General features: G+C 39.6%; 4 protein-coding genes across 17 annotated transcripts in view; 3 read left to right on the top strand and 1 right to left on the bottom strand.

Moving 5' to 3' along the window:
- The first annotated feature begins 12,724 nt into the window (after window positions 1-12,724).
- Window positions 12,725-77,416, top strand: PPM1B (protein phosphatase, Mg2+/Mn2+ dependent 1B). Of its 3 annotated transcripts, none has more exons than XM_068425105.1 (7): window positions 12,725-12,932; window positions 37,968-38,110; window positions 52,392-53,255; window positions 55,163-55,280; window positions 63,499-63,610; window positions 67,656-67,713; window positions 73,695-74,738. In XM_068425105.1, the coding sequence occupies exons 3-7, from the start codon at window positions 52,410-52,412 to the stop codon at window positions 73,998-74,000; spliced, it is 1,440 nt and encodes a 479-aa protein (XP_068281206.1). In that variant the 5' UTR covers window positions 12,725-12,932; window positions 37,968-38,110; window positions 52,392-52,409; the 3' UTR covers window positions 74,001-74,738. The 3 variants fall into 3 exon arrangements, with proteins under 3 accessions (XP_068281206.1, XP_068281197.1, XP_068281216.1); XM_068425096.1 differs by lacking the exon at window positions 12,725-12,932 and adding an exon at window positions 13,508-13,634; XM_068425115.1 differs by lacking the exons at window positions 12,725-12,932; window positions 73,695-74,738 and adding exons at window positions 13,512-13,634; window positions 75,586-77,416.
- A 13,926-nt stretch (window positions 77,417-91,342) lies between these two features.
- On the top strand, window positions 91,343-107,956 carry SLC3A1 (solute carrier family 3 member 1). 2 transcript variants are annotated; one of them, XM_068411507.1, is made up of 10 exons: window positions 91,343-91,781; window positions 93,017-93,196; window positions 95,680-95,834; window positions 96,951-97,076; window positions 100,356-100,475; window positions 101,494-101,618; window positions 102,901-103,099; window positions 103,895-104,041; window positions 106,543-106,659; window positions 107,516-107,956. In XM_068411507.1, the coding sequence occupies exons 1-10, from the start codon at window positions 91,358-91,360 to the stop codon at window positions 107,954-107,956; spliced, it is 2,034 nt and encodes a 677-aa protein (XP_068267608.1). In that variant the 5' UTR covers window positions 91,343-91,357. The 2 variants fall into 2 exon arrangements, with proteins under 2 accessions (XP_068267608.1, XP_068267601.1); XM_068411500.1 differs by having other exon boundaries at window positions 91,358-91,781; window positions 103,895-104,071.
- A 1,969-nt stretch (window positions 107,957-109,925) lies between these two features.
- On the bottom strand, window positions 109,926-128,728 carry PREPL (prolyl endopeptidase like). Of its 11 annotated transcripts, none has more exons than XM_068400348.1 (15): window positions 128,358-128,524; window positions 127,405-127,647; window positions 124,455-124,652; window positions 123,862-123,928; window positions 123,011-123,217; window positions 120,832-120,955; window positions 118,308-118,524; window positions 117,762-117,947; window positions 116,107-116,310; window positions 115,185-115,360; window positions 113,500-113,716; window positions 113,161-113,310; window positions 112,073-112,199; window positions 110,900-110,982; window positions 109,926-110,034 (listed from the first exon to the last, which is right to left on the bottom strand). In XM_068400348.1, the coding sequence occupies exons 2-15, from the start codon at window positions 127,621-127,623 to the stop codon at window positions 109,954-109,956; spliced, it is 2,256 nt and encodes a 751-aa protein (XP_068256449.1). In that variant the 5' UTR covers window positions 127,624-127,647; window positions 128,358-128,524; the 3' UTR covers window positions 109,926-109,953. The 11 variants fall into 11 exon arrangements, with proteins under 11 accessions (XP_068256449.1, XP_068256393.1, XP_068256403.1 ...); XM_068400292.1 differs by having other exon boundaries at window positions 124,455-124,649; window positions 127,405-127,513; window positions 128,195-128,427; XM_068400302.1 differs by having other exon boundaries at window positions 123,011-123,214; window positions 127,405-127,513; window positions 128,195-128,427.
- The window catches only part of CAMKMT (calmodulin-lysine N-methyltransferase), a 243,312-nt gene continuing 227,940 nt past the window's right edge, over window positions 128,388-143,759 (top strand). Inside the window, exons 1-3 of the mRNA XM_068400366.1 lie at window positions 128,388-128,898; window positions 133,418-133,584; window positions 142,704-142,768. Of these exons, the coding sequence (XP_068256467.1) occupies window positions 128,800-128,898; window positions 133,418-133,584; window positions 142,704-142,768 (331 nt within the window). The 5' untranslated portion in view covers window positions 128,388-128,799. The remainder of the gene's footprint in view (window positions 128,899-133,417; window positions 133,585-142,703; window positions 142,769-143,759) is intronic.

Here is a 143,759-nt window from a genome sequence, read left to right on the forward strand (position 1 = left end):
CTCTACCTTTCCAATATTCTGAAAGAACAGTTGATGCCCCTAAGCCACATACCCTTCCCTCTTTCTCTGGGAATTTATGTTGTTTCTCAGAAGTATGTCATCTTTGACAGTGTTTTGGGGCTGTGTTTTACTTCTCTTGTACTTTGGGTATAGAGTCCTTTGTTTTGCTTTTGGAAAACAAAAATCCTAGACTTTAAGTCTTTAGTCACACCTTCCTGCCCGCATCGTTGTTAGTACAGGGCTTTCTTGTAGTTCTGTCACTAGAATTCAGAAGTTGTTGGGTTTGTGTTTTGAGTTAAATGTGCTTGAAAATAGAGTATAACAACTTCTTTTTGTTACTTCAACCCTCAGCAGTCATTAAGGTTCTGTATGTAATGGGACATGATACAAGGAGAACCACACAGTGGTATGACAAGGTTTGAACAGAAGTTGAAATACGTGTTTCTACCTCAGTCCCCATATGTTCTGCCTACTAACGTTCCTTCTCTTGCTGTTGCACTGCCAGTCACAGTCTACATTTTATCTGAGACCATCCGTGATTTCTATCAAACAGGCAAGCACAAAGGATTCCACTCTGTTGAATGCCTGTCAGATGCTCTGTAGTAGAGATGCTCACTTTTGACATGCTACACTTTCTCTAGTGACAGGAGAGGGCCACATACTGCAGTCCATCCTTTGCTGCAGGACACGGCAATTTCCTGAAAGGGAAATATATACCGAATATATACAACAGGTGCTTGTAGCAAGTTTCCCATGCTGAATAGTTGAGTGCTCAAGAAATAGAGAGTAGATTAGTATCGCCAAGTAATTCAGACAGCTCACTGTTGATCAACTTCTTTCCAAGTGGTGCCACAGACCTATGAGGAGAAACAAGTGATTACTGGATTAATTATTCTGACAGTATCTCATTTCTAAAAGCTCTCTTTCTCAAGGGGCTCTGGTCCTTCCCATGTTTTATTGCTGGGCAGGAAAAGGGCCTCTGGAAGGAATGGTGGTAAGAAATAGGCTACTGCCACTACCAGAGCAAGTCATCTTGCCTATAGCCTATTCCAGAGGGCCATGGACTGAATAAATAAACCTGGAAGTCAAAGCCACTGGAGATTGAATGCCCCTGCTCTCTTCAATATCTCTGCAAATACTGTATCTTCCTTTCTTTTACTCCCGATTTGCAAAAAATATAATGATAATGTAATAGCGATGTGCTAGTAATTGAAAAAAGTAACATTTTTTTAAGGAATGAAAATTCCCAAGCCCCATCTAGCAATGTAAATAAGCAGTTTATGGTGTTTCAGCTAACACTGGCCTATCTTAGATAAACACACATGATTGCAAAGCCTGTATCCAAAGGTCCCTTTCCAGCTGAATAAACTGGCACTGAGGTTTTCTGTATCTCTAGCTTGTACACTGCTGGTATCCAGTTTTGAGTATCCTACTGTGGTATGACAGTGCCAGCAGTGCGTTTGGCAGTGTCCACTATGTACTTATCTCTGCACTTACTACACTTCAGCTGTGGAGCCTCTCTCAATTTTTTTTTTTTTCAAACACTTTATGAAAAAGCTGAAGCTTGTTACCATTGAAGAGTTTTGCATGGTAGTGCTCTCCAGTGTCTATTGTCATTCTTTCATTTCCAGCTTTTGGAATTTTTGCTGTTCTCACACCCTTTTGCAATGGAATGTAATATTTACATTTATTGAATATTTTTCTAGATGTAAGATGCTTGGCCTATCCTGGCAGTCCTACACTCTGCAGTTCCCTGCAGCACTTTTGCATGACTGTGTTGGAGTTATACCTATTCTTCTGCCTCACCCCTCCTTCCCTGCGATATGTTGCCTCCTTGGTAGTGCTAGAGCACTGTGTAACCTCCAAGAGATTTCATCTCAGTTGGGCACCTACAATTATACAATCTCACGTGTTCAATAAATGCCCCACTGGAAAGACTTTTTCCCATAGTACGACACTAACTCTTGCTGTTTGTTAAGAACTGCCTTGGTTTCTAAAATTTCTCCCAGGTTGTGGGTATCCTAAAGGTATGTGTGCCAACTCATTTATTTGGACTTGATGCTGCTTCATAAATAATGTGCTTTGTGCTTGCTGTGGTTACTTGAAATCACTGTTACTACCAGGCAAAGTAAAATTAGCGAAAAAAGATTATACTAGCAAAGCAAGGGTTAAGTTTCTGATTACAAGATGGAAACAAACTTAAACACACAAACAAAAAGCATAGAAACAAGAAAATCCAATTTTAATATGTGCCTTGTTCTGGAAATCACTCGCAGCTTGCCTCCGGGAGCCAAGAAGCCAGTACAACTGCACTTCAAGGTGTACTTCTCAGTTGGGTTTTTGCCTGCCTCTGCCCAAAGTATAAGGGACTTCCCTACTGCAAGGGAGGGTAAACCACAGAACGTCTCTTTGGTCCATCTCCCTTGCCTTGCTTCCTTCAACTTAGAGCAAATTCTAATATGTTGTATGGTAGTTTTGATCAACCTGAGCTATTTAGATGAGTGCAAATGAAATCTGTTTACACTTGCCTCAAATTGAATCAGCTCTGATACATGGTGATCCTTTGACACACTGATTTCCAAACTTAGATTTACCTGCTTAGAAAGTCAGTTGAATTATAATTTGATTTGGGTCTCCATTTTACAGAGAGCATAACTTCTATTATGAACCTTTTTTCATGGCTTTCAAGGTCTTATAAATTACATATATAATAAAACCATCAACTGTACATCAGACCCTAACCTTGCAGCTTGTGAAAAATGGATTACTTTATTTATAAGGTTCACACATGAGATGTCACTAAAAAAGATGATCAGTTTAGGGTTTGGAGCATTTTCTCAAATAATTTTCATTCCTCTTACTTCCTCACTTTATCATATCAGAAGCTTTACAAATATCATAGTACCTTTGAACTCTAGTTCCCTTAGACATAGTTAATTATAGAGATCCCAGCAGTTTCTCCAAGTTATTTATTCCAGAGTTTCTCGATAATGAGCAGGCTAATCATAGGTCTTCTGGGGGCCCTTTCACTTTCAGAAATACTGCTTTTAAAATGTGAAGTCCAATTTTGTTTTGTTTAATTTTTGTACTGCAGAGTCTAAAATTCATGAAACTGCTCATTTCTCCAAAATTGAACATTCAAACTTAAAATCTGATATCCTCATGTCACTAGCTTTAGATTATCTTCAAAATTAAAAATTTCTTCTAATCATCTGAAATACACTTATTTAGCTGGGTAACAGGTAGCCTGTTAAAAAGGTATGCTTTACGCATTTCACGGACTTAGGAGGTCTCCTGTTGGCAAAAAGGACCTTTGCAACGCACTTGTTTTAACTGGCAGTCCTTTGGTGGAGCGTGGGAACAGAGTTCATAACATTCATCGTGCAGAGACAACATGCCTATTCTTATTTTATATTTTCTCTTTGATAACTACAACTACTAATTTATTTTTGTGCTTCAAAAAAAACCACTAGATTTTTTTTTTCCTTTGAGGGATATCAATCCTCTACTTCTTACCTGGCCTGTATTCTTACCAAGATTAGTGGCACTCTGGCTTGAGCAGCGCTGAACCCAAAGGCTGTGATCACGATGCTAGTTTCCCTTCACTGAAACAGGAGGGAGTCAGAGCGCTCGGTACCTCCAAGGAAGTACACAGCATACTTAATGTTGATGCTATTATTACGGTTGGCATATTTTGATCATCTCATTTTCTCTTTGATACTGATGTACAGTAAAGTGTGAACATTATCTTTAAGCTGCAATCTGATCTTACTGAGCTTTAAGTGCAGCGAAGGGCAGTGGATTTTCTCTTCAGCAACAACACGAACAGCAGGAGCTCTGGAAATTGTAGTGGCAACAACAGCTTCTGTTGTGACAGTTCTCTTGTAGGTCACCATGGTGAGAATGTATGAGTGGGTGTTTTTTTTTCTGTCCAGACACTAATATAATTTCTAGAAGCCAGAAGAATAGCTTATATAAATTAATACCCTTGTCATGAATAATCTTCATGTGGATATGCTGGTAAGAAATATAGACATTCTTTTTTAGGAAGGATTTAATAACTAGACAAAGAAGGATTTAAGAATAATTTCAAAACTAAATACAACATATTTACCTTAAAACAGTTGTTCTGTCTGGTTTTAGTATATAATTGGAAAAAAAAAACACCACTGTTATTTATTAAGGTTCTTTTAAATTAACAACATGGAACCTGGCCTATATTCTGCTTTGCTTTTCTTTGTGAAGATTCATTACACATTTATACGTTTTAACATTAAAAATGTTAATTTTTGAACTGTGGATGCCGCAAGACAATGCAGGGGACATACCTGGATTTAGCATGCAGAAGGCTAAGCTCTTTGCTCAGAGCTCAAAGTTGAAATGGCTGCAATGTGACAAAGTGTCTGACATGGGCCACTTTGTTGGTCAGGGATAGCACCTATCAAATCACACTACAGAAACGCACAAAAGGAAGAATTTTTTTTCTTTTTTTTTTGGTAACAACTTAGTGAGGGGCTCCATTTGGAGTCAGCGTTCTCCCTCTTGCCAATCATGCTTACTAGCTTTACCTCCCAGCAAGCTTGTGTGCAGCCTGTTGATCTTACAAGATGGGTTTGCTATTGGTGACTTTCTTTAACTGAGTCACCACTGAGTGTTTCCATTAGCAAGTTCACAACCAGTCACGTCTCCAGCTCTGGCCTGCTGGGCCAGCTTTTCTGGGGTTGTACACCACTGGGATGGATACCAGAGAGCACTGCTTAGATGTTACAAGATTTTAAGAGAGACAGAGGCCCTTCCCTTGCTGGAGGCTTACTTTTCTTCGTTGGTTTGATTTCTTGCCACTTTTTCCTTTCTACTTAACCTGGTGTTCATCAGTTGCATGCATCTATAAATTACTCAACAGCCCCTGCTGCAGTTCAGTTCTTTAGGAAAAGGTTCAGTGACCTACTGGACACACATGAAGTTTATGTCAAAATAAGGCATTTTTCCCCCTCAGTCTTTTAAAAAAAAAAAAAAATCTTCTCAAGACCCCTTTGCTCATTGTTTATGTTTCAGGTGTGTGTTAGGGCAACCCTTCACACTGTGCACAGTTTGGTTGCTGGTGTTTTTCCCATCAGAAGGATGATGAGTCACATCCATTCCAGTTTAACAGCTTGGCTGATCTGAACAGAATCAGAACAGAAACAGAACCAGAAACATCTTCGAATAATACAAACCACTCATGCAGATCAGATTGCTTCTGCCTGATGTGTTGCCCCATTCTAAGCAGCTTCTTTTATCCATGGGTAGACAGCGTGTCTTACAAGCCCCCTCTCTCATGGGGGCTCTCAAGTTGTTGTTCTCCCTCAACAATGGGGAGAAGAGATGATGGTGAATGGAAATGTGGGAAAGTATTTTTAAACTGTCACTGATTTTTACGAAGCAATCTTTGCCACTCTCCCAGGCAATTACTTCTCACAGTTACAGTAAGGAAGGGTAAAATAGTGAATTAAAAGTAATGATGATTCTATATGAATTAGGAAAATATCACAAAGATTGAGTAGGAAGCTGTTAACTCGTTGTCATTAGACTACTATTAGATACATGCTTAGGACAGAAGTGTAAGTGGGCAGGAAAAGGTAGCAATGGAATTGCATCAACAGTAATATATCTTGGTTAAAAGCTGCATATTTCAATGACAATCTCTTCAGGTTTTTTTTTCTTTTTGAATCTCATGCTTATTTTTGAATTTTCATTAGAATGATCTGTACTATATAACATTGTATCTAGACAGCATTTGAAAGACGTTTGAAAAGTGAGAGTATATTTTTACCAGAAGTTGTCTCTTTTATGGAGCCTAAAAGCAAGCTTGCTAGCCAAACTTGACTGACTTCTTCAATAACATAAGCTTAAAAGATAAGAACATAAGTACTTTACAGTTGATTATGCTTAAGCTGTTGAACTCTCTTAAAGCATTTTAAGCTCTCTTAAAATACTTTAGTCAAAGGGGAGAAAAAGTAATCTAAAGTCCAGATAGTCAGTGAAGAACAAACCAGGGCAGTAATAATGACAAAGACACATTAGGGATGACAAGTGAGAGTAGTCTAAGCAAAAATTGGTATTCTAACATCAAAGTAAAATGTTTAGCAAGATTTTAGACTGCAGAAGGACACATCTCAGCAAGAAGTTAACAAAAGAGAGAGTTGGGAGAGAGAGTTGGGGCTCTTCAGCCTGGAGAAGAGAAGGCTCTGGGGAGACCTTATAGCAGCCTTCCAGTACCTGAAAGGGGCCTACGAGAAAGCTAGAGAGGGACTTTTTACAAGGGCAAGTAGTGACAGGATGAGGGGGAATGGTTTTAAACTGAAAGAGGGTAGATTTAGATTAGATATTAGGAAGAAATTCTTTACTGTGAGGGTAGTGAGACACTGGAACAGGTTGCCCAGAGAAGCTGTGGATGCCCCTCTCCCTGGCAGTGTTTAAGGCCAGGTTGGATGGGGCTTTGAGCAATCTGGTCTAGTGGAAGGGTGTCCCTGCCCATGGCGGGGGTTTGGAACTAGATGATCTTTAAGGTCCCTTCCAACCCAAACCGTTCTATGATTCTAAAACTAACACTTCTAGTCTTTCCCATGCTACCTACGATATTGCATTGAGTTCTGAGCTTAGCACAGAGGAAAAGTGTGAATGTATGCTCACAAGTGATTGGGTTACCAAGGCCAAATTACTGCTTATCAACTAGGATGCTATAGCAGCATACAGTAACTTAAACTAACACATTTTACTTCAGCAGCTGGATGAGCTGGGAGCATGCACACAGGCAGTTATTACAGCTTGCCTGTGGAGTAGTAACTTCTTAAGCCACGCTAAGTCATGTCTTAATTATGAACAGGCTTGACAGCTTGTGGCTGTCTGTCCCTACCAAATTTAACAACATGAACAAAGCTCAAATGAAGGCAACAGAAACAATCATGGCACATCAGCCCCTTCAGTTTGTTACATCTCAAAGCCAGCTCATGGCTGCCTGTGTGGAGCTCCGAATAAGTACTTCCACACTGCCAATTAAGTGGCTGTCTGAAGGCACACAACCTGTTGCCCAGCCATGCTTAAGATTGCATTTGTCATTCTAATGTTGAAACTGAATGGCATTTCATATCATGCTGTGATAAACTAGAATATTCTGTCCTTCATCATCTTTTTGAAGTGATAAGCTCCCAGCTGCTAGAGGAAATTTCTGATATTAATCCCCAAAGGTCTTGCTTTTATACTCTTGAAGTTAACTCCATTTCTGTTTCTCCATCAGTTTAATTGTGTATGGTTCCTAGTTCTCCTTACTGTTGGTACCTCCGAGCGTTGGGTCATTTACAAACTTATTTCCCACAACCTTCTTGTGTCAGTGTCGTTAAGGAAAATATCTAATAGGTTTAAGCCCAAAACTGATCTTGGAGGGGTGGGGGGAGGAAGGTGGGAAGAAAAGAGAAAAACCTTTACTCAGATACTTCACTTCTGATCATTAGATTTTGCTTTATCCTCTATGGATAGTCCATCACCTCCATTAGTCTCTGGTACTGCTCTGCTACTTCCTATCACCTCCTCCTTTACCTAGAAGTTGAATGATATTATCAAAGATAGATATTAGGTTAATCTGGTAAGGTCCACCTTTTGTAAACAAACAATACTCTCTCCCATTTCCTGCTATACTTACTTTTAAAAGCTTACTATGAGACAAGTGATTTCATTTGACACTGTTTTCTACCTTCTGGAATGGGCATTATCTGTTCTTCCTGCCCAGAGGCTGTAGACTCTGTTTTATTTTCATCTTGTATGTGATACTAGCAATTTCCTTTCCCTCCTAGCTATTAGCCATCCTGCCTTCTAACCCCATGTCCAGCATCACCATCTTTACTGAAAATTGAGACAAAATATGCATTTAGTTTTAGAATCAGATGTAGACTATCTCTAAACTCCACTTCTTCCTCCCTGAAAAGCGACATCACTTCTTTCTTACAGTATTATGTCACAGATAGATAACATCTTGCTAGTTTTCCAGATATCATATGCAAGGTCTAAATTAACCTGATTTTCCACATAAATTCTCCCTTCATTTTCACATTTACTGATGTTTGAGATCTTTCCTGCACCAGACCTTTTTTTCTGTTTTGTTATATGCTCTCTGCCTATAATTCTTACCTCTCTCTTGATGCCACTTCTCTTCCACTTATGCCTTGAAGCCTCGACCTGTAAACTTTTTTGCCTTGTGTGAGATACAGAATCCCAATGGATTAGCAATTTTGGTTTTAAGATACCTAAGGCTTTGTCCCCATTCAAATTTATATTTTCATTATACAAGCTGATTTTATTGCCAGGTCCCTTCATTTATCACAGTTTGCCTTTTTGAAATTGAGAATGTTCTACTTTCTTTCACCCCTGCCTTTCATCACACAACTTGTGATCACCTGTTCCAGGGTTATTATCTACAGTCAGGCCTTTGAGGGCATATTCTTGAACCATCCAAAAGCTTTATTTCTTACAGGCTCAGTGACAGTTTGGAGGAGGAATTCATTGACTACTGCAGTCCAGAATGTCTGGCCCCAACTATGAGAAGCATGTATTCCCCAAACTATTAACTGGGAATTTGAAATCTCACTGACTGGTTCTTTGTATCCAAGCGGTACCATCTCTTTAATAGTATGGAGTCTTCTAGCTACCTCCAAAACTTCCACCCAGGCATCTGTAACGATCTCACAGCCCTCTCTCAATACACTCTGTAACCATCTTTTCCAAACATAAATTGGAACTAAACTATGAGCTGTTTTATTCTCTATGTTTTATTTGTAGAACATTGCTTCCTTAACATAGAATCTTGCTACCCATCTTTATTTTTACTTCTGTGTTTCCTCAACTGCAAATCCCCTCTAATCCACGTGTTCCAGTTAGGAACTGCGAGTTTTATCACAATGGGGGGTGTCCTGAACTGTTTTGTGAAATTCCTCAATTTTTTTCCCAAAATGCTGGAAATGGTATATCCACTTTTCAGTGATTTCATTTTGACACAGTAATGTTACTTGTTTTTTGCCTTTGTCTGTATCTGTGCCTTTTTCTTTGCTACCCATACCACATTCTTCCTATTCCCTATTGCTGTATTAGCATTCACTCTTCCTCTTGTTGAGCAAAACCAAGGCGAAATATTACATGAATCTTTCCAAATTTTCTCTAGTCATTTCTTAATTTGAAGATGACCTTATTATCTGTGGTCATTTCCTTCCTTTCTTCACAGATGGTGTAATCTAGAAGGGGTACGCAGGGACGTGGTGAAGAACTTAACTACTGGTGTTTAGTGAATTAATTTCCATGGGAAGTTACTCAGCTGAAAATGAAAGAGCTTGTTTGCTTTGCAGATAAAAAAATATTCATGTACCATGAATAGTCGCAGTGTCTGAGAATGCTTTCTTGTGAAACTAGAGCAGTTGCCACTTGTGGTCAAACCAGTGTGAAGGCCAGTTAAAACACTAGATGGATACATGCTTCAGATGAAATGCTGCTTTAAAGCTCAAAAACAGAGGTAAAAGTTGAGATAACAATGTAAAAACACTGATAGAGAGAGTACCTTCCCAAAGTCACTGCTGTTTTGTCAAGACCTGTTTTACAGCTCATTCATTTGAACATGAAATTTAATTCTTAAGATTCATCAACAGCTACTTCTAAAAGGACATATCTGTTCACCAGAACAATAGAACATTAAAAAAATGGTAATTTTTAAAACTCTGTGTGGTGAGAATTCACTTTCATTCATCTTAAGTGCAGTATCAAATAGTTGTTTGCAAATTACTGTTACCCTGTACCATCTATTTCCCATTTATTTGTTAACAGTTCTATAGTTCATCGTTATTTTCGCCACCACTAAGAATCTGATGGACATTGCATATATTAAAAAATGCACACGCTTTCAGGCACGCGCATGTTACCGTTGATCTTACACACATGTATTCTCACGAACAAATATCCTGCTTTAGTAATCTTACACAAAGCTTAACTGGGGCCAGCCATGAAAAGGCACAAAACCCCTAGATTAGCCATTAACTCCACATTGCCACATACAACCATTATTTCACCTACTTATTACTTCACCCACCGCCCCTGCTGCCTGTCACTGTGTTACTTGCTCTTGCCACACATACCTCTTGAGCAATGCCAGCATTCAGTTTTAGGCCACATAAACCAGCCAGATATGCACATTTTCTAGTGATGAGGAATGTGCTGTTTACGCTGGGTTAAGGACTCATGTGCTGGGTGTAGGTTTTTAGTTAATCTCTAACATTTAAGCAGGTCATGTTTGAGAAGCTGTAGGGGATATGATTTATTACATTAGAGACAATGTAGGGTACTATTTATTATTTTGGGAAGTCAATTCTGTAAAGGTTGTACTGGTATTCATAAGGAAGTACTTTATAGTTCTCTAAATCTGTTATAAAATTGTATATGCAGTTGGAGCTGAAGGTGAAATGAAGGGGATAAGAATGAAAGTGTCAAACCCAGAAGCAAGAAGAAAGGCAGGGTCAGAAGGTTGGAATGACAACTGAAAGACAAACTCGTGATTTCCTTCAGTATTTCCGTACATTTTTGGTTTAGTAGTCACTGTGGGAAGAATGGCTGCTACAGTAAATTAGATGGAAGACTCAGTAGCAGCCGAGTATACCTTTGTCATACTGAGCAAAATTATCTAATGCTACCTACGGTGTATCTCTGGCAGCCTCAAGCAAAGTAGAGGGTGTAAACAGAGACCTGCTGAAATTACAGTCCAGTTCTGTACCTGATGAAATCTGTGCAAGATTTACCATTAGTTTAAAAACTGACAGGCTCTCAAAAAAAATTCCTGGTGAATCACTTGAAATAAAACTTCTTGGACTTTTGAAATAGTTATCTAGGCTGAATTAATTTTACATTCATCAACCCGAAGAGGTAGCAATTTTTAGCCAGATTTATCATCACTTTAATAATACATGAATTGTGTTTAAATGACTACAAGATATAAGCCTGAGGAAAGGCAAAAAAAAAAAAAAATCCTTAGCTAGATATATAAAAGTATCTTGAGTCCCAGATCATGTGGATGCTGCAAAGTTAACTAGGTTGATTGGCAGCTGGGTCTGGGCACTCAAATTAGCTTGTCTATGAGCAAGTTTTCTATGACAGAAGGCTAACTGCAGCCTCAAGTGTTCTGTGTGTGTGTGAACCTACTCATGAGTGCCTGTGCTGAGGCAATCTAGGTTTTGTTCTCAATCAGCTCAACCTGGTAGAGAGCTGTGGGAAGCAGCACCGTCATGCTGGAGTGACCTTTCCTACCTTTTTGTGGCAGAGTAGATGCACTTGAACCCAGAGGAAGCAAAGCTTCAGCTATTACTTAAAGCTGCAGTTGCACCAGTTACCTGAGCTCAAAGTGCTTCCAGAGCTCTGTGCAAGGATTTTCTAATGTGAATGGTGGTGCTGCTGATATCCTTAAAGCTAAAAGCTGCATAGTATTTTCTGTACTGTGGATATAAGTCTAGAGAGCCTGGAAAAATAACCCCGTGCTGTGCCTAGGTGGAAGACTGAGAGAGAATGCCAACCCCAGAAGGGAAAGTTCCCCTCTTTTTCAGGGCCAGCTCCTCTGCAAACACTCCAGAAGAGACAGAATCACAGAATCAACCACGTTGGAAGAGACCTCAGGGATCATCGAGTCCAACCATTGCCCTGACGCCACCCTGTTGACTAGACCATGGCACTAAGTGCCATGTCCAGTCTTTTCTTAAACACATCCAGAGACGGTGACTCCACCACCTCCCTGGGCAGCCCATTCCAATGTCTAATAACCCTTTCTGAAAAGAAATTCTTCCAGATGTCCAACCTCAACCTCCCCTGGCGAAGCTTGAGGCTGTGTCCTCTTGTCCTATCGTTAGTTGCCCGGGAGAAGAGCCCAACTCCCACTTCACTACAACCTCCCTTCAGGTAGTTGTAGACAGCAATAAGGTCACTGATAAGGTGACAATAAGGTTCTGTGATTCCGTGAGCCCGTTGGTTGAGAAGGATGGGAACAGCAAGGGACTATGAGGCATCAGGAGGGTTTTCACGGTCCGTCCTGAATAAACATTTTTGGTTTGGGGCGAGAAAGAAGTTAAAGGGTAGGCGAGCCCACGCAGGGGGTTAATTACAGCCCCCCATGGGGAGGCTCTCGCTGGAGCCGGAGGGGCCGACGGCTGAGAGCAGTTGCCACTCGCGCCCCTCCCGCACTGCCGTTACTTCCCAGGCGGCGCGTCGCCAGCGGCCCCGGTGCGGTGCTCGGCTGCCTCCCCCCCGGGCCCGGCGGCAGAAAGGGCCACTCCGAGAAGCCCCCCTCGGGCACCCCCGGGGGGGCTGCCCGTCCCCTGAGGCGGCCCACGGCGCTCGAGCCCCGCCGGCGGAAGGGAACGCCGAGGACCGAGACACCGCCAGCCTCATTCTTTACTGTGGTAAAAATGGCAGCTCTGCCCGCCCAGCGCGGAGCCGGCGGCCGCACCCCCCTCCCGCCTCACACCCCGCCCACCACGCGCGCGATGCGCAACGGCTCCCGCAGGCGGGCGCGAGGCCCCGCCCTCCCGCGGCCGGGAGACCGGTCCCGCGCAACCTGATTGGCTGGCGGTGATGTAATCGCGCGAACATACGGGTACTGCTTGCCGCCCCCCGTGGGACACGGGGGAGGCCGCGCACCTCTCCGCCTCCCCGCACGTCCCGCGACCAATCGCCGCGCGGAGCGGCGCGCGGGCCGGGACGCGCTCTGCGGCTCCGCTGGGGCCCGGCGGCCCTTCCCCGGCGCCCGCCGGCCCCGCTTTATTGGCAGGGGCGACGGCCAATCAGGAGAAGGCACCCAGCGGCCGATTCACGCCCATTTCGCGCAGCGGCGGCCGGGGCGACAGAGGCTGCGGGACTGGCGGCGCTGAGAGCCAATGGTCTGCAGGCAAACCGCGCCGGGAGGGAAAGGATGTGGCGGGGGGAGGGAGGCTGGGAGGGGCGAGGGCGCTGGCTAACAGCCGCTTCCGTCAGTCCTGCCCAGGCTACGAGGCCGGATAAAAAAAAAAAGTGCAGAGAAGGGGAAGAGTCCGTGCTCTAGCGCCTTGATTGACAAGAGCTGCAGCCAATAGTAACCAAAGCAGGGGGGAATGTCCAATCAGGAAAAAGCTTTTGGGCGGGGCTGGCGGGTGAGCGGCGAACGGATCGACCAATGATAGTGAGGAAGGGTAGAGCCGGTAGGGCGGACGGCCAATGGCCACCAGGAGGGGGCGGGACGGGATGAGCGACGGCAGCGGCAGCCAGTAGGCTGGGAAGGACGCGGGGCGGCCCGGCGAGGAACGGCGGCGGGGCGGTGGGGGCGGGGCCGTGGGCCGTGCCCCGCCTGCCCCTCCCGGAGCACTGTGACGTGGGCGGCGGGGAGGGCGGGCCTAGCGGCGGCCTTTGGGACAGGGGCTCCCAACATGTCCGCGCTGCTGGCGGCGCTCGGAGTGCGCGAGCGGGCGGCGACTGCGGCTGGCGGTGGCCAGCGCGGGGCGGCCCGCGCCTGAGGCCGAGCCAGGCCCCCACCCACCCGGGCCGGGTCCTGCCGGCCCGCCTGGGGCCCGGACGCCGTGGGACGCAGGCGCTCCTCCCGCCGACAGGTACGGGGGTCAGGGCCGGCCGTGGGGCACGGGCGAGCGGGTCGTGTCCCGCCGGGCCGGGTCGAGAGGGGGAAGGGGCCCAGAGGCCGGGCCGGGCCTGGGCGCGCGTGTTACCGAGCGGTAGGGCCTGCACGCGTGCCGTGGGGAGCGGGGTCAGGCAGCGCGGTCCTGCTCCGTGGGGTCGGAGGGGCGGCGGGCAAGGCCTGCTGCGTGTGTGTCCCCGGGGAGCGGGCAGGCGCCGCGCAGGCCCGGCCTCCGCCTCTTCCCACTGTGGGGAGAAGAGGGCCGGGGGCCGCACTGTCACGGCCTGTGCGCGGGGGAGCTGGAGCTGCCGGGGCAGGGACGGCGAGCAAGCGGCGGGGAAGCCAAGCCCGCCGGTGTAACTGGGGACCGGGGCCGGCGGTCCCGCCTTCTCTGTGCGCCACGGTGGGGCGGGCCGGGGCGGCGGCAGGGGGGCCGGCGGCCCAGACCCCGCAAGGCCGGCCGCTGCGTGTGGGGTGGGGGAGCCGGCGGGCCGGGGTAGTGCCGTGTGCGGGGCGGGGAAGGGGCTGGAGGCGACCGGCGGGCCGGTAGCTGTGCGCGGACCGGGGTTAGGGGCGGCCGGCGGGCCGGGGCTGTGCACGTGCATTGGCTGGGGCCGGGGGAGTGGCGGGGCCCGGTGCTTACCGACGGGGTGGGGTGGTGGGAGGTGGCGAGCTGGGGGTACGGCCTTGCTGTTGGAGGGAGAATCTGTCGTGGGCGCTTGTGGGGAGCGGATGGAGTCAGGGGCAGATGGGCAGTGCCTGGGCGCCTTGAGCGTGGAAGGGGAAAGAAGTTGAAGGCAGTTCTCTGTTGTAGTTTGGAGCTTGCTGGCTCTGTGAACCCAGTGGTTATAAATGTGGATATATTTTTACTACAATTTGTAGCGAGTCGAAGGGAGGGAGTTATTTTGATGGATTGGAGACAGCTGGAAAAATGTGTGGTGTTTTGTGTGCGGTGGTAGGTTGCGAGGGGTATGTTTGTACTGTGAGGATGCAGATAGTAGGTGAAACCACGTGTGTTTAGGAATAGTGGTACATGAGGGCATATGAATTTAGGAGTGGTAGGTAAACAGTCTTGTGTGTGTTGTGAGAAGTAAGGTGATAAGTTGGCTGGCTTCTAAATGTTGTGGAGGCGGGAGGCTTTGGGGGGTAAGCCTATGTACAACTCACAGGCACAGTGGTAAGAGGTTGCTACAAGGTTCTGAACTTGTTTTGTTTGGTGGCCGGTGTGGTTAGACTTAATGTGCGAGACCTTCGTGTGTAATATGAGATGGTATGTGGACAGAAAGGCATGCACATTCCTACTGTGTGTAACTTAGTTTGTCTGGTGCTCCCAGCGAGAGAGAGATTTGGCTGTCACCAGCTGAGTGAGCCCTGTTTCTTGTGTGTTGAGATGCACCAGGGCAGCAAGCAACGTGGTCTGTGTCCTGGGAACATGAGAGGAGCTGTGAATTGGTGTCTCACCTGTGGTGAATTGAAAGGCTTGGATATTTGTTGTTTGAGTCATGGGATACATGTTGGGAAACATGCGGCAAATGCCATGTGTTTGGGTCATGATAGTGCTGTTTGGAGAAAAGTCCATGCGTGACCTGGGGAGTTGTACAACTGTAGGTATCTATATTTGTGACAGGTATGAGGCAGTGTAAACTTCTGTCTGTACAGGCAGCAGTGCATTCTTTTTTGTGAGTAAATTTCCAGGGATTACCATGGATTATGAGAAAGTAGGTATTTAGAAGTAGAAATGAATGGTGGAGTCTTTGAAAGGTTTATGCACATTTGAAAAGGGGGGATAGGATGAGTTTGTGGGGATTATGCATATACAGGGTGAAGACTATGTTAGGCTATGTATACCTGTGTGTATCAGGGGAATGGTATTTATGCAAAAGGGAAACTGGAGTTTTCGTATTGCTGAGTTAGTGGGAACTCTAGTCTGTGTATGGAGAGAGGAGGCAGGCTTTTTTGGCTGAGGCTATGAAAAGCTGAAACAGTGGGTGGGAGGGCTGATGAACAGGGTCCAGGGTCCCAGGTGTGCCCTGAGCAGGTGGGAAGTTGTAGGGATTCTTCACTTCTCTCGGTATGGAGAGAAGTATTTTATAGTTGTGACAGCCAGTGGAAACTAAAAAAGTGACTGAAGATGAGGCAGTTTGTGACTATTATTAATATTATCAGATTAAGGGAGGCTACAGAATAGTCGAGGTTTCTGTTAAAAGCCTTTTTTTGTTTATTTTGTTCTGTTTGTTCCACTGGGTAAATTGTCCATTAACTTTAAGGGTAAACTTTTGCTGAAACTAGAACTCATAATGGTGTTGACAGGTCAGCAGCTAACCAAAAGCACTTAATGTGGTGTGGACAAGCCCCATGTATGTGTGGGCTCAGGGGCTTGAATGTGTCTTATACTTGTGCATTATATATACCTTAATACTGTAACTGAGTGCATGTGTCCAGAAGGTGTGAAGTCTTCTGTACTGGACATATGCTTGTGTTTGAAAGAGGGTTAGTGCATAAACATTTGAGGGCCAGAGATCTGTGAGAAGATGATCTGTTTAGGATGGAAAGCTGTTCGGCTCAGGTGGAAACGAGGGAAAATTGCATGTGTGTATCCAGTGTTCTGCAGGTTTGTGATTAGTATGTATTATTTGTTTACATAGCCCCTTGTCTCTTGTTCTGCACAGATATTTAGAGGATGTTGTTGTATAGGATATGTGCTTTAATTAAGGCACATAACATCAAGATGAGGGAAACAGAATTAATGTAGTATGTGGAGTGCATAGATCCCATTTTTCTTTTATTGCGGTAGCTGTGAGGTGGTCAGTTAGTGAGATAGGGAACTAGAGAAAGAAAAGAGTAGACTCATAGTAGTTATCCTGGATAATCCAGTTCCCTTCTTGTCTCTGGTGTGGAATTCTCATTGTTCACTTAAAGTTTTCCAATGGTGATCACTAATGTGTGCTTCTGACTTATTAAACTTGAGACCCTGTCTTGCAGAAATATAAAGCTATCACAATTGAAATTAAAGCTTGTGAAATCTGTGTGGTGACCATAGTCTTTTAAGGTGCTCAATGTCAGGAACTACCACTCTCAGAGTGGGCGACTGAGAGTAGTGAGTATTTCTTACATGAATGTGTTGCCTCCATATTACAAAAAGGGAAAGGCAGTAAAAATCCGGTCTTGATATTGGATGTAAAAACTTCTGTCTGTGAAATATTTGTATTATAGTAATGAATATCATTCTTTGGAGCCAGGTTTATTTGGACTGCAGCAAGGGATAGGATTGTACATAGAACAAGGTTGTTCAGAGAGTACTTTCCGTCTTGAACGAAGCAAACTGCAGCACGCTTAGCGAAATGCTACCATAGTGTTCCTAGGGGTGCGTGTGTGGGTGTTTTGTGGGTGTGTTTTTTTTTTTTCCCCAAAAAGCAACCCAAGTGATTTGATCTGAATATTGATATTCTCAGTAAATTGGAGGAGAGCAATGGTGATTTCTTTGGAAAACTGTTGAAGTAAAAATTTTTGCTACCTTGGCTTCTTCCTCTTTGTCACTCTTTTCATTCTATGCTTCAGCTTTTTATGCTTGGTCATCTTCAAGATTTGGCTTATAGATGTACAGGATGTGAACTGTGGCTTCTTCCTTCTCACTGTTAGCAGTGTGAATGCAGGATAAATGTTTTATGAAATGTCAGGAGAGGTCAGGTTTAGCCCTGATCTTCAGCATATCTAGTATGCATATAATCTTCAGGGAATTTAATTTCAGAATCTGGACAAGTCATTGCAGGGTCTTAATCTAAAAAAGAAAAGGGCCACCCAAATTCAATTAACATCAGACTGTAAAAGTCCAGAAAAAATAAATTGTTTGCATGGACAGTGAAAGATGCATCCCTGATGGAGGAACAAGGATGTTGAGTTTCCAAAAGATAATCAAAACTGTTTGGTTTGTTTTTTTTTTTTAAACAGACAGTCTTGCAAACTCCTCAGCTGTTTGGCAGACACCTTTCAATCTCAGGCAGATATCTAGCACGGGAAATTTTGGTCAAATTGCTTAAAATTTGTCAAATAAATCTTACACAGATTTATATCTGTATCATGTGCTAAGGCCAAATAAAAATTCAAAAGAATTAATGAGTGTCAATCCAAAAGAAAACTGTTCTGAAAAACTTTGCATGGGATGGTAAGAGATAACTGAGCTGGTATAGCTCATCTTGGTTTCTTGAAATGAGCAGTCCAGCTCATCTCAACTTCTTGAGACATTATTGGCATGATGAAATATAGGGGTTGCCAATGAGTGCAGGTTAAATTAGTCTTCTGGCTCTTAGAAAAACTTACATTGGGAGAAAAGGGACAAAGATGTTTTAATGTAGGAAATAGTAGAAGGGAAAACCCCATATCTCAACGGACAACAGCCTTTCTCATAATTTCATAGGAAATTATTCAGGCCCAAGTATTGTTCTGCTAGGAGGAATAAGTCACCGACAGCTCTTTCCCCATGCACCATTTGTTTCTCATTAACATTACTTCAGTGTATCATTTTATGATGTTACTACATTACTGTCTCATGGCATAGATTCTCTACATCTTTGGGAAATAACCTTTTCGTTGAGTTGTCTTTCGAATAAATTATACAACTAGGCGCTGAAGTCTGTTTTCACAAGAGTTAACAGGAATTCAGCTCAGAAAAACTGCCGGCTTGCTTAAGGATGTTTCAGACTAGGCTACTGGAGAGCTTAAGGTCGTTCTTTAGTGTGTATGGTAATGACAAGTCAATGACCACAGACTTCCAGTTAAATCACAGAGGAAAGCATCGGTCTTTCTCTGCAATTTTCAGAGGACTAGCGTGTTAACAGAAAATGTTGTCTTCAGTAGTCCTACTTCTGTGTCTGCACCCGTATGTAGGAAGTTGACCTTTACTGAATGTAGAGCAAACATGGCTCTGCATTGTTATTGTACGGATTGTTTTTATCAAGGAGGTAATGAAGTAAGATAATGATGATGATTTGTTGGGTAGATGAGGTAAAGTTTTATTGTGATTTAGTAATACAATATTGCTTTGGCCTGTTCTCACCAGCTCATCTGTCCTGCTAAAGCCAGGTATTATTTGTTCAAAACTCACGATCTTGTATTTAAAATTTTGTATAGCAAGAGAAAAATTGGTGACTGGAGAGAACAAATCTCAAATGATGGAACTATTTGAGTCAAGTGGAAAACTGAAACAATGAATATTATGTTGGTCAGCTTATTCAAAAACAAAAAAAAAAACTCTTATCTGGGCAACTTTGTTGGTTAAGCTGATGTGCAAGTAATATAAAGCATTATCGAGCACATGCTGCTCTTCCTTTCCTATCACCAGCTACAGTGGAGCCATTGATGTAGGTTATTGGGTTGTGTTTTCAGTGTTATTTTGAAAGTTTTGTGAAACAGTAGATGTAAGTGATGCATGAAGTGTGTAGATCTTGGGGTTTCTTTTAAACTTTATTCAGGGAACTTTCCTAGATGTATCCCACTGGCTTTTGATACTTCTAACTGTAAAGGGGTGGAAGCAAAAGTAGACGAGTGGTGAGACACTGCTGCTATAGTTACTCCAGGAAAAGGAACACTCAAATTCACAGTGCAGCCCTCCTTTTTAGGGCTAATGAGGTGTGGGCTGGCATCTTAAGTCTGTGGGTCTAGTTACTGCTGCTTGAGGCTCTCTTAAATGAATGGGCAGTATCTGCCACGTTGATTATATTTACATTAGCAAGCAGTATGCTGCAATTGAAGAAGATTGTAGAGTGAAGCAGTAAGTTAGGCAGACCCAGTGTCCACAGTGTGTGTACTTCATGGGACTTTATTTTAGGCTAGTTGTAGTCTGGTTCTGTGGACCAAGTATACTTCAAACATTACTGTGTGTTAGGTGTTTCCCCAGAGTTTTGGTTTAGGTTAATCTGAGAGGTGTCCAGATTATGTGCTCAGAAACTCTTCTGAGATGTGAACCAAAGCACACTAAGTGGTGTGACTCAGATTTACTTAAAAAGTACGATTCTGTTCCAAACTAAAGTGCTAATGTAGATGTACCAGCTGGGTCTCTAAAAGGCACCTTGGAGCATTGCAGAGGGCGTTGAGCTACGTGGGGGAATGGGTTTTGCCGCCTTCTGCCCCATAAGAGCTGTTGTCAGGACTGCAGAAATTGTCCTTTTGCTCTCTGAGTACGGATTGTTTATCTTGACTGGTAACTGAATCTCTGTTTCCAAATTATTGTCCCTAGTTTTGAAATGGTGCGTGACAATGACTGGTGTTAAAACTACAATAAATTCTGGAACGTATTTTTTTCGTGGTTTTACTTCAGTTAATCAAGAATGAAACTAGCTGTGTGAGCAACAGGTTATGAAGCCTGACTTCCTGTGGCTTTGTGTCTTGTGGCTGGATTTTTCTGGGTGTACTCTATTGTGAGCTCTGAAAGTATTTTCCTGTGTTTGGGGCACTATCTGTCCTGCTGTTCTGTATGGGAAGTTGGTTTTGGTAACATAGCTGAGCTCCTGCTCAACTTGTCCTCAAGGGGCACTAGTTTGGATGTCTCTCGTTGGTCTGACTGTTTATTTCCCCAAAATTGATAGGACCTGATTGTCTCTGAAGTATTTACCCTTGTGTTATCTTCTGAATTGTGGCCAGTTTCAATAAAACTTGGGGAGGCAGGGAACAACACATACTGTAGTTTAGCTTCCTAAGGTTGTATTTTATTTATTTTCCACTAATGCTCTCTCTTGTTTCACTGTCTTTTTATATTTACCACTATTTTAAATTTCCTTCAGAAGAGTTAAAAGTATTTCCCCCACCTTACATTTCAGGCAACGTATCTAGAAGTAGGAAATTATGTTCCTAATGGCAGCTTCTTAAGGGATGTTAAAAATCCTTCTCCATAGGATAGATAAAATTCTTAACATGCTTATTAAACCACCTCCAACTAAATATAGACAGGTCTAAAGTTGCATTTGATGTATATTGTAGCCTTTTGTAATACACACTGGTACCGCATATGGTAGTTTTGGACCATGAGTCTAGGAGAGAAGTGAATAGAGGTTTTGAAAATGAATGATGTATTGAAGCCTCTGGAGTATGGCTAGATTGGATTTTGAGAGTGGTGGATTAGAAATTGGAGGGAGCAAGGACTTGTGTTTATGATCGCCCTTGTGACCTTGAAAAGCTGCTGAAACTCATAATGTGCGGTGAAACTTTCCAGATGAGAGGTGCTGTACTGAAGCTATGTGGTACTGCAGGCTGAGTTCTGAGAGTTCTGTCTTCAGCGTATAAAGCTAAAGAAATTGTTCCTTTTACTTCTATTTTAAGTGGGCCTATACTCAAAGCACTGGCTTTAGAGAGCTTCTGTAAAGGTATGAAAGGTGAATCTAGCACAGATGTTAGTGTCTTTGTCCTTTCTGCTCCTGCTCTCCGTTTCCCTAGTACAGTAATAAAATACTTGTCTTATTTGTTGTAGTTCCCAGCAGGAAGATCTCATCCTAGTCAAAAGGTACTCTGTGTACAGTTTGTGCACAAGACGTCACCTCAGATATGTTACTAGCTGCAGGCACTGGTTTCTACTGTCTAACATTGAGTTTGATTCTCTGTGGGGCATTTGAGAAAAATTGTTTATAGCTGATTTTTCAAGAAAAGGGTGGTCTTCTTCAGTGTACATATTCAAGACAAACTTGAAGTGCTTTTCTTGTTTCAGCTGTAGTAAAACTTGAATCCAGACCTAACAGAGGTAGTCCATTGACTCCTCTAGGTAGTGATCAGTCCTACATCTTAGAAGACAAAGAAGCTCCATCTACCTCAATAGAGCCCCAGCGCACAATGCAGTCTGTTAAGTCTCGTGAATGTCTCACTTTGGGTGTTATCAGTAAGAACTGAAGTGACACCTCTAAGGAGGTTATTAACAATGTCTAATTGCAGGTGGGATTTAGAGGCATCTTTAGTGAGTGTTATCCAGGAATTGTGGGACCACTACCTATAGGTGTACCAAACTGACTCCTCAGATGTGATGTTTATCCATTTACTAGCTTGTCATGTCTTCTGCATCTTTACCACTTTTCCAGGGGGCGTGTTACAGCAAGGAATTTTTTGTTTCACTTTTCCTTTTCTCTGAGATGATGTCTTTTTTAAATGTTCTTTTATGGGGTGTAAGTGTGAAAAATACTATTGTACTACTAGTGATAGTATTAAAGTATCCAATACTTGATCTGGATTTGTTATTTCCTGCTCTTTCCCTTACTGTTTGCTTAGGCTGGTGGATGAATTTATTGGAATCATCCAAAGTCTAGGTTGTGGCTGATTAAGTTTCTGAGGAACACTTTTTCTAAACTAGTAGAAGGTTACACATAAAACTTCAAATAGTACGGGTTTTATACATAAGCAAAATGAGAAGTGTTGTGAAAACAATAGCTAGAGCTAATACTGGGGGGAGGGGAGGGTGTGAAACTTGTTCTGTAAGTGCACTGCAATCGAACTGCTGTTTAGAAGATAACCTAGAAGTTCACAGGCATTCAGTCACTTAAAAGATGATTTAATAATAGCAATTGCTTGTTTTGTGGGAGGTTTTCCAACCAACCCTCCCTTAGATTCTGCCTGTCTCTTACAATGTAAAGAAACTGGCAGCAGTTTAAGGTGACTTTGTCTTTTAATAGTCATTTGTAGGATCAAGGAAAAGACAAGCATACCACCTTTGTGGGTGATTACATTGGAAAGAGAATGTTTCACAGTGTTTGCTAGAGTCAAATAGCTGTGCAGTCTCCTCTGTGGGCAGGCCTTGAGAGCTCATCTGTTTTTTATAAATGGTAAAAGCTATAGTTTAACATATTCCTGTGTTTTAAAATTGAAATAATAATTAGGCTTGTGTGTGGTGTGAAGAAAAGCATTGTCATAGTGACATTGGTGTTTTGCATACAACTTTTATGTCATAATAAACAATAGAATTTATTTCACTTGTTTTTCCCCTTTGGTTTGCCTTATGCTGAACCATGTCTATGCTTCTATATGTTTTATTGCTATATTTGAGTGTGAGAGTGATGGAGGTTAAGAGCTGTTGAAGATCAATATCTAGCTTGTAGCATTAAATCCAATAGGGTGACTTTTCACTTCAACTGTAATGCACCAAACACAAGCAATTCCAGGCCAGAGAACTTGTCTAAAATATTTAATGAACTCAAAATAGTAGCTGTTGTTAACCATAACAGCTTACTATGTGGTTTTGACTACTGTTGCAGTATTGTTTTAATTTAAAGAAAAAAAGGAATGCTAACAACTTAGAATATCTGACTTCTGGAGGGAAGGGGATAAACTTACAGACTGTCAAAACAATTTCTGATTTTTTTTTTTTTTTTTTTTAACATCAAGCGACATGGGGCTTGACTTAGAGGGGAAGAAATAAAATCCCAGTATAGGTCAGAATTCTTCAAATGAGCTTGTGCGCTGCTGTTGCCAATGTCAGGGAATAGGATTTAACATGGTCAGAAAAATGCCGCTGGGGAAAGTACTCTGAAATTGTATTTTTAAAACCCTTTATTAATTTATATTTGGAAAATACTTTCCTTGAAAAATACTGGGTATTCTTAGATATATTTAATGATCATGCTGTTTTCAATCTAAAGTTTTCTATATTTCTGAATCTGTACAGAGGGAAAGAGGGCTCCATCTAGGAAAAGTACTAGGCAGTTACTACTGTAAGTGATCTTTTTTCACTGTTGTTTTGTTTGGGGTTACCAGATTCAAATGTATTTTGTATAAACAAAAACTTGAAATAGTAATTTCATAACTATCTCGCTCATTTTTTTGAAAGGTGTCTTAAATTTTGTCCAGACTTGAAACCTGGTTATGTTGACAGTTTCACAAAGAATAAAGAGGTAATGTGGCAAACTTCTTAATATGTCTCTCCACGTTGTCCCTTCCTCCATAGGTCTTGTTTGTTTATTGAAGCAATGATTAAAACAGAAGCTCTTGCATACAAAGCAGACATGAGAGCTTAGATCTGTCATGAATTGTCAGCTTTGTGCTTGAAGCCTTTCTAAAGTAAGTCATGGTCCTAGAACACTGTACTGGAATCTCCATCATCCTTTTGTGCTATTTATCTTCTTTTTAGTCATCATTTTAAGCTATCACTAGTACAAAAAGAATTGATGAACCTGGACTACCTGTGAGCAAACTTTCTTCTGCACAGTTTATTTTGTTCTGGTTTCAGAAATGTTGATTCTTTCTGCTTAGTGTTTATCCTCTTCTTTCCTTGGGTCAAAGTCTGATACTGTTACTGCAGGAAGGAAACTGAAAAGAGGCAGGAGAGGAAAAGTAGTGTTCCTAGTGGGGAAGAAAACTACAATGCTTTCTAAAGAACTGAAGTAATAAATTCACTGAGAACTTAAGCTGATCCAGAGAATACTTGAGTAGGCAGAGCACACTATTCATCGAGGAGTATTCTTCCGTATTCTCTTATCACAAGGTTCTGTTTTCTGTTCATCTCTTCATCATGTGAAACATTTTTTTATCAGCAGATGTGCAACCTCTTATTACCAAGTTCTGCTGTCTGCCACTAGCCTGCTGGAATTATTTGCCTTTCAGAGGTATCATGACTCTCTGATACTGGCATGGGTAAAAACCAACAAGTAGAAGTTGACCACTGACATCTGTATTGCTGGGTGGGATGGGGAGGAGCTTCTTTGTATTACTCTTCATTCTCTCTCCTTAATTTTGTTGATGTGTGATTTCTTTGAGCTCACTTCCTCCTGTTGTATCCCTTCTTGAGATGGGCTGGAGGAGAACGGGAGAAGCTTCAGTCTATAGTGCTTTTCCCTGAACCGTGTAAAAGTTGTTGTTTTTTTTTTTTCTCGCCCTGAACTGTGTAAAAAAACCTGCAGATAGAGGAAAACTTAGTGCATGGCACAGTCTAGTCTTATTACGGATTTAAGGTGTCGTGGAATTGGTAGACTCGCATCAGTGTCTCTGAGGAAGCAAAGATTCCTAGAAGGTCTTTGGGTGACTGAAAGGATGTACTTGGACTAAACTGCCACATTCAGAGAAGGAAAAGTAAGTTAGAGTGGGGTGATGTGACCCAGAATAATTTTTCCATTAAGAGGGGAAAAAGCAATAAAGTCTGTTTGGTTCAACTGCCAAAGGGTAGTGCATTCAAAACCCTGGAGAAAGGACAAAGGTAAACCCAGCACAGTTAAAGAAGTAGCTAGCGTGTAATTCAATTGAAGCTGAGTTTTTTAATTCTGAATTTCTTCCATGTTGGTTTCTAGTCATAAAATCTTACGCTACTGCAGTGAGAGTGCTGGGCACTAGATATATCTGCTTCCTTTGTCAGCCAGGCACTGTTGTTATTTCTTTGCGGCTGTTTAAAAACAATGGATGTAACATCTTGGAAGCTGGCTCACTTAATGTACACAATATAGCTTTGTTTTTGTCTCTTCGTTATGGGGAGTTCATCCCCTCTATCCAAACAGCTTTCTGCTACATGCTGCCTTGTTGGTGAGCATCTAGTATTCCTCTTTTTAGTTAAAGGTCCTTAGAATTGTTTGTTTTTTTCACCACTTTTCAATGTTGATACGGTACAGAAAAGAGTTCTTGTTAGGTCTCTGCATGCACTCAGGCATTTGCTTCTGGAACCTACTCATAATCCTGACTATTTCATTAAGGAAGTGTTTCTTGTATAATTACCTAAGTATGTTAGTGCTGCTGTATTTCTGCAGTCTTCTGCCTCTGGCCATGTGCTCCCCTTCCTACTCATGCTGATACTTGGCTGTGTCTCATCTCATGGTGAGAGAGAGTTATGTGATATGTGTATGTTGGGTATCTGTTGCTGAGTTTAATTTTCTTTTAGTTTAGCTTCTTGAATCAGCTTGCTACATGAGGACATTAGAGGAACTACTGATTAAAAAAATTGGAGTAGAAAGTACACATGGCAGGCTTACAGCAGTTACCAGTGTAGCTTAGCCTGACTTCCTGTAAGGCTGCACCCTGAGATGTTTCAAAGGAGATTCTTTTAAGGTGTAGTTATTAACTTTGGTTTTTAACACTAATGATGTGGATACCTGATGACCTATCTTGCGAGTGAAAGTCCTAAATTTACTTGGAATTTTACTGCTGATGAAGAGAAGATGATACTGGAAGTCACGTAATTGTGACAGCATTAGCAGTGTCACCAGCTGTGTTGCAGTCCTAAAGTAAAAGAACATGCAATTAAATGTTGACATTGAAACTTGTATTATAGCTAAATTAAAAATGCCCATCTCTTTGGATTTTCCCCAAATGCATAGCCTGCTACAGATGTTGATATGACTCCCTTCACAGCAGTCATTCCAGTTTAATTAAATATTGGCATTTGCTGACAAGCATATCTTTATTCTGTAGGCACATGAGAATACAGCAGAAACCAAAACTTTACATAGCAAAGGTCGTGGTAAGGAGTTTGTCAGAAAGTTCCTGAGTGAGTCAAGCTGGTTTTTTTTTGTGCTTTTTGTCACGTTTGCAAATTTCCTTAGGGGATAAGAGGACTGCCTCTGCTCAACTGCTGTGGTGTTGGCATTGTTCACGGCTTAATGTGGAGCTAGAGTATGTTATCTCCTCCCTGCTTCAAGCATAAGTTTTGGGGAACTGCAAAGACACTGAAATATTACTGGTAGAGACTAGAGGTTGCAGTTGTCTGTCAGGCACTGACTGTTTTTGTGTCCAGGAGTTCCTGAATTTGTTGAAGTTCAGAGGTCTCAGTAAAGTGGATTTTCTTTCAATACAGTCTGGGGGAAAATCAAACTGTCTGAAAAGATGTAAGTGATCTGAATTTCAGATATTCTTTCTAATGTGCATAATGAAACATGTTTAAGTTTTCTTGGCCATCCCTTTCTCTGCCACCAGTTTCTATAATAAATTTTAGGTAGACTTGTGAACACCAAGGTTTTCCTTTTATAACCTCTGCTATTACTGTCTTCTTGTCAGATACCTTGAAAATTAGCTGGATGCCTATGTTCACTTGTTGAAAGCTGCATATTTTTATGCACAGAATACTTAGGCTTCGGAACATTTCGATTCTGCAAATTGTTGAAGCCTAGAGGTGGTTCCTGTTCACTGTTTCAGGCATCCTTGCTATATTATATAATAAAGCTTTCTATTTCACTTGCTTAAAGCATTAGATACTGCTTTACTTGGATAGCACTATCAATAACAGGTTATATCAACATGTAGCAAAACATTTCTGGGGCCCTTGAAAAAGAAGGTGACTGGAGGTAGTCAGCATGGCCCTACTAAGGGTCAGTCATGCTTGACTGACTTCTGTCAAATGACCAGGCCTTCAGCTGAGGGAAGTGCAGTGGATGTTTTTTTACTTTGACCTTAGCAAGGCTTTTTACAGTGTCCCACAGCATACTCCTATTTACAGTCTGAACGGGAGGGTGACTAGAGAAGTGAAAACTGATTGAAGAGTCATCTCAAAGGGCAGCTGATGGTTCATGCTCTGCCTGGACAGCAGTTACAACTGAAGCTCCTCAAGGGTCTGTTGTGACCTACTCTTTTTTTTTTTTTAATGTCTTTGTCAGTTACCTGGAGGAGGAGGTGGAATGTACCTTCATGAGCTATGTGGTAGACACAGAACTGGGTGACTCAAAGGCAAGGGTGGCCATCCCGAAGTACTTGGAAAGGCTAGAGGAGGGGGCCCATAGGAATCTTAGGAAGTTCAACAAGGGCACATGCCAAGTCCTGCTTCCAGGATCGGTAGCCCTCCTGCAGTGCTACAGTCTGGTTGGTTTGTAGCTCTACTGACAAAGACCTGGTTCTGGTGAACAGTAGGCTGAATACAAGTTAGCAGTTCACCCTGGTAGTGATGAAAACAAACAACTTTATTGCTCTTTAGTTGGCATTTGTTCCAGATGTTCCCAGACTGCATCTGTAATACTGTGTCTAGCTTTGCTCCTGTTCTTCCTACCCCCAACAAGAACCATGTTGATAAACTTAGGGCAGGTCCACCAAGATGGTCAGGGAGCTGGAGTATGTGACCTGTGAGGGCATGCTGAGTGCCTTTTGTGGCCTTGCTTACCCTGGAGAAGAGATGCTTAGGAGGGACCCAGTAACAACTTTTTGGTATATACAAGGATGGATACCAAGAAGATGGAGCCAGTCTCTTTACTGAGGTGCACAGTGGGAAAACAAGGGGCAGTGGTCATCAGTTGAAATGGGTGGATATATGTTGAAAAAGTTTTACTGTAAGGATTATTAAGAGGTTATAGGAGGTAACCTGTAAGCCTCTGTGGAGGTTTTCAAGACCTGAGTGGATAAAGATCCCCCATAGCAACTGGGACTGAGTTCAACATTGACTACACTTGGCAGTGTCTTAGTAACTCTTTTTGGTTTACTTTAAGGTCCTGTACTGAGCTTGTTGTCATTTTTCTGTGAATGCAATATTATAGCTCTTGAAGTGACATTTCCAGAATCGCAGAATCAATCAGGTTGGAAGAGACCTCTGGGATCATTGAGTCCAACCATTGCCCTGACACCACCATGTCAACTAGACCATGGCACTAAGTGCCATGTCCAGTCTTTTCCTAAACACATCCAGAGATGGTGACTCCACCTCCTCCCTGGGCAGCCCATTTCAAAGTCTAATGACCCTTTCTGAGAAGAAATGTTTCCTAATGTCCAGTCTGAACCTCCCCTGGCAAAGCTTGAGGCTATGTCCTCTTGTCTTATCGCTAGTTGCCTGGGAGAAGAGGCCGACTCCCACTCCACTACAACCTCCCTTCAGGTAGTTGTAGATTGCAATAAGGTCACCTCTGAGCCTCCTCTTCTCCAGGCTAACTTCAAAATATCAGATTATCTCCAGGCTAACTTCAAAATATCAGGAAATAACTGGGAGTCAGAGGATAGTTTTGCTGCATTTTGGAAGGAACTGTAGATGCATTTCTTTCAATAAAGCCATAGCTTCAAGCACCTATACAGTTGTCATGTCTGCAAGTTCGAGCGCCAATCCTAGAGCAAGTAGGAGCCATTGCCATAATTCAGCAGAGTTGATAGCGTTGCCTTCAGCTTCCATGCACAGTTTAACAAAATGTTTAATAATGTTTGTTGTGTCATTTCCACACCACCCTCAGGGAAGAGTGGAGGATATAACAGGGACTAGGGGGATAAAGCCTGTAGCAGACAAAGTGGAATTCCCTCCAGTGGGACCAGTTTTGTCGAGAATGTTGATGGACTGTCCTGTTAACTGGGCTAACATTGTGTTTGTAGCACTCAAAGGGAGGAATGGGAAAAAGTGGTTCAGAAGAACAGAGAGGCACATAGCTATCCCTTGCAGAGGCAGTAGTTTGTGTAAGAAGGGGAATACAAGGCCATAGTATCCATCCATAGAACAGATGGTGGAGACAATCACTGGAGTCACTGAGGAGGATGTAGGAGATGTTTTGGGGACTGGGAAGTACAAGTAGCACTTAATGTAGGCAGCTGGTTGCCTAATGCTAGCTCTTCAGTTTTGGGGGGGTGGAGACCTACTAAAATTGGCACTCATTGTGCTGAATTCAGCACCTATTTGAAGGCTCAGATCAGCAGTCTTCTATTCATGTACCTATTTCTAATTTGTTGTGACTGTATGGTTCTGTTTTTTATATAGTAGGTTTTACTGAATTATCTGTGTAATCCCCAAGCTGAATGTCTACTTTTCTTTTTAAACTGCTAAATTCATCAGATTCTTTCAGTTGTCGTTCTGCAAAAGCCTGAATACTTGAGTATTCCTTTGTGAGCCTTGATAGTATCTTTTTTTAATGGATACCTAGTTTAATCCAGGCAGTTTGCTAAACGTAGTATAGAATACATGAAGGTTAAGCTTTACATGTAGTAAAGTGGTAAGACTGAAATGTGAGCTTTGAAAGACAGAAATAGTTTTAAAATATCTTGATGTGTTGCCTCTATAAGTGGGATGACAGAGTAGGGTGTCTGCCCTCTTGCTACAGTTAATGTGTTTTTGTGCGTCTTTGTGCTAAGATGTTCCCATCATCATTCAGTCCGGCAAGGGCATGTCTTGCAGCCAGTGGTGTACAGGAGCAGTAACCTTTGATGGAGCTGGAGATAGTGTCTTAATCTGTCCTACCCAAACTTGCCTGCAGCTGATGTCTGACCTGATGAATAGCATAAAATGAACGTTGAATTATTAACATGCTTGCTTCCTGGAATCCTTTTTGCTGTCAAGTCCATGTAGACCTATCATTACTACACTGACTGCCTGTAATGCCCTTAAGCACCCTATCTAATATTGATTTCTTGAAAACTGGCATGGTCTTTTTGCATGTTAGTTTTAACAGTCTTACTGATAAAATTGCACTTTGAATTTTTGCAGGTATAGTTTGACAAGTATTGAGATACTTGCATGGTGGCAAAATTAAAACAGTTTTTACTCAATAGATATATTTGAAACTTCAGCATTGAAATATATATTGCAAATAAAGAGAGGTTAAACTGTACTGATTAGAAGTGAGTCAAACTGATCTATTGTGAAACTGAAGTTGCAGTATTAATTGGACAAAACTTTGAGTATTTAAGCTTGCAAGTTGCCAGATGGCTGCTTCTTGCCAAGTACTCCTCTGTTTAGGTGACAAGTGAAGCAGTTCAGATAGCCTCAATGCAGACACCTGAAAAAGATTCCATGTGTCCAGGCAACGATACTGGAGACTGCTGCCAGAAAAAAAGGTAATGGAAATTTGCTTCACTCTGCAGTTCCTAGAGATAGTGTTTTTTAAAATTAGACTTCAGACTTTTTCTTAAAAGGTTTCTCTAGCCTGATGGAAAAGTAGAGCATGCTATAAAAGTGCAAGGGGGAGTACCGTGTTCTCTGAAGTAGTCTGACAAGCCATTTGTGATCTGAAACCTTACTTCCTATAACATACTGTGGATTGAATAGTATGTGTCATGTGGCTACAGGTATATTGATCCTGTTACAGTATGGGAGTATATAGTTACATATTATGTAGGGTCAGCTGCTTCTCTTAAGTATTTGTTTATAATTGCCTTAATGCTTTGAGATATGCCTTATTTGAGATGAACCAAATCAGTTCAACTGGGTTGATTTAGGAAGATGATAAATCTGTGTTAGCAATAAGGGAGCAATTTTCTATGCAAATAGACTATCTTAAAATTTTAAGATGTCTTTACAATTCTAAGTGCTGATTCTCTTTATACTAATACAGTACTGTTACTGAAGTAACATTATCGATAGGTAGAAAAAAATTCTTAACATGGAAGAGACTAAGAAAAAAAAGGTATTCTAAAACTGTAATTGAGTTCTTTTGGAAGATTGTGTGTGTGTAGGCTGTTAGTTGACATAACAGATGCTTGAATTATCTCTTTCCAAGTTGTGTGCTTTGCAGTAAACATTAAAATGCCTATAGCATAGTAAGTGTTAATATTTGGCAGCTTGTAGTACCGGTATTCTTATGTTACTGACTTGAATGTACTGGTGATTTTATTATGGTTTTGAATGACCTTTTTCACATTTAATTTGGCTCCTTTTTTGTATAAACCTAGCAAGTGGTAACATGGCTAAAAAAGCCACAAATAGATCCAAGGGGTTCAGTAGTGTGGCAGAGAATCTATGCCTCCTGTAACTGTCTGCACAGGATCATCAGTAATGTCCAAGCTTTTCTTTAATCTGCTGTGACGGCTCAGTTTTAGTTCATTTGTGTCTGAAGACTTACACTTAGAAGATGAGGGAAGAATAAAAACCTTACTTGCATTCTTGGAGAGAGGGGAAGTCCTTCCCCTAATCATCAGTATCATATATAAAGAAATAAAAAACCAGTCTTGCTATCCCTTATAAATTTGGTGCGACTTGGTTTCTGTCAGTCAAACATAGCAACAGTAGGGAATTCTTGCTCTATTTTCTGTGCCTGGTGCTAACTGAAATACTGTAATTTTGATCTTTTTGCTTGTTTTTGCACTCCACTTTGTGCAGTTTAAATGCCTTCTAGATTTTTGATATACTCATGATCCCACTTAGGGTTGTATGTATTATATGTGTAAGAGAGGGAAAAATGTGATGAGTTGACATGCATATATGGTAGTGGCTTAATTCCCCTGTTAGACAAAATGGGATCCTATTGTGCCTTTGCGAATCCTTTGTGGGATATTTGTTCTAAATACAGGATCTGTACAGAATGACTTATTGTAGAAACAAGGTTTAAGCTTTTATTTTTGTCAGGAGCAGCAGAAATATAAGATGTGGTATTGAAGATAAGAAACTCCTTATTGGCTTCAATGGTAGTAGCCAGACTTCATTCAAAAGCTGACTTGTTCTAAATGCATTGCTAGGTACTGGATGCTAGGGTGAGATTCTCCACCCAGATAAAAATTAACTTTTGGGAACTCTAGCTGTTAGCAGGCTTAAAAATCACTGAAGACTGTTCAGAGAAGAATTACTCGAGATAGGTTCTCTGCAGAAGGCTGTTCTTCCCCTTTGTGAGCATTTCCTATGAGAGACTCAAAATGATACCAGTCTTTTGAAAACTGTCAAACTTCTGACTATATCCTACAGCTAGAGCATCTGAAAATTTTGGAGCGCAGTCACCTTTGCTGTCTTAACAATAAAAGTAGACAATTATGTTGGGTTTCTTACTTCTTCTTTATCCTACAATATTTTCAAGTCTGTAACAATGGAGTTTCTTTGTTGTCCAAATGCGCATACGTGCTACCAAATTGACTGATCTGAAATCTGATGCTTTCTCTGATTTTACTGACAACTACTTCTGTAAGAGCTCTTTATGGTCTCATACTTAAGATATTTTCTTGAAAGGCTTAGCAAGAAAGGGCTAAGCCCTTTCTACCCTTTCTACTGCATAATCAACAGAGAAAGTTTTTATTTGCAAGATTACTTCTGAATTTGAATAATACGATAGTTTGCTAACACCTTGCTCTTCTGGGGAAAGGAATGACAAACTCTGGATGCTCTTTAATACTGCTATAGTAGCTAGAGTGGATGAGAAAGTTCACTTCTGTGTAAAGTGGGGTGTGGTTTAGGGACATGCCGTTTTGGCCCAAAGGACTTCTGAATAGATGTGCCTTGTAATGTTATCAGATGACAGGTGTAGCGGATTCTTTCTCAGAACATTTAACCAGTGCTCAGGCTGTGATTTGTGCTTGTTTTAAGCAGATGGATATTAAAATGGAAGTAATCCACCTGGAGTGACTGTATTTTTTTAAACATTGATTTGAAGGCCAGATGTTCACAGAGGCAACAAATGGACAGATGGTTTCAAACTGACTCATTAGCTGTTGCTACCTAGGTATTCTAACTAGTAAGATGATAATAAATTTACCTCATGGGGAAACACCATAGGAGTATGCTCAAAAGATAGGCACTGAGTAATAGTAAACATGATCTTATGTTGCCCATGCAAATCACTCTGGCGTGTCTGAGCTGGAACTTTGAATCCCCATCAGGAAGATGGATGTTTGCAGACTGCATTAGGAAAAAAGAAACACAAGCCCGTGCAGATTAGGAACACATCTTTCTCAATCTACAACTCCTGGATTGCATGTTTGTTCAAAGTAAAGTCCTCTGCTTACAATCCTTCTTTGTAGTTTTGAGAAATTTTTTTTGTGAAAGAATGCTAACATGTAAATGCAATATGTTTAACTCTTGGAGATACTCTCTTCTCCTTAGTTCAGCTGAAGATCAGGTAACTGAAAATGAAAAAGTTTTGTACTTGGTTATTTTTATTGAAGCATGTTAGGTGGCCTTTCTCTTCAGCGTTCCTGAAACTGGATATCTGAAAAGCTGTCCAGCATAACTTGATAGAGAGGTGATTCCATATTTCTGTGCTTGAGTTATGCTAAGCATAACTCTGATCTGTTACAGGAGAACAGAGGAAGGAGTAAGTGCTTGCCAGTGATGATCTAGTAGGCAAATGTAGATTGCATATGTGCATTCTGAATTCTAGTAAGGCTGGCTTTTGGTATTCCTTCATCTTCTGCTTGTATAATTCAACAGAGTTCAAGTTACTCATCAGCTAGATGAGCAGTCTGTGCTTCAGGCATTCACTTGTACCAGCATAGCTATCTGTGTGGCTGAGCAACAGGCATCAGCGTGGAAACAGGAACGAGCTGCTGAGAGCAAATATTGCTTAAGCTACCACTGTTGCCAAGACATCTACATAGCCATAATGCGAATTTAGTGATCTAAAACTTACCTAAAAGAGAATTACAGAGAATTTAGGAATTAAAGAGGTGCCTTACAAATATGTATTAAAGATAGGTATGCAGGAAGAAGTTCAGAATAGCTTTTGTAACTGCTTTCTAGATGTATCAAAAGGCAGCTTTCCGATGCTGTAGCTTAAGTCCACCATTTGTGAGGTAATAAGTAAAAGTATGGACCTAATTAGAATGCTAAGTCCATACTATTATCAAGCTTTTAGACTAATGTAAAATACTAGTGTAATAGTGTGTTCCTGTTGGAAATTCAGCCTTGAATAGATCAAATGACTAACTGGCAATAAAAGTTTGAAATGCAGACTTCCAACTGCTGAAGTAAATTTTCAACAGAACCCCAAGTAAATTTATTTCAAGGCATTTAGTTTTTTAAGGAACGCTGGATGTTTCTTCTAAAATGCGGTGGAAAGATACCGCTGTACTTTTTACAAAACTGTGATATTAGTTCAACTGCTTCAAAAAGGATAAAGCACTTAAATTGCTTCATAGAGTGCTTAGTTTAGAACTTCTGTTCATTCTCCTTCCTTTACTGTTGTAATAATGAACACTTTAATGTAGCTTCCACATTTGAAGAGTGGGGAAAAAAAGCAACAAAAAGACCCCACACCCACAAAAACACAAATGAAGGCTTTGCCCAGTCTTGGTTGATTCACGATGTTTTTGTATAGAACTGAGAACCGTTTAGCAAATGCAGAGAGAATTCATTATCCTTTTATTACAAAGGATGAACAACTTTCTCTTTAGGATGGAAGTTGTACATTGTCTCAAGTAATTGCACAGAAATTAACTAAGTTTAGTTTGGGCTTTGTCATATATGTAGACTAAGGAAGAACTACTGCGTGAACTTGCAGCACAACTAGTGCGCTCCCTTGGTGTGCGCTCTTATGTTCCTGGAAAAATCAAGCAAGCTAATGAATGCTTTTCAGGAGAGGGACGCGTTATCTTACATTTACTGTATGTGGGGACATGCAATTTGGAGGTTGCAGTATAGTAGCTAACCTGTGGTGAGCTTATACTATTGCTCTTTTCCTTCTCCCTCCTAGCATCTTTTAGTTCTGCAAAATCTTTTCCCATCTTCTGTGTGAACCAGTTTACAGTTCTGGGGGGAGTATATTGGCAGTGGTGGTATTGTGATGTCATAAAGTCAATTATGACACATTAGATTATAGCTTTTTCTGTTCATGTTCAGCAAGTGGGTTGGTTTGTTTATTTGTTTTAAAGCAGCAATGATTTGGTTATCTGTAAAAGGTCGGAGTTGTAGCTGGTTGTGGAGCAGAATAAAACCAGTGTTTTTCTGGTGCTTCTCTGACCAGGGTCTGGAAACGTGCAAAGGACTGGATGTTGTAGTGGGTTTTGTTTGTTTTAAACATTAGGATTCAGCTTGGGGATCATTAGTGCTTTGCCACCAGGGTTATTAAGTATGTATTTAATCATCACGAAGTCCAGCATTTGATGCCTACCCTTCTGCAAAATAACATGGAAGTGTTCTTCAAATTTCTCTAGATTGCATAATTTTTTTTGTGTGTGTGCTCACTTTTTAATATTGGGTTTGGTTCTTTAGCAGTGATTTACTTATGATGCCTTTGGCTGCATAGTCTTTCCCTTCTGAAGAAAATACTGTAAATATGGTGAAAATCAAATTCTTTATTAGCCAAGGAATATTTAAGTTGTGCTCAATTAAAAACTTCTAGTTTAGGTTACTGGTGTCCTAGTAGCAAAAATTACAAAAGTTTACTGAGCTAACTTAGTCCTACTCCAATATTAAGCGTTTACATACTTCAGAGATCTAAGGAGCCCAAATAAAATGCTTAACACATCTTGTAAGCCTTTAATAGGGAGCATTCGGCTTTATTCTTGTGATGTAATTTATGATTAGCAATCTGGATGAGACAATTTCATTTGTGTATGTGAGCATTTTCTGCACACGAATTGTTGGGGGCTGGATATAATAGCTTGTTATCCCAAAGCTGTATCATGAATCTAAGTGTCTTTTCACATGGAAGAAAAATTGTGTGGCTTATTTGGAGAAGTAAGAGTCATTACTGTGCAGTAGTAAGTAGGAGTAGTGTCCCCTCTTCGTGCAACGTTCAGTGGTGGAGTATATATCTTTAGATATGTTTGTGGTTTGGAGACTGAATACTGTATGTCTCACTTCTGAGAATTGGTGTGGATACAATTTGTGTAAATAGGAGCATATTCTGAGGTAAGATGCTCTTAGCGCGAAATATCTTTGTATCTGCCCTACTGTAAGCAACCTGTCTCCAGGCTAAAAGTCACCCTTGTCTAATGAACGCTCTCACATCCTGTGTAGAGTAGAAGAATTTGGGAGTGATCAAGCCTCTTGCTTCTGGAAAGCATAATGCTTGTCTTCTGGTCTGCTTTTTGTGAGTCAGCCACTTCTAAAGGCTGCTGGAGTAGTATCAGAAGAACTGAGGCTCTTGAGCACTTCCATCGTGCAAGCACCCTCTACCCCTCCTAGTTAAGGAGATCTTCTGAAGGTGGGAGACAGTGATGGAAGGGAGTTGCATTCTGGTCACGCATTCTGTGTTCATGCCCTAGTCACTGGTGTATTTAAGAAGAGGGAATTAAGCTATTTTGTGCAACTTTGTGAATCTGTACTGCTTGTGTTTTTGTTTTTTTTTTTTTCCTGAAGTTCTTGGAAGTGGAAACAACTTGTTTCTTACTGATAAACTTTTTTAACTTTTGGGAGGGCTTTTGCCATGTAGTCCAATACAATGATTTAGGATACTTGCTGTCTAGTTCTTTCAAAATACTTCTTCAGAGTTCATTAATGATTTAGTGGATGCTGTTTAAGGTGTAGTTTCACAGTACTCTGAGCAAACCTGAATCGGCAGCAGCTGCTGGTTCTGCATTTCTGACACTGGCACTTGTCTGATTCTGCATTTCCTAAGAAATGGTTCAGAGAGCTCAAGTGGCAGAAAATAATTGACTTTTTCTGGGTTAGTTTGATTCCTTGAACAATCCATCCTTTTGTGGTGCCTAAGAAGAGAGAATATTGGGGAAAATACAAGGCTTGCAGCAGTGTAACATTACAGGCATAAAACTTACTGAACCCGTACATTTCTTATTCCAACAGTAGCAAAGTATTCCTCTTTTGAGCAATTTCTTGCTTACGACACTTTGATAGTTGAAAAATACTAGTTAGTGTTTGGAAGAGGCAAGCCATAATGAAATGCCATAGCTTCATTCTCCAATCAGTGGGCTTAAAGCCAGGGTCTGCAGTGTGTCCCTTTTATCACTCATTCAGCTCATCAGAGTGCTGTAATCAATTTAAAATCATCAGTGTTACAATAAGGCTTGTACTTCCCCCAGACAAAGCTGGCTGTTATCCAGAATTCTTCTTGTGGTAGTTCCTTCTACCAGTGTACTGTCATGGTAACTTCTGTAAGATGCTGTGGTTTATAACATTAAGTATGTAGTCTCTGATCCATGAAGGAATTTGGGCGTTTGCATCCTGTTCAAAACAATGGGTAGAGCCCTGTTTTTGTAGATAACTGACATTCAGATGCGTTTATCTGCTACTTCTACATTTTAAGTGGAATTTATGGTTAATGTTATAGCAACTACTTTTAAAGAAACATAATGATTCTTATTTCAGAGGAGCTGAAATACTTCTACAACTGAAGTTACTGCTTTTGTTTTAAACTCGTGCATTTTTATATCTAAGCAAGCAGAATAAAGAGCTGACAAGCTATACATGTTGCACTTGGTGGGTCTAAGTCTTGTCAAACACTCAAGGAGTGTACTCTGTCATTTGAGCAGGTCAATAAAATTAAGGAAATAGCACTGCTATGTTAGCAGGCATGCAGAAGCTGTCCTGCTACTGAATGTAGGGACTTGAATGCCAGGTAATAGGCTAGATGACTGAAGTGCTAGTCTGTATGGTGAAGGAAAGGGTTGGGGGGGCAGGAATCTGATTCTTTGTTAGCATGAATCTTTAGTATGATGTTTAGAGAGTGTACTGAAAGGTCTTTTGGCATCCAGGCGTAGTTTTAGTTCAAGCACTTTTATTTAGGAAAAACTTGTATTCATGGAAAAGTTCATGTACAAATCTGTTGTAAACCATCTGGAGTAGCTAACTACTTTCTTTGTTTCTTTCTAGGAAACACCAAAATAAAGCAGATGTTGTGTCCTGTACAGTTATCTCAAGGTTTTGCAAGTCATTGTTGTGTGCTTCTTGGCAGCAGGAATGTAAACTAATTCTTCCAGCACTGAACTAGAACCTTGACAAGGTTGCAGTTACAGGTAAGAACAAATTCTGCCACTTGGAAGTTTTGGGAAGGTATAATTGCTTTTACTTTGACTGTGTTTTAATTTGTAGTTGACCAAGAATTTAAGAGAAGTTTCAGAACAGATTGGATAAAAGGATGTATTTTTTCTTCTTTAAATCCATTTGAATTTTGCTTAATCTTGTTTTTAATAGGGAGCAGATATAACTTAAAGAATAGCTTTTCTCTGCTATAGTACAAAGCACTGTTAATAAATGGGAAAAAATGTAATTTCTCAACACTTAAGTATGTGATGACCCAGATTTTGAGGAAGGTATTTTCTCAAACAAAAGACTGTATAGTGTCAGTGAAAGTGAAGTGTTTTGCCACCATGTGTTGAGATCAGCTTGCCCTCTGTGTATGTGGCTTTTTTCCCCTCAAGGTCTGTACTTCCTTAAATGCGCTAATAGCAGCAGTACTGCTTAAGTTACCTTTTTTAATCAGTCACAGAAAATCTCTGAATTGTTGTTACAAATCCACTGTAGCTTCAGCTCTTGAATGACCTTTTCAAGGGGAAAGGTTGATATCGTCTTCCAGGTCAGTGAAAATGTTTTGACTGCTGGTTTTCTATCATAACTTTATCTGACAGTGATGCAGGTAACTCTTGTCCCACTACTCGATTCTGTCTTCTAAACCTGTGTGTAGAGAACTAAAAATTGTTATCCTTTTAATCACTTCTTTAAAAAAAAATGATAAATTCAATGCTACAAGACCATGTAAATAAAAAAAACCCACACCACCAGAAATACCTGTCATAGAGATTGCATATTTTGATTTGTAAGTTTCTGAATAATTTATTTCTGGTTTTAAACAGGGAGTATGTGTTTTGAAGACTATCCATGGAATAGCTTTGTTGCATACGCTGAATCTGCAGAATTATGATCAAGTTAAGGCCTTCCAGTCTTGAATTTCACATTTTGGTGTCTTTGACAGGAAGAGTTGCTTGCCTTAGGCTGCACTTGTCAATAGTGGCAGTACAAGAGTCTGGACTGTTGATATCAAGCAGTCTAATATGTCTTACTGTGAAGTTACATGATGCATAGGTCAGTGACAGGTTTGTGTTGAGGAGGTGGCATTGATTGTTCTGCTGCTACAATTAAAGAAGTGTTCAAATGTGTTTGTGTTTTGAGGTGGGTTTTTTTTTGTTACTGTTGTCTTGATTGAATATTTGTACTTAATTTACAGTGATGTAACAGGTTGAAAAAAGGCACAACTCTTGTACTGTGCAAGTCATAGACTAATTTATGTTGGAATGGACCTCTAGCACTCATCTAGCCCAGCCCTTGTGTCTGACTTCCTCAGATTTGTATGTGAATCAACAAGCTGCTGCTCAATTATGTAAATAAATGGTTTAATGTTTTACTGTTGTTCCACAGACCTCCTGCAGAACACTTAAATCTGGTCTTTCAGACCTGTTTAGGAACCATTTATTGATGGTAGGAATTGGTGATTCATTGCTTCCCTATTCTCACAAAAATGCGTCGAAGCTTTTGGCAAACAAACATTGAAAAAGATAAGAATTTGTCTTAAATGCCTGAGTTTAGAATGAGGGAGAGCTCATTTTTAGTGACATACTGCTTCATGCTAATGAGTAAAATAAATTCTTCAATTTTAATACCAATAGTGTGTTGGCTAAACATTGGTTCTTTCTCCAAAATCTTAGGTGCTATTTCTTTAATAAAAACCTGTCTGGTGATGGTTAGATTGATGATTGAAAAGGAGCAAACTAAATTTAACTCAAAATAGTTGGTCTCTTATTGAATTTAGAGAACCAAAAAAATGATTCTGCATAGAAATAACTATAAACTTTATTAGGGAAGGATCACTTTTATACTAGGACAATGCTTTGTAGTATCCAAGTGCCACATGTGCATCTGTTTTGAATAGCCCAGCAAAGAAGTGAGGACATGCTTATTGGCTACAGCAAGTATGAGCGGATGCAGGCAAACAAAAGGAATTGCAGTTAGTATCATGGGATATAAATCTTGTCATAGTATGGTCAGTAGGGATAAACAAAGAGTACAGCCTAGTCTTCCGTGTGGTATAATAAAGTCACACCTAGTTGCAGAGTTTGAGTTAAGGACAAAATGTGACTTCAGCGTTAATAAACCTGAACAGGTAGTATCTGATTTAACCAAGTAGGCCCATTTCACTCAGGTGCCACTGCAGCAAACTCCTACTTCAAGAAAATGGTACAAGAGCATGAATGCTGGCTTGTGCAGGGCTGTCTTAGCTCTTACAGACTTTAGCCTTCATTCTGTTCCTGTGGAGGTACTAGAAGCAATAGTCTCTCTGCTTTACACTGTCTGGGCCTAATGTTGTACTTGGTGAGCTAGCTTGGGTATTTATGTATCTTACATGTGATTTTTTTGTATGGTTAATCTGTAACTCAGATAAACTGTTTGCAGATAACAAGGGGGACTGAATTTCCCAGACTTCATAGTGTTTGGAGGAAATCTTGGTAAAGAAAACCTGAAGTTGTTACTTGGAAAACTAAGATGAGTAACATTAAAGAAGAGATTGACTTACAGTAGTGTGTTTCTTGCTGAGAATGGCACTGCATTCCTCTTCTTCATTAAGTCCCTAGCTGTGGTGCCAAAGCGAACTAAGGGCTGCTCGCTGTCAGAAGTCACACTAGCAAGCACAGAATTATGTGTAGCTAACTAGGAGGAACACGGCATTTTTTTTAAGCTTTCATTTGGCCACAGAACTGTGTGAAGTTAACTTCTGCAACTTATGTAAGAGTGAAGCTGCATGATAAAGGCTTTGATGACTGTAAAAATGCATCAACCTGGGCACTGACGTCGGGCTTTGTACTATATGCTGTGATTGCAAAGCTAGATTAGAGTCCACTTTCAAGTTTTCTGTGAAGTTCATCTTGAATATCTGTTGTATGATCTCTAACTTTGCACCTGCCAGACTGAGTCTGGAAAATAAGAAGCCACAGCATGGAAATGTGCAACTCATCCATGAGAGGCAGACAGTTGCCATATAAGCTGAGTTTGAAGATCTGCCATTACCTAGTTTCATCCATGTTTTAATAAGGTGCAAGAAAGCAGAATATGAAATGAACCTCTGAAAAGACCATGAGCATATGTGTTTTTCTGGTGTTAAAACATAGCTAAAAATGTTATAGCTCTTAATCTAGCTCCTGATGCTCCTTTCTGTTCTCTCCCACTATCTTCCATGTTGAAGGTTACTGCCCCCTTGGATATGCTGTATAAGCTGCTGGCTTCTAAACCCACTGCAGTCAAAAGTCACAAGGTGACTTAGCACCTCTTCAGTGGAATAGTTCAAAGAGTAAGGGCAAAAACATCTCAGCCAGCAGTTCTGAAAGAAAAAGAAATTGCTAGCACAGTGTAGTGGTGAGTAGCTGAGGCAGAGCAGAAGTGATAATGTTTTCAGGTATTGCTGCTGACATTGAAAACAGATGTGAATCCACAGTGTTAAATTACGCCTGTGATTGTTTTGTACCTCCAGACCAGTTTAAAGTAGCTGAAGCACATTCTCAAATCTTCATCATCTCCCTTTTAACTTGCTGGTTTAAAAGTAGTGTGGTGTGGGGATGTTGTGTGTTTTGTTTGGTTTTGTTATTGTTTCTTGTCCCCCAACTGTTGTAGCAATAGGGATGCAGAAATTCATTTCAAAGTTAGCACTGTAGCTTTGGCGTGTATGGTGATTATCCCCTGGTGATGGGGATAATTTGCAAAATTTTTGAAATTCATGGTGTAAAAGCCTGTTGGGCTTCTTTCATGCCATCCTGGCAGGAAAAGTTTTTGATAGTAGGGCTCTGTATTAAAGGTTGATATTGATACTTAATTTCTTTGTGTCAGTATTTTTGGTCAGCTGAGATCCTTTCTGATGGTGACTCCCAAGGCCACAGATTATTTAAAAACAAACAAAACCCCTCAAAACCAATAAACCCCGTAGTGAGTGGACGTGAATGATAATCACTGTCCTTTTATGTAGTTCATTTTTAAGTCAAAGTAAAATATTCCTATCTCATTTCTAGATTCTGATAATTGCTGTTTGACTCTGCCAGTACTTGTGCCTCTTAGTTAGAGTAGCTGTTACAGCCAAGCTTCAAGTAGAGCTCTTGCTCCAAAGTTCAGTAACTATCTGCCTAATGTAAATTTATGTAGTGCCAACATTTCTAAGGTCAGTAAGTCAAAAGCGATCCCAAGTTTTCTGGGATCAAAAATAAAGATCTTTAGAGCTGGTTTCACTCATCAAATGAATTTGTTTAGTATACATGTAGTATAAATAGATAGTATAATGTAACTATGGTGATAGTATAATGATAGTGTATTGTAAGTAAGCACAAGATTAGTAAAAGATTACTTGCAATATTCTGTCACTATTTCTTGTGTAAATTGAAGGGTACAGGGAATCTTCGTGAATGTCAAAACTGTCTACGGTGTGTGTAGACACATGTAATGTGTAGAGTGTATATATGCACATACATACGCACTAGAGTGTGCAAGATGAAGACAGAGGAGCTTTCTACCGAGGCTAAGTTTGAATATTTTACTTAAACCAGAAAAGTTATTTCTTCCTGCACTTCCAATAAGCTTTGAAATTGTTTGTCACAGGTATTTGGATTATTTGTTTGTCACTTACATCTTTAATATCTAGTGCAGCATTTTCTCTGTTGAAGCGTCATTCTTTTTTTTTAAAGCAGGAGCACATGTGCTTTGTAACAGAAAACTCTGGCAATGTTTCTTTTCCACAGCACTGACTTATTAAAAATGACTAGCACATTGAGTGAATCTTTCTGAGGAAGAGACATTTTACAGTACACTTTCATGACCTAAGCCCAAAAGATTGATGTTAGACTGTTCTCGTTATATGTTATTGCCTTTGGGACTATTGGCCATCAAGGTATTAGTCTAGTTCTGATGTTCTTGTTGAAACTGACATGTGATCTGAAAATTATTTTATAGTATCTACAAAAACTTTAATTATGGCTTTTAGACCTTTATAATCTTATTACATTTTGGCTGCCTTCATGACAACCAGCAAGGAAATATTTCTGCCTGTTAAATATAAATCTATATGGAAAGGAGCGTGTTTTTTGTTTAAGGTAGCTGCCTATTTCCCCTTCATGATGTAGTAGAAAATCATGGATAACTGAGCAAGAACCATTTGCCATTTTACAGGTAATGGTTGGGAGAAAAATCAGTGGGTGTGGTGGTTGTTCTTCTTTTAAACAGAGAAATTCAAACTTAACGCATAGGCCTGATTTTAAGACCCTTTACTATATGGCTGATCTAATAACAAAGAAAGTCTTCACTGTGTAGCTGTGGGGAAAAGGATACTGATCATGGATTTTTCTTGCGTGTCAGAGGACATGGCTTTTGTCTTCGTACTTCCGTACCTCAAAAGGGTAGATGTCTTTGGTTTCCTGAGCCTGAATTATTGCTTATGTTCCTTTATATGAGATAAGGACCTCATGTAGGATTTGTATCAGGTAGGAAACATCAGAGAAGTAAGCCTTGGGTTAGGTTTTTGCCCTGGGAACAGAATGTCAGCTCTTGTTAAGAGACTCACAGCCCTGAACTCTCTTGGAAATGGCTTAGCCATTGATTTCAAACTAGAGATGAAGAGTGTACAGTAGAGCCGTAGCTAGAGTCGCTGCTTTAGCAGCTTATTGCTCAGATGCAGGCCAGTATTTTCTTCCTCTAAAGCCCTTCCAAAATCCTTTGAGCCTTGGTGATTATTGTCACTTACCAGACGATTGATATTTTTTTTTTAAAAAATTATTCTTATTCTTTTATTTTTCCCAGAGAAGGGAAGACTACTGGAAGAAGGGAATCCTAGGTTTCCATTTTTGATCTGAAGAATATATATGGTTTTAAAGAATAGTCTGTGGAGCATGGATAAGAACTAAGGCCACCTCCATTTCCAAAGAAGTTTTAGGAATTACAGTAGACATGGTCTTGCAGATTTTGAAAGTTTCAGCTAATAATCTTTTGTGGGATAAATATTTTCACCAGAAGGAAATTAAATTGTTTTCTCAAACTAATGTGTTGCACAGTTAAATTTCATTTAAAAATGGGATCTTCGGAAATTAAATCTCCAAAGGGTGAAGGGGTGCTGAATTTTTGAGCTTACATGTATTAAAACCATGACTGAATTACTAGCTGAAGGTGGGTACTTCTGTTGCTCTGCTGGTTGTGTTTTCTCTTAAGACTGAATCTTGCTCTATAAAGATGTTTGGGACTTAATGCCTTAAGTCCCTCAAGAAATGTTGAAAGGTTTTGACTGTTGAGAGGAGGAAGCATAATGAAGTCTTCATTAACAGCTTGGACAGTGGAAGAGTATTCACTCTTAGCACATTTAATAGCATATTGAGGGGAGCGGTTAATAAGCCAAAGGGTAGAATAGAAAGGTCTTGACAGGTTGGACAAATGGTCTGATGGTAACCTCAGGAAGTTTAATCAAGTTGTACCTGGAAGAGAGTAACCTTGTCCCTCAACACAGGCTGGGTGATGGCTGTCTAGGAATGAGCTTTGCACAAAAAGAACCATGGGGTCCTGGTGGAGAGCCAGGACAAGTGAGTTGAACATTAGGGAGCAGTGTGTCCATAGTGATGAAAGTTTGGACCATACTAGAAAACGTTTATCCTGCATATTGGGAGAAGTTATTATTTCCCTCTGTTTGGAATTGATGAGACTGCATCTGGAATACAGTGTGGAGTGTTGGCCTCTCAGTACAAGAAAGCCATAGACATAGTTGAGCAGAGGACCACTCTGTTACTTAGGGGCTGGAGCATGTGATGTGTGAGGAGAGATGAGAGCTGAGTTTCTTCAGTCTGGAGGAGAAAAGGCCAAGGGGTGGATCCAGTTGCTGTGTGTGATGAGAAGTGTAGAGAAGGTAGAGCTATGCTTTTCCCAGAGATGTGTAATGAAAGATTTAAGAGGCAAAGGACAAAAGTTGCACTGATGTGAGTTTTGTTTTCATTATGAACATGGTCAGACATGAACTGGTTGCTCAAAGGCTATGGAATCTCTGTCCGTGGAGATGTTAAAAACGTGACAAAGATCTGAACAGCCTGAGCCATCTTTGGTGTTGGATGTCGTATTGATTGAACTTTGAATAGGGGTTTGGACTAGATAAGCTCTAGAGGTCTCTTCCGACATGAATTGTTCTGTGATTCTGTAATTTGTGAATTCTGACCTGACTTAAATGTTATCTAGGTGCTTGTGTCAAGATTGATTTGCATCTAGCCTAGTGTGCTTAAAATAAGAGATGGAAACACCAGGTTAGACTTATGATAGACTTTGCCTTCTGTAGGATTTTTGCAGGTCAGTTTGGCTGAGTCCTGTGTTTAGGTGCTCAATTCTGTTTACTGATCTAGCCTGAGATGTTAAGAGGGACAAAACTAGATGTGAGTACCAGCATACTGTTTTTCTGGTTGAACTGTTTTCTTTTTGTAACCTTTCATTTTGGAGAAAACAAGTGGTGTTTTTGTTGTGTTGTGCTCTATTTTTTTAAAAAATCTACTTTTTTTTAGCAAAGCAAAGTTTGGTATGATACCACAAAGTTCATTAAAATATCTCTGATTTACTTAACTAATTTCTACATAGGTAAATACACTGCTAGGGATAGTTGTGCGTGTTGGCACTGTAGACATAAAGTTAAAATTACATTTGTGCGTGACACCTGATAGGAATATTCTGTACTTACCTGTATGCCGTGTCACAGAATCATAGAATCACAATATGGTTTGGGTTGGAAGGGACCTTAAAGATCATCTAGTTCCAACCCCCTTCCATGGGCAGGGTCACCCTCCCGCTAGACCAGGTTGCTCAAAGCCTCATCTAATCTGGCCTTAAACACTGCCAGGGAGGGGGCATCCACAACTTCTCTGGGCAACCTGTTCCAGTGTCTCACCACCTTCACAGTAAAGAATTTCTTCTAATATCTAATCTAAATCTACCATACTCTTTCAGTTTAAAAGCCATTACCCCTTGTCCTGTCACTACATGCACTTGTAAAAAGTCCCTCTCCAGCTTTCCTGTAGGCCCCTTTAAGGTCGTGGAAGGCCGCTATAAGGTCTCCCCAGAGCCTTGTCTTCTCCAGGCTGAACAACCCCAACTCTCTCAGCCTGTCTTCATAGGATAGGTGCTCCAGCCCTCTGATCATCTTCATGGCCCTCCTCTGGACTCACTCCAACAGCTCCATGTCCTCCTTATGTTGGGGGCCCCAGAGCTGGACACAGTATTCCAGGTGGGGTCTCACGAGAGTGGAGTAAAGGGGCAGAATCACCTCCCTCGACCTGCTGGCCACACTGCTTTTGATGCAGCCCAGGGTACGGTTGGCTTTTCTGGCTGCAAGGTCACATTGCCGGCTCATGTTGAGCTTCTCGTCAACCATCACCCCCAAGTCCTTCTCCTCAGGGCTGCTCTCAATCCATTACACAGAATCACAGAATCACAGAATGTTAGGGATTGGAAGGGACCTCGAAAGATCATCTAGTCCAATCCCCCTGCCGGAGCAGGATTGCCTAGACCATATCACACAGGAACGCGTCCAGGCGGGTTTTGAATGTCTCCAGAGAAGGAGACTCCACAACCTCTCTGGGCAGCCTGTTCCAGTGTTCGGTCACCCTCACTGTAAAGAAGTTTTTCCTCATATTTATGCGGAACCTCCTGTGTTCCAGCTTGCACCCATTGCCCCTTGTCCTGTCAAGGGACGTCACTGAGAAGAGCCTGGCTCCATCCTCATGACACTTGCCCTTTACATATTTATAAACATTAATGAGGTCACCCATCAGTCTCCTCTTCTCCAAGCTAAAGAGACCCAGCTCCCTCAGCCTCTCCTGATAAGGGAGATGTTCCACCCCCTTAATCATCTTCGTGGCTCTGCGCTGGACTCTCTCTAGCAGTTCCCTGTCCTTCTTGAACTGAGGGGCCCAGAACTGGACACAATATTCCAGATGCGGCCTCACCAGGGCAGAGTAGAGGGGGAGGAGAACCTCTCTTGACCTGCTAACCACACCCCTTCTAATACACCCCAGGATGCCATTGGCCTTCTTGGCCACAAGGGCACACTGGCTGGCTCATGGTCATCCTGTTGTCCACTAGGACCCCCAGGTCCCTTTCCCCTACGCTGGTCTCCAACAGGTCTGTCCCCAACTTGTACTGGTACATGGGGTTGTTCTTGCCCAGATGCAGGACTCTACACTTGCCCTTGTTAATGAAATATAAATTTCTCCCCGCCCAACTCTCCAGCCTGTCCAGGTCTCTCTGAATGGCTGCGCAGCCTTCCGGCGCGTCAGCCACTCCTCCCAGTTTTGTGTCATCAGCGAACTTGCTGACGGTGCACTCTATACCCTCATCCAAGTCATTAATGAATATATTGAATAGTACTGGTCCCAGTACCGACCCTTGCGGGACTCCGCTAGACACAGGCCTCCAACTGGACTCTGTCCCATTGACCACCACTCTCGGGCTTCTTTCCTTCAGCCAGTTCACAATCCACCTCACTACCTGATCACCCAGACCACACTTCCTCAGTTTAGCTGCGAGGATGCTGTGGGAGACCGTGTCAAACGCTTCACTGAAATCAAGGTAGACCATTCTCCGCCCAGCCTGTATTTGTGCTTGCGATTGCCCCGACCCACATGCAGGACCTTGCGCTTGGCCTTGTTGAACTTCGTGCAGTTTGCACGGGCCCAGCTCTCAAGCCTGTCAAGGTCCCTCTGGATGGCATCCCTTCCCTCCAGCATGTTGACCGCACCACACAGCTTGGTGTCATCAGCTAACTTGCTGAGTCATTTGCTTGTTATTTTCTGTAACTTCCTAGTATTTTTAAAATGCTAAAAGTTGTTACTGTTAAACTTAATTTTTGACAGAACAGGCGTCCATCCATTTTAAGTCTTCTTTGTGCCTTACTGTCACTGATAATTTTGATTAAAACCTGAGTTTTGATGAGTCAGTGAATTTACTGTTTCTTTCTTCTGTGCTTACTGAAATGGCTTGATTTTTTTCAGCTGGTCTTCAAACCAGTTGCTACCTTATATAGTCTCCATAATATACACAGTGAAAGAAAGATTTCTTCTACGTGTTTGGTGTCTTTTATAGGACCAGCCATAAGTTGATTTCTAAACTTACTGTTTTCTCACTGATAGCAAGTCAATCTCTCCATCCTTTATTCAAGATTTGTAATATTAAATAGGATATTTAGAAGATCAATAATCTTGAGTAGTACTCTCTTCAGTTTCTCACTCCTGTGCTGTAAAAAAGTGAAGGTACTTATGAAATAGGTAGAGTGAAGATGTAGAACATGTGCTTTTGGTGTTTTGGGTTTTTTTTTTTTAAATGGTACTTTTTATTTTATGTATATAAAACACAGCACTCAATATTGAGCTCACAGGCTTTTGCAATTAGATAGGTTTTTATCTTTTTCCTTACTTGGTCATATGATTTCTTCCACACGTCTGATTTTGTGCTGGTTTTGGCTGGAATAGAGTTAATTTTCTTCATAGTAGTTCATATGAGGCCTTGTTTTGGCTTTGTGCTGAAAACAGTGTTGGTAATGCAGAGATGTTTTCGTTACTGCTGAGCAGTGCTTACACAGAGCCAAGGCCTTTTCTGCTTCTCACACCCCCCCACCAGCGAGTAGGCTGGGGGTGCACAAGAAGCTGGGAGGGGGCACAGCCAGGACAGCTGACCCCAACTGACCAAAGGGGTATTCCATACCATATGACATCATGCTCAGCATATAAAGCTGGGGGAAGAAGGAGGAAGAGAAGGGGGGATGTCTGGAGTGATGGCGTTCGTCTTCCCAAGTAACTGTTACACGTGATGGAGCCCTGCTGTCCTGGGGATGGCTGAACACCTGCCTGTCCATGGGAAGGAGTGAATGAATTCCTTGTTTTGCTTTGCTTGTGCGTGCGGTTTTTGCTTTACCTATTAAACTGTCTTTAACTCAACCCACCAGTTTTCTCTCTTTTAGCCTTCTGATTCTCCTCCCCATCCCACAGTGGGGGAGTGAGCGAGCGGCTGTGTGGGGCTTAGTTGCTGTCTGGGGTTAAACCATGACAGATTTTAATAACATAAGGACATACTTAATTTAAGGAATCTCATACAAGGTCTGAAGTGTTGGAGGACTTCTATCATTTTGGCAGCATTTCAGTCCTGTATTACACTTTACTGGTAAGAATGTTTTTGTGTGCTTTTAAAATAGCTTTATATTGTGTGTAACTTGTGAATGAGTGGTCATCAGCTATTAAAATCCTTTCATGAATCTGCTTTACTGATGTTGGTTGAACTGTTGAACTATGTGGAATTTGTTCAGCTCTTACCTGAGAACATCAGTTGCTGAGAGCACTGAGAGCACTTGTTTGTGGTGGTGCGTAGCACTGCCTTGCTTTGCGTTTATTGCACCATTTGACATAGATTCTTTTTCATTTGTTTTTTCAAAACAACATCAGCTCTTCCAAGAGAAAGGGTTGTGAAAAGCATTTTGGCTGTTTATCTCACTAAGTACTGAATACCTCATTTCCATTGCTGTGTGTTGCTTCCACCGAGTTGCAATGTTGCAAATATTCTTTTCAGGTAAAGAAGGGAAAATAATGATGCAAATAATTGTGAGCAGAATGTAACTTACTACTTTCACTTGAAAATTACATACAGCATGAAGCTTACAATGCATAACAAGGTTGTGTAGTTTATTTTATCTTCATCTTTGCTCTCCCAGGTAATATAATTAGAGGCCAGTGAATGGTGACAACAGAGATAAAGATAGTATTTGTGGTTTCTTGTGCATGAAGTTCTTTAGATAATATAATAAAATTGAACTGATTGGGAAGGTGGGGGAAGTTTAGGATGGATAGTTTGTGTTGAAAGGGCTTAACGACTTTTCAAGTTGTTAGAAATACAGAAAGTATTTTGAGAACGTTAGATGTGGGTTTGAAGTCATTCTGTAACTTGCTTTTTTGTTTTAGATGTGCCATTTTCTGTGAAATTTGTACATCTAGTTTTGCTCTATAAAATCCAGTTTGAGGATTATTTTGATGTTTATATGGAGTAAAATCAAATTGGTGACAACTTTTGAACGTGTTCTCTTAATTTGGTTTTACTATAGATTCTGCAGCTGAGGATGCATACCTTGCACATGGAGTGCCTGTTTTGGAGAGCATAAAAGACTCAGGACACTTTTTTGTGTCACATAATTCTTTTTTTTTTTTTTTAAGGCTACTTAAGACAATTTACTAAGTACAAGACTTGTGTTATAACATCAGACTTCTTGATAGGAGAAGGTTTGTACATAGAGACAACTAACTGTTACGCAAGTGTAGAGTTCCCTAGTAAATGAGAAAAGATCAAAAATCGTGGTAGTGTCTTGTATCCGAACTAGGGGGGTAATTGCACAGTGTTAGCATTTATACTGTCGATGCAAAACCTCAGTTTCTAGCTGACTGTTTAAGAAGGCATTTTGTCTAGCAACAGATTACTTGAAGACTTGTAATTAGAACATAGCATAGTACTCAAACATAAGAGCTATTTCAATTCTGGCATTTCTCAGTTGATTTTACTTAGCCAGGTGCTTTCTCTCTACTTTTTTTCTAAAAGAAAAAGTACATCAAGTTACATGATGTTCAGTTTCTTACAGAACCACATTGCTCCTTTTGCATAATGTTAGTAGCACCTGAAGCAAAGGCCACTAAACCTGAATTAAGACAGACAGTAAAACTAGATTAAAAAGTAAACCAGATAAGGAGTTGCTGCAGTATTTGGGGAAGTTTGTCTAAATTTGTATTAAAATAAGAGTGGGAGATACATTTCAAAAGAGGCATAACTGGTGAGCAAACTGTTGGGGTCTGTGGGACATTGGAGATCCTCAGCACATCATGGAGGTCCCTGTAGCAGAGAGGTAGCATGAAGTTTGGATTATCTGGAGGAAAGTCCTAAAGTTTACCCTAAAAAGGGAGGTGGGGTGCAGAATCTAACTGTAATCTTTTCCTCATTTTGTTATACTATTCTTTTTATCTCTCCTGTCAGAGTAAGCTGTGTATGCTGAAAATGTGTTTAGCTGAGATGAATGGCAGAAGTAAGGATTTCTTAACCTCTTTTTCTGACCTGGTAACAAACTCTTAAACCAGAACTAGATTATCATGACTTCACAGGATTGGTGGGTACTAGTGTGTCAGACACTAGTGACTTGACTGCTCAGGACCAGTCATGGCAGAATTCTCTCAAATTCTTTTTGGATGAAGGTTGCTATAATTTTCACATCCAGTCACTAAGGGTTTCATGGGGCAGTCATTTTTAGCATGGTCCGAGGTTGTGGTATCTGAGTTTCTGAAGTTCTCAGAAAAGTACAATGGGATCTGTGGATTAAAGAATGTATTCTCTGCTGACTTTGTAAAGTGCAAGGTAGTCTAGTAAACGAGAGGAAGTCAGAAGTCCTCTAAAGCTTCAACATAGATTACTCACATTTTACCTGCAAGCTTGCTCTCCGGACATGGTTCTTTCTCATGTATTTTGAAGTAGGTCTCCAAATATGGAAGAACTACTAACTTTCTGTGGATTATTTTCTCAGCTCATATCTCTTGTAACTGGATACATTTTAAAATCAGGATCAATGTATCTTTGAACTTAAAGTCACATGTAAACACATGAACATCTTTTAGGGGTGGTAAAAATGGAAATGTTTTACAAAGGACTAAGTATAATTTATTAAAAGAATCCTGTGAGAAGTTTTCTTGGATTGAAGTGGGATTTGCCGCCTTGTTTCCTTTGGCAGATGGTCTACATTCCCCCATTGTCACTTTTGCCATGCTTTACAAGAATACAGAAGTAGCACAGTACATGCAAAGCTAGTGAGACCAGTTGGTTCTTATTTATGAAGTATTAGCTGTTTTTCATGCCACGATAAAACTGGAAAGAGAATAGGAGTCATATGGTTGTTATTTTTCCAGCATGACTTAGTTTCTGCAGAGAATGACAAAACTGGCAGGGCTGCAAAGGTATGTGAATTACTGTGCCTTCATATGGAGAGCCTTTAATTTTGATGAAGTAGCTTTTTAAAAAACAAAACACCCCACCAAAAATGCAAACAGGGGTATGTAAGTTCACACTTCATTCAAGTCATTTATTAATTATTTTTTTCCCTCATTATAGTTGCTGACTTCTGCACGTGTGCATGCTTTATGACTTGTTTTGTAAAGATGAAACACAGGAAAGGGAGAACAAAGGTTGTATAGAGTGGTGGTTTTATAAATAAGACTCTTCTTCTCTGTTTTCCAGATTCAATATTGCATAAACATGGGTGCATTTTTGGATAAACCAAAAACTGAAAAACATAATGCTCACGGTGCAGGGAATGGCTTGCGTTATGGCCTCAGCAGTATGCAGGGATGGAGAGTGGAAATGGAAGATGCTCACACAGCTGTTGTAGGTATTCCCCACGGCTTAGAGGACTGGTCCTTTTTTGCTGTCTATGATGGTCATGCAGGATCTCGTGTTGCAAATTATTGCTCCACGCACTTACTAGAACACATCACTAACAATGAAGACTTTAGGGCGACAGAAAAACCTGGATCTGCTCTTGAACCTTCAGTGGAAAATGTCAAGAGTGGGATCAGAACTGGCTTTTTGAAAATCGATGAGTATATGCGCAATTTCTCAGACCTCAGAAATGGGATGGACAGAAGTGGCTCAACAGCAGTGGGAGTTATGATTTCACCTGAGCATGTATACTTTATCAATTGTGGTGATTCACGTGCTGTCCTCTATAGGAATGGACAAGTCTGTTTTTCAACACAGGATCACAAACCTTGCAACCCAAGAGAGAAAGAGCGAATCCAGAACGCAGGAGGCAGTGTAATGATTCAGCGTGTTAATGGTTCATTGGCAGTTTCTCGAGCTCTGGGGGACTATGACTACAAATGTGTTGACGGTAAAGGCCCTACAGAACAACTTGTTTCTCCAGAGCCTGAGGTTTGTGAAATTTTAAGGGCAGAAGAAGATGAGTTTATCATCTTGGCTTGTGATGGAATCTGGGATGTAATGAGCAATGAAGAGCTCTGTGAATTTGTTAAGTCTAGACTTGAAGTATCAGATGACCTGGAAAAAGTGTGCAATTGGGTAGTGGACACTTGTTTACATAAGGTATGTAACTGTGTTCCTCAAGCAGCTGTTCTAAAACGACCTTCTGTTTAGATGATACAGTGTTAATAGCAGTTCCTGGCCTACCCTTCCCCTTTTCCCTCTTCCTTCCCTCAAACTTCTGTACCCATTTCACTGTGTATTCTTGCTGAAGAATATACAGCCTTATCCTTTGTGCCTGGAGAGGTCATAGCAATTGCAAAAATAAAGGTTTATTATTTTCTCAAGTAATGCTTGCATATAGTTCCAGCTCTAAAGTTTGTTTCCAAATACAAAATTTTTGCAATTAATAAGTTCTGTGCAAGGTATTTTGATTTTTTTGTTTGTTTGTTTTTTTCAAGTTGGGCAGTGTTGGTTCCTTTGCATAAAATCAGTGTTTGCACCATCTCCTCTTCAAGGCATGATTTGTCTGTCATCTGAAGTGGTGTCTTCAGCTCATTGTTGTAGCTTAGATGGAGAATTACTACTTTTGCATCTGAGCTTGCTTGTACTCCTCAAATTTAGAGTGTTCAGAGCAACTACAGGTTGGTCTACAAATGTTTCATAAGTATACCATTTCCAGTATTTCCTCAAAAGTGCAACTCCTCCTAGTCTAAATAGAGTTCCTTCGTTAGGCCACAGACCAAACATGCAATTTTGAGGAAAATAATAAAATTAAGAATTCTAAGACTAAAGAATAACTAATTTTTTTCAGAAATGGGGTTGTATTCCAGTATATACCATACATTGTATGATTGGTTTAGATGCTGTGGCTTTTCTGACCAAGCACTTGACCAGCATTGTTAAAGGATGGTCACTCTAGTATACTTTCAGTAGAACTGAACCGTGACCTCATGTTTGTTTTATAAAGTCAGATTCTGGATCTGTGCAGTTTGTAATGATATTAGAAAGTTGTCTTCTGTCTTTAGGATGTGAGTTGTACCACATAAAATTAACTGCTGCAAAAGATAGGTGTCCCCGTATGCTTGGTATGAAAGGGAACGTAGAGTAACTCCTGAGTACTTGTGAAGGAATTTATTCTAATGTCAGATTCCTACTTCATTTCTTCAGGAGAGGGAGTTGTGATAGATGATAGGAACTCTCCAGTAGGTTGGATTTACGCAGAACAATATGCAGTGACTAATTGCACTTAAATTTCTACTAAAAAAAAAAAATTAAGATCTTGATTTCAAACAAGGAGTTTAGATTATGGTTCTACTGGATCTCCTTGTACGAGACTTTAAATTGTGTTTTTAAATTTGGCAGTGGATTATAATTTTGAAAATTAAATATGAGCAGGAAAGTGGTAGGAAAGCTTACTAGTGAAGGACTGGCATTAAAGTTTGTATCTGAAAAAGTGGTTGGCTGATGTTGCTGAGCACATGATAGTCTGTAAGGTCAGCTTGGTCATACTAAATGAATTCGTATTTTGTACTTATTTTCTTCAAGTTGCTGTGTATGACAGAGGGGCATTCTGATAAACATATTTGTAATGAACGTAATGTCTTACGTGAATGCTCTCAAACTGAAATAAATTAGTAGCTGGAGCTAGCTATTCTAGTAGTCTAGGATAAGTATTCTGCATTTCATTTTGCAATGTGAATTGTTTTTTAACCTGGCTTAAGGTAAGATTAAACGGCAGTCTAATTCTGACCTGTTTTCTTGATATTATTTTTAAAAGATTGACATGTAAATAAGTCTTATTAAATATTTTAAACTTTAAGACTAAGAATGTACAATAAAAATCAGTAAAATTAATTCTAGCAAGTAGTTTAGAGGTTCTTATTAATCAAAATACAGTTTTATTGCAAGGTTTCTTTTTTCTCAGGTATATCTTTAGTACTGTATTTGGAACAGGTACTAATTTGACTAGAATAGAAAAATGAAAAATAAGACTAAAGATCCTAACTCTTTTTTTCTTTGTCATATAGGGGAGTCGTGATAACATGAGTATCGTACTAGTTTGTTTTTCAAATGCTCCTAAGGTCTCAGATGAGGCAGTGAAAAAAGATGCCGAATTGGATAAGTACTTGGAATCACGGGTTGAAGGTAAGAAATCAGTTTTGTTCATTAGAAATGCTGTCATAACCTTCTTGAGCATGAAAACAAAAATCCTGAAAGCCATTGCTGCTGCTATATGTTGAGTCAAATTCAGGCCTGGTTACAACTCTGAATTTTTGTGTGTCAGGAAGAATGTTTTAAGCCATGTGGTTAGTTTGTCCTGATATTTCCTAAGCATTTTCTGAATGTGAGCTTTAGGTTTTTACTTCCGTCTTTACAGGTCAGATTAGAACCACTGACCTTGCAGAGTGTTATATCAGCTAAGTAAATTGTGATACTGTTAACGTCTTGCTTACAAAATATCATTGAAAGGGATACATGCTCCTATTTTTTGTGAAAGTTTTTGGCAAAAAGAAAAACTGGTGTGGGGTTTTCATGAAGGGACAACTTATCTCATTATCCAGATTGTTTTAACTGCCTCTATTTTAACACAGCTGTGAGTTATTTTTCACACCGACAACTTTTTTAAATGCACTTTTGCAAAAACTTAACAGAGTAGAAATGATCAAAATACCTATGAATACAAGAGCCTTAAATCATCCCTCTGGATTCTGAATGCTTACCAAGTGTCTGTATATGTGTGAATAAAACCTATATAATCATCTAGAACTTTCATGAAGGACTTAATTCCTAACCAGTTTCATTTAGTGACTGATTTTATAACTCTTTACTTATCCCAAATATTGAATGCAATTTCTTCCCTTAAGCAGAAACAGTGAAAGGAAAGTTAGCTTGAATTGCTTTTTTGCAGGTCCTTAATGTCAGAAAAACTTGACGTTTGAAGCAGGCTTTCAAACTGTTGCTTCTAATGTAAAATCTTTTATCATCAGTTAAGGTTGTTCTAAGGTCTGACAACAGCTCTATGTAGTGGCCTCCCAGTCTCTTCAATCTTCTCAGTTATTCTAGTGAGACAGGTATAGCTCAGTTTTGGTAGAATTGACTGAAATTCAGGGCTGATATTGAAAGTTTGCCTTTTTTTATAATATTGTTCTTATGTTGGAACAGGTTTTTGCAGAAGCAACCCAGGCATGAAAATAACTCATTTCTTGGAACAGTTAGTCTTGCTGTTAAAAATGTTGCTAGGATAATGCTGTGAAGTAGCATTATTGGAGAGAAGCAGTCATCAGAGGTTTTGAAAGCCTTGCTGTTATGATTCTTTCAACTTCTGTAATCTCATCAGAAGAGTACTGAAGCACTGTCACCCACTTATGGTGATGCAGCTTATTAACCCGTTTGTTGGAGCTATCAGTTATAGCAACAGTATTCAAGGAAGGAAAGGGATTTACTGAAGAGGAAGCTGGCTGAGATAGCTTCTACCCTTTCTTGACTTGTTTCAGGCCTGGACTAGAATATTCTGATCACTAGATCCAAGTTTAACTGTGCTTCGTGGAGAGGTGGTCCCTTTGTAGATGGATAATGAGTTCTGTAGCCTTCTTAGATTATTTGTTCCAGGTGCTGAGACCAGTGGTTTAGCTTTATACTATAGTATTGCTGTCTTGATAGTACTTTCTGTGTTCATGTTGAAAACTGTGTGATATTGGCAGTCTGCAGAACTGTTCAGCAGAGTTCCATGAAAGTAATCTTAAATTTGGGTGCCAGGATGTTTGGGACTTTGCAGGTCAAAACCAGCATGAAGCCACCATCTTGAGACTGTAGCAAGGTCTCAGTGGCATAAACCACACCTCTGGCCACTGATGGCCTGAGTTTGAGCATCTTTTTGTGAAAGAAGGTATGACTGACCAAATTTTCTCAACATGGATCCAGAAACTTTCCAGGCACTCAAGCATGGTGTGTATAATCTGTAGAGGTAAAATACTTAATTTCCTTGCTTATGACTATTTGTTGAGAATTACTAATACAGAACTCCAGCACTGTCACGGAGGAGATAGATGCCACTTCTGTTTTCCTTGTTCCATTTTGGTTTATTTGAATATCCGAGACATCCACTGGCTTTTTAAGATGCTGTAGTGGATATTGAAAGGACTGATGGGACGTGTTTTTCTTAGGAAGTACCTCATATCCAAATAAGTTGCATTAGGTATAAATGAGAAGTAATCTGTAGATCCGAGGAGATCAGGAATCTTCTGAGAGTGTACAACAGCAAAAATCCCACAGCTAACCTGTGGTAACTTTTCTTAACATTCAGTGTTGCGTTCAGTGTAAAATGCAACAGTGACATGGAAATGTACGTGCTGCCACTGTAACCCGTGGACAACTGTTAGTTTTGCCACTTTAGTATCAAAAATTCTGAAACTTATTTTAATGCTAGAAATGACACTGTAGATACTTTATAACTTAATTTTTCATTTGTATGAAACAGCTGTGAAAATCACTCATGTTCTTTCTCTAGATATCTTTTTTATTGCACTCTTACTTAAGCAAATAAGGTAAACTTAAAAATTCTTTTGTGTTTGCATCAGTGTCCCAGTAATCTAGATAGCTGATGTTACAAACCTTAATTTATATATAAGAAGGCCTTCAGGCCACGATACAAGTTATCTCTGAATGCCCTGGTGGTGTGTGTGGTGTCTTTCCCTCTTGTTTAAATGGGATCTGAATTGAAATGGCTTGCATATTTCTAGTTTCTGTGGAGATTAGAGAGCGCTAATGGTCACTTCAAATGCTGACTCTAGGCATGTGTCTCAGAACTTGGCTTACATCCCAGGCTTCCTAGATGACACTAGTTAAGATAAATACCTATTATCTTCCTATGTCTGAGTAGAGTACATGAGCTGTTAATAGGCTCTGGGAGAGAGCCAGGAGCAGTTACCTTCACTGACAGCAGTCAGGTGTGCACACAGTGGTTACTGGTTAGTATTCCCAGCTTCTTCATGGCTCCTCTCTCAATTAGCAGATAGGTGAAAAATGTATGGAACTGCAGTGTATTTTATTACTTTCATAAGTGAATGTTAAGAAGATTAATAGAAAAGCTTTCATATAACTTCTGATCAGAGTGACTGGATTAACTGAGAATGACATAGAAAGCACTATTTGCTAATAACAATGCAGTGTTGTAGCATAGCTGAGTTACTACTATAACGTAGCAAAATAACTTCTCAGCAGAAATGTATTTTAGCTATATTATCATATTTAACAAATACTACACACACCAAAAACAAGTGGAGAGTTTATAGTCTGAACTGGTGCAGAACCATTCCGAATGTAGCTGAAAATGATTGTTAAGCTGAAGTGCTCCAGGGAAATGAGTTGCTTCAATGCTTGGACTTCAGCTCTTCTTGATTTTTCTCCCTCTCCCCCCCTGCCTTCCCCTGCATGAGTTCCCTGTGTCATTATGTGTTCTGCTAATTGGACAGAGTGCAAGGCCTTTAAATGCCAAGTATTTAGCAAGGAATGAGAGTTAGCAAATTTGAGGAAATTCTGTCCGGAAGTGGAGAAAATAAAGGAAACAGACTTCAGAAGAACTTGAAATATTTACCTGTTTTCTAACAAATTTTTGCATTCATAGTACATTCTATGAAATTGTCATGTTGACACAGTCTCCTTAATTTAAAAAAATTGTTGGACTGCAACTTTTACCTTACGTTTGTGCCTTGAGTATTATTAGTTCAGAAATGATACAGAGAAGCTTGAACAAAGTATTTTTCAAACCGCTAAGCAGCATGGGGAGAATTGTTTGGAAAAATGTTGGATTCTTTAAAAAAAGTGGTCCAGTTTTAAGGTTTTAAGCAGTGAGCAGAAATACTTCTGACTTTAAGAAAAAAAAAAAAGAGAGGCAAGAGTATGGTCTCAACTGTTGGAGTAATAAGGAAAAGTGTTGGAAGGTGGGAACATGTTTTTGATCAGGAAAGGACAACTGCCATAATCAGTTTTGTATTCATCTTTAGACTTAAGTGTAATCTGGAGAACAGTGCATGAAAGAGCTGTGCCTGAAAGGTTTGAACTGCCTTTAATTCTAAAAACTTAAAGCCTGATAGATAAGCTGTGATGTTGATAGTATGAATTTCGTCATCTCTTCTAGTTATTTTCAAAAGACAGAAGTTGTATTTCTTTAGATATATTCTAAATATAGTTTACACCTTAGAACAGTCTTCTTCAGGGAAGTATATTCGTTATAGTTTATTTGTAGCTCTGATGTGTTTTGAGGCTCTGAATGTGGGAAGTGAGGCAGCTAAGTCCAAGAATATATGTTCAGGTACAGCAAGTGATTGTAGTGAGCATCCGTAGTAGATTTACGGATGTCTAAAATACCAGACTAGATGATGACTGTTCCTTTCAAAAGGCTAATAATGGACTTTGTTCATGTTAAATTGTTGTGTGCAACAGTGTTTCTTTCTCTGTTAAAGAATTAACAGCTCACAAGTTATGTGCAGTTGGTCGATAGCCAATAACAATTTTATTTATACATGTAGTAAAAGCATTCTGAGAAAAAATCGGCTTGTCTTAAAACTACTAAGCTGCAAAGATGGAGATGTCAAAATACAAGCTATGAGTTCTCTTAGATAATCTTACCTTTCAGTAAGTGACTAATTTAAATAAAGGTAACATTGACACTTAGTATAAAATCCTTTGGGCATTCCTGAAGCAATTTTAGTTTGATCAATAATAATTGTTCTGCATGAATGTAGACTGGAATATTTTTCTGTTCTCTTGTGGACCTTAAATTTCAAGCTGACTGGACTAACCCATCAAACCTTTTTGACAAGAAGTTTTTTCACTGTTATGCTTGGGCATTTTAAGCTTTGGTTCGGAGAGAAGGGTGTTGTTTGAGGCATGCTTTTGTTTGTTTTTTTTTTTTAAAAAAAAAGTCTATGTTCAAAAGCAGTTCAATACTTACACATATAACATTGGTTGTCTGTTTTTGTACATTCCTAAGTAGGATGCTGAGATCCTGTGTATTTGTACAACGAGTTGAATTAATTCAATGTGTTTGTACAGTGAGTTGAGTTCTATAAGATCTTTCCTGAGTTATTAAAACAAAACAGTTATTGTTTTAATACCAAAATAGAGTTTTTGTTTTAACAGAGTTATTAAAAAAACAAACTCAGCAAGTGATAGCTTACGGAGATTTCTAGTGGAACAACTGTATACCAAAGCTCTTTTGCTAGTTTGGGTCTTGAGGTTGACAGTATGTGTACAACTGCATTCCAAAGCTGCCCATTCAAGAGTATTCTGAAATACTTCTGAGGCTGTAGTCAACAGCTTGTGATAGTCATTTGTGGTGGTGAGCACAGCCGTGCTTCTGTTTTGGGTCACTTAACTGGTTAATTTCCAAAGTAATGCAGATGTGTTGGACAGTAGTTAAGTTATGTTAGGTCAGTCTTTTCTTGCTGCCACTTTCAGATGCTTCTTTCTGTTCTGTTTTTCTCATTTGTTTTTTTTTTGGTTTTTTTTAAGAGATCTGAAGTTTGGTCACAGGAAGAGAAAACTAGGCACAGAAGTCAGTTCAGTTCTCTGATAAGTTTCAGTTTATTTGAAAGGGTGTATCACACATGCAGATTTAAAAACTAACCAACCCCAAATCATAAATAGGGGCATGTGTTTGGTGTAGACTTAGTCTTAATAGTAGTTGAATACTCAGTTAATACAGTGAGTTGGATAGTGTATTTTGCATACGTGGAATATATATTGTATATAAAACTGTATTGTCATAATCTTATAGCTGGAGATCAGAGGAGATGCTGGAACACAGAAAACTTGTAATGCTGTCTGGTTGGGGGCTTGCATTATATAAAATTGAAATAATTTTTTCTGAATTTTCAAAATTATTATCTCCAAGTTAAGTGTTAGGCTTTTAGCAAAAAGTATTTTAGGACTAAAGTACTAGACGACTAGACTTTGTAGTGGAGTTTTATGGATTTGCACATATGATATCAGGAAATGATTCTTTTAAGTCTCTGAATTACATTAGCAATGCAAGTGTAAAAGTTTCTGCAATTGTTTTGCACATTCAGGGAAAAAAAAATTAATTGCAGGGTTATGCTTAACATCATAGAGATGAGGGTGAAAAATCTTGTAAATGCCTATAAATCTGTTTCTGAAAACATTTGGTTTCTTTCTCTAGTGGCCTTTGTTAAACAAATCTGCAGTGTGTATCTGCTAACTGATGTGTAATGAAAAAAGGCCATGCTTGGTCATTTGCTTTATTCTCGGATTTTCTATTAGGAAGTTGTTGTTTTGTTTTGTTTTTGAGAGGGGAAATGTTCTGGATGAAATTATTCACCCTAATATCAGGGAAGGAAAAAGGAGATGGTCAATTCCACCAGAATTCCTGGTTGGTACCTTCTAGAAATGGAGAGAAGATGCTTGTGGTTCAGTTCAGCATTCCCTGAGAAGTGGTTATACAGTAAAAGTTAGTTTCCAGTACCAAGAAATATACAGCAATCCTTAGTTCTGTTTGCTTTAATTCCTTTTTAAGGAGCTATAAAGATATTATGCTTGCATTAATATTTAGTAGTTGCTTACTTCTGTAGTCTTTCTTCTTATTTCTTGCTGTTTGCTACTTTTAGTACGTATAGAACCGTATATGCTCTTGGTATAAAAAGCAGTATCTGCATAAGAGACATTTCCTCTAAGATGTGACTGAGCAAAATTATATTATAGGGGTACAATCTACTTCTAACTAGATAGAACTGCAAAAAAAGAGAACTTGGGGCTGATTTGTGTTAATGTGTATGGAAGAAATTTTCAAAGTCCTGAGATTCAAGTATAGATATTCAGCTGTAATTTCCTTTGCTAACCATGACTCATTCTTAATGGATGGGTGTATGATAATATACGTAAAGTTTCATGGAAGAATATTTAATCACTTCTAGTAGTAGTGTACCCAGCTTATTCATTGCAGAGGTTGTATGGTGCTGACTTAATATTGGGGCTTAGAAGCATAGTGCCTTATTTGTTACAGCATAGTAAAACTATTCTAAAAGTGAAATTGCTTTTGAGGGGCTTTCCTACAGATCTCCCTGATACAGAGTAAGTGAGTACCTTGCAAGCACTTCATTGTTTTTACTAGCCCTGAGAGAAACCTCCACATCATTTGCTTTCTGGATAGGTGATAGACACCAAGAGAGGTTTAAATACACGAAAACTTGGGATGCAGTGTTTAAAGTAGGTAGGTGATGTGCTTTTCTGCTAACTTCAGAAACTCAAATTGTAGCTGCTTCTGGCTTTAGTTGCAGGCTCCAAATCGGGTATCCAGAATATAATCAATTGATTGTAAGAAGTTTAAGTGATTTGTTTATTGTTGGACAGTAGTCAAGATACAGACTGAAGGTTTTCTTAGGATGATATTTGAGGGGATCCATTCTTCTTAATTCTTTTGTTTTGTGGCTCAAAAAAATAATTTTTATCTAGAACAATGTCTGCAGGAAATGGCACTCCATTCCTTAATTTAGCTGATTTTCAGAAAAAAAAAATCTTTCTTAAAAATACGTGACACATGCATACAACTACAATTTGGAGATACCTTACTGAACCTTTTTCTGCCATGGTAGTAGTTGAATGACTAGAGGCTGATGACTGGAAGCTGGTAGTGTTATGCATATGTGAATGTATATTACACATTCACTTTACAACAACTTTGTTGAATAAGAACATGTGAAGACTGGCAGTTTAGGCAATTCTATTCCAAGTCAGAAGAACTTACTACCACTGGACTAGTGTGATACTTCTGCTTTGAAAAGGGAATATTGTATTATTAATTATTAGTCCTCAGTTCTATATTCTGTTCTGGCCACTTGAGTGATAATGGGCCATTATATATGCCTCTTTTTTGCATGATGGTCTTAGTGTTTATGTTCCAGAGATTCAGGACTTTGAGAATACAAGGTATTACTCACAGTGATGTATGACTGAATTCCTAGGAAGCGCTGGCTTTATGGCATTTAAGTTCTGAGTATGTGTTGCAATGCAGCGGGAAGGTAACTGAAACAGACTCCCAGCTGCCTTCTTTCTGGAAGAAAACAGGCTGCTGTCTCCAGGATATTTCATCCAGCTCGCAGTTTACTTCTGAGTTTCTCTGAGAGAGAGAATGATTAGCAGCATACTGGAAAGGCAGGCTATGGATTTGAATAGCTCTGTTCCACCATGCAAAGACTGTTTACCTAAAATGTAAAGAATGTTTTCCTGTTTACATATAACTTTTTCATAATATCTCTGCTAAAAAGTGATAGTATCTTATATTTTAGTGTCTTAAGGAATGGGTGGTATTAATTCAGTAATCTAAGGACTTCTTCTGTTTTTGAATTAGAAATTATGGAAAAATCGGGTGAAGAAGGAATGCCTGATCTTGCTCATGTAATTCGTATTTTAACTGCGGAGAATATCCCTAATTTACCACCAGGAGGTGGTTTAGCTGGCAAGTGAGTATTGTACTGGAATTTCTTGAACTGTTTAGTTCACTGAAACAAATACTTTTATTTAAATGTTTTAAAGCTTTCTTATTGTAACAGCTATACTCAAAGAAAAAAGTTGGTTTTTGTATTTTAAGCTATGTTACGTTTTTCACTACATAGACATTTGTGTCACTGTTCCTCTTCCGGAATGGTAAGAGGAAACAGATCATATTTTAGTACATAACATACTAGTTTACTATTTCCATATGACCATTTTAAAAGATAAAAAATAATTATTCTTGGCTTTTTAATGCTTTACATTTGTTAAGAAATCAGTAATGTAACCAGAATATCAAAATACTAGCTCAATTTTCCTGATGTCATGTTCCCTCCACCACTTATTGTCCGTTATAAGTTTGGGTCAATGCTTGTTTGCTCAGCAAACATTCTCATAAGAAAATTGTTTTTTCTTGGTTTAGTCTTAAACTGAATGTTAGATAAGCAGGAGTATTGAACTAGGATAGGCATTTTAAAACTTAATTGGAATAAACATTCAGAAATTACATTGGTTTTCTGGGGAGGCTAACGTGGTGTTCTAACAACCTATAATTTAAGGATTTTAATGAACAGAATTTAGCATTGCATAAACAATTGTTCATCTAGAATTCTCTAAACAGTGGGACCTATTATTGCTCTCTGGCATAGGTTATGTTGCTTATGGAATCTTCGTATTTTTCAAAATATGAAATCCTGTCCTCTGAGCATTTCTGTATAAATCTGTTTTCACTGTGTGTATTTACTAATGAGCACTGTTTGCCAAGATTATTTTTTTTCCAGCCTTAAAAGTACCTGTACATTCTGGGCCTTTTTCTCCACTTGTATGCATTCCAGGCATTCATAGAAGTTGTGGTATGCCCATTCTTCTTAGTGCCTCCCAGCTGCTGAATGAGTTGGTGTGTTTTGTCATTTTGCTCATCATGTACTGCTTCAATATTTGGAACCTTTGCATATAAATTCTATTTTAATCTGTTGTGACCCAGGTTACATTTTTAATGGGCTTAGGTTCAGAATTTGCCTTTTGATGCCTTTCTCTCCATTTTGACTTTTGAAGTCCTGCTTTACAGAAAACTGACTTCAGGAGGTCTATCTGCAGCTTCTTTTAAGAGAATATCATACAGTATTGAGTAGCATTTTCTTGGCCTTCAAACTTAGGACAAAGACAGGCAGTGATGTATTCAGTTTACTTGCAGGATTGAGCTCCTGAATGGAAGCTTTGGAAAAAGTATGACTACACAACCCAAAACCACATACCACGTAACTTAAAACTTTTGTCCTAACAAGATAATATTCTTTGTCTGGAGATCCTTATCCTGTAATGTTACCAGAATATGAAGAATTCACACTTTGTCCTTCTGTTTGAACTCCAAGACCTGGCTCAAACAGGTTTCAGAAAGAGCTTGTCTGTGGCTGACATCCTTGGTTTTAGCACCAGTTATAGTTGCTCCTGGTTTTTAATACATCTGAGCTGGAGAAACGCAATGCGGTGTTACCTTGACTGGTGTGTGTTGGTAAACCTCAGGAACCTCTGAAGTAGCTCCACTTCTACTGGCATTGTATAATTCCTTCAAGCATTTCACTTGTGTAGAAGCCCGTACTGGCTTATTCTTTGAAGCAGGAGATCTAAAGGTGTCAACTCTGCTGTGGTCACTTAATGGTGGTGTTTTATCCTTTAAAATCTTACTCTTCAAAGACTGGCTTCTGGCTTGACTTCGATCCCCCTGTGACTTCAAATGCTGTCAAAAGAATGGTCACTTGTTGCTGAAGAAAACAGAAGTTCTGAGCCATCCTGTCACTTGGGCATTAGTACTTCCACTCAACATCCTGCTCCTGAATTTTCCCTTCAAGGGAAAGTACAAAGAAATATGCTGTTCAAAGAAAGAAAAGTGAATTGCGAAGACAGGAGCGTTTCCAAGGACTTGAGTTTTAAGTTTAATTTAAACGCTCTGCAATGGCTGTCTGCTACTTCTATGGCAGCCTTGCTTGGACTGTCCAGATGTTTTCTGTTACAGGCATTTCTATGAGGTACCATTGCTCTCCATGGCACAGATGTTTGGTCAAAATTGTGCCATTCTGCCTTCACTAAATGTGGAACTAAATGGAAAGAACCCTTTCCTGTATTATTTGCATGATGATTCAGTTTCTCTTCTCTAAGAAAATCTTCAGTCAGGGCTGATGGATCCCATGCTAGCTCAGCCATGCAGCCTTTCCAGAATTTTGATAGCATTGACTTCAACTGATGTGCCCTTGAAGTTGTGTTTTTCAGTGGACTTTTCATATTGGACATAGTTTTGAAAATGTCACTACCAATTTAATTCTGAACTTTCTTCCAGGAGCTCATTCAGACACAGCCCAAAACCTTCGTGTGTGAACAAGCACAAATTGCATATACACCAGTGTCTTGAGGCTTCGGGTTGTCAGGTGTATCTGTTGTGCCTTCTCATTGTCTTGGTATGGTGTGTCTAGATAAATGCTGATTTCATCATCAACATATATTGTTTCTGAACACATGATAGCAGGATGTCTTTTCAGTGTTGCAGATCAGTGGTCATCCTGAGATTTGATGCACTATCCCTTGCATTCACTAGTCAACAAACCATCTCCCAGAGTTCTGAGTATTTTAGTAGGTACTGTTTTAAATGCTGGATCATGGCTAGAAAAATATATTCTAATGCTGGACACCAGATACTGAGATTACCTGATTTATTGCTTTGTCTCAGAAGTCCACAAACTTACAACATTCCATTCAAAAACCAAATTCTTCTGTTTTAAATGTGCTTTTTCTTCCATGGTATGAATGTAAGAACTCGTTGTACTAGATCAGACGAAGGATCGTTCTAGCTCTGTATCCTGTCCTCAGGATAGCTGAAAGGTGCCTAGGGAAGAATATAAAACCTGGAAAATATGTAAAATACTTCCCCTATTGTTATTTTGGTTTTCAGCTTCTTACAGCTGAGGTGCTTCCTGATCTTGAGGTCGTTTATGTACTTAGCAACTTAGAATTTCTCTTACATGAAATTTAATAGGTTCAGAAGGAGCCTCATCAAACTCTTAGCTTCCTCATTATTCTGGGGCAGAAAAAGTTCTGTTGCATCAAGAGCCATCACTGTGTATTTTTGAGACATTTGCTACTGTCTTCATCTGATGCCCATGTGCTCTTTGTTTGGAAGAGTCGACAGCTGGTGCTTATCCGCGTTCTGTAAGACATAATTTTTATCGATCTTGGCCACTTCCAGCCTTGAGACTTCATATAGCAGTTCTTTTCTATTGAACCTGTCAATAACTTTGGTCATATTTATTATACTTGTCTGAACTTTTCCGAGTTATTACTATGATTTGAAGATGCAGGGACATAACCTTTTTCCTTTCAGAAGTCTGTTTATACTTTGGGTTTTATTTTTTTTAAGCTTTTGTGCTTATTTTGCCTGCCTGTGAAGGTGTGGCCTTACATGGCATTGCCAGGAAAAAAAATCTAGCTAATGGCATTTAATATCTACAGTGTGAACAGACAGTAGACAACCCACCTCAGAGGTGGTATACTCTGAGCACCACACTTCAGAAGTTCGTAGGCAAGTAGTAACATGTGCATATATAGTAAAAATGGGAAAAAACCACAACTGTCTTCAAGTTCCACATCCAGAAATAAGGCAAGAAAACCAGCTAACTTGAAGAATTTTGTTATAATAAGCAAAACACAGACTTAAATATTACTCTTGGCAAAATCTGACTATGCAGCTGGAATTTCTAAAGGTATAAAGGGGTAAACTGTGGGGAGGGTAAGGTAAGAAATTGTTTTGTCTTGCTTAGTCTTTACAAATCCTGACTTTACCGCTAAATTCCCAAACATCATATTCAAAGTAAGTAAAGACACTGAGAGTGGGCTTAATCTTTTTAAGAGGCAGGTTAAAGGCAAAACATCTTAAAGACTTTGAAATTATTACTGTGCTCAAACTTTTAAAGTTCTCAATGTTTTGAAATACTTCGTGCTTAATTTTTTTACAACTTCTCTTTGTAGGCGTAATATTATTGAAGCTGTGTATAGTAGGCTGAATCCACACAGAGAAAATGAGGGGGTAAGTTCCCGTTTTGATTGCCTCGCCTCTTGGTTAACGAGAACATCAAGATAGTGTCATACATGAAGCAGAAGTGTACATCACTGCCAATAAAATAGTATAAGCACAAAATATGTATTGTAGCATACAGTTCATTTTGACCTTGTTTTGGATGGATCTGATATAGAACTTCATCCTCAGACAGCAAACTGGCACCCAATTCTGAAAGACTTTTTAAACATTTAATTGACTGCTGCTTTTTCAGTCAAACCTGTGAGGCAACAGCGCAGGGTTTTTCTAAATTACAGTTTATTCTTGTAAAAAGTTATGGTCAGCATATTAATTACTTGACTATGTCTACTGTCCAGAAATCTAGTAGAAGAGGGGTCAGACACACTTCCTGTTGTCTTCTGTGAGTGCGGAAGACCTTGATACACTGAATATAAAAGATGATAACCAGACTAATATTGACTACTTTTTTAGAGTTTACATTATCTTTAAATATCCCATATGCAGTGGTCTAAGGAAAGTGTAAAGTGATTTTAGTTTACTTCAGTTCTGATTTCTAAAATGGCTTACATTCTTCTGCCCAGTTCCTAGAAGCTGAATTTTAAATAGTACGTTGAAATATGGTTTACTCTAACTTTACACCTGATTATTAGGTGGTTCTTAATTATAGTGTAAAGAGCAACAACTGGTGTTCATATCAATTGTGGTTAAATTTGTTAAAAAAAATCTTTGGGAAACTGAAGAGCTGATAAAAACCATTACTAGTAAATCCTTTGTCATATTTTTTTCTCTTCTGAGATGGCTACAAGGTCCTCAGTCAGGTGTTGTGGAGATGTTAGCTTTCATTCTAAGTACTTTGAAATGATCAGTTGTGTAACTTGAGATAGTGAATATGCAGTCTCACCACAATTATCATTGTTTTTCCCACTGTCATCCTCTCTTGGCTGCCTTTATTTGGTTTATTCTCTTAAGTTAGAAAGCTTGTGTAGGTGGAGGAGGCCACTATTCTGTTAGAGTACAAATAGAGAAGAAATATCTAACTTTTCTATTGTTTAGGATTTGTTCCTCTTTTTAGTTGAGAAATGATAAGAGTATACATTTTTTCATTTAATTTTCAACAAATTGTGCAACAGGACCCCAAAACAAACTAGACAAAATTTTCTTCTTTTTGGCTGCTTTAGACCTTCAGGAAACTGCACCTCTATCAGCCTGCTAGTACTTTTCATATTTAGCCTTAATTTTGTTCCTCCTTTATGGGTAAAGTTATTGGTGAAAGTGGTTTATTTGAAGATTATGGCATAGGTTTTATAAGTTGCTGTTTTTTTTAAGGAAAAACAATTTGTCTAATGGTAACGTTCTAGAAGTATCATATGACATAGTTGCATTTATGATGCAACTTCTCTAAGTCTGAATTTACTTTTCAGTAGCCATGCAAGCTTGCTGAAAGTCCTAACATACAGTACAGCATCCTCTTGTGTATTGGCTACTTCCAGGAAATTTTTGTACATCATCCATTGTAATTTAATAAAATGAGGTAACTGAACTAGATATGCAAGTTACTCATAAAAATATAGCTTTAACCCTTATTACCATTAATAGCTTTGACCTTTGTTGCCACTAGAATCCCTGCATAGTTGTTTTGAGTCCTTTTAATTTGGCTTCTTTAATATGAAGTGTGAGCAGTACACTCTAGTCTCTACTTTGTAAACTCTGCCTTCTGTTGGTATTTAGTGCACATCTTGATAATGATGTGTTTTAAATAAACTGAATTAAATTTTAGTTTGATCTTGTAAGATGTCATTTGCCAGTCAGTACTTTTTCTTCTTTCCATCCTAAGTGATTCTGACCCAGAGCAGTTTGAGAAGAGGAGGCGCCACTAGGTGAAGGATGCAATTCCTGTTTGCACTTTCCCAGCAAGTAGGAATTGTTATCTCAGTGTCCTTGAGGTAGATGAATTCAGCGGTCCTCATCTCTGAGGTGATGAAAACATGACTTTCTTGCTAGTCTTACTCAGTTCCAGCTATATATGTGGTGGGTGATCTTAGTCTTTTGAACTGCGTACTTCAGTGCACAGAGGGGTGAAAGGGAAGGAAGCTGTTGAGTTACTCAACATCAGACTCTCCACAATGTCTACACACTGATAATGTTGCTACACATCTCACATTTAAACAGGAAGCAAAGGTAGGAAGGAAACATACAGTACATCCCAACGATGACACTTCCCAGTGAGACGGAAATCTAACTAATAATGCCCCTGTTATAAACTACTATGAAGCAAGAGCGGATCTTCATACTAAAAATTATGAGCTGCAGACACAGATGCTGAGTCTGCAGAGCACAAAGGTGCACTGACTTGCGCTTGATAATCTTTCCCCGTGTGTAGTTAACAGTGCACACGTGTCTGTTAGAGCATGGGTGTAGTGCAGAATACTGCTGTTACTAACTAGAAAGTCTGCCTCTGGCAGTCGTCTTCATCTGATGATTTTATGTAAGGCTAGAACCATTTTTTTTACCTTGACAAAATAATAATGTAATTAATTGCTAAAATATTAATGCACATATGTAAAAAGTTTAAAAAACACAAGAACAAACCCCACAAAAACAACAACCCAAAGCAATCAGATTAACTTTTGCAGTTGAGAATATGACTTCTAAAGACTATACTTTTTAGCGTTGAACAATTTAAACTAGTTACCCTGAGTTACCATGAACTGGATCATAATAGCTTTGCAAATAAGTTCTTAGAAAGTACATAAATCAAAATCAAGGTGGTATCTTTTTCCTAGATTGGCTTCATTTTTACTCAGCACTGTAAACAGTTAGTGTTGCGCTTAGAATTTTTGTCATCCAAGCTAGTGATTATAAAGTAACTTCTTCCAATTCTTCACATGTGCATTTTCTGAGAATCTTTAACATATAGCCTAAATACGGAGATGATGTGTAGAGTGAGAGACTGAGGAGTGAAATCGAATACTGAATACTGAATACTAGAGCAGTATTCAGAGATCACTAGTGTGGCTTCAGGGATAGCAGTCATAAGTGTTGTGGTTTTTTTTTTTCTTCTTTTAGTCATCTCAGCAGAGTACAAGTATTTCATAAATCTGGGGCTGGAGAGAGCCCTGCATTGGGCTCACAAAGAGCAGCTTTGCCAGTGTTTCAGCAGAGGAACTTCTGCTATAAATGTGGTAGCTTGTGCCCTTGCGAGTGCGAGTGAAATCACAGAAATCTGCTGTGTATTGGGGCTTGGTGCTTTCAGATCTTCAAAGGGAATTTAAAAGAACTTCTCTGTAGCTAAATAACTGCTGCCACTGTAGTGTTTCTTATAATGCCACTGAGTCGTTGTTCTAGTTACCATGTTAAAGTATTACTCTGACGACTCTACTTCTTTGACCATTTTTTTTAATGTGTTCTTAAGACTAGGAAGCTACTATCAAGTTAGGTTATTTGGGTGTGTATGGATCCTTAAACACAAGGAACAATGTTAAAATTACAGTGGCTATGTTAATGGCTTCAGTGGCATTTATTTAAAGCTGTGTTTGAGTACCTGGTTCGAAACCAATCATGTTTCTCTCTTGCTTTTAGTAATAGTATACTCTGGTACGTTGCTAAATCAAATCATATGTCATTAAGGGCTGCTACAGATAATTTAAAAAATGTAAATGGACAAACTTCTTACATCCTTAAACATTGTAAATCCTATCCCTAATATGTAGTAGCCCTTTTTATATACATAATTTAACAGAGCAGAACTTGTGTAAAAATTGTGAATGCTCATGTTAAATATAGGTAGCGAAACTTTATTCTTGTTTTTATGGTCAGTGGCACTAAGTTGAAATAGAAGATGAAGGAAGACAAATGCTCACTTGCACAGTAATCATAGTTTTCAGGGACCTGTTCTAGCCATACATCATTAGAGAGAAATCTGTGTTACAGTGTGTGTATATAAAAGAGTATATAAAAGAGGCCATTTTTGTCCTACTGTTGTCTGTGAGGCTTCTTGCTTGCTAGCACTGAGGGAGAGGAGGGAAGCACAAAACACCCCAGCATCAAACAGGATGCAAAGCAGGTTGTGAGTTTAAACATCAAACGCTAACAGCACTGTTACTTTGACTCCTACTAGCATTTGAATTGTTGAGGAGTCTCAGAGCTGCTATTATATTGCTTATTTCTTTTAATCGTCAGTGTTGCATGGGAGCAAAAGTTTTCACTTCATTCTGCCAAAATAATTTTTAAAGATCTGAATATTGTGAAATGTGGAGATTCAGGGTGTGTGTTTGCTAATGTCAGCCTCAGAGCAAAACTAATGGGCTGGAGGAACTATGGAATTTTGATGTTCTATGAACTTTAAAAAAACTGGAATGCTTCAGTTATGCCGCCTTGTTTAATGTTAGCTCAAGTAGCATTTTTTTTTTTGGTCAAAACTTAAGAAATAGGATACATCTGTAGCCTCATCTTGATGCCCTGAGTTTTCACTGACTTTGTGTTCATGAGGCATTAAAACAGTCCCACTTCATACATTAAAACTACATCCTTTAAACTTACTTCTCCACACTGGGCTCTTGAAGAGCTATCTGAATATGAAAATGCTAGACATGGGAGTCAAAACATCTTAAGCGAAGACCAGCAAACCACAGTGGAAGTATGTCTCTATTTGTGCAACAAATTACGCTTAGAGGGATAGCATCATATGCGGTAACATTCATTTTTGTGGTAAAATTGTCCCCTTTTTAACTTAGACTGCGGTAATCAGTCTTGGGGCTTCTATTCCAGGAACATTACAGCATCCAAAATCCTACTGAACCCAAGATATTGTCTTAATGCTGCTATTAAGCTTGTAAATGAGTGACTGCAATACTTGTAGTTTATGAAGCTTTTGGACTAGATGACAACAAAATGAGGTCAGCATGAGAAGGCGGCAGTCTGGATTTTGCCTCTAATGTATTGCAAAATCTGCCAGCTTCCAGAGATATAGTTCCATTTGTCTAGCTTGATAACTTGCTAGATATTAATAATTTAAAATGTACTATTCCCTTAAAGCAACAGCACTGCTTTAGCACTTAAAATTTCAAATACTTAGTATCAGTGTCAGAGCACTGTAACAGATGTGCAAGTCTATTGCAAAAAAAACCCCCCAAAAAAACAAACAACAACAAAAAAAACAAAAACAACAAAAAACCCTCCACTTTTTTTCAACTGAAAGCTTGTAGCCAAATAGATGGTTTGCAGAAGAGACCTCCCTTCCTTAATGAGTGCTTGTTACTTGGGTTTTGTGCTGTGGGCTGTTAGATTTAACTTCTACCTGTTAATTTTTCTAGCCAATAGATACATCTGCCAAAAATAGCATCTTAGGTTGTTCAACCACCACCGTTCCTGGTGCTGATAGGTAGCTGCATGTTTCTTTCATGGCAGCATCATGCATGCAAAAACCAGTCTTTAATGTAGAGGAATTGTTTTATAAAACACTTCGAGCATTTATTTTGATGTGATGCTTAAACTTAACTGCTAGTGGTAGAGTTATGTATTCTCTTCACTAAGTTTTTCACAGACCTGTGTTGCTATTGGCTGTGCAGAAATTCACAATTAAAAATACTGACCTAATGGCTAAAGAAGCTTGAATTTTCAAATTTTTCACTGACAACTGACCACAGTTGGGGGGAATATCAGCTATATTCATCGGAAGACAACTTGAACCAAGATGGAGTTAATTGGGAGGAGTTATCATGTTGACACCTGTCTGGCTCAAAATAAACTGAAATTATTAAAAATGCTGTTGTAATAGGTATAATTTCTTAATTTTTTATGTTGTATAAAATAGATAAACATGGGCAATGTTGTTTGAAGAGGTATGTTGCTAATAAGGCGTTTTAGATTCAAATAGAGCAAAGCTGATGTTTTCTCTGTCGGAAAAATTGTTGGGTTTTTTTTAAATGTCGTTAGAAAATATCCTAGTTTAACTGCTGATTTTTTTTTGGGGTCTTGAATCTTAAAAAAAGGACCCTGGTGAAGCCGAGGAAAGTGGAACGCAGGGAAAATTGGTGGAAGCGCTCAGGCAAATGAGAATTACTCATAGGGGGAACTACCGCCACCTCCTGGAAGAGATGCTGAGTAGTTACAGGCTAGCTAAGATGCAGGGAGAAGAGTGCACTGCTGAATCAGCTGCAGCATCTACTTCAGATACTCATGCTGGACCCAGTGACCCCGTACCAGACACCCACACAGAATCTGGGAATCACCTTACTGAAATACAGAGCTCAGACGAAGATTCAGGGATGAATGAGATGAGTAATAAAAAGACGTAATGTGTTACATAGCGGATTTCACGCTTCGTTTCACTTGCCATATTTTCCTTTTGTTTATATCTCAGCATTTGTCACTTCTATCCTAGAAGTCTGTTTGGTTTTACTTCAGTTATTTGTACAGATTGTTTATACAAAACTTTTTTCTTTAGAAGTTCAACTACTATTGTATATTATAGTAATTGCATCTTATGTTGTGCAGCAAGCAGTTAAATTCCCATTTGAGATTTTGCCTTTTTTTTTTTTTAAATCCTGTGACACCAACAATAGGAATCTAACATGCTAATGCAAAAATAAATTTTAAAACTTTTAAGTACATTCTTAAATAATAACTTTGATGGTATATGTTTGCCAATTGTAAAGTAATTCACATCTTAATTGTATCTTTTATGCAAATTAATTGAATTATACAAATTCTTCAATCTTTCTTTTTCCCCAGCATCATATACTGCATGTTTGTATTTGAATTGCGTATAGTTTATATTACAACTAAATTACAAAAGCTACTACATTTTAAGTTGTCACTTATTCTTCATGAAGTGTTTTGATCTTTTTTTTCCAATTTAGATTGTATCCACTGTTCATCGTAAATATCTATTTTCTAGACGACTGTATTATTACTTCGCAGGTTGTAGCATAACATATATCCAGAAATGAAAATGTACGTAGACTCTAGTACCTAGTGCCAAGTTCTAAGAATTTGTGTTTAAGTGAAAATAAAGAATATGCTGTGGAATAATACCTGTATGTATATTGACTCTTTTAAGCAAGTAATCAACTTCCTTTGAAATGCTATAATTCTCACATGACTTGAAACTTTTCATAGCTTCTGATATTAACTCATGATGTTCATTAGTTTCTACAAATATTTGAGTAATTTTGGGTTTGACACATTCATCATAATCCTCTAGTTGGGCAATGTTTCTTCAAGTTAAAGCTAAACATCAGACATGTGAATGAATAAACTGGCTATTCTGCCTAAGTTTACCTTCTACCAAATCTTTCCTGTGTCTTTTGGTGTACGACACGTGTATGTACATGCATTTGGGTAATCAGTGATGATACTGGGAATTTACAGTGGTGGTACCTAATCTGCTAAGTTAAATCTGGAATTCCTATGTCAGTGGTCATTTCATACTATAACACTTCCACAAAAATACCTTTGTTCAAAATAGGTACAAATTTCACTGCCTTAATGAAAAAGAGCTTGTGGGAATTTCGTACAGACCAAGAATACTTGAAGAGCTGAGTTCCTTAGTATTTTATAGATTTTTTTTTTCCTGTAGTCCATTGATGTAGTATCTACTGATTGCTATGGTTTAGTACAATTTTACGTAATACCTGTTTTTAAGTCTTTATGCTATAATAGCTTTACTGGGTTCATGTTTTATAAAAGTAAATTCCCTCATGAAGTTGAGCAACAGAGAATGTTTGTGTGTGGAAATGGGCAGGTATGGAAAAAAAAAGGAAAACGTAATCTGTCTTACGCTAGTATTCTACTTCGTTATGCCACTTAAATCCAAAGTGCAACAAAATGTTTTCATTTGTATTGGTGAGTAGTAATATTTCTCCTCTTCTTTTCCTGTAGGGTGCTGGAGATCTAGAAGATCCGTGGTAGCCTTACAAATCTACTAAAATGCTTTTGATTCTGAAAGGGGGAAAAAACTTTTAAATCTGTTTTCTTCAATACAAGGGAAAAATTCTGGTGGATTTCCAACATTTTGTGAAATGGGCAGAAAGATATTAGAATTTTCCATCCTTTGTTCATTTTTGTGTTTTCTGATATTGCCACTCTTAGCATTGCCTGTACTACAGTATTTTTACCAGCCGCAGGCATACTGATTACATCTGTAATGAACCTTGGCCCTAAGAAGGAAGGCAGGAATGATTCTCTCAGCAGATCGGTATATGTACCTGAGGTGCGTGGGATTGTAGGTGTACTCTGAAGATACGCTATGGCTAAATGAAATGTGCAACACACAAGCGTGAGAGAGTACAAGTAATTGTTTGAGGCGTTACTTATTTCACTTGACTGAGTTGGGAGGCTTTGCAGCTCTGTGGCTTGGAAGTAATTTCAATTGGGCAATATGCTATCAGATGTGTATTTTTTTTTTTTTAATTTTCCAGTTTTACCTGTATTACCAGACCGTTAGGTTTCCCTGCAGTGTCCAAATTGTGATATGTTGCCTACTGCTTGCTTGAAGATAAGTGTATTTGGCAATAATATATGAAGATTCTAGGCATCTAAAAACAGTAAGAATTTTACGCATGTGTACAACACACCCTTAAACTCTTGCTAGAGAAAATCTTTTAAAACCAAACTGATGAATTTATAGTTAGTAGTGACTTGCTTTGACATCTCTCACAGCTGCAGGTTTTTTAAAAAATGCTGAAAATTTGCCTTTATTATAATGTAAATTGTGATTATTTTTTTGTTCTATATGTGGTTTTCTATAGTTTTTTGATTTTTTTTTTTCAGCTTAAGATACAGACAGAAGTCTTGTGTAATATGGGTATAATTTTTAATTGTTTGCATTATTTTCAAAGTTCAAATTATCACTTTGAGATTACTATAAATACACTTAAAATTATCTATTTTAAATTAAGAAAATATTAGAGATATTTTCATGGGTTCAATGACCTTTCATTTTATAAGCAATGGGCATGGTACAGAGTGGCTGTCATGTAAGGTACTTGAAGATTCTTAGTTTAATTCTATTTTTGCAATAACCTTGACTTTTTTTCTGACTTTAAGTTGTGCATGTAATGAGTCCAGTAAATGCTGAAAATGGGGAAGAGTAAAGTATTTATCTAAAATAAAAGCTATTGGGGAGGGGAAACAATGAATGTATCCATCTGTACATGATTTACATGCTGTGGATGCCTTGTAAACATTTTCCTATTTGTTTAAACTGTGTTTCAGCGAGGATGTAATTGCCCTTGTGTGTAGTTTTAAGCTAATGACAGTCATCAACTGGTTTTGTGTGAAATGGAATTCATGGTATTTTTCTGTAACTTTATCCCCATGGTGAGTCTGTAAAAACCACACACTCTCTCATACTGGTGCCGAAGGCCAGCTTTCCCAATCATTTTGATTCACTGTGTATCTGATTTTTTTTTTTTTTGGTCTAGAGAGGATTATTGCCACAGTATATTTTATTTATTCATTAGATTTTAGCCTTGTAAGTTAAAGTGTTCTAAATGATGATGTTAACAGGTATTTGTCCCTTTACTGGTTTTTTTTGGGGGGTTGTTAAAAGATAGGGAATGAAGAATGCAAAATGGTTTATTGTTCAGACTGTCCGCTCTGGTCCAACCCTGTACTGATAGTACCTTCCCAGTATGATATTGTGATGTTTCATACAATACAGTGAACATAACCAACTTGTTATCTTCAATAAAGGATTGCTAAAACAGTGTGATATGCTTTATATTTTCTTGAGGTGGGTTCATCAAGAAGATGCAAGTGTTCTATGTATAAAGATAATTAAATAGGGTTTACATGGTGTCTCTTGGTGATGGATTTGTGTTTGTTCTACAGCGAATGTGTCTCTTTGTCACAATAAGAAGTCTCCAAGTGGGCTTCTCTGTGGGAGTCAGGAGAGTACAAACAACATTTAAAGCTCCTAAGGCAAATCCATCCCAAGTTCAGCTGGAATGAGTCTGGGAGAGTGTTTGTTTAAAGTCTAAAAATTCAGACTAAATTTGACTTTTTAGTCAACTAATTTCTTGAAGTTTCTGAAAGATCTGAGGTTAGACCTATAGAGTTTTACTTTTCTACAGTGTTTTGGATAGAAATTTCTCTCATGTTAACACTCTCACGTTAAAACTTTTACTGTTCTTTTTTAAACTTATTAATGAAGTTGTTTAGCGGGTGGAAAAGGAGAACAAAATCCTGTGTTATTGATACTGCATGGTAATAACCTGAATACTTAGTGTCATTGTGGAATGGGTGTATTTATGAACAACCTGTAGATTTCTGAGTCTATAAGCTCTAGAAGTCTATAAGTTCCTTGAACTTTTTTGTTGGATTTGCTTGTACAGCATAACCCCTGCCTGCTTTCCTCATGAACTGCAATTTTAATACTTTGTTCCACTGAGAAGAGTTCTTGTACTCTGTAGGCTCCAGTCCTACAAACACTTATATGTGTAGGTTTTTTACATCATGTGGATAGTCTACCTGAAGTAAAAGGGTTTATGCTTTTATTGTATAGAAGTGAAGCATGTACATATGTTTTTCCAAAGAGAAGGACCATAGCTTGCACAGCTACAGCAAAATGTAAATCGAGACCTCTTTTTTTTCCCCCTCTAAATTAGCACTTCTTTCCATTCACGCATCCACTGGGTTCTGAATTCTAATCATGTTTTTAGTTTAATCAAAATACTGTTCAGATTTCAGCAGCCTGGAAAAAAAGCCTTTGCTTTTTGATGTTGTATTCTTAAGAGTGAGAAGTCCAAATGTTTGATAAAATTTGTTCATGTATTTGCCATAACTTGTCAATTTAACATTTATTTTAAGATTATGTTCTCTTAATTATATTGCCACCTGTTAACTAACAAAGATCCTTCTGCAGAGCACTGAGAATGGGGAGTGTCTCTTCCACCTCAGGCAGTTCTGACATGTCAGATTCAGCTTGATTCTTTTCTTCTCTTCATTTTTATGACTTCTCCTGTAACAGAGACAAAGTAGTCCGTCTCAGTTCTCAAATCTGCTCTCTGATAATCTTGAGCAAAATAAAGATTTGTTTTGACTGATCCTCATTAACATGTTAAATACAATAGGGAATAAAGAAATGGTTGCAAATATAAGTAGTGTCGTCCTGACCTTCTCAAAAGGCTTGTATGAGAGGTTAACTACAAGGAAAGTCTCCTCTTAATAGACTGGATCTTCATGTGCTTATTTGAGCCTGCATGCAAACCTTTGCAGGACTTGGCCAAAATGACTGTACTTTTCATGGCCCTTACGTGAATCTGATGCTGATGTTGCTATTTAGGTGAAGGAGTCTTAAAAAAAAAAAAATTATTATTTTTTTTTAAAAAAAAACAAAACCAACACACAAAACCAAAACTAAAACAAAAAACCGTACTCAAACAAACTATACACTCAAAATAGGTAAGATGCCAGTTCTTTTAACACATGACAGGCTAGCTATTAGCGGCTAGGTAGCTTCTTGGTATCATATATAAAGTGAAGTTAAGTCAGCCACTTCATCTGTGTGCTGTCTTATACTATCAGCCGTAATCACTGGCTTAAATCTTAAAGTAAAATTAGCCCCAGAAAACCATTCATTTTTCTTTGGCATTTAAAGGTTCTTGATGGAGATCAAAATCAATAGGAACTCGAAATTGGTTACAGCATTGAACCAAGCTTTAGTGGGCAGTTTTCACTACTTTGGGTTTGTGTTGGGCTAAAAAGCAAATTTTAGATTTAAGGATTGTCTGCTGAAGGCATGTTGCTTTTAGCTTTTTGTAGCTGTTAATTTTTATTTTAGAGGTTAAAAAAAAAAGAGGGAGGTAGCTCCACTGGTGCAGGTGAGCAACTGCATGGGATGCTCCCAGAGGTGAAGGCAATTTGACAAAACTACAAGAAAGTACCCAAGTCACTGAACTTTTGTGGTACAATCCGAGTAAGTATGCAGTTTATGCAGTTGAAACTCCACATGGGGGCTCGTGTCTTTGTGTAACCGCTCTCTCTGTGCCAATCTGATCTTGTCCTGCTCATGTTTATTTGGACTGCTGCTGTGTAGATCTGACTTAGTTACGCTTTGCTTGTACCGTCTTACATTTCTACCTAGCTGCTTCTCTGTTGATTAAAAGACAGGTAGCTTTTGCATTTTAGCATGACTGCGCCTCCTTTTTGTGTTTAGCTCACTGCTTGAGGTCATCTCTCATTTCCGTCATTTATCTTATTACATGCTTAATCGATGCTGCTGTGCTTTGCTCTTTTTACATCTGAAAGGTCACGTTTCCCCAAATACCTATTTTTCCTTCTTCAAAAACCTTCTTAAAGCTCTCCTTTGCTGCGATGCCTGGATTTAAAGACTGATTTAGATTATTGAGAACTTCCTTCTCCATTGATTAGTACTTCCAGCTTCTGTCCTTGGCTGTCCTTATTTGTCCATGTGCAGCTTGACTAGGAGTTTCCAAAAGAAGCAGCTTTGGCGTGCTGTTACTGTGATTAGCAACTGTGAATTAACATCAACTAATGATTGCCTCAGCACCTGCTTTTAAAACTTAACAAAGACTGATAAGGATTCAAGTCATGGGGATGAGCTTCCATGGGGAGGAGCGGGGGACCACTGCCATTCTCCATCAGTTTGATAGTCTTTCTGTGAAAGCAGTTGCCCTTGCTAATAAAGGAAGAAAAACACTGTGTAGTAGGAAGATGCATTCTGAAGACTTGTGGCAACTAATTGAAACAGTGTTGTTCGAAATAATTTTTGTACACATGTTGCGTCAGGTCTCTTTTGGAAATGACTGTTACCCTGTTTTTCTGCTTTCCCAGACTTCTGGAATTTAAGGTGAGTTGTAGGAAAGTTGAGCTTATGTCATAATACTGTGTGGTGGTATAAGGACCCTGCCTTTGACCTTTAGAAAGTTGGAAACAATCCAATTTATGAGATCATCTTGGAAGTTCATCTGGCCTATAAATACAGAAATACTGATTTTTCTGGCCTTTTTCAGGCAGCTTCTGGATTCTGTTAGGTAGTTACGGGATGTTTTCAAACAAGTATTTTTTTTAGAGAACTTCTCTACAAAGTTATATCAGAAAATGACCAAATGAGATTTGATTTTTCTCACTTTGAAAGAGCTGCAGAGCTTAAGTGAAAGAAATTGGACAGAAATTTGTAGAATGAACATTCTGCATCTTGTGAGATAAAACACTACTTTCAGGAGTTCATGTACAGAACTTGCAAAGGGTACCCAAAAATGTTTGGGTATGTTATATTCCTATATGCTATATTCCAAGAGTATTAATTTCTTCTTGGAAAATCTGAACTGTCTTTATAAAAAATACGCTAAAAGAGAAGCTGTGGTGAAAACACACCTCTCTACACTGATGTATTTTGGCTACTTTTTTTGAGGGGGTGAACATGTAGCTTAGTAAATATCCTACATTTAGAAGTTAGTTGGAAACTTTGAAGTAAATGCATACATGTTAAGGTCTAATTGTATTAATGAAAAGCTATTTCCCATTCTTTTTGTAAGGAAACTTCTTAACACCATCCCCATCAAATTTATTCTGTGAATATTGTTTTTGTTTTGTCAGGTTACTCACATGCAAAAAGGCGGATGTCTGTTTTATCTTGGACAAATAATCTACAACATTTAATTTCTTTTTGGGAGAAACGAGAACGCACTCAGGTTTTTTTTTTTTTTTGATCCTTTATGCTATGGTTGTCTTCAGTTCATAAACACATCTAAGTTTAATGGTGCAATAAGGATTTTGGGCTGGGTATGTAAAGCAGATGTGTTATTCTAGTGTGTTTTAAAATAATAATGTTTCCATTTTGGGAGCACAATGTGTGAAATCAAACCAAAATACTTTTTCTAGCTCTCCTAAATCTGTGTTTAATTTGGTAGGATATAGTTGTAGGAAATACTCTGCTAACGCAAACGATGTGCGAGGTGATTAGAAGTGTGGTGCTTTACAACAACTTCTTAGTCTCTACTTTTAATCATGGACACCTTTTTTTGTTGTACTGGGTGACAAATTTTAAAATGGTGAAATATATTTTACATTCATCTCTTCATTCCTACTCATTTTCACCTTAAAAACATGTAGCAAGTTTCATACTCTTGCTTCAGAGATTACAATTACTGCATTTAACTTCCCACTCATTAGAGGGGAAAAAATGCAGAGATCCAAGTGTGTGCGTAGTTGCAGCAACTTTTTTTTATATGCAGTTATCATAGCAAGTGCTGCTTCTGTGAACTGAATGAAAACAAAAGTTATATCTTGTAGGTATAACTTCTAATATGGTCTTAGTAGCCCCTATGCCTAGAACTGCATTAAAGAAAAGGTTTTGGATGAAATTAAGGAAAAGGAGAAAAAAATGTACAAAATGGGTATTGTATTACCGCTGACTTAAAGATGTTGTATGTCTGTCTCTTTCTTCAGTACTGAAACATTTGGAAGATCTGTCTTTGAAATGCAAACTGGTTTTGTTCTCAGTGGATTAGAGTCCCGCTGTACCTGGTACTACAGACACCTAGACAGCATAGCAGAGCTGAAAGCATGAGAACTATGAGAGTGCATCGGTGATCTTAAAAGTCTTTTCCAACCTAAATGATTCTATGATTCTATATAATGAAAGACAGACATTTGCTTTAATTATCCTTAGGGCAGACAGGGGAATGGGTATGTGTGATAGTTGTCACTCCACTATTTGAGCGATGAGGGCAGGGGGATTTAAATGCACTATGTGAATACTTGCTGAATGTGGGATTATGTTTTTCTCTGCTTCACTAGTATAGACGAGCTACGTGCCTGAAAATATTTTATGCAGATATGTAATGTGAGACATGGCACCTGAAGAGCCCACGCAATTCAGTGGATTCATGAAGTTCAAACAGGAAAGCCTGGTATTCACTGCAGGCGATGCTTTCTTCACCTTTCACCAAACTGCTTTCCCCCTGATAACTGGATCTTTGAATGCCAGGTGACTCTGAAACAAAACTTCAAACTGTTAGGAGTGCTTATGCATTCAAACAGCATATAATGTTACTGCTGTGTTGTCAGATAAAAGCTTCTGAGATTCAGTTCAAGATTTCACTTCAAAGGATTGTAGTATAGTTCATAATCCTAAATGGTGAATACCATGGTGAAGACCTAACTGAAATTCCTTGCTGTAGGAAAGCTGGCACCAACAATAATTAAAATAAAACCACCACCCCCACTTCACCCAAAGAAAGCCAAAGACCAAACCCACTCTTGAAAAAAACCTGCTTTGACTACACTTGTTTGCCACTGTTTTTAGAAGAGTCCCTTTAAGCCAGCGTAGGAAGAGGCAGACTCGACTCATAGGGGCTTTGCTATAGGAAATGTTACGTGAATGGTTCTTGAGACAGTTCCAAAGAAAAAAGGTGGTAGGTGGGAGGTAGTCGGTATGGCTTGGGCTAAGTAAATACAATTGTCCAGGGACAGTCAGTTTTCAAACTGAAACTTAGGAACACTTCCATGAGTATTTCTGGCTCCTGGGCTTCCATTCCCTATCTGTTAATCAGGAATGGTGCCGTACTCCTCCTTTCCAAAAGCAGTGAGAGGAGAAATCCCTTAAAACTAAGGAAGTCCACTATTTTGGTGTTCTTTTCCTTCCTGTGGTGGTAGTATCTGTGACAGTGTTGGAAAGCTGTAGGGAATCACAGTTCTGGTGTTATGACACTGCAGATTCAGTTTGGCCTTGCAGAAATGGAGTCACATGCAATAGTTTGTCTCACACTATAAGTACCTTTATATAGGTGATAGAATGACTGAGGCATCTGATGTGGATGGGGTTGTTTAGCAGGAAGTGTGCTGTTCATAAAGCGAGACAGACCTGGGAAGAACTGTAGTATTTATCTGTGTGGAAATGAGTCTGCCCTGAGTTTTGTGCCTGATCAGGCTATTTCGTGTGTATGAAAAAAACCAACCCTCCCATGGTAAACACAGTAAATTCTGTAGTTTTTTAGTACATACATAGAAACAGTATAGTTAAGAAAAATACCCCCCCAAAAAAGTTAACCCTGAAGAAGACAATATAGAGAATTAAGTATGGTTAGTGACTGTCACAACATTGCAATAATACATTTTCTTTTATGAACTAAACACAGTTTTTAATAGTAATAAAAGCCTAGAATCTATGGATCACATAGGAGATGCCTCTTGGAAGGTTTTTTGTGTGCTGCTGTCTAGCACTTTTCAAACAGCAGTGTGTCGACATGCCTACCATGTGAACACTACTTGCTTATGTACTGCATGCATTGATGGTGTTTTCCAAGTGGTGGTGGTGGTAAGTGTGCAGAAACTGGAGTTAATGCCTGTGAAGTGGTGTGGGAACAAGAGGGAAGAGAGTGAGGGTGCAAGTCGGAGGTGTGGATGTGCTGTGGTCGTATGTAAAAGGAGAGCAGCATGCTCCTGTAGGAACTGGAGGGAAGTTGTGCTACACGGCTGAAGAAGGGGCCAGGGGGACATTTGTAGGGTGGTGTTTAGAGGTTAATACTTAAAATTAGGTTTTCAGCAATTCTTCTAACTTGTGGGAAGTAAGGATTGTCTTTAATTTTAGTCTTTGTATTTTCAGGCTAACATGAAATTTAAGATTAAGTTCTTAAGATCTTTGGAAAGGGCTTCTTACAGTTGTGAAATGTTTCTCTGATGCAGAGGTCTAGTTTGTCCTGGCCAGGGAGCACCTTCCTTGAATATAGAACCTTGCATGTGTCAGCTCTTGCTGGCTAGGTGTGCTAGGTCAGTTCATCTCAGTTGGAGAACTGTGTTTTTCTTTGTTTTCCAAAACGTGTACTTCCAATTCTTTGGATTCACTCCCAGTGTTTGCCTTAATTTTACACACTCCTGTTCCTGTTGCTGGAGCCAGTTAACTGTTGGTCACAGACGGCCATTGTAAAAGCCTTGGGACGCAATTCAGTGGTACAGAGGGAAACTGTACAAAGACTGGAGATTTCTGATCTAAACTGAGCTCTTTCAGCAGGAAATTATCTCAGGGGAGCACAACCTGAGTGTGGTATCACCAATTCGATGTATGTGAAAAGAGCAAATGAGTTGCAGGGAGACCCATCTAGATGCACTGATAGAGACAGGGAAGGGCTAAACTCATTATTCTCAGCTCTGGTGAGGCTGAGTGGGGTGCTGTATATAACTGTGTGATACTACCTGTGCAATTCCTGCAGGTGGGGAAACTGAGGCACTGTGAAAAGCAGTACAGCTTGCATAATTTGGTGATAGTTGTGGTCATGCAGTGTCAGCCCTGCAGAACAGTATTCCTTACCTGACAGTTCCTCCCTGAAAATCCTGTCATCCTTCCACATGAGGAAGTGCTTAGTGCTCGAGGGACCAAAACTTGCTCCTCAGTTACTATTCAGTGAATGTTAATCGTTGTCAGAGATTAAGTTCTAGCAAGGATAGGTGTAGTTTACTATGGGGTGCTGTCTCGTAGTAACACAAAGGATAGATGTGGTAGTGATGCAGTGCAATGCCACATCTTATCGTTGAGCTGCTGTATGGCTTGCTGTTGGGCTGTCTAGCTGTGCTGTTATGAATTTCCCATTTCAGAGATCTTTCACTAACACCAAGTCACTCTTGAGCATACAGCCATCAAAACCTCAGCAATGGTCTTTCAGGGTTTAATACTGGGCTGAACATCCCCAGCTCATACAAGGGTAAAATCGAGGTCTGGGTCTCTCACTGGCGATGCTGTTAAGAACTAGGCTGGAGAACAAAATTCTTTGAAAGCTGTCATTCTCTAGGACAGAAATGTGATGGACAAATGCTGTAACATTTGGTAACAGTGTACATTGAGAAGGGTGCAGTTACCTGAGTGAGCTTCCTGCTGGAGAGACAACAAACCTGGAGTTTGCTTAAGTTTTTCTATAAATGCATATCAGTATAGGGCATCCAGGAGGAGTCAGCTCTGCATGCTGCTGTTCTTGCAGCTATGCTAACAGCAAGAATTGAAGGATAATTGTTTTCATTAAAAATAGTGGGAGAAGCCAGCCATGCTGATCACCCACGGGGGCAGGGGACAGGTGCCTCCTTCCCCCGAAACCTACCCCTGAAATGTCACGTGAGCCAAGCAATGGCTAATTACAGCGTTTAGAATGCCATTAACCTTTAATCGCATAGTCCATTAGTGGACTTAAGAGCATTAAAAAAAAAAAAAAAAAACAAAAAAACACAACAAAAAACCCTCACCAAACCATGTCACGGCATCCCGCACAATTACATTTTGCCACTCTCCAGGCTGCAGGCTGTGTGAAACTTGTAAAAGATACTGCATCAGAAACTTGTTCCTTGGGAGCATCTCTCTCTTGATGGCTGCCCTCCGCATCAAGGGAGGGCTTTCTTAGGGAGGAATGAAATGTAGCTTTAAAGGTCAGGTTATCCATCAGTCTTGTGGGAGCCACTGAGGAAAAACGTGACAACCACAGTGTTTGCCTCTTTACATGGATGTAAAGCTGGCCCTGATTCTGTAAATAATGAGGTTATATTTGAGGTAAAGTGTCTTATGTCAGACCAGTTCCAGTGGTAACAAACCATTTAATGAAAAAGCATTAAGCAAGAGAACTTCTAACAATAAACATCATCTTACACTTAGCACGTTAGGGTGCTTAATCACTCCTCTGTGTGGTTTTTGGTGTAATGTGTATGGTATCGAATAACCAGCAAGCTACTTGGCATTTATATAGCATCAAACAGCAGACTATTTAGTCAGCCCATGCATCTAATTATATATATAAGAAATACTTGTGGAAATTAACCTCTTCATCTTATAGAAAAAAACATGGCAATCTGTGTGGAGATAGCAGCTGTTACTGCCCACATACCGATTGGTTTTGTTTCCCTATCTAACCCTGAGGTAAACAGAATAACTGGCACAGAATGTGAAGTGTTTTCTTTACTGTTTAATGCTTTTCAGTGGATTCTGCTAACACAGTTGCATTGGCTAGTTACTCCTGCTCAACTATAAAATTGCTCAGGAGGGAACCATTTCAGAATTGCTTAAGAGCAAGCCAGAAGCATAATGCCTGCATACATAAAATATATTTTAAAAGGAAAAAGTTAAAGCTCAGTGGGAATTGTTGGTGATCTGCCTCTCTTAAGATGCAGTTTACTGTTTCCCTTTATCAAATAATTTTAAGGCGAGCAACTCCTCAAGTCGAGGAGAGGAAAAAAAAAATAGGTCTGTAATAAAAACAAAATACCTGTGTGGTTTTATTTTTAGTCTATAAGGAAAAAACATATAGGAGGAGGTACCAGATTCTTGGACTTGTTCTCCAGGATCCATGGTAGGTGATTGTCCGGACCTATTTTAAGCTCCTTAGCTGTATTTTCCCTCTAGGTTTTCTAGAAGAACTTTCAGTGTTCAAGGCCCAGTTGTCCAGCCTAAGCGTACCTGTGCTCCGCTGCGACCTGCTTGTGCTGCAGCTCTTCTTACATAGCAACGTGGAGTTGGTCTGGAATGAGATTGAAGTCTGGCTGTAAGCACGGTCAGTCTGGCTGTAAAAACCATACGTTCACCAAGACAGCGACCTGGTTGTTTCCAAGATGGTTTGTGTTCTGTTTGAACTTTAAAATAATTGAGTGTGTCCCTGTGTCTTCGCATGCCCCATAGCCACCGGAGGAAGGTTGAGGCAATGCACACAGATTCATCTATACACGGCTTCTGGTTCATGCGTGCTGCGTTTATCTGTCACAGCACCATAATCCTCTTTTCAGCTGGACACTTGGCAATTAAGACACAATCTGTCCTACTTAAGGTATAAATAAGCCTTTAATGTTACTTAGGGATTACGTTAGGACAAGAGGGGCTCTTTTGAAGACACGGTTCCCGTGTGGCACGGTTTGCAGAGCAAGCCTTGGCCATCATGCCCCTGCAAGACCTTTGAATAAGGGGGAAGTAACAGTTTCCCAACCACGTGTACGGAGAGCAGGGGCAGCTTCTGACTACTGAAATATTAAATTGGCCTTTAGCAGGTCTTAAAAGTGTACATACCAAGGGTAACCTCCCTATGTCTTTAGATCAAGCGCACGTGTGCATGTAGGCAATTACCACCATTAAGTTTACTGGCTTAAAGAGGAGAGAAGGCTGAAACACTCACTTGGAACCAGAGTTTCAACAGTGTGTTGGGTAGCAGTGATGTAGTACTTGGGTGAAGTGGGGTTAGGTCCCTGATCCTCCGCAGTTTTCATGCGTGATTGTGGGTAAGCCATTAACAGAATTTAAACCCTCTCCCTGTTTGTGATTCCAGCAGCGTTTGTGGCTATGAGACTTAACTGCTTTCTACTCCCTGACTTTCTCTAAGGGACAGACAGGAACATGCTAAAACAAATGTTAGATGTGAAGGCTGTGATTTGCCTGAAGAGTTGCTCAGTCGAGTAGTTATCTGTTGTGTCCTGGTCCCTCTCCCTGCCTGTCTGCCTCCTCCTCCTCCCTGTGCTGTGCTGACAGAAGCATTGGTGTGGTTTCATGGGACCAGGTGGATTAGGAATAGAGCTGTCTGAAGAATGAAATTATTATGTTTTTTTCAGTCAGATCTGTTTCCTAGCATGGTTCACTGCACATCTGCATAAACACTTCACCTGGCACGAGGCAGGGGGCAATGCAAGGCAGGAACAAGCAGTCAGGGATAAGAGTTGATTAAATTAGCATTAAATGCTGGTGAATTAGACATAAAACTGCATCTTAAGTCATGGTCATGGAGCATTGCCTATTGAGCAGCTATTTGTTATGATAAATTGCATGTGTGTCCCAGTGATGTGCCAGAGATGCTTTCTGGGACTTGCAGCAGTGCTGATCTGCATCTCTAGTATGTAAATGCTTTGACACCTGCCTTCTCTTGTTGTATGGCCATGCTGCAAAATGGTAAACGTGAGGATCCTCGAACTCTGGCTGCATTCTTGAAAAGAGACGCTGACCGTGACTGGAGGCAAGTTCTGTGTGACGCAGTCATGATGTGGCACCAAGCAAACTGACAGCATGGCTGGCCTTGGCTCTGTGGGCTCACGTGTCAGGCGTGATGTTACAGAGAGAAATGAAAAAAGAAGCACTAAATTCTGATTCAGATGTCACTGTTAACACTTTGCTGTTTTGTCATGCGGTTGTCTTCTAGCCTGAATACATCCTTTGTATTTTCTACTGTTAGCCTGGTAGGAAAGACTTGGAATGAGCAGGGTGGTGGCTGCTCCTGTCAGATGCAATGCTGTGGCTGGGAATGCATTTTAAAAATAAACAAAAAGCAAATCAACAAATAAAACAGCATAGCTACTTGGATAACTAGCATACAATCTGCTTCTCAGTGTTACTCCTAGCTGACTTTTTTCAGTCAATGTCCTACTTTAACTTTTTTTACATAGTACTTACCTCTCTTTTTAAATACCGCAGCAGAAGCCAAGCTTCATCTGATAGGCATTGGTCTTGCACAGTGTCGTGGTCTGGGAGACTTGGCTTTATTCCTGTGGTGAGTGACGAGGTTTTTGGAGGGTCATAGGCATCACTGGGGTGTGTGTGTACATAGATATTCTGTGCCTATATTTTTATTTCTATTCATATATAGATCTGTATTCTCAACTCTGATTCTGTATTGTGGCAGCCCTGCAGTTTAGAAACATGCTCATGGTCAAGAAAACCAAACAAAAAAAAAATATCAAAGAATGCAAAACAAATGAGCAATCAAAAAACCCCAAACAAAACCCAACAACCCACAACCGAGGGTGCTGTGAGTCTGTTCCTGGATGCTCCTGGCACCAGCACCGAGCCCTCTCTGTGTACCTGACCCTCCTGAGCCCCATTGGCTCAGCTGACCCACACATCCGTGGCAGGGGGCTGCATTTTGGTTGTCCTTTCCTCTTGCCTCTGACTTGCTTTGCTCCCTGCTGGGCTTGGGTGCCTGAAAGCTTTTGGGAAGGAAGCCACGGGCGCATTTAAAATTTTTGAGTTTGGGTAAAAAGCAAGGGAAGGAAGTACTAAGGTCTTGAGGTGTACGTGATGCAATCTAAAAATTTTCTGTATTTCCACATTTGCTCTTTTAATCTGAAATGAAATAATTGAAATGAAGCGAGGGGAAGAGGGGAAGGTGGTTGGTGTCATGGAACAGATGAGTGAAGTATACAGCAAACAGACCAACACGTTCAAACCAGGTACCGAATACAAGTTTATGCCCTGAGTGTCTGTGCCTGCCTGGAAGCTTTTACAACTTACTGATACCATGATTAAGACTGCAGAGTCATTAGAAGGGAGACTTTCAAATAATTTCCTGGCAATACTGAATTACAGGCACTGAAACCACTGCCGCTATCTGACATGCTCTGGCAACTGCCTGACTCTGCACAGGCTGAGGTTGCTGTCAGGCACTGCTGTGAGGAAGGGGAAGAAAAGGGTTAAATCTGTCAAAGAAAAAGACCTCGTCTTAGCTCAGCTATGGAAGAAATACTGTGTTTTTGAATCAGTTGAATATTGCGTGCTGGATTTTTTTCAGTCATTAGTTTATAAACTTATTTCATGGTTTGAGGCAAACATAATAAATACTTTTTTGAGGCCAAACCCAACCTTTTCTCCACTGCAGTTGCCCATGGGAGTTTCCCTGAGACCCTGACCCTATGGTTCTGGGCAGGTGTTTGCTTTTACAGGTGATAAGGCAGCTCCTTGGCAAATGTGTATTGCCTTGTGTTTCCTTTGGTGTGCCTGGGCAGAGGGCACTGGCTGGAGGGACTGTCTTGGGGGGTGCAGGCTCGCTGGCTTCGGGGCAGCTGGGGCTTACGGCACACAGATGTGTACATCCGTGCACGCCTGCATAGACTTTGGGCAACGCTTTTTCCTGGCTAGAGTAGTAGAAACCGGGGAAAAAGGAAAGGTCGCTTTCCCTTAAATAATTTTTTTTAATAAGGGATTTTAATAGCGGGCAGCGGGTTTTTTTCTCTTGAGTCTTGCTTGTGCCTGCGCAGAGCTATGCTGTCCTGACCTGGGGGTAGCTCTGGGTGTAGCAACCTGTCACATGCTGTGAATTGCAGGATCGGTATGTGCCTTATTGGTGTTACTGTTTGAGAGTTGTGGGTGGGCTGGGTTGGGTTAGTTTGGGGGGGTTTTGTTTTTCTAAGCTGTGAGAAATGAAGTGCAACCTGCCCTTTGTATCTCTCTTCTTAGTTAGTTTGTATTGTTGCTTTTGGACCAGAAGTTGTCAACACCTCGTTCTCTTGCTGTCCCTGGTTAAATTACTCATTAATGCTCAGACTGCTGTAGGCAGGGGGAGACCATGACCAGTCTGGAAACCTGCATATTTACTAAATCTTTTACTGGTTAAAAAAAAAAAAACCAACAAATTTTCCCCTGTTGTCAAAAGGAAGAGAAGTTTGATGTACTGGAGAGAGCAACAGTAAACATAACTCTGCTCAGCTGGTACAAGCAATAGGCTTGCCTCCCTGGAAGATTGCGCTTTCTTACAGTGTTTTCTTATCTTGCTGAAGATGCTTGTTACACGAAAGAGTGGGAGCACTTTGCCCTTTTTGTCTCTTTCTGAACTTTGACCAGTTGGTCAGGATTGATTATAAACCCAGATGCTAATTATACTGCTTCTCATTTCACTGAACAAAGGTGTGTTGGCACACTTCCTTGCTGTGGCCAGAGTCTCCAGGACAAGACCCGTGAAGTAAAATGGTCAAGGAGGAAGCTAAGAGCTTACCTATGGAGCTGAGTGAGAAGGGAGGTGTGGAGAACAACGGATTTGTTCAAAATGAGGCTTTTGACAAGGAGACCGATACCAGTAGCCAAGAGGAAATGCCAAAAACGTGCATTGTTGATGTGGACTCAGCAGCTACAGAGGAACCAGCATTGAAGCCCTATGCAGGGATGCCGAAGGAAGTCTTGCTGAAGTTCTCCAGCCAAGCCCGGTACAGAGTCACCAGAGAGATTCTCTTCTGGCTCATAATTGCCGCTGCCGTCATACTTGTGTGTGCTACGATTGCGATCATTGCTCTTTCTCCAAAGTGCCTTGACTGGTGGCAGGCCAGTCCTATTTATCAGATCTATCCTCGTTCCTTCAAGGACAGCAACATGGATGGGAATGGGGATCTGAAAGGTGGGTGAATTTCCATTCTAGGTATGTGCAAAGCTCTGCAGCAGTTGTCTGTGTCTATATAGATATATTAAAATAGATATTAATATAGATATATTTAAAAAAGAAAAATAAAAAATCACTATACAGTCCAATAGAGAAAGCCACCCTAATGGAGAAGGGAAGAAAAGTTGTCTGGCTAATCATTAATGGCCACTTGTTGTCATGAATAAATCTAGGAGCTGCTTGCTCAAGTTGCTAAGTCTAAGCCTAGAGTTAGAATGGATGTGTAGAGGTGGGGCTGAGTGCAAGCAGCAGCACAACTGCCATCAGAGTAAAATATCTCCACAAAACTGAGGTCAATCAGGAGGACGGGTGGTGCTGAGAACTTTGTCATGTTGGGTTGGCTGCTTTTCCATAAGGAAAAGTGAGGAAAACCAGAAGTGACAAAGAGGAGAGAAACGTGTTACTTCTTGTTCATGGTCTAGGTGTTTTTGAGCTCTTTTGAATGCATTGGGAAGGGGTACCTGGTACTAAGAGTCCATGCCACTTATCTGAGCTTAGCTGAGACTATGTTTCAGAACGGGAAGGCTCAACACCGTAATGGACAATAAATTTCTAACCAAGAAGCACTAGCTATAATATATTCTACTGGCAATTGAAGAGAAGAAATGGTTTCTTGTTGCATGCCAGTATTAATATGTCAGGAAGATAGGAAAGATTTGGGTTTAAAAATACTAGGGGAGGCTGGAGTGAGGTGTCCTTACGGAAAACAACAGAAAAACCCTGTGAAAGGCTTTTCCTAAGGCAGGGAAAACCTGGTACCTTTGCATTTAAAATTGTTCTTCCCTTTGAGTGGTCTGAAGATTAATTGATGTTCCATGAAATGGGAAAGCAATGCTGTTGCTGCATTTTAACAAAATATAGGAGCTCGTTTTCAGAAGTGAGTGTTAAATTTATTAAATGAAATTGTAAATATTTTTATAATACAGAATAGAAATTTGTTTTGATCTAATTTTTTTTAATTCCTGCTTTATCTTCCTTGTAAAAGTGGCTTTGAATGGTTTCCGTTCTGTGATCTCGTGCTATCCCTGAAGAAATGTCAAGGTTGCCCTGCTACCTGAGATCAGTGAAAACAGGGGATGGTTATGTATCAAAGGGAGCTGTGTACCATCTTTGACCGAGAGCCCACGGCAATCTTATTTCAACAAAAATATTTTGTCTTTTTTAAACAGATTATTTCCTTTTGTTTTAAATAGGTATCCAAGAAAAACTGGACCATATTACATATTTGAATATAAAAACCATCTGGATCACCTCTTTCTGTAAGTCCCCCTTAAAAGACCTTGGATATGGAGCTGAAGACTTCTATGATATCGATCCCATGTTTGGATCAATGAGCGATTTTGAGAATCTGCTTGCAGCCATACATGACAGAGGTGAGCTGCAACTCCGAGCAAAACAACAGTGCTGGGAGCAGGACCGAAGGCGTGGGGAGCTACAACAGCAGTGTCAGGCTGCTGCACGTCCTCTGCAAGGCATGGTCCCCTCTGGAGATGTGGGTGGTGGGCTGACATACTGTCCGTGCTCCCTGGTGCATATGGATATGGGCATCAGTAGCCTGGGGGATCAAAGCTGAGATGCAGTTGCTTCTGACTGAATTTGCGGAAGTCATTGCTAGGCCACTCTCCATCATCTTTGCTAAGTCGTGGGCAACGGGAGAGGTGCCTGAGGACTGGAGGAAAGCGAATGTCACTCCAGTCTTTAAAAAGGGCAAGAAGGAGGACCCGGGTAACTATAGACCGGTCAGCCTCACCTCCATCCCCGGAAAGGTGATGGAGCAACTTGTTCTTGGTGCTGTCTCTAGGCACATCAAGGACAGGGGGATCATTAGGGGCACTCAGCATGGCTTCACCAACGGGAAGTCTTGCTCAACCAACTTGATAGCCTTTTATGAGGATGTTACCCGGTGGATAGATGATGGTAAAGCTGTGGATGTGGTCTATCTTGATTTCAGTAAAGCGTTTGACACAGTCTCCCACAGCATCCTCGCAGCTAAACTGGGGAAGTGTGGTCTGGATGATCGGGTAGTGAGGTGGATTGTGAACTGGCTGAAGGAAAGAAGCCAGAGAGTAGTGGTCAGTGGGACAGAGTCCAGTTGGAGGTCTGTGTCTAGCGGAGTTCCGCAAGGATCGGTTCTGGGACCAGTTCTATTCAATATATTCATTAATGACTTGGATGAGGGATTAGAGTGCGCCGTCAGCAAGTTCGCTGATGACACAAAACTGGGAGGAGTGGCTGACGCGCCGGAAGGCTGCGCAGCCATTCAGAGAGACCTGGACAGGCTGGAGAGTTAGGCGGGGAGAAATTTAATGAAATATAACAAGGGCAAGTGTAGAGTCCTGCATCTGGGCAAGAACAACCCCATGTACCAGTACAAGTTGGGGGCAGAGCTGTTGGAGACCAGCGTAGGGGAAAGGGACCTGGGGGTCCTAGTGGACAACAGGATGACCATGAGCCAGCCAGTGTGCCCTTGTGGCCAAGAAGGCCAATGGCATCCTGGGGTGTATTAGAAGGGGTGTGGTCAGCAGGTCGAGAGAGGTTCTCCTCCCCCTCTACTCTGCCCTGGTGAGGCCGCATCTGGAGTATTGTGTCCAGTTCTGGGCCCCTCAGTTCAAGAAGGACAGGGAACTGCTAGAGAGAGTCTAGCGCAGAGCCACGAAGATGATTAAGGGAGTGGAACATCTCCCTTATGAGGAGAGGCTGAGGGAGCTGGGTCTCTTTAGCTTGGAGAAGAGGAGACTGAGGGGTGACCTCATTAATGTTTATAAATATGTAAAGGGCAAGTATCAAGAGGATGGAGCCAGGCTCTTCTCGGTGACATCCCTTGACAGGACAAGGGGCAATGGGTGCAAGCTGGAACACAGGAGGTTCCACTTAAATATGAGGAAAAACTTCTTTACGGTGAGGGTGACTGAACACTGGAACAGGCTGCCCAGAGAGGTTGTGGAGTCTCCTTCTCTGGAGACATTCAAAAACTGCCTGGACGTGTTCCTGTGTGATATGGTCTAGGTAATCCTGCCCCGGCAGGGGGATTGGACTAGATGATCTTTCGAGGTCCCTTCCAATCCCTAACATTCTGTGATTCTGTGATTCTGTGATTCTGTGATTCTGTGATTCTGTGATTCTGTGATTCTGTGATTCTGTGATTCTGTGAATTTTCTGACTGATGGCTGCTTTCTGAAGAAAGCAGGAAAACAATTAAGGGTTGGGAGGGAACATACGCTTCCTTCCTGTGATTGCATCCTTGGTTGGTGCATTTATGCATTAGACCAAATGTTTGCTCAGGTGTTTCCCCTTAAAGCTGTTGGACTGAATGGAAAATGGTTTGCCAGTCCAAAAAACATTTGGGATTCCAAAAAAACCTCTAGCTTTTAAAAAGGGTGAGGAAGAACATGTGTTCACTGATGCTAGACTGGTGAAGTGCCTTTCCCACCTGGGACGTGGGAGAGAGATGTTGAAGTCAGAGTTAGTGGAAGTGGTTCATGACAGCAGAAATCTGTTCTGATTTTTTTTTCTTCCCCCTCCTTTTCCTCCCCAGCAATGGGCTGGGGGGAGCAGTACCAGCAAGATGTGTTGCAGCTAGTTGGAGACTCTCATTAGACCAACTTCATCAGTAGCCTGGGGCTTTCTGTTTGTGCTTGTGCATTCCCATATCAGCAGCCAACAGGGCTGTGCTGACTCAATGTAATGTGCTCCCCGGTCCCTCGAGCCTAAACCCATTCAGCAGGAGCCCTTCTCTTTTGCCAGACCTCTGGGAAGGAAAAAGCCCAAACATTTCTGATAGTGCATGAAGAAAAAAATGTGAGCTTGGTTTTAAAAGGCTGAATTTAATGGGTTTTTTTATAATTTGATTTTTAAGGGCTAAAAGTGATCATGGATTTAATACCAAACCACACAAGTGACAAACACCGATGGTTTCAGCTGAGTCGCAATCGGACTGGGAAGTACACAGACTACTACGTCTGGCAGGACTGTGCGCAGGCTGCTGGCTCGGTCACTCCTCCAAACAACTGGGTAAACACGGGAAGGGACACGTGCAAATCCCAAACTGGATGCAGGCTGCCACAGAGCAAAAGCAGCCGTAACATTAACTGTGCCAACGTACACTGGGTTATAAATGACTGTTGAGAGGTACAAACTGGTGTTACTGAATGAGCTAGTGCAGATTAAGATTTAGACCAGCTCAGGGTGGAGGGGTTCCTACTTCAAACAGAATTTTAAAAATTACTTTTGTTTCTTTCCCTCGGTGTTAAATCTTCACTCATTAAACAAACAAAAAAAGGGATAGTTGTGCACAAGTTGTTCACACGTGCCCCCTTCTGTGTCCAGGTACTCCACTTGAGAAACTTCATCTCGGCTCCTCTGAAATCTTAGTTGGTGGGGAGGGAAACAAAACAGCGTGTTCTTGGTTTTTTTCTTTTTTTTCTGAAGGTGATCAGGCCAGAAAGCGGGTCACCTATTTCAAATGTATTTATTTGAAATCTGAACTGATAGGTGCATGATTAGCAACTTATATATTCTAGAAACTCAATGTGGAATTAATATTTTGTACCAGCTAGTGTAATTTTTTTTTTAAACTTAGAGTCTTAAGAGCTATCTTAGCTTTTGGAATCTTTCATTAGAGAGATTATTAACATTTTAACGTGCTGACTGTTGTTGGCGCTTCAAAGAGATAATACCAGATTGCAGAAAGCACTAAGTTAACTTAAGCTATTTTTAATAAGCTTTAGGAAAAACAATTCCAAAAGAAATGTTCCCACCCGTGTTTTCCACTCCATTCTGAATAATTCCCAGTGAAACGCTACTTAAAAAAAACCCAAACCACCAAACCAAAAACCAAATACACACACACAAAAAAAAAAAACAACACACAAAAAACCCTCACCACTACAAACAATGAAACAGTACATTGAACAAGAAATACACATAGCGAAACACAACTAAAGGGAGAGCAACTAGCAGGAGAAGGAAATGTAAAACATGAGTACCAAAATCTAGTCAAAATTTAATCAATTTATTAGGCTTTCTGGGCTTTATTATATGCTTGTAATGCACCACGTCTTTAAAGTATGCACAGGAGTAAATGTTCGTTAAAATAAGAGTTCTGATTATCCTCCCTTATACGAGCAGGTGAGTGTCTTTGGGAATTCTAGCTGGCAGTTTGACGATGTGAGAAAGCAATGTTATTTTCATCAGTTTGGGAAAGAACAGCCAGACTTAAATTTTCGCAACCTCGCTGTCCAACAAGAAATCCATGTAAGTATGTAACCCGCTGCTGCTGCGCCAACAGCAAAGCAGCTATTTCTAAACTTAATTTCTCTGATTATTTGTGCTACACAATTTACAATCTAGTTGGAAGTAATTCAAGGATTGCAGTTTATGTAAACTATTGAAACAAAAAGGTGTCTAGACAAGCAGTAAGTTTATAAGCAGAATTCAAGCTTTATATTGTAATGATTCTCATATCAGAGATACTTTGTTCAAGTGTTTTTAATTTAAAAGCAAACAAGCAACCAAAAAAAAATGCCAAATAAAATTGTCCTTGGGTGGACGTACTGGCAGCGGGTGGTGTTGCAGCCCTCTGGATTTTAAGAAGGTATGACTATTGCTTTTCTTGCTCGTTGAAGTCCCTTCCTTGCTTTCACAAGTGCCTGGCAAGATCTTGATGGGTTTTTGTAACAGGCTATTGCACTTTTAAAGGACCTCGCTTTTGCTTTCTCTTCCCACTGAAGGCTATCTTAAAATTTCTTTGCTTTGATGCGTCAGAGGCCCTAGACTTTTCAGCCTAGCCTTATTTGCAAACTGTTCATACTTAGCTGTCTATGAACCAAACCTGTCCTTCAGCTGAAATAGCTTTTCCCACCCTTGTTTATGTGTATCTGTTTTTCAGCTCTGACAACATCCCCCTTCAGCATTTGTTAAGCTAGATTAAATGGGGTAGACTTTTCCAGTCTTCCCTGAGTGAAAGACTCTCCATCTCTTTGTTTAGCTGCTACTTCTTCCTCACAGTACTTCCAGCCTGAGGTTTTTCTCAAGTGTGGATGGCCAGAATTAAACACATTGAACAGAAAAGATGTCTGGGCAGAATCTTGTACAGTGGCAGAGGTACTTCTCCCCCTGTGTCTTAAGATTGCTGGTACTTGCTTCAAAGTTGGTGCTATTAGTCAAATAATCCAACATGACGGCTGTCTGGAAGCAGTTAACTGCTTTCAGCTCTAGTCTCCATCAGGAGCCAAGGATGAAGGCACTTGGCACGTTTGGATGTTGTGTCAAGGACAACAGTTAATGGAAGGGTTGACATGGAAGGTAAAGCGGCTTTTGCACTGAACCCTGTGCTGAAACTGAGCTAAATCACCCAAGTGGAGAGAAGTTTTTATCTCTGTTGATACAAGGAGCTGTTAATTAGCCAGTCAAATGTGGGGATGGCACCTTGTTTTAGCAAAGAGATGTTTGCATTTTCAAGAGAGTGCGGCAATGTTGATTCGAATGACAAGGAATGTCTGGGCTTGTGGGTAAGGGGGAGATAGTGAGTTTCGATCTGTCTGCATCTCTGTTGACTTTACAGGGGAGAGAGACAGATGGACAGCCCTCCCAGCAAGAGCGCTTCACCAAGCCAGGTGATGCTCTGATGAAACCTCATGCCTGTCTGCATCACGTCTCCCAGCAGGCAATGTGGAATTCATTAAAATATGGGGAAGTGGGCCTGAACATGGGGAGTCTGACAACTGCTGCTTTTTTCTTTTTTTTTTTTCTTTTTTTTTCTTTTCCCCCTAAAGTTATACCCCCCTGGGTAGTACAGCTACTTCAAGTGTTTTGATTTAGTCCTTAAGTGTTTGCTACTTTGTACTGTTGAATTTTGGTGCATTTCTTTGGTGGTAGTCTTCACAGCTGCCCAGTTCTACTGTGATGGTCTCAGTGTCTCTCTGGGACTGCTCCCCTCATGGTGGGTACTGTATGTGCATGAAGAAACAGAACACTTCTGGTCATACTTGTTAACTAAAGCATGAAATGAGACTGCTCTTGAGACTGATCCTTGAAGAACTCCACTAGTAACCTCTCTGTGTCTTCATACTTCCCTTAACGCTACGTCTTGTCACTTGCACCTTTTTCCTAGCATTGCATGTACTTTTGAATGGTCCTGGCTAATATTTCTTTGAATGGTACCCAATACATTACTGAAGCTCCAGTAGCAAATAGATGCTGCATTTCCTATGCAAAGAAATGAAATGAAAACTAGTAAGTTTAGCCTGATAACATCAGCCTTTGGTAAATGCTTATCAACATCACTAATCGCTCCAGCATGTTAAAGAATAATCTTTGTCTAGTATTTTAATTCAAGATCCTGTTTCAGGTTAGCAGGATTGAGCGGGAAGCAAACAGACTTTTCTGGAGAAGCTCAAGTCTTTGGTTTAGCCCCAGGGCATGCAAGAGCAATGAAACTTAGCAGCCAGCATGTTGTAGCTTTCTTGCGTAAATAGAAGTAGACTGGTCTCAGTGAGTACTTGATATTTGCACTGCTGATACCTAGTGTTGCTTTTGTGATGAGCACGTGCATAAGCATGAATTAATTTTTGGTGGATTCAGTATTGGACAGACACCATATCAAAAGCTGCTGCTTTCAGAATGGCTCTATGAGAAAGTACAACTCAGTAAGGTGGAGTCTTTGTTTGGCAAACAAAAGTCCATAAAGCTTGAGTGTGGACTAGTTCTACTCCAGGCTATTCAGGCAAGTGTACTTCATATGTTTAAAAAAAGGCAATTCAATAGCTGTCTTTAAAAAAAAAAAAAAGTTTTTGTCCTCAGATGAAGAAAAGTATCTGGTCTAAAAGAACGTTTGCAGAAACCACCCAAGAGGGACTGAACTTTAGAGTTGTTTGTTTGTTATAACTAGAGCAATTAAAACTGGTAGCTACTGAAGTAGGATATAATTTTGCTAATAGTGACTAACTTCTGAATTTGATAGTGAAATTACAAATCGATAGCCGTTAACTTGGATAATAATTTTTCATGTTCCTGCAAATCAACAAATAAGCCTGAAAATAAAATAAAAAATTTCACATCAGTCAAATAAGAGAGAACAAAAGTTTTAAGAGCTCTATTGTTTAAAAAGAAAATTGGTGGCACAAGGTCTGTGCAGAACAACATATTCTTGCACATTTGAATCAATGTGTTCTAATTGTGTGCAGCCATGACGGCTGTTCACCAACAACAGCTCTTAGCGTGAGCCCAATTGTTTTGATGGATGAGATTAGAAACGGCTTGTAGTGAGGCATGGCTTTTGTTGCGTGAAGTATGGGAGAAGTTACAAAGCAGTCTTTTTTTGTATTGGATGAAATAATAAGGCATGCTTTATTTAGATCTTAGTTTGAATTTAGATCGACATGATTCACTTTAACTTCCAGTAAAATTTGAAGTACAAATTAAATAAATTGTTACATATTAATACCTACTAACAGGTTTAGCTTTCTTTTTAAGTATGTACTGTTTTGAATGGGATGGGCTCACTTGGAATTCTCAACTTTTACCTTTGTCTAGGATATTATCAAATTTTGGCTTGGCAAAGGAATCGATGGATTTAGTTTCAGCGCTGTTAAATTCCTTTTAGAAGCAACGCATCTACGGGATGAGCCTCAAGTGAACAGGACCCAGAATCCAGTAACGTATATGTTCTGTCTTTGCTTTTTTTCTGTATTTCCCACTGAGGCAAGGGAGTGTATGTTTCTACTCTTTTGTGTCTTAATTGTGGCTTTAGGAAGAGTGAGTCAGTCGTGTTCTTTGGAGGCAGGTGGCTCCTGGGCTCTCTGCAGAAGGAGAACATACAAACAAGAAGCCCCTGGGCTGAGGGTGTAGGTCAGTGAGATACCCGCAAACAGGAGCACTGTGGGTGTAAGGAGAATTGTCCACAGACCCTTTGTATTTCTGTTCTGACACAGTTGCTTTGAATTTCCTGTTTAAAATGATGTACTTTTCAATTTATATTCTAAAAAGACCAGTCTTGTGATTTTAATAGTTGATTGGTTATCTTTGGGGAGCCCACTACAGGAGGTAAGCTCAGAGCTCTTGCTCGCTTGGGATCCCGTGGCAGTCACTAGCGTGTATTTCTTCTACATTGCTAGTAGGAACTGGAGTAAACAAACCCCTCTGATGTTGGCAGTATGTCACACTGAGAGGTGGCCAGACACATTCAGAAGCATGCACCCTGTTATTTATGCCATTTGCTTTTGCTGAGGCAGTGAGCTTGGGGACGTTCCCAGAGAGTGCCAGCACTAAGACGCTGTTCCCCTGCGGAGTTGGGGATTGCATAAAACTGGTCAGCTCCACCAGTATCGTTGCCCTTATAAGTTACAACAACAATGTTGTCCATCTTTCCAGCCTGGTGTGTGGCCACAGCACCCGCTGTGCTCGCTGCTCCAGATGGGCTCAGTTGGTTAGTGCTGCAGGTGACTGTCCCTCTTGAAACATGGGATCCAAAATAATCATCCCTCTGATATTGTATCTTCAGAGTTCCCCAAGTGCAGTTCAGATCTGTGCTGTTAGTGTTGGCATGCCAAACTCATTTCAGTTAAAATTTATCTTGACTGGTACATTGTCTCAGGAAAGGATGGGAAGAATTTGGAGAGTTCTGAAATCTAAGATTGGTGAACTAATGAGAAATACTGCGTTCTTCTTTAAGGAGAGTATCACAGCCTATTCCCAGCTCTACCATGACTACACGACCACACAAGTTGGTATGCATGATATCATCCGTAGCTTCCGTCAAACCATTAATCAGTTCAGCAGTGAACCTGGCCGATACAGGTAATCATTACAGCTAGTGAATTTTTCTCTAATATTTGTCACCCTCTTGCAATAAAATGTTTTTTTTAATAACATAACATGTCATAAGAAGTTTTCTTCCTCAAATGCAAATAGTGGTGCCTAGGTTATATTACCTCTTCCCCAATGTGTAAGGGAAAGGAAATGAATTGACCCTGGTAGCTCTGCTGTATCTATGGGCTATACAAAAGGAAGCAGAATGGGCAACCATTCAGACCACAGAGACTGTAATTAGTCAGCCCTGTGGCTTATTTGCTGTATAGTGTGAATAGTGCAGTTCATGTCAGACACATAGAGATTATTAAAATCACAGAATGGTTGAGTTTGGGAGGGACCTGTGCAGGCTATCTGGACCAACTGCCCTGCTCATGAGGGCCAGCTAGAGCTGATTGCTCAGGACTGTGTCCAGACAGCTTTTGAACATCTCCAAAGGGGAGACTCTACAGCCTCCCTGGGCAACCTGTGCCAGTGCTCAGTCACCCTCACAGTGAAAAAGTGTTTCCTGATGTTCAGAGGGAACCTCCTGTGTTTCCGTTTGTGCCCATCGCCTCTTGTCCTGTAACTGGGCACCACTGAAAAGAACCTGGCTCGGTCGTCTTTGCACCCTCCCGTCAGATATTTATATACACTGATGTGATTCCCCCCCGAGACTTCTCTTCTCCAGTCCCACCTCTCTCAGCCTCTCCTCATAGGAGAGATGCTCCAGTCCTTAATGGTATTGGTGGCCTTTTGCTGGACTCTCTCCAGTATGTCCATGTGTCTTTTGTACTGGGGAGCTCAGAACTGGACAGAGTACTGGCCTCACCAGTGTTGAGTAGAGGGGAAGGATCACCTCCCTTGACATGCTGACAACACTCCTAATGCAGCCCAGGATACCGTTAGCCTATCTTGCTGCAAGGGCACATCGCTGGCTCACATTCAACTTGGGGGACCGCCAGGTCCTTTTTGGTGAAGGAAAGCATGGAAATTGATGGAATGGAGTTATGTGGATGTGGATTCAGAAAGATAAGACTTCAGTCAGATATTTACAGCCTTTTGTTGACTGTTGTAGATTTTTCTCCAGAAATTTCCTAGAAATATTTCTCCTTGTCTGCTTTACAAAATAGTTTCTCTGTATTAATCTTTTTTGATGGGGAGGAGGGAAGCAACTGTAATTCTTAATTCTGTGTTATTTTCTAAGTATGTCCAGCACCATTCCTATCTTCCTTCCACTTTGTGAAAATCAAGAGTGAGCTAAAAAAGTTACTTGTGTACTTCTTTGTAGGTTTATGGGTTCTGATGATGATGAAAAGGAAGACATTGAAGCAACAATGATGTATTATGGAACATCTTTTATCCAAGAAGCAGATTTTCCCTTCAATTTCAACCTAATTAACATGAAAAATCTATCAGGCAACAGTATTTTTGAAGCTGTCAACTTGTGGATGAAAAACATGCCTGCAGGAAAATGGCCAAACTGGGCAGTAAGAGTTCTAGACCAACTCTTATAGGAAAGGCTTGTTTCTATAGGTTCCTTTTATGGTGATAGAAACCTTCCCTACCACCACTGATTTCAGTGGGATCAGCAGCAGCCTCAGCTCATGGCTGAGCTATAGTACATATCCACATGAAACTCTCAGCTGCTGTAGTCCAAGTCGTTGGCATTGGCCAACCGGCTGGCTGTCTTGCCCCTCGGTAACACTTAACCCCCTTTGCAAGGGTGACAGAAGGGAATTCACGATCATGCCTCTCCCTCAGTGTCTCAAATGTAGTATGGGGCATTGGCTTAAACCACCAGTGAGGATGGGATTGGTACAATTATCTTTGGCTGTGAACTGACTCAGTGCAATGGATTCTGGAAACCTCCAAGGGCCAGGGAAGAACAGAGCAGGCAGCTGAGGGCAGTTAACTTAAAACCTTGCTGGTCTTTGCTAGGAGGCATGTTTGGGATGTGCAAGAGATCTTTTCAAAAGAAGCACCACCTTCACACAGCAGAGAAAATGGCAGATATCTGAGAGAACTGTGATCATGGAGAGTTGTTATTTGTCATCTCTCCTCCCTTCTGCCTCATGTGCTGCTGGCAGGGCTTCTGTGTGCCAAATTATTTGGGTCAGAAGTTTGTACTGGCACGGAGATAAAAAAGGTAATTGCCCTCACAGGCCTGGAGGGGAAAGGAAAAAAAAGGAAAAAAACCCTACTGCCTTGTTAAATTAGTTAACCAATTTCACATATGCATGGTATTTTATAATGTGTGTTTAACAGAATGATATTTTCTTCAGGTTGGAAGCCCTAACGCTGCTCGGATTTCATCTCGGATTGGGAAGGAGTACGTCAATGTTATAAACATGCTGCTTTTAACCCTCCCTGGTACTCCTGTAACTTACTATGGTGAAGAAATAGGCATGGAGAACATTGCATCAGAAAATGTAAGTGAAGAGTGTATAAACTCTGATCCTGTTGTTCTTTAGTTAGGAGTAAGAACTTTTAAAAATACAGGAACTTTTGTTTAGTTAACCAAACCCAGTCTTTCTCGCTGATTAGATGGTTTTTGGTGTTGCCCATGGCAAAACGATTGGACAGCACATGGAAATGGCCAGGCTACAGACCAGAACCAAGGCCTTGATGTGTGTCTGAACTGCTAGGCTGCCATCATGGTCCCCGATTTCTGTCCTCTGCCAGATCAGTCTTGCATGGTTTGCTGCAGTGTTGCTTTGCTTCACTTCAGCAGAAAAGGCAGCAAGTGCCAAGACTGGGCCTGGGCTAGTGGTTAGGAGAGGTGTGTTGCAGTCATCTGAGGCAAGAGGAACCGAGTCGCTGTCCCCTTCCTCCCACAAAAGTACCCTAATTGCTGTTTCAAAGTCCATTATTTCCTGGCTTCCATTTAAAAGAAATTGGAGTTTATGAGAGACTGTAGCTACAGTCACCGTCTTCTGCAGACTGCTTTGCTGTGACTCTGCAAAGGCACCTGTCTAAGCCACAGCCCTCTACAGTGTGCCCAAGCTCTGAAGAAGGGGTCTCCAGAAAGTGGCGGGTGTACAGACGGCCTGTGCTGAACATTGCCTGGTGGCAAGCAGAAGTGGCTTTTACTTGTCATGCAGGGTTTTTGGATTTGTCCTTTAGATCCCTGTCTATAAAGGATTTAGGTACCTGAGCCTGGGAACCAGGTGCCTAGCTCACTTGATCATAGCTACAAGTAATGCATGATAGGATGTTTGTGCTTGTTAGATTACAGAAATTTTCAGAAGTAAGTTTATTCAAGGTCAGGGGATTAAAACTAAGTGTCTGTGCCTTTCACGCTGTGCTGACCTGCGTAACTTAAAAGTTTTCACATTCAGCCCCTGTAATTCCTTGTCTCTTCTATGATCATACCTGACTTCTGTTGTGTGTTGTTGTCCAAGATGTATGGGTATGACTGGAAATGGTCACGCCCGAAAGGGAACAGCTCAGCTCTGCCTCTCAAGACCACTTTTGAGTACCATGAGAACATGGTCCTATGGCAGATGCTGTTTTCACTGTGGCAAGCCTCTGTTAGGGAATCAGTCTCTGATGATGTTACTGATGGTGTTGGCTGTCTTTGTACCAAAGGGAAAGAGGTACTTGAAGAAGCACAGGATCATCGCCAGGTTTGTCTGATTCGGATGTGGGGAAATGATTCTCTGATTTAAGGGGAAATCTTACTTCCTCCAAGGAACACCTAGGTCACAATACCTCTTGCATTTTCTTCCTGCTGCTGATTACTGCTGAGAGAATGATACTCTTCACAAAAGTGGCTTGCCATTTGCTCCTCAGGGTTTACTCTCTTCTAGTGGCTACCCTGTGGCTCATGGCTTTGTAACAATGTAAAACCACTCTTCGTTCAATCTAGAGAAGAAGAAAGCCTGATTAATGAGTGTCTTAGAAAGATGGAGAGTATTTGCTCAGGGAATAGTTTTTAGGCCCAGCATCTGAAACACTTCAGGAGAAGCTGAAAGAGGTAAAGACGAAAGGGAGTGGTACCAGTGTTGAAAACAGGATTTTTTTTTTCCCCCTGCTTTTCAGAACATGCTAAAAGGAGAAACCCATTATTTATAATGTCACAAAGCAAAGTGACAATTTCTTTTGTTGAGCTGCTGTTCTGACAGATTGTATTGAAAAGTTCCCTTTACATGAAAAACAGTTTTAATGGAAAACAAACACTCAAAATATTTTGCACATAGCTTATGCCCTCTTATATCATTAAATTTAAGTGTCAGATCTTTTGGCAAGCTCTTCAGTAACAATGAGGAAGCTTTTTCAGAATTTTTCTGAATTCTTCAAAATGAGAACTTCCGACTTTTTACATTGACACTTTTTAATCAGCTAAAAGCTGGTTTTCAATAAAGTTTTTGCACTTGGAAATAATTTTATCTTTCTAACACAATCCTGTCCAAATTGTACCCCTTACAAATATAAGCTTGAAGAGTTCTAAGGTGACAAGTGTGATGGTTACAAAAAAAGACACTGAATAGCATTTACTAGTTGTTTAGTGTTGTTTTAACAGCATCTCTTCTTAGGACTCATTACCTCATATGCTCACTCACTGCATGTCTAGATGTTTATCAGAATATCCTGGCTGTCACTAGCAAACTCTTATCCAACCATCTGTTGCAAGGGGAGACAACTCCAGTGGAGTCATTTGGGAATTCCACATTTCACCCTGTGATGCTGTATCCAGGAGGCCATCCATTCTCTGCCATTTCAGGAACTGTCTTGATTCTTATTTTCTCTTTAGATTTGGAACAGGATTACATCCTCCTTATTAGATTTTAACTTAAACCAAAGAAAGCAATACTGAAATGGTGATCGCTTGGAAGATGTGAGAACATGCTGTTCAAGGGATTACTTTTTAATATACTAATCGAAACAAGTAACTTCTTGGTAATGGCCCTGACACCACTTTATTTTCTAGGTGACCTTTCCAGCGAAATCCCCCATGCAGTGGGACGGCAAAGTTAATGCTGGTTTTACTGAAGGCAACAGCAGCTGGTTACCTGTTAACTCTGACTACCAAAGTGTAAATGTTGAAGTAGGTATCTATATGTGTGACTAACTCTAATGGTTTAAAAATATTTTAATGTATCTATTTTGCTCTGACTTCTTTTACTTAGTGGGAATTGGTAGTGTAGCTAGTAAGAACAAACTCCAGGGAGGAAAATAAAAAGGCATTAAATCCTAAGAAATTTTATTAGAACAGGAAATCCTTGCACAAGCAAGGAGTCTACTTCATCTATATTAATTTAAGCAGGGCATCTGTACTTATAATGTAGATGTGGCAATTTGGCTCTTTAAAATTATTAAAAGGATGTTAATATTAAATTGAAATCTGGTCTTTTTTTCACTTCTATTACTATAGAAAGCACTAGGCCTGTAACAAGAACTTAACATGGACCATCTCTAACACAAAAATTTTTTTCAAGGCAGTTCAGCAGTGAATCAAACAGATTTTGCTGATCTACAGTGCTGACCAAAATTAAAGACAGAAAAAAAAAAAAAGAATCAAAGACAGGAAAAATAAACCACAAAACAAACCCTGTGACTTTAGTAGATTAGACTCAAGGAAAGAAGTTCGGTATCAAGCTTTGAATGGCTTTCTCCTGAGTAAACAGTACTATAAGGACACTGTGGGAGGAACAAATAGTGGTAGTGCTGGGGAAATGCTGTCCCGCATAATAACCTTGGTCTCTGACACTCCGCAAGTGCCAAGGAAGTGCATGAGGAAAAGCAGTTTTTCCGTGGAATTTGCAGGCAAATTTGAAGACAGACAATTGTCAAAAAGGATTTCTAATACGTGTGTTCTCAGCAGACTGCATGGGTGTGAGAGGTAAGTAATATTTCCTACATTCAGTGCGAAGAAATGACCCTGTTAATGCTGACTGTTGCAGATCCAGATGACCTGGTCCAACTCAACCCTGAATTTGTACAGGGAGCTAACTTTACTTCGCAACAATGAGCTACCCATTCATCGGGGGTGGATGTGCTACATCTGGAACGACAGTAATGTTTTTGTGTATGTGAGGGAACTGGATGGGTTAGACAGAGTCTTTATGATGGTTCTCAATTTTGGGCAGGCATTGACAATAGACCTGAAAGCTATAGTTCCTAGCCTTCCATCTGAAGCTGTTATAAGACTAAGTACTAATTTTAGCAATGCTGGTAAAGCTGTCAATACCAAACTAATTAAAACTGAAATGGGAGAAGGCCTGGTCCTCGAATACAAAACAGCAAAGCCTGTTCATACTATGGAAGCTTTTCAAGGAAATTGCTTTGTGGCAGAAAAAGCTTGTTATTCCAGTGCCTTCAATTTACTCTATGTGAACTGTTAAGTGCAGGAGTAGAATAACCAAGCTTTCATATTAATTTAGAAAATGTTGGTTTCGAGGAAATGCTAAACATTTTAAGTTTTCTTTGCCTTTTAAAACTTTATCTGTGTACAAAATAAACGTTGTGAAAAATAAAACAGATACCCAATTGTCTTGCATCTGTATTGGTGGTGAAAAGGAAAAAGTATGGTATAAACTCCCGCTTAGGGTCTGTGGTGAAGAAAAGTAAACTTGTCCTTAAAAACTGTCCTGTTTAAGTGTGTGTATTTTTGTGAGGAAAGAGAACAGTTGCTTTCCGGGTGCTGCCCCTTACAGTTGCTGGTCATTAAGAGCTCCCGTGGAATCCAAAGCCTGTGGCAGTTCACAGTAATTTTCTAAAAGTCTGTAGATTTGTAAAACTTATTCGAAAGGGGTGTATTTGTTAAAACAGGTAAAAGCAAGCAAGACTAACATAAAGTTGTGATGGCTTACCTCTTCTCTCAACTCCAACAGCTCTAATTATCATCAAAGTTAGTAAGAAAAAGAACAAAATATAGCTAATACGTCTAATTCTACACTCAGGACTGTATTTCCAATTGATACCCCCCCAAGTTCTCTTATTTCTTTTTCTACTCTAAGGTTGAGGTGCGGCGTGCATACATCAGTTCCGAGTAAGCAACTGAAACAACTCTACTGAATGTCACACTTGTTCACCTTTTTCATTTGCATTTGCTGCACCTACAGTGGCCTATGTGACACAAAGGAAGGCTAAGCATTTGACTTGGTGCAATCTGTTTTGGACATGGGGGGTGTTCTGGGGAACTCTGTTTTGGTTTGCGGACCTTATGGCCACATAGTGTATTTTCCACCAACTGCTTGTACCAGTTGCTGGCCCGAGGTGTGCACCATGCACCTGTCTTAAGAAGTAATGTGTAGCAGTTTCGTGCCTTACTCAGAGGTCGGCAAAGCTGTGAATCGGGCTGCTTCAGTGGGGGAATTATTTTTGTTTTATCCTCTGGAAAGACTCTGGTATCTCATTCTGGGGCATTCATCTGGAAACCACGTTGCTGTGCCTGGTCAACTATGGCAGGTAGAGATGTGTCCTGCTCTGGTCCCCCAGCCACTGGGGACCACATCTGTCTCCGCTGTGCCAAACCCTCTGAGTCCCATGGCAGTCCCTGCCATGTCCCTGTGCCTTTGCTGTGGTCGAGCAAAGAGGGTCCTGGAGCACCCCCACCTTGGCTGTGTGCTGACCCTATGCCCAGCCTGGTTCGGTGTGACCTGTCCCTTCCTCTCCTAGCCTGGTGGCCACGAATGCCGCTTCTGACTCCTTGCTGGGCCAGACATGAAGCTGTCTTCTGGAGGAACTTTGGCACCTCCTTTTTAAGATTACCATGCTAATTAAGGTAACTGCAAGATTTTGAATCTACTCAGATGAAAGTTCTGCTAAAATTCCTGTTCTTGAGAGTCCATTTCTTCTTTGCAGTTTGTTCGCTCCCACCATACGATCAGTACACTATGGCTGCTGGGTAGCTAGGAAGGACAATAATCATCATCACCTACGTATGGGAATTAGTTTCAGAAGACCCCAGTGAGACTTTTAAATACTTCTTGGGAGTTTTACTGCCTTGTGTAAAATTTGATCTTGGAAGAAAGGTCTTAGATTGGAAAGGCTGCCTGTACAAAGTGTGTGTCTTCACATGTTAGGCTTTAAGCACCAACCATTGTGCTTCAGCTCCACTTGTATAGTGCTGCAGTGCTTGCTTATGTGAGCAGAACTCTACTGAACAAACTGATTAATGCAGGCGGCTACTTCTGTACACTCTGGCAGGGGAGAAATTCAGCTCTTAGTTTGTATATTTATAAGACAATGCCACACCCAACTTTGTCTTTGAATTTCTTGTCTGCTTATGCCCATAAAGCAGGGATCCAAGAGGAGAGATCCTCTGGAGAAGGTGTTTGCTTTTCATATAAATAAAAATCTGACCCAAAGTTCTTCAGATGGTCAGTGTGTTTATTAGCTATTTGCAGGATTTGATATGATGTTGGAGATGGCATGCTTCCTCAAGTTCTTTGTTCAGAAAAGCAAGGTGTCTTGCAACCTAAAATAATGAAAATATTTTATTACGAAATAAAAAAATTCTTTGCACTATAAACCTTCAGGTTCTTGCACAGCTATTCTAATCTTCTTCCTTTCCGATACTAATGCTAAGCAATACCTTGCCCTAAGACAGAATGAAGCTTTTCCTGAAAGAGTTCATTTTGGGAATAACTGCCACGACAACCAAATAGTATTTGCTAGAATTTGTTAAAATTAACAGTAATCAAATTTGTATCCACCTGCGATAGTCTGAGACATCGGTAACAATATGGCAGGTCTTGGCAGTATGTTGCTTTTAGCACGCACGCTTGTAGAAAGTGCAAAATGTTGAAACCTAATTGTAGTAGCATCCTTTGATAGTACAGATCATGCATTTCAATATGTAAAGATCAAACCCATCATATGTTTTACTCATGAGGAAGATGGAAGTAAATAGCCAGTATGACAATTTTAAGCACTTAATACTCTGCAGTGCAAGACTTTTCCTGCTGGAACAATGTTTTGCACAACTTCAAACCTTTCATTCAAAGCTCTCAGCACATTACAGTGGGAGTTTAATACTATTTTGAGGCTTAAGGCACAATGAGGTTCAATAATCTGGCTCTGTCACTGGCTCTTTTACATATATATATAAAAAATATATCTAAATATAGATAGATATATAATTTTATATATATAAAACCAGCAGTTGCTCTTGCAATATGTGTAAAAGGTTGTGAGAACAACCTTAATTTCAGCAGTGTTTTTTTTCTTTTAATACTTCAAACACACATTCAATGACTGCATGAATTACTGAGGTTGAAGTATCAATCGAGGGGACACCTCCCCCCAACATGTTATGGATGTGTGCAACAAAGGGAACATACCTCATTCAGTGAATCCTCCCAAGATGAATGACAATGACTGCCAGTTGCCTGGATGTCTAAGATGATATTAGGGATCCAATTTCCTGGAACAATGAAGCTAGTGATCACTTGACATTGAATGAACAAGGAAAAAAGGTAAGTGGGGATGGGAGTTGTTTAGGGGTAGAAAATTCTGCCTTCTGCCCTGATAGAATTTCTGTTATTCCTTAAGGAAAAAAAAGAATCATATAGGGGCTTGCTGGATGAACTTTTTGTATTTCTATTAACTACATATTTGAAAAATGATTATATATTTAGTGTGTTTGTTCTCTCTCTGAGTCTTTTTGGAAAGATGTGCTTTTTTCTTTCTGATCAAAGGCCACAACAGGAGTTGCAGCATCTGCTGTCCTTTTTCATCCACTGCAGTTGTGCTGCTAGCAGAGAAGGGGCATAATGAAATTTAGACAAGCTAATTCAAGATCTATTTTGGTACTGATGGTAAAAGCCTCTCCCCAGATTAGATGGTACTAGACAATAATAAGGCTTGAATGTACCTTTTGCTGGAAACAGTCCCAAAGCCAGAGCTTCAGGTATAAAAGCGTCTATGCCTCAGCATTGTTGTCATTCTAACTCAAGACTAACACCTGCAGTTTTAGCAAAGTGGGAAAAGTAGGTTTTTATAGAGCGGCAAAAATAAGATTTTTATCCTTGTGTTGTTGAGAACTGCAGTCTGGCCTTATTAGTAGCTGCACTGGACAGTATGGGTTCACCTAGCCCTGTCCAACAGTCACCATATGTTGAGGCCTAGGAAGGAGTGAGCCCAACTCATATTCTTCCAGTCTTTATTTTTTTTTCATCTTGGAGTGTTTCCTGAGCCTGTTGTGGTTTGTCACTATTAATATTTAACACAGGGGTTTAACTATTTTCAGGCAGGTCTACAATACAGAGATATCTGGTCCCTCTTAAGGCTCTGTAGAGTGCATCTTCGAAGCTGAGGTTTATCTATTTGTCCGTATGACTGCACATCTCGTCTTTGCAGGTAACAGAAATTACTTCAGAGCTTTAGATACTGGATTGTATTGTACAAATGAATGCATTTAAGGAGGAGTCAATCTCTATGGTGTGTAAGTACATAACTTCTAATATTCTGGTTCAGTTAACTCCATGTATCATCTGTAATACTCTTATGCTTACCTTTCTTACCTGTTCTGCTGGCATGATCTAGTGCAGCCTTCCTAAGTTTCTGAACATATTGTAAAACTCCTGTTAGTGGTATCCGTTGATCATTTTCATATGCCGTGATAAAAACTGAAGGATAACACTGAGATTAAAAAACAAAAACAGTTAAAGACTTGACAACTGATTTTTCTCATAAAGTAACAAATTCTTCTCTGTTTATTTTACTGTACTACCTGTTATGGTTTATCTAAAACCACATCTATTACATAATCACCTGCTCTTAAAAAAGCACTTTTATCACTCTAACTGCAAAAAGTATTTTGGTCTGAAAAATGACTTTATATAAGGGGATCATCTACTTGCAAAAGGTAATCAAAAACATCCTCTCCCCACTGGTAAAGGTCTGACACATGCCTGCTTGCTGAGGATTACAGAAAAAGGGGAGTAATCATCATGGAATCGTTCTCCCTAGAACAGTAGTTGAGGTTTACTTTTGTAATCTTTCTACACATAAGAAGTAGTTGTTTTTATATAGTAAGATTTTACTTAATGAAGCTATGCAACACAGCTAACACTTCAAATATAGAAAGATTTCCTCTGAGATGACAATGTCAAAGCTCTAGCTCCTTTTCCTTTTCACTGTTTGCCTCTGAAAAGGTATTTAATCACTGGAAAATACCTTCTTCCTCTTGCGACAAACTCTGCAAAACCCACTAGAACAACAGAAACACCCCAGAAAAGGAGAAGGTATTTTACATATTGAGGTTTGTTACATGATAGAATAATCTATTACTTCCTGGCAGTCCTATAACAAAATCAGTTTTCAAAATCTGTTGATTATTTAGGAGAAAGCGTTTGGTTGATTTCAGTAGTCACTTATGATGCTAAATATTCCTAAGATTATTACTGAAATAGTTTATATTTGTATTGATGATTCATTTTAACACAAAGCAGCAGCTAAGACAATTCTAAAATACTGGGGTTTAAAGCACTGAAAAGGTAAAATAGACTTTTTTTAAAAATTCCAGTTATCTGCTTTTTGTTTTCTTATAAACTGCTACGCTTTATTACTGTAGTATTCCACACAGAAAGCATAATTTTACCTGTGTCTTAATATTCTGGTATGGACAATAGCTTTTGATATACTTCATACATTTTTCATCTGCTAATGGATTTCCCCATTCTTCCTGTTCTTCAATTGTCAGTGGGAGATAAGTTTTCATCATTGTATTTAGAACATCTACGAAAGGAGCCTTAGAAGATATTTAAAAAAAAAAAAGTTGGCAATTAGGACACAGAACCTCAGATGCCTAGGTCAAGGTTTTCTCAAACAAATGAGAAAGTGAATTCTGAATTGGAATGTTTCCAATTCTGAAACTGGTAGAATGAAACAGAAAATACAGTTTAGTGTCATAATCCATAAAAGATCTGCAGCACCTCACCTGTAAAACCACGGCTCTGATAAGTTCTGGATCAGTGTTGCACAGGGCTCCTGCAAGAACTCCTCCCGCACTGGCAGCTGCTAGTGCTGTGTATTTTGGCTGAGAAAATCCTAGTTCGTGCAGCAGCATGATGCAAGCCTTAAGGTCATGGAGACCTTTGAGTTTATTATGCTGACATCCATCTTTGTGCCAGCTAAGGCCCAGCTCTCCTCCACCCCTGAAATTGAAAGCAATTTCAAGTTGGAGGCTCTTTGGAAAACGTTACAAGGCAAAGCTTCAGATAAAGAAAGGAGAGGAGCAGCCACAGAATTGCAAAACCATAGTTTGCCTTACCAATTAACTCTTCTTTTCTCTATTCTTGTCCTTTATGGCTAAAATATACAACATGCAAACAAAAAAAATTCATGCACGATGACTGGTGAAAATCCTAACTGCATAAGGGCCCTCCGTGCCCTTGTGTGCTTGTGTCTGGGAACTCACAGGAAAAGCACCACTTTAGGAAATGATACTGCCACTGTAGGCAATACAAATCAGACATTAATATTATCTTTTTATACAGGAAACCGTTAAAAAAGGTAACTAAAACATTTTCAATACTTATCATTAACACTAGCGTTTTAAAAACATTAAAATAGTGTTTCTCAGCTCCACACTGAGACTCTCAAGATGACTCCTGGTAGCTTAAATTTTGTGACTGTTAGAAAGTTGGTTGGTTTTTTTTTTTCTGGTTTGTGAATTTCAAACACTACTTGAAATGTTACATTTTGTAATAGTCACAGAATTTTAAAATTTATTTGTATTCCTTTTCATGCAACTACAATTTTGGTTCTAAGCCACCTGAAGTTTCCTTATTCATGTTTCAAGTTTGAAAATCACTGATAAGTTTGCCAAAATTCTTCATCTTTGGATGAAGAATCCATCTTCATCTAGGACTGACTTGCATCTTAAGATACTTAAAGGGGTGGGAGGAAGAACAGCACAATGCTTGCCACTGCATTAGCAGACTGAATATATTTGTATGCTGAATTTGTTTTGGAACTGGTATTTCAAACAATTGCTCATTCTCCCCCTTTCTTTCTGTCCCTGAAGTGGTTCTTTTATCTTCTTTACCTACTGAATTATTATCTCTATGAAAATGTGAAGCCTATTGTACCTCGTGGTTTTATAAAACTAGTAGATCTGTAGACAGAGGGTTTGTAGACTGGAGGCAGAGGATTTAGCCAACAAAAGAACAAGAGATGCAGGTTGAATGCTTAGTTGTTGCTGCAGAAGGCAAACGGCTTTCAGAAGACGCAGACTGAGCATTCGTACACGCTGCCCTTCGGAACAGGGACGTAGCATGTCATTGCAATTTGAACATGTTATCAAAATTTTTCTTGAGCAAAGATGAGACAAGTAATGAGACTTCAAAAGATTAAAAGTTACATACAACCATCCTGTTGATTTAAGAAATCTACATGCAGTATGGGGTCCTGAAAGCATAGGTTTTTTTTTCCTGAGGTAAATTAATTTTTTTTGTTAAAAATTACTTAAAAAAAATTCTACAAAGAGATGGAAGTGAAAAGCATGAAGGATTAGGTATAGCTACATGAAAAAATTATTTCTGTACCTCTTCAGTTACATATCAAGAAATATCTGTATATCCTACAGATTAAAATCTTAATTCCATTTTGTATTTGACTTACCTAACATGGCAATATGCTAATATCCAACCCTCTTCAATTAACATCAGCTTCTCTTCTTTAAAGCTCATGTTCAAATCTATGCCATAAGCTCCATATACATGAACTAGAAGTGGTTTCCTGTGTAGCTCTTTAGAATTCATGTTATGAAAAACTGTAATTGGCACCAAAGTTTCATCCTGGAAATGAAGGAGTATTTTACAATAAAGGACATTTCAGAAATCTCAATGACACATGGCAATGAAAACTCCAATTATTTATTTTAAAATGTGTTTTTTTGATTACTGTAATTTTTTTCACTTAGAATGTACAAAGCACTCTTGAAAAATAAAGCGAGAGACTGAACCTCTGCTGTGTAGGCTTACGGATGCAGAGTATAAAATTCATTTAAGTGCAACACCTGAGGAGTTTTTAAACTACCAAAGCACCCAAGTCTCCTTCCCCCTTTAACACCAAGAATATCTATTATTAACAAAATAGTTTACCACTTACTGCAGCACAAACTCTTTATTAACATCTCCAATTTTTTATACTCAGGCTGTTAAAACTTTCCTTTCTTGATCTATACTGTGCAGCTGGTTGTGGGGTGTTCTTTTCAACAGCTGGCATCTTTTTCATTTATCATGGAGAGCATGATACCATACATAACTAGCAATTCTAAGTTATACTATACTAAGATTCTTGACTCATCATGTACTGTTATCTATCTCCTCTAGCATACCCAGGTTAATGGAAAAAAAATTGTATCACGACTCTTCCTTGTTCTCTACAGCACTGAAGAAAACACCTACTGTTTAGTAACTATAGCACCAACTGCTCTTTACATTTTTTTAAATCTCTAGTCCCTGCCAAATGCATTTTCTTTAAATGGGTGGGGAGGAAGGGAAGAATAAAGGGAATGCGAAAAGGACTGAAAAAATCTTACCTTGCTTTTAGCTAGTAAACGTGTAGTGTGACAATTCGTGATAATTGGTACCTCTTGCACAGCTTGTTCAATGAGATTATTTTCTTTAAATGAATATGCAAAACGCTTAGGGGGGTGTACTGGGGAGGTGAGCTGAAAATAGCAAGTGCTGGTGGTATGTTCAGGATGAGATTCCAATTCAAATTCACAGGCCCACGTAGGTAGCTGAGAAAACACGGCATTTCAAGTGAGACCTTTACACTGCTTCTGTAAATTTTGCCTAGTGTGTCCTTCAGAGGAAAGGATTTTGAATATGAAGCTAATTATCTTCAGTTTGTATGTAGCACAATTTGTATTCCTTTTAAATTCAGTCATGAAACAGTCAAAAAGTAAAAGACTTTGGCAAACTTTTCTTCTAAGGCCACTGGATAAAGTTCAACAATGAAACAAAAAAGAAAAATAAATCCAAAGCCAGTTTACAATGGGCATTAGTGCAGATTTTTTTCTTTAAATTAAAACATTCTTTGAAAGGATTCTGCATTGTTTTTATTTTTTAGATCCTATTTCCCCTCTGATTTCCAGTCCTACTTCAACGCGTTATACAGCCAAGTCCATGTCAGTTGTTATGCTTTTTCTGTGAGTTAGCTCAGTAATGCTAAGCCACTGAAAACCCCTGCCTCTTAACTTTGTTCCTAGTGCCAGCCATTGTGAAGAACAAAACCTTTTCCTGGCACATTCACCCTCAGACACTTACTGCTATTATATTTAAGATTTTTAACTCTGCTAAGAATAAAAGAAATCAAGATTCATTCTTTGAGAGCAGCAGGGACGTAGTCAAACCCTCTGCCAGGCCACTGCTTACTTGGGTTAGGTTGCTAGAGAATTCTGAAATGGCAGCAGAAGTCCAAGTTCTCCAGAGTAACTACAGACCCTTTCTGAATAAATAAACTAAGACCATTTTCAAAAACGAAAGGTTTCAGAGACCATACAGTGTACTTTGTTGAAAACCTTTTTCTGTAGCATTTTTATAGAATGCAGCATTGGTACCTTGTTGCAATAAACTTGTGAGTTCTTCAGACTGTATTTTTCAGGCAAACAAATCAATTATTTTGTCTGAATGGTCTCCAGAAATCATGGTTTTGAATTGAGTCACTTTGTTTTTAATCCAAAAGTATTTAGCAATAACTAGAGAAGGGAAGAAATACTTTGCACAAATTGTACTGCAATATCAACTCTTCCCATTTATTATGGGACAGTGTCCATATTTGTATTCTGAATGTTCTAATCTTTCTTCTGTGGGAGGGCCAGGCTTATTTCCTTCCTTATACTGATGACTGTAACCAAAAATAGGCCCAGTAAAAGTAAGTAAGAGTGTTTAGTCCTATTTTACATTAGAAATCAGCTGTATTGTCAAGAGCTTGACAGTAGTAAGTTGAGGAAGGAACTGACTCATAGGCTCTCTAGCTTTCTAAGTGCTACAATAAGCCACCACATGAAATCCTGAAGAACAGCCACAGGTAATACAGTTACTCCTAATGACAAACTTGGCAGTATTATAGTTTCCAAACCACTTCTACTCTTGGAATTTATCTTTGCTTTTGTTATAGTGTTATGCTAAAAAAAAAATAAATAGCACTGGAAAAATACTATGGTGCTTAAGCCAAGCTAAAACGTACCTTTATTGACTGAACTGAATGTGAAACAAAAGAAATCACATTTAAGTAAAGATGACCAACATTCTTCAGGAACATAATACAGTGATCGCTAAACATCTCCAAGTCTACTAGCTTGGTTTTCTCTTCCAGTGCATAAACTAACTGCCAGTTCTCCATGCCACTGGAAGCTACTGGTGCCTTCATCAACTATAAAAACAAAAAAACAACCTTGCATTACTAAGATGTAGTTAAGAGTTACAAATGAGATATATAGACATACAGGTGATCTCATGCAACATTTTTATTGCAAAAAATTATTGGTTTGTATTGGAGGGTTTTGCCTGACTAAAACGGGAGGGTTTTAAACTCCCTTTACTTGGGCAAAATGGAAGAACAATTCAGTAGCATTTGGGAAAGTAAGTTCAATTTTCATAGATTAATCTATAGAAGATTTTCATGCAATAAGTGCTTTTGGTATAGCCAGCAGAACTGTAGGTGGCATGGGGTTATACAGACTGAGATCACTGACTTAAATTTTAATGTAGCAGAAATGACTGTTAAAATTACCTTATATTCTGCAGGCTCTCCATATGTAGTAAGAATATATAACTTGTCATTTCTGTGCTCAATGTGGTAAACGACCCCTTTTGTTCGTGCTTGTACAAGAGTGGGTAACTTAAAAGGATATCTACAGTCAACCAGCCAAACTTCCGAGGTTGTCTTGCTGTTGCTGTTGATTGTGAGAAAACGCCTATCTTTTGTGCAATGTATGTCCACAAAGAATCTGTAAGGAATAATTTAGAAAAAAAAAAAAGCTTAAACTTCATTAGCATTTAAAAAATACATTGGTTGTTTCAGAATCATGGGCTTCCATCTGCAAGGTAAGAAACAGCATGCCTGTAAGTAGGCTGGAGAAATTCCAGACTACTTGGTTCCCAAACCCACTCCTGCTGCATTTATCCTGGGATTCAAAAACCCCCAGTCTTGTGTGTGGAACCTGAAATCTGCAAGGAAAGCTGTTCAGTTGTTGCCCAACTGAATCCAGGTTTTTTGCATCATTGAGATAGACTGGAAGCTCATTGATGTATACAGGCTTTAAAATTCAGGCAAAACATAGAACTTTTTATTGAGCTCATAACTCTATTTAAAAAAAAAAAAGTAATAATGGATAATTAAAGTAAAATTAACAAAGGACATCATATAGGAACAGCAATAACAAAAGAAAAGTAGGAGCTATTATAAATTGATAAAAAGCCTAAGTTACTGACCTAACTTTGTCTGAAGCAAGTAAGACAAAAAAGACTATTTTTTAAAAAACAGGCCTATATGAGACAAGATGGACAATGCTGCAGTGATAAAACTGGAACCCTATAGGAACTGGTTTTGGAACTATCTAAGAAATTAGAAACTATCTACTGGTTTTAAATGCTTCTAAAATCCAGAAAAAGAAAACAGAATGATAACAGTGGCTGGATGCTAATATTAGACAAGTTCAGGCTGAAATTCAGATTCAAATTTCTAACGAATCATTCTAATTAATTGGAATGTCACAACTTGGGACATAGCAGTTTCTTTGCCATTTTGAATCTTTAAGACTGGATGTCTCTAAAAGCAAAACTATGTCCAACACAAAGATCCAGAAGATTTCAGCAAGAAATTGCAGGGTTAAGTACTGCAATCTGCATTATACAGATCAAATACATGACTGCAATAATGATCCCTCTAGACTTCAAAATATTTGTCTGGTGAAGGAAAGGATGCTTTAGATGCATTTTCAGTGCCTTTAATTATTTGCAGGTGGAGGAACTTTTTATTTTGTTTGGTACTATTGTTTTTTCTAATTGCACCCTCTTGACATCTTTAGGAGGACAGGCACAGCAGGGGATCTAAATTCTGCAAGGAATCAGCCTCTTGCCTCTCTAATACACACAAATTTGACGAGACTGCAGCACTGCATTCAGCAGAGATTCCAACAGTTCAGCTCTGCTGACCTTACCTCTAAGAAAGTCAAGCTGAAATGCAGGTTGCACCTCTCCCCAAGGACTCTGGCCTTGGTATTACCAATTTTTTTTTGTCTTTGTAGCTTTTTTTTTTAAGGAAGTCAAGAATTTTCAGCTTCTAAAAAAAAAAATTTGATTGCACCTAGAAGAGCTGGTGAGATGTAGAACAGAACTGCTCAATGGCAATAAAAAAAGATGTTCTGCCATCTCCGATGAACAAGTTAGTTCAGTTATGAGCTGCAATAGCACATGAACCTTTAGAGTAAGTTTCTAGTAGATTTACTGTAATGACTATGACCTTCAGAATTATGCCAACAGTTTCCCTGTGGGGAAGTGTCAGGTCAGTGCAACTTGATTTTCCAAAAGTATGCATCAAATGCAGCTGGAACAAAAGGATCTTATTTACTCCATCTCAATTGCAGATTTTTTCTGGGTTTTTTTAGATGAAAGTATAATTGTAATATCTTTACTGCATATGTAACTTGAATTAAGAATAATCACAAACATTTATGGAATGCTGTATAAATCTACCACATGCTACATGGTTGAAAAACTAGTTCTGCACTCAATTTAGCAAGAGCCTTGTTGTCTTCGTAAACCACTGCTTAAAGAAAGGTTATTGAGAGGGTATTCAGTCAACAATAGTTCTATCTCTGGGAATGCTGTAATGATTTTGCTCATCCATTACCCAGAGCAAGGAGTAGCCTGAACTTCTATGTTTTTTAAAAGATGTATCAGACATCAATAGCAGAGAAAACAAAGTGAAATCCACAGTCTGATTTACCCTGCATGAAACTGTCACACATTCATTAAAGGACACCCTGACCTGAGACTGACCTTGACATTTATAAACTCAGCTGAACTCGTGAGGCAAGAGAGGAAAGTTAAATCTCTGTTGATCACATATCAAGAGGAGAATGGAGCACATTCTCAGACTGCATAAGACACTCCTGACAGCAGAACACAACTTAAAAATGCCTTTCACTGTCTGGAATATGATACAGAAGAATTTGTTTTCCAAACCAGTTATATTTTACATATAAAATACTCTAGAATATGTAAAGGATTTGTTATATTTCGGTAAGTATTACCTTGCGTCTTGTTCTGTATAAACTAACTTAGTATGTTTCTGATTAGTGAAAGTGGTCATAAACACATTCTGGCATTTAAGGTTCTTCTGACTTGTGTAATACAGAACATCATTTGTAGCCCATTCTGGAAAAAAGACAAATGCATATCAAATTTGGAACAGTATATACTATTGTTGAGAGAAAACGGAGCTCCATGAACACTGGACCCAAAGCTGAAAAAGGTGGGTTGCAGCTGACGTGGAACTGAGGACAGCACTTCTACATCCCAGAGGCTGGGTAAGCCACAAAAAGATTTTTCCATGTTTTCTCTGAATCCCACAGAACAAGAATCTTGTAATATATTTAAAAAAAAAAAAAAAAAAAGGCAGAAGACGATGTTCCAGGGCCCAGGAAGAGGAAGCTCTTGACCTGTGGGGGTTCTGGAGGTAACAGGAAAATAGAAGATATGTGACTGTTTAAACCGAGCAGAGAAACAGAGGTTTACATGGAGTCAGCAAGATAATACAGATAGTATGAGCTCTGCACCACTGCATGTGACTGCATGCAAACCGTTTAGAGAAAAGAGATGATGCATGTGCCCCATGGGTACTGCTGAGATAAAAATTCTCCAGTTTTCTATGCTTGTATGTGTTCACCAGCATTAGAAATGTATAAATACAGGAACTGTGCTATTCTGAAGTTTAGTAATCTGACTGATCCAGCTGAATTACTGCTATCTCTGCTGCTCCTACAGCCACCAGAATGATGTTGAATATGTTCGCTTTAAAAAGTTATTGTATGCTGTCTTATGCATAAATACTAATTTTCAGTACAAAACCCGAGGAAGTACAACAATGAAGTAATGCAAACAATGTGCTATCTGAACAGCAATGTGGCTCCAAAGTGCACAGGTAGTTGAAGGTTCACTATGAAGACAAGCCTTTAGAAGGGAAATCCAAGTTCTTCTATAGCCTAGCATTTAAAAAAACACAGATCTAAATTTTCAAGGACTTTTCATTTGTCTGCCTGCTATTGCGTATCATGCAATACAAGCATATACTTTGCAAGTGGTCATAAGACCCAATTATCTTGCTCATGATTGAGGTGCCTCTGTACTTCATGATACCTCTGTACCTCACTTACACCTGATTAAGTTTACAACGTGGCTGTAATCTCTTCCATTCTGATAGTCATTTTTTGTACCCTTATTTATCTACCATAATCTGTCACACCTATATAGGCAACAGGGAGTTGGTTTCTTAAATTTATTGATTCTTCCAGACAAACCTAGATATGTGTTCCAATCAAGCACAGTGAAAAATGTCAGTGGCAAATTTTCAGGCCTGGTTTTCAACAGGCATTATAAACTTCCATTGTGCAAACACAACATTAAATTCTTGCTACTCTTCATTTTTCTGACTAGGAAGTTTTACCTAGAGTTTTAAATTCTTGCCCTGCCCAGGCAAATTGCTTACTGTACTATATACACTTGATGACATCTAATGATATAATCCAAAATACAAGGTGTGGAACTTGTATACACACTATTGCACTCTTTTTGCTATATTCTTTAACATACTATAAAAAAATAAAGATTTCCCATTCACTTCAGTTTACCTCTCCTTATTTTAACAGCAGTGTAAAGCTCTGTAATCTATTCTGCAAGAATTGACTCAAGGCCTGACTGACTTCTTTGGGCTCTAAATTGTGACCCACATCCTAGAGTCCAACTGGAATTCCAGCCAATACTTAATAGTAGGTAGCACCTGCACACTTTTCAGCGAAGCCAAGTGCCTTACAGCTATCGGTGACTTCAGTTGTAGCTGTAAGGGTTTAATAACTAGAACATCTCTCAAATAGATCTTTATATTACAAATAGTTATGTCAGTGAATTTTTAAAGAAGTGTATTGAATTAAATAAAAAGAATGATATGCATGACTGTTTGAACATGTATAAATGCTTGCTTTTACAGTGCAGGAAAACTTGTATCAGAAAGCAGTCACTTTCACCCAAATCAGATAACTTGTAATTGTGCAGTATGGAAGAAATCTTAAAAAAGAAACAATTCAAAAGCTATAAGGATTAAATATAAAAATATTGCTTCCTTATTTTTTTTAGTATTTTAATATTATTTGTAGACTAACGAAAATGTTGTGTTGAAAGCTGCTGTGATCCACAGGATATTTATAAACAACTTACCAAAACTAAATACATTTGGAATTACTTTTTCCACTGCAGGAAAATTACCAAGTTTCATAATAACGCAGGTTGCCTCTTCAGAATTTTCATTTTTTAAGCTGATAGCCATGTATCTCTGATCTGGTGAAATTCTGATCCGTTGAATAAAGGCATCAGAAAAGCCAAGTTCTTCAGTACTGAATAAAATGTCAACATTTCCTTCATCTACTACATAAAAAAAGAGCAAAAAAAATCCTCTAATTAAGGCACTGTCAAAATGAACAGTGGTTGTTAATGCCTTTATTTAACAAGTCTGCCTGCAATATTCACAAGCATATTACTGGAATTTATTAACACCAAATATTTGTCTTGCAAGATATTTGCAAATGCACTTTGCAAAAATAAACAAGAAACTACAGGTCCAGGGGAAAAAAAAAGGTCTTGTAGTTATTATTAAAAGTATTTTAAAAGTGTGGATCTTGGCTTCTAGTAAATGTATTAAATTTTAAAGTTCATATACCTAAAGCACAGTTGTTTTTACTAAATACAATTTTTTTCCACACCCTCAGAAATAAAAAAGCATGAAAGTGCTTTTCCTTTTTCAAAATGTTAAGTTAGGGCTCTGAAAAAGAAATTACTTCTCTCTTTCCTCTCCAGAAACTTGCCTTAGTATTAATATATACTATTCCCTAACTCTCTTCACCTCATCTTTTCAGATTCAGGATTCCAGAATCATTAAAGAATTTTATTGAAGTGGTTTTTGTTTCATTATTTTAAGAAACAGAGCAATTAAGCTTTAATGTATGAAAAGTACATTGTGATACATGTACATTTTTAACACTTGCACCATATTGTGAAGAGAAATCCCTTACCATCATCTACTTTTGAAAGAAATATGCAGCCATTCTCTTCAAAGTACACATTCTCTCCGAACCTGATCTGTTCAATACAAAACAAACATGCTTCAAGTCCAACATATAGTTAAGACTATCTGTCTCCTTAGAATCCCTATATTCAGTCATTGTTTTGTAGAACACAACTGTAACATAGAGAAATGACAGAATACAGCACATGTATTTGATACTAAAGAAGCAATTGCACCCCTCAGAAAGGTTCGTTCAAAGTTAGGGTACTTAAGCTACCTATACCTGCTCTAAATTTAACAAAAGGCTCAGATCACTTGCAATTGCTCTTGTAACTTACAACATCTTGAATTCTTTATCAAAAAGTCAGATGATTATTGTAACTAACTTGCTTTTGCCTATGGAGAAATTAAGGTAAATATACTATTGTAACAGGTATAAGCTGTTCTAAACACATGCTGTTACTATCCACAATTGTTAAAATATTCAAAACTCAAAACTACCACCATAAAATAATCAGTAAAACATCATTTTATAGCAAAAATGGCTTCACTGCCTTTTATTTGTACTCAATGATAAGAAATGTATTTTTTGCCACTTACCCTTGGGCTTCCTGAATTGAATGTATACTTGTGCAATTCTTCTAATTTTTCCTTGATTCGTTTTGTCATAGCTTTGTACTTTGCTGAAATGTCGCTCCAGTTTTCCTGCTCTGATTTCAGAAGATTCTTGTACAGAAGCTCTGATGTTGTTATGGATGTATTTTGCTTCCTTTTGGAAGGGATTTTTGTTCCTTCCTGCTAAGTAAGGAAAGACAACAATGGCTACAAGCTAGCACTCTGTATTCCAATATAAATATATTGAGGCAATAATTATATTTCCTGAGCTACAGACCCAAAACCAAATTTGCATTATTACAATAGTACGTGCCATTAAAAAGAAAAACCACAGTTGGAATAAGTTTTTCTTTTCAATTCTTCCTGATGTTTTAGAGAGGCATTGTCAAATGTGCTTGTGCCACTTGACACATTTATTGAGGTCTTCTGTTCAAGATTTAGGGTACCATTAATGTATGCTCTTAATCGATTATATGTAAATATGTTTGTTCTTGTTCTAGAACTAGTTTTTAGTTAATTTTTATGGTATTCTGTTATTTTTCCTTCTTCAGAGGTGTTTTCTCATAATTTTCCTGTATCTTTAGAAGTATCATTTCTCATTTCCTTTCCTAGACAACAATGCCACACACACCTCTGTCTTGGTACCTACGAGTTCTAGCAGCTTGTTCAGCTCCTTGCTCCACCTCCTCAAAAGTGTTAGTATAAATGTTCATAAGGCACAGAATGAAGTGAGGCAGCTACCTGATATAGGTTCTCAACAATTTTATCAGGAATAAGCTTAAGGATCTGGTTTTCCATGATCCATGAGCAGACTACTGCTACCTCACTGCCAACAAAGCTGTCTTCTCTTGTAAAACTGTTAAAAATGTTAAAATTGCTAGCACAATGCTACTTCTTTTTCTTCCTGTAAAATCTTGTTTGATCAAATAATAAGCTTAGCAACATGTATTACAGTACATAACTGCACAGGTCACACAAAGTAGCATTTTATAACATTCACTGTATTATGTAAACGTGTCTAAACTTAAAATGCAGCATATACTTTCTACTTTGCATCAAGAACTGATGGTTTGTTCCTGGTTTCTCTTTACAAATGCATGCAATCTAAAATTTGAATGTATGAGCAGACTTGGAAAAGAGAAGAAACTATCTATCTATCTGCTCCAGTTACCAAACTCCCTATGAACGTAAACCACATCATTCATCAGAGCATATTGGTGTTTGTTACTGGTTCAGACCAACAGTCCCTCTAGCCTAGTACATCAAATCAGAAGCACAAGTCAAATGAACCATGAAAGCCCTTAGAGAAGCTCTGGAGCAACTGTGTAATTGGTCAAGGTAAAGAAACTGCAGGATGTGTTAGTTGTACCAGAGCCACTGGAAAAATTGCTGTAAGAAAACACCGTTCCCCAAACCAGAAGCAAGCAAACCAAAAACCCGCAGTGGCCACAAATGGATACTTAGGGAAGCATAAACACGGGACAACCACAGGTATTCCCCAACAGGTATTCCCCCAGCCTTCAATGATTTTTATCTCAGGAATTTCCTGAGCTGAATATGATTTCTGGATATTTAAAAAGTCTCTTTCATGTACATGTATTATCTCCCCTTGTACCTCCATAAACTTATTTTGGCAACTTCCACGCTTTATGAATCTTTTAATGATTCCCCTCTGTTGTTTGTTTTCAACAGTTTCCATTGTGTTTATCTGGAAATACTACATAAAGCTGGTGGCCATAGTGTAGGTGTATATTAGTTACTATACATCTCCCTGCCTGAGGAAAAATGAGGCATCTAGAAAAGCATCTAGAAAGACTTTGAGGATAGCAGAGGATCTCAGTGACAGTTTGCAAACATTTGCTCCAAAGCAAACAGGCACAGCTTCCTTTCAGGTGAAAACCACTTGTTTTGTCACAGACAGCTTTTCTGTGTTAGTGAACTGACAATGAATAGACAGAACCACACATGCTCATCCATCAAGACTTCTTATGTTCTCCTTGAAACATTTGCTTACATTTCAGACACAGACTTAGGAACTGTTTATATTATGGTTACAAATAAGAGGGTTACAACAAGATGATCTTTGGGTCACCTTTGAAGAAACACTGTCAACTTTAAACAATTTTAGGAAAACCACACATCCATCTGAAAACACGTTTAACATAACATGTTAAACCCCCATGGCAGGGGGGTTGGAACTAGATGATCTTTAAGGTCCCTTCTATGATAAAATAAACCAAAACACCAATCTTTTTAAACAGCATTTACACATTATGCATATAAATCAGTTTACAGGCTGTCATACTGCACTAAGCTTTTATATAATACCTTTAGCAAACTCTGTATTAGAAACACAGAAACAGAAGACCTGAAGTTATTTCAGACCATTTTCGGACTCTGTGCTACATTGCCACTCATTTACACAATCTTTACTTACGGAAATAAATCCAAGTACCTTTTAAAGTATAGTTTATCATATGTGACTACGATTATGAGAAGTCAATAGAATATTTTCATATTTAATATGGTGCAAACCATGACTTACTGGTCAGCACATAAAAGGTCTAGTTTTGTTGAGCCAGCTGACAGTAGTTAAGTCTGGTGACATCAGTTTGGACACTTTGCCTCTACACTAGCTGGTCTCTCCCTGTAGTGTTCTCCTGACACTTTATCTGAATCTTTCTGGAAGATACCAATTTTAAACAAATTGCTACAGCAGGAAAATCAACAAAAATCCAGCTTTACATCAAAGCAGTACAGAAAAGTTGAACAACAGTATATGTTTTTGAACATAAGTGAAATCCTAGTATTTATCCCCCTGCTTCAAACCATTTAGGAAAAATGTGTTTCCTTGACGTTTGAAAAACATGGCTGGCTTCCTTAACAGATGTGCCAAGGTGGTTGTTGACATTAAGTCCATACTTAAACAGCATACCTTGCAGGAAAAGAATCTCCATGGCAGGATGCTTCCAGGTGGCACAGTCCTGTGTGTGCACGCACTTCCTGAGCAGTCCAGGATGTGGCATTTTTTTGGTTTTATTTTACTATAAAGACATATTGTTTGTAGATGGTTATGCTTAGAGTAGTATCTGACACTGAAGCTCAGCCTTTGGAGAAGATTTCGCAGTCCAACACATGATGTCCTAACCTTCATTTCTTGATAGTCAACCTGAAATTTCTAAAAATCCCAAACTGCTGATCATTTACACTGTGTATGTGAATATACATTACATAAACTGAAAGCAAAACTTTGTCTCTTTCAAAGGCATTAGACTGATTCATTAGGTAAATTAGATGAGAAGAAACAGTAAAACTTGAGCTGTTTCTTAACAGCTGGTACACGCAGCTTAGCTTGCATATTAACCTGCTACTTTACTCCAAAACATGGTTCCTGGTGGTTGAAAATTCAGCTCTAGTGAAACTACCAATAAAGAGGAAGGAGGATGCAACTGTGCACGTTTAAATGTTGAAGACCCAAAAGCCGGGAAGGTTTTGTGAAGTTTTTTCCCCCTTCAGGAGCATTACATAACAATAAAATCACTTTCTCTCAAGAGGGTAAGTTTGCAGCAAGAGCTGAAGCCCCTCGCAGGAAAACTGACAGGTCTGCAGCTCCGCGGGGTGAGGCCCCACGCGTTTCACCGCCCGCGGGCCCGCTCCCCCGTCCCGCCCGGGCGAGGGCCAGAGAAGCCGTCCCGGCCCCGCTCCCCGCTAGCCCTGCCCCTCACCGCCGCGGCAAGCCCGTGCCAACGCCGGGCAGCGCCTGCGGCCCGCGCAAGGACTCGCCGTGGCAGGCGGGGCTGGACGCGCTCTCCCTCCGGCGGGGCCGCCCGGGATAAGATGGCAGGCCAGCCCGAGCAGCTCCCGGCTCCCTCGCGGGACTGCCCGTACCCAACATGGCGACAGGGCGGCTTCAGCAACCCGCGGCGGACGAGCACCGTTGATGTCAGTGCGGGGTCGCGGAGCGGCGGCGGCAGAGGGGCGGGCAGGCCGGCACGATCCCTGGCGCGACTTAAGTCGCTCCCGTTTCACGCACAGTTTCGCCCCCGGGCGCGGAGGCTACAGACGTTTTGAGGCGCGTTCCCGGCCCTCCGGTGCGCCTGAAGAGCCGGGCGTAGCTGTCTTCTCAGCGCTGCCCTTAACAAAGATGGCCACTCACTTCCTCCCCCTTAAGCCCTAGTCCGGCTGGTCCTGGCAGCCACCGGAGGCTCGGCGGCAAGTCCCCGCCGGCCAGGGCAGCGCTCCCCGCCCGCGGAGGGGGGGTCTGCGCGCTCCCACCGCTTCAGCTCCAGGCGCTCCCACCGCTTCAGCTCCAGGCGCTCCCCGCCACCGCATGGCCGAAGCTGCCGGCTCTCCGCGCCGCCCCGCCGCGGGCAGGTGCGAGGCGAGCGGTGCGGGAGCGGCGAGAGCCCGCTGGCGGCTGCTCGGACAGGTAGGGGGAGCCCGCGGGCGGGAGGGGCTGCCGGGATGGCGGGGCGGGCCGGCGGCGCAGCCTGAGGGGTGCGCGCCTCGGCAGAACGGCGCTGCCGCCCCGTGACGCGGCGACGCCTCGGGCCAGGGTCGTTCGTGTGCCCTCCGCGCTGGGCTACCGCGCTCGGGTGCGGCGGGCGGTCACGGGTCCGTGTGGCCGGTTGCTCGCAGCGGCTGAGGGGCCGGGCTCTGCCCCGGGCGGGAACGGGGGTGCCGGTGCCGGCGGGGAATCCTGCCTGCGCTGGAGGCGTGCGGAGAGCTGCCCGCACCCCTGACAGGAGGATTGTGAGGAATAGTACGCCGGGGCTTGCAAAGGGCTTTGCAGCCCAGTTCCGGGAAAAAATAGTAATAATAAAAAATATATACATATATATATATAGACACACACGGCTCTTTTAAGTGTGCCCTCAGTCGATCCCAAAAGCAGTCTGTGGTCTTACGGTGTTAACGGGAGGAGGGCCAGCAACGCCTTGGTACCCTGCAGCCTAAGGGCACTAGCGTGGTATTTTCAGGCTGTGGTTTCGTACCTTCTGTCGATGTCGCTGGAGTCGGTTATATCGTAGCTGCTACCTGATTCCTGCCCTTTGCCCCCACCCCAAACTGCCTTTCATGGGGAGCTGGGGTGAGGCCCCACTCACCTGGCAGCGAAAACTGCGCTTTACCTGCAGCTGCTGGCGGTGTGGTGAGCGGTGGGGTCCTGCTTGGAAGAGGGTGAGAAGGAAGCAGCAGCAAGCGATTACACCTGCGCTGCAGGTGAACAGCACCTTGTCAGCTCCGGCCTTCGGTACTTTTTTGGACCCTTTAGGAGCAGTGCAAGATTGGCAAGGATTCCTCTGCAGATGAGCATATGCGTAAAGGCTTAAAAACCCGAATCAGTTTCATTAGTTGTTATTGTTATTGGACGTGATATTTACGGTCCTAACTTAAATGTTTAGTTTTGTGCAAATGGATGCCTGGAGCTGCCCATCGGGAGCTCTCCCTGGGAAAGCAGAGTGGCAGCAGTGGGTCCGATGGCAGCAGCTGGGTTGAAAGAGGCACCTGGCTGCAGCTGGGTAACAGAGCGGGAGGTGTGGGGAGGTTAATATTGACCTTTTCTTTGGGTGTGTTTTCAGTTTGTAAATTTTCTGGTCCTGTTCAAGAGGACAAGCTGCTGTTTTATTATACTGTAAAGCAGGAAATGTCAAAGTTATTGGTAGGAATATCAGGTTTGTCTTTGTAGGTTTCTGTTCTAGCAGACTGTGCAAGCTGCACTCTGCGGCTCTACTAGTTGTTGTTTCTTTTCAACATACTGCCTTTGGCATGTCTCTGTCTCTTAAAATCATAAGGAACTTTTCATAACAATGGAATGGGTGTGAGGGGTGCATGTAGGTATTTGGGGAGAAGGCTTCCATCTCTTCCTCAAACTACATGTATCTGTGACCTTTTCCTCTGGAGATGCCCTGGGTTTTTCCATGTTCTGTAGCTTTTCTGTTGATTTTTCTGTGGTACGATGAGCAAGGATCAATTTAATCTTACTGGTACATCTGAAGTAAAAATCAGTTCTGCACTCTTTACTACACTGCTGCTCGGATCTATCTATGGATTGGAAGAAGGTAGCAACCTTCCTTTATAGCCATCTTTAAAGGAGCACTGTCAAAGTTTTTCTTACAGTGCTTTTAAAAATGCTTTTCATGCTGCTTATAATAATGCCTTACGTGAAATCAGTTCTGTGGTGTGTTTATATATTGAATTTGCTTTCATTCAATGCATACACAAATTGATTTGCTATGGTAAGGATCCTTGAGTGCATGCTCGCTGATTTAATTAAGAAAAAAAGCCCTTTTATCAGGTATCCTATGAAGCTGGCATAAAGAACCAGGGGTTTGCATAATTACATATGTGTTCTTTATCAATAAAACGTTTTATGTATGTACTGAGTTTGAAGTTGGGCAATATTTTTAAACTGAGCGTGTCATAATCATGGAAAATATTTTTTGCTTAAAAAAAAAAGTGCTAAGGTAAGTACGTTACACATGTGCGTTTATAAATGACTGGAGTAAATTCTCTAAGGCTGTGTTTTGAGCTCTGCCAGTCTGTGCAATTAATGAAATTATCCTGTCTGTAGTCTTTAGCAGGGAAGTTAGACAAATAGGTGTAAATTAAGTTGCGCCTTATACATACGCTTGCTTCCTATAGAAAGTTTTATGAAAACTTCCCTGAAATCTGTAAGCTTTCTATATTTATTCTGCCTGTTACCTTCCTCTCGCTCTTCTTCTCACAGAAGTCTCACTCACCTGTTAATGTACATTAGCTTCTAGAATTGAAAAATAAAAGCTAAAGTGAGGGCAGGGCAGTGGCCTCTTTTTTGTTTGTTTGTTTGTTTTTTGTTTTTTTTTAAAGAGAGATTGAACATCTTTAGGTTTTATAGTGAGTCCTAAATATGGTCCTAATATTGTCATTAAATACCAAGGGCCCTGTGATTGAGATCTGTGGTAATATTTTCCTAGAATCTTTCTAGAACAGGAGACAGTTTGACGATGCTTTTTAAAAAATATCACAATGCTCATGAGATTTTCTGCCAACCCAGCAAATGCATTTTACAGAGCGGCTAGAAGATGTCTCTGTAGAACAAAAAAATGAAAACAGAAAAGTGTTATTGCTGCTGGATTTCTTTTCCTGTTAGTAATGGCTCGCCTTTGCTTGGGAAAAGAGCCCCAAAACAACGTGCTGTTCTGAAAATTATGTCTTGGGTTTCTTTAGTTGTCAAGATGGTCCGTTTTGTTTCCAGGCATGCCACTATTATACGAAGGTCTTAACTCTGCTGGTCTTTTAATTTGGTTCTTCTGTTTTGATATTTTTGCGATTTTCTTCATGCGTGTATTTTTCCCATGTGTTACAAAAGTAGAAGAAATAGTGTGGACAGAACACAGCCGTTTTTAATACTTTGATGAAAATGCCTGTGCCTTTCATATGCTGAGACCTGCCAATGAAAATAGATCCAAAAGCAATAAGCCTGATGCATCAGACCTGCTGTTAGAAACTATCAGCATAGCAAATACAATTGCTCTGCTCACATATGTAGTATTTCCAAGTATCCTGCAAAATAATAGGTCATGGCACCAAACTGTAAGGCTGTTGGATGTGCGTGCATTTCCAGTTAAAGCATGGTCGACAAAGGTTGGGTGCAGCAAAAAAATCACTGTCCCATTGTTTTGTTTTACGCATCCCGTAGGCAAAGCTGCCATTTCAAGTTTTCATAATTCTGGAGAGCTACTTCTCATTTGACTTCAGATTGGTTGGCGAAAAACTAAATTGTGATGCTCTCCTACTCAGTAGAGCTATTCCTTGTAACTCTGTCTATTTATAGTGATGAGTTATTTATTGCTCTGTTTTTTTTTCGTCACTGTGGACTGCTTATGCACCTTCATTTTAAAAATGCAATGGCAAATATTTATGTATTTTGTCCAATGTCAAGAGAAAGAAGTTAAACCCAGGACATCTCTCCTTCCACATCACTGACCTAAAGAATAAGCCTTTTTGTCTGGCAGGGAAATGCCAGTTGTCTTCTGTGCGATGATACAGCTCTAACAGGCTGGGTGCCAAGTTTTCCTGTATGCAGGAGCTGATATCTCACTCCCAGAAGACAGCTGAGTGCGGTGGACTATGCAGGACAGCAAGCCCATGTTTTCACTTTCCTGAACAAGTGTTTTGGCCATTTAAAAAATGTGAACGGCCATGTTCTGTCTCTGCCACTGCCTTGAGTTCTTCAGTCTCTTAGCATGGAACTTGGTGCTGTCAATGTATTTTGGGGCTCACGTAAAGGTTGGCTAATGCATCAGTCCCCTTATGGGGGCCTGGTAGGGGAATATGCAGTTGTGGCATCTGAAAGTCTGAGGCCTGGGACAGGTAGCAAGTTTCTCAACTCAGGCAAGTCCAGCAGCAATTCTGCAAGTGTGCGGCAGTGGACTTCTAGGCTAGGAAATAGTCTACCTGGCAAACATGTATCACTCAGGCCCCGAGGATCATGTTCTGGGTTTAGTCATTTCTACAGAAGATCCCCTTGCTTATTTTTTTCTTTTTTCATCTATAGGGACAGTGAGTGGCACAGAAATTGCTTGGTGAGGGCACTGCTTGGTCTGTGAAACTTTCATTGTGGTGGTGATGGGAGGATAGGGGAGAACCCAGTTTGCCTCTGTAATTCTGGTGTGGGTTTGCTGGAGTGGGAGTTAAAAAAGCAACTTTGTGTACTTCTGAACGCAGTACATTTGCTTTACAGTTATTGAGACATAATAAATTCATAACCCATTCTCTTGACCCTTACCATCAATACCACTGTTATTTTTCTCAGGCTTGACATACTCGGACTGGTTACTCATAACTATTGGCTGATAGCATATCTATTATGGCTGATTCCAGGCTTGCCTCTTCAGTTAGATAAGCCTGTGTTTGTTATTTTCTTGGAAATTTTATTCTTAAACTTTAATTTGTTCTTAATTTCAAAGGTTCTGAAGAAAAAGCACTTGAAAGATGTGCATCTGCAACAAGTGTCTGTAAGAAGGTTTGCATCGTTCAATCTCTTTTCAATAGAAGACCAGAATACAGAAGAGGAAACTGGGACCTGGGTTCAGTATAAAAGCATCTTTTATCCTGAATATAATGTGTCCTTAAGGTAACCATCATTTAAGTTTCAAGTACTTCCTGAGATCTTATACAGGCAGGCCTCAAATATAAAACTCATTAGTCATTCTTCCAGTGTTTTGTATAACTGGGCATAGTTTACAAATAAACTGTTAGGTGTTATTTTTAGTTGTTGGTTACGGTAAGCAGCTTGTATGATTTTTTTTCAGTACATTTCACTGAAGTGGCAGAGCTTGGGTGAAAATACTGATGATTGTACCTATGCAAATGTGAACATTTATTTTATATTTCTAATAACTTTCTGTTTTGACATTCTTCAGATATAAATAAGATGTGAAAAAAATGAACACATTTACTTGTGGTCTTAATAAAAATTTTAATGACGTGATGTTATTCATGAAGTTCTAAAAGCTTTTTGGTAGTGATTTATATTTTATTCAATTTTCTTCTTAATAGCTCTTGTAAAACTCAATGATAATTTGGAAGCCAATTTGCAAAACAAAAGAATAAAAAATTTCCTCTTCCTACAGAAGTGCTTTATGGCTAATGAAGAAATCTGTTTTATATTAGAGCAGGTAAAACAAATGAAGATATCTGCATTTAAAAAAAAAAAGGGTACAGAAAACAAACAAACAAAAAAAACCCAAAACCAAAAAAAACCCTTGAAACCCCCCCAAAAAACCTTCTGAAGGATTGTTAATGAGTTCTTGGTAGCTTTAGCAAAACAGAAAAGTTTATAGCTCCCCTTCATTACTATGTGGGGGTTTGGGTTTTTTTTTTCCTCCCTTTCTCCTGCTTTGGTTTCCTTTACCTTGTTCAGTTTTATACATATCTATAATTTGGTTTTGCCTCAACAGGTATCATTGCAACAGTAACTTAAGCATCTTTAAATCAATACTTGTTTTGCAGCCCCTAATTAGCCCTGCTGAGGGTGTAGGATTTTGTGTTCTGTGCACAGTAGAGGATATTCTGGAGACCCTGAGTCATCGAAATTGTAAAGTGCATTTTTATTTAACTGGGACCTTTAAATTAAAATAAGTCTTGGAAACTAAGATCTAACACAAACAAGTGACCATCATTAAGTGACATTTTTGAAAGGTTGTAAAACAAAACAACGAGAGAAAAACAAACCAAGACAAAGAAAAAACCAACCGCACAACACTACATGCTGGTTGCCTTAAGTTTGCAGCTGGGTGAAAAGTCAAATATGAAATTGTTTAGGGCTTTATGAAGCCTTGATTTTCCATTTTCCAAGCTTATATTTACTGACATTAGAAGGCTTCAAAAGAAAACTTTTCCATTTGAAAATGTTGCCTATTTGTAATAGAAGTAGGTACAGTGTTTTTTCTGCGTATGGACTTTTCCAGTGAACTGCCAGCGAATGCTACATATTCATCCAGATGCTCACAGTCTACTTCATCTCTTTGTGCAGTGTCTCTATTCCCTGGTTTTAGGTCTTTGGGGGCACACTGGTAATAGGAAGTGTAAGGCATTTAGGTAGAATTTAAGGCATTTAGGTAGAATTTAGGCTGAGCAGTTTAGGCTGAGCTCCTTTACACTGCAGTCCTGACCTTCTTCATTCAGTCTCCTTAGTTCACTATCATGGTTTGCAACAGTCGGTGTCACTTACTTGATTTACTGGTTACAGGAGTTTTAAGGAAGGTAGGAGGCGAGCTAGGGTTCACCTGTGCAAGCAGTACAGAAGCCAAGGGAATGTCAGGCTGATCCTGCTCTGACATTTGATATTTGTGCACTTCTGTTTCCATCATTTCCCATGTCGTAATTTTATTTAATATTTTTTATTTGGCTAATAGTAGCTTCATTAATAATAGGACACAGCTCAAACTGTAGACTGCAAACAAGCTTGTTTGTTCATGCATGATTTTATTATCGGTGATCATTATATAGTATTCTAAGTATGGGTATTTTTTGTTTACCTTTTATATTCCTCTGAGTTTAGCCAATGGAAACATCCAATTTCTGTGCTGGAGCAGGCTCACATTGGGTTTCAAAAACTGTATATTGAGGAGAATAGGGAGATTGTCTCCTGGTGGGGATTTTTATTTTTATTTTTTCCCCTGTATTTTGTTCCTTTCTAGAAGATACTCAGTGGTCTATAAAAATGGTAATCACTGAGATCATTTTAGGGATAATGATCAGAAATTACACTTCTGTATTAAAATGTTTTCTCTCCATATTAAAGCAGTGGCAATATATAGCATATACTTATTATTTCAGAATATTGCAGGATGATGAAGGGAAGGAGAAAATACTCACTGTGTATTTTGCCAGGGGCAAAGTATAAATACCTGCAACAAAATCTGCTTTACCTTAAGTCTGTATTAAATAAAGTTTCTTCCCTGTTTTTGCAGAAACAGTAATTTAAGAGGGTAAAGATAACAGTTTAACATACATAACTGAGCAACAGTTCTTCTCTCTGAAAACTGTGTATCTAGAAGAGAAGAAAGTAAGCATTGGAGTAAGCATTCCTGGATCTTTGAGAACTGATCATGTCTTGGAAACTTAAGGATCCTCTGTATGTCTGACAGTCTTCCTTTCATTTTTATCCTCCCATTGGCAAAAATTAATTATCATCAGAAACAATTTTAACAAGGTAACAAGAGCATATTATTAGCATATTTTTAACAATAACATCAGTCAGGTAAACCCAGAACAGTGTGCTTGAGTAGGAGAGCCTTTTCATATATCTTTTCGTCAGGAAAAAATTGTTGCTATGGCCCCTCTAAAATCTTGACAAAAGTGCTTTTGAATTTTCATCTACATATGTTTTCCTTGTGCATTAACATCTTCTTGGGAAAGCTCATTGCATATGTTGGATGTTAAAAGGGTTGTCAGCTAATATCTTGACAAGACTAAATACTTTAAAAAGTTCATAAGGTTGTTACTGGCTTTTGGCAAAAAGTATAAAGGTCAAGCTATATCAGTTCAAGGGCTATCAAAACTGATCAAATTGTGTATTCAGATATGCTATGACCTAGCTGGAATTACTGCTCTAGAGGGATGTGGGGACCAGTTTGTTAGGCAAATAGAAGCTTCAGTAGGAGCTACCAGTCACGTGCATGCTTTTCTGAACTTCTCAATGCAGCTTGTTTTAAGAAGCTGCTATTTTTCTAACCAAATTCAGGTTGGATTCACATTTGGGAAAGAAGAGCTTATGCCATGTTTTTCTGTCACTAGCTTATTTTTAGAATCATTCTTAATAATAAATCTTCCAAAGCAGGAAGTAAGAAGCACCAATATAAGGCAAATTTTACTTAAAAAATTTAAGCCGGATTTATATGCCATTTTGACTAGATCCTTGAAGTGACATCATTGACTCATTTTAAAAATCCCCACAACTCTTCTGGTTAAAGAGTGATCTCTAGTGTGCTTAATGAAATGTAGATTCACAATACGTGGTGGAAGGTGGTCTCTTGAAGTTTGTATAGGTACTACAGTGCTTCATGGTAGCTCTGGGGTATGAAAAAGAGTGTCTAATGAGTGTAATTTTTAGTGAAGTTTCTTGAAATCTTGAAGTGGAAAAAGATATTTTTCATTACAGGTATTATCTGGCCTTCTGGATCTTTTCTCTATTAAAAATATGGTTTGTTTTTTTTTCCATAAAACTGTCATGTTTATTTGTTAGCTTTGTTCAAGTCCTTTTTAACTTTGGGGGTATTTCATTTTGCTGTTAAAAATTATGCATGTGCTACATACATGTTTTTTTGGTATAGGAAGATATATAGTAAGTAAGTAGAGCCATTTAAATGTTTATTTAATATTGCATTTCTAAATCCTTCTATTCTTAGTCAAGAATGTGCTTTTAAATTTTGTATTAATAGTTTTAGCAATGAAGTGATGATAGATCATAAAGATGCAGTGTCTCACTGTGGAGATGGTGTCTGTCTTTTAGACAGGAAAATTACTCTTTTATTAGAGTTAAAAAAGGAGCAATCAATATCTTCAAATTTTCTATTTCAGGATATGGATTTACTTTAAAATTGTAGGCTTATTTTAAGCAATTAGAGAAGAAATAAGTTATTTCTGTGGTAAAATATTTTCCATTGATCAGTCATTTGATGTTTCAAATACTAAAATGCGGAACTGAAAAGAACAATGTCAGCAGCTTACAGGAAGGGTTAAATCTTTGTAAAGAGTGTTAAGTGTTCTTTGCAAGATGTCATGCCTTTATTCTGAATATGAATGAACCTTTAGATAAAAATATGAAAGAAGTTATTAGATTATTGTAGACCTTTGGTTTAGAAATGAGAAGCATGTTATTTGTCTGTGGCAAGTAGTGTGTTAGAAGATGGTTCAGGAGTAATTCTATTGGCTATTCCTATAGGATATTTCTGCTAATAACATTTTGAAGTTTTAATGGATTTTTATTTTAGGGATAGACATAAAAAAAAGAAGGGAAACAGATTCCAAGGGACATTGCTTACTCCTTATGGAGTATCCACAATTTGTGTGGATATGATAAACTTGCTTTCTTCCATTTATTGCGCGCTAAGAGACAATGTGTGGATTTAGCAGCATAAAAGCTTGGCCACAGGAGGAGGAAATTGAGGAACCAGGTAAAAAGTGATTTGGCAACATACTACTTTCATTCACTGATCAAGCTAAGACTGTTCCATGACATTGCCCCAGATGTGTGTATTTGTAAAAAGAATTTGTAGTCAAAGAAACCATTGTTTTGGGTTCTTACCATATTAAGCTGTGATCTTGAACTGGAGTGAAAGGGAAGTTACCTTGTTTTGCTATACTCTGGCCCAGGAAAAGCATCTGATCAGATAACAAAGTTTGCAGATAACTCTAAGATTCTTACTGGGCAAGTGACAATTGATGGTGACACTCACCAAGCCTTTTTGTAAAGTACCCTTAACAGTAACTTTTTTACCCCTATCCTGTCTTTCATTTTCCACAAATATTCTAGTTTTCTTTTGTATCCAGGTTAATAATGTATGGTAATGTGTTGTGGGGTTTTTTTGAGTATTATATGGAAACGTAGTCTATCTTAGTTTTTGTAGTTTTTTTCAGTTTAGTATGTGTTTAGTTATTTGTATTATTTTTCCTCATTCAGTTGAAGAATAATATAAAAGAAGAGAAGGAACTTAGTTTTGTTTCATTATGGTTGATGGGAAGCATAACTTAATAGGGAGCTATTTTTATTCTACTGTCTGCAGCTATTTATAAATACATGTAAAAGTCTGCCACTTGTGTTGCCTGAATTGGAGAGGAAGGAACATTAATATATTTTAAAGATCGCTCTCTCTGACTTTATTTATACATCCAAAGCTGACTTATTCATAGTCCAGAGTAAGGAATTTTGCTTTGCTTCATATCAGGAGAAACATGAGTTAAAATATTGTATCATTCATAGATTTGTCTTCTATAACTCAACTCACTACCTCAGCCATAGAAATTTTTACATATTGTACCTTGAAGACTTATAAGAACACTGTAGATCAGATTAAGCACGCCGGCCTGAGATTCACTTTCTCCATGATGCTTACCTATGCTTGTTTGAAGTACTTTGCTGATCTCGGCAATCACAGCTTTGAACTTCAAAGAAGTTCTTTGAACTGTACAACATTCGTGACATATGCCAAAGCACTAAATACTCACGTTCTTTTGTATTTTGAGATGCCTGTGGAAATTTATGGGGATTTAACCACAAGCTTCTGTGGTTCCTTTCCTTGACTTTCATAATTCAGTGTGCATGACACTTACAAACTCTTTATGGGCAGTTTGTAAGACGTACTGTGGAAAGCTGTGATTATGACAACAACAAGATGTGACGTGTATTGGCAGTTTTCTCTGGACTAGGTAATGGAGGAGCAGCTGATGGGATGGGACAGTAAAGCAGCAGCTCTTACAGAACTACTAGGGAGGTATATGCAGAGCAGTGGATCCCAAACTAGAAGCAGTGGTTTTTAGGTGCAGGACTGAGTAGCATGAAATTTATGGCAGAATTTGGGGTTAGAGAATTTACAGGTGCATGTAACTTTTAGTCTGCAAGTCAGATCTGTGATGGAAAAGGATTGGGGAGTAGCTGGTGCAGAGTTTGCAGGGTCTACAAATACAGTCCTCCAAATGGAGAAACATGTGGCTGTTGCTGTTTGGAAGTGCATCTCCCTGAGCTCTCCCTTTCACAGGTAGATCAGCTGTTGGCATGTTGCTTTCCTCAGTCCTAAAACTTGTCTGCAATAGGAGTTATGCTCAATTCTTCACTGTTTGGGTTCCATAACTGTTAAGTGGTTACCAGTGGAATTTAAGTGCCTCTTCTTTAGCCTGTTATAGGGAGAAAAAACTTTATCATCAGGAAGAGATATTTTCCTGTCATGCTAATGGACTTTGGAAGATTCATCATTACTAATGTGGAGTACTCTTAAAAGAGTCAATAATGGTAATATAGTTAAGACCTGAGACGTGATTTTGGAGTTAATGAGAGTGGCTTTGCTGTCCAGATCACTGTTGAGATAATGGCTCCTCCTCTCATTCTAGGAGATTGAGCTTGCTCCCTGCTTTTGTTCAGTGAAGGTTTCACAAGCTGATCAGACTAAAGGAAGCAGCTGTTAAACCCTGCCCTGTTTCACGATGAGTGTGGAGTAGGCATCTGGAAGATTAAGGAGAAGCAGGGAAGTCCCTCATAGCAAAGCTGGGTGCTTCTCATCATTAAATTATGGCTCACTTATGTGCTTGCCATGAACAATATTTGTGAAAGCAAGACAGAGATTGCTGAGACAGAATTAGAGACTTTGAATGTTGCAGGCAGCCAGAAAAGGGTGCCTGTGCAAAATGCCTCTGCTGGCCAAGAGAGCAAACGTTGGGGTGTGTTGTGTTTGTACTTGGACACCACAAGCTTTTGGTCACTGAATAATAAATGTAAGAATATGTTTGAAATTTGTGTGCATTGATTTTAATTATGGAAAGAATGTTTTATAATCAGAGGAAGAACTGATCTTTAATGAAAACTTTAGTGTACCAAAAATAATAATGTAGATGAACATTCGTTGAGTTAAATAAAACATCCCCAAATTTCAGGACAACCTTAAAAATGGTAAGTGTGTGGCATGCATCTGTTGTGGAATCTTAGCTTATTCTTCAGTCTGAGGTACTCGGATTTGCCCACTTCGCATCTCCAGTTATAAACCATTATTTTGGAAACAGCCTGAAATTTGATTTAGTGATAATTTTAAGGCCAGTGCTGTGGTTGTTTCATTTCCCTTTTTTGCCTTTTTCTACCTTTTGACCTTGAAGTATATAAATTGTATTCTTCTCAAGACCAGGACACTCCCCTTACTTCTGTTTTTCTTTGTTCGTAGCATTCTGTTGAACTACAGGTACTTAATTGCTAAATTGTTCATCCTCACCTTTGTTTGCTTCACTTGGAGATTTGCAGGATAAATCTCCTTTGTATATGGACTATGTACATAAAGAAGTTGAGGGGAGAGAAAAACAAACCAAAACATGTTATTCCAGGACTAATTTGCATGCCAACAAAGATTAAAATATTTCTTTACTGTCTCAGCATCTCCTCCCCCCATCTTACATTCATTTAAAAGATGAGACATTCACAGCTGTCTGAGAGACCCTAACTGTGTCAGACATATGCACATTTGTGGCGTTTGTAGGATGCTGAATCAGCAGGGGACAGTCTGTGGCTGGCAGAACTACTGATCCTGTCCACTTTCTTGTCATTTCCCTTGAATTAACTCTGTTGCATTGATTAGCCAATCTGATTGAAAACAAACTGGGAAAAAAAAAAGTACACTTCTAGTCCTGATGATCTGTCAGAATTCTTGTAGGCTTCTACTGCAGCTGAGGAATGTATTTTTCATGTTTTTATGTAGCTGGGAGAAGAGCTCTAAAGTCCAGTCGAATCTTTCATAACATCTTTAATATATTTTGTTGCCTCTGTTTATGACCTCCTTTCAGTTTCTGTTAACTTGATTTTCATTTGATATTTTTTTTAATAATTAGTCTAGTTCCTGTTTTGCACTTCTCAGAATTTAACTGTAAATGTTTCTTTATTTAATGCTTATGCTTATCAGAAGCTATAAATAGCTTTTTTTGCTCTGTAAATATACAGTTTTGTATTTGCAAAAAGGTTGGAGTTTTTTTTTGTTACTTCTACAACAATCTTTGGGAAATAAAAGCTGAGAGAATGAGAACTAATTTTGTAGGTGCTCGAGTTGTTGATTTCTTTGATTTTCTTTTTTTCAGTGTTTCAAATTAGTATGTTCCTAAGCAGCCTCGAAGCTATATTTGAAATGTTATTAAAAGACTGTATTTTCATATTTTACTGCCTTGCTGAATTCTTTTTAGATTTTTTTAATGCATTTGTGAAACAGCTATGTGATCCAATTGTTGTAAAGTGTAAGATTTTTTTCTTTTGTTCATTTTGGGCCTAGATTAGCTCAATAGTTAAAAAAATTTTAGTTGCTCTTTTTTTTTTGTGTGTGTGAATCCAGCTAGCCTGACATCTATAAACATTTAGAGGAAGCTTCTTAGGCAAATTTTTTTTCAACTTTGGTGCATGTTCTTTCTGCTACCATCAGTGTTTTGCTCACTGTGTTCTAAAATTTGCAGTTGGTATGTGAAATTCAGTTAATTAATTTATTATCCCTAGTTTTGAATGTTTGTTTCAGTTGGGTTATGCAAATGTAAAACCAAAGAAAATGCAGTTCACTGAACACATTAATCAGTTTCATTGTTCACATTAATTAAATGAAGCGTTCTTGATTTTGTGGGAGAAAGTAAGGAATGTGCGTACGGCTGCTGTTCAAAAATAGTCTTTTGTTTTTCCTCTTCAAAGAAATCGCTTTACCAAAATTCTTCCTTTCCTATATGTGACTTCCACAACTAAACAAAAATTGATGCTCTTTGAAAATGTTTTCATTTTGATAAAGTAGTAGTTTCTGAGAAATATGTTTCTGGTTCATGGATTTCAGTGATGGAACTTTGAAGACTAGTGATTGTCCCCTTGTTTTCCCCCTGGTGGCCACAGTAATGCCTGTTTGCCTTCTGGCTGTGAAAGGGGTTTGTGAGAAGAGAACGTGTGCAGTGAACCTCTTTTCTGAAGAGGCAAGATGGTGGGTTTTTTGATTGTTTATATGTTATTAAAGTCACTATATTTTCTTCCAGATTTCACAACGGACTCTTAAATGTTAAAGATGTTCTTACAAGTTTCGACAACACGGGGAATGTCTGTAAGTCATTGTTTATTGAAATACAGTACTGTGTTGATAGAAATCTAATTGTATCGATATAAAATATTTCTGTATAAGCCCTCAATAACCATTTCATTTAGCTGAGAAACACCATTACTGTGGTCAGAGATACGGATCTACCTACCATAGTGTTTTATGTGTTACGCTGTTTTATGTAGCACAGTTGTTTGTGTGGATACACCCTTAAGTCATCCCAGTGCAGGTTATTTTTGGTTCTGTGACTGCAGTGGGAACATTAGAGCAGCTGAACTGGGTTGGACAAAAAATTGGTTTAGCCCGTTGATTTGTGTTGGCCAGCGGCCAGCAGTGACTGTCTGAGGAACAGCAGTGCAAGGACACAGGAAGCAAACAGTGATACTTCTAGCTTGGAGAGGGCAAACTCAAACTAGGAAAAAAAAAAAAAAAAAAGCACACAGTCAAGTTGTGAAATTCCTCCCCACAGAATGTTTTGGAACCTAGAACATGACATGAATTGAAAAAGCAAAGGGAAAAAAATTGTGCAAGAAAAGTTCACTGTGGCTATTAAATATAAAGACACCCCTTATGGCTTAGGAAGTGGTGGATGTTAGGAGGATTAATGGGGCAATACGATGATATCTTTGTCCTGATCTTTCACTCTTGTCTAAGCATCAGTTACTGGCCGCATTAACCCACAACAAGATGAGCTGTCAGTAGACCTTCAATGTCTGACCCAGTATGGCTCTGCTTCAGTATACTTATTAATAAAATTATCTGTGCTATTAATGGACTTGAATTATAAAACCATGGTAGATCATGGAAAAGAAGCTGAGCAAAAATATTTAAATGTTTTTGATGTAATGAGTAATTACTATTATATAATTAACGTTTACAGATATAATTCTTGTTTGATTGTTCTACCTTATTTCTCAAGTTGGTTTGTTTGTTTTCAAACAAGCAAACTGATAGAATAAAGTTGGGGGGGATCTCTGTAAGTTTGCCAGATATTCAA

The sequence above is a fragment of the Nyctibius grandis genome, chromosome 1 (assembly GCF_013368605.1).
Source record: "Nyctibius grandis isolate bNycGra1 chromosome 1, bNycGra1.pri, whole genome shotgun sequence".
Classification (NCBI taxonomy): Eukaryota; Metazoa; Chordata; class Aves; order Nyctibiiformes; family Nyctibiidae; genus Nyctibius; species Nyctibius grandis.

Coding starts and splice junctions, on each gene's coding strand:
- SLC3A1 (XM_068411500.1), top strand. CDS start 91,358: ATGGTCAAGGAGGAAGCTAAGAGCTTACCTATGGAGCTGAGTGAGAAG. Junction 93,197..95,679: donor TGCAGCCATACATGACAGAG/GTGAGCTGCAAC, acceptor TTGATTTTTAAG/GGCTAAAAGTGATCATGGAT. Junction 104,072..106,542: donor AGTGTATAAACTCTGATCCT/GTTGTTCTTTAG, acceptor TTTATTTTCTAG/GTGACCTTTCCAGCGAAATC.
- PREPL (XM_068400281.1), bottom strand. CDS start 128,364: ATGTTGGGTACGGGCAGTCCCGCGAGGGAGCCGGGAGCTGCTCGGGCT. Junction 113,311..113,499: donor TCAGAGCCGTGGTTTTACAG/GTGAGGTGCTGC, acceptor ATATCTTCTAAG/GCTCCTTTCGTAGATGTTCT. Junction 110,035..110,899: donor GGGAGGATTCACTGAATGAG/GTATGTTCCCTT, acceptor TCATTATTTTAG/GTTGCAAGACACCTTGCTTT.
- PPM1B (XM_068425105.1), top strand. CDS start 52,410: ATGGGTGCATTTTTGGATAAACCAAAAACTGAAAAACATAATGCTCAC. Junction 63,611..67,655: donor GGAGGTGGTTTAGCTGGCAA/GTGAGTATTGTA, acceptor TTCTCTTTGTAG/GCGTAATATTATTGAAGCTG. Junction 67,714..73,694: donor CACACAGAGAAAATGAGGGG/GTAAGTTCCCGT, acceptor TCTTAAAAAAAG/GACCCTGGTGAAGCCGAGGA.